We start from the raw sequence: 144,179 nt of genomic DNA, 5'->3' as shown, positions 1-144,179 counted from the left end.
AGTTGCCTGGAGTATAAAACACACACACACACACACACACACTTGTGTTTTTGGTTTTGATTTACACTCAGAGGCTCGCTGCCCCCACATCGAGACACACAAAAAAGCTTAAGTTACACACACACACACACAGACACACACACACACACACACACACACACACACACACACACACACACACACATCGGTCCTATCTTGTGTGTGTGTATGGTGAACCACACACACAGGGACTATTGAAATGGCATACATATACCTAGGAGCATGTTGGGTTGTGTAGCGTAATGTAAGGTTAGCACATTGTTTGCACTTGACCTTGTTGTCCCATTACCCACTGTAGAAAATACACCTTAAAACACGTACACATACCACCTGCCTGAGGCCAAAACACAAAGACACACACATACGCACACACACACAGCCAAGAAAAATAGTAGGTGCGTTTACATCATCCAGCAGCAGTATGCCAGCTTTAACAGCTTCTCTCTCTTCTGTGGATTTCCATTACACATGCATTTGCATATCGAAACACGCACGCACGCACACACACACACACACACACACAGAATGTGAAAAGTGTTTGCTTCCCTCGTGTGTTGTAAGCAGCTATAGCAGTGACAGTGAAAGCGACTTAAGGGCATCCCAAGAGAAAACCTGATAATTACCATCATATGCTCCACTGACTGACTAATGGAGCTTTGCCATTATATCCCATTCTGTCCTCTTTTTTTTCATGCATTCAACCTCGCAATAAACACGATCTCATCTGTGTATCGCTCGTTATGACAAAAAGGGAAAAAACACACTTGGGACCTGTCCTCTTTTCTCCCCCTCTTTTACACCCTCGTTTCCATTTTCAATCTCCCCTTTTGACCTCAGCTTCTATTTGATAGCACTTGTTACCTTCCCTACTTCCTTTGCCTTAATGGAATAGCTATCTGGAGATTGAGCCCTTGTACATTACAGGGCCACGGGCGTCTCACCAAGCTGTTTTTATGCAGTGATAACAACACCACACAGCGTTTCAAGGTTGTCCTTCTCCTTGCATTGCCTCTTTGTGTGTGTGTGTGTGTAAGTAAGGAGCCCTGGTGTTTTTCTCAGCCTCCTCCTTATCAGCTTATCAGACCTGTCCACTTTATGTGATGCTGGATCAGGGGACATAGCTCTGCACAACCTCACACACACACAGGAGCTAAAGAAGTATGTGTGTATAAGAGGGAGAGGGAGAGAGAGATTGAATGTGGGAGCTGTTTTGCAGATGCTCGTCTATACTGTAAATGTGTGTGAATGATTTTTATTTTGTTTAAACACCCGGACTCTCCCACCACCCTCTTCCTTGCACCGCCTGGCAGTGTCTTTCTCTTACCTCAAGGCTATGTACACACACATATACTATACTTCAAGTCTTCCTTGGCAACAACTTTTACCTCTGTACAACTGTATACGATGCGGCATTGGCTCACATACTTTTAAAGAATTGTAAAAGAGATGTCTGGTCCTGTGGTCATGACCTGTACTGTATAAGGGGCTGTAAGGGTGGGCTTCTTCTCTGAGCCACATGCTGCAGCAGGTTAGCGGCTGCATGGGTGGGGTACCAGGAGCTCACATTCCTTACTAATTGCATGTGTTATCCCTTTCCCTCAGTGTGTGTGTGTGTGTGTGCGTGTGTGTGTGTGTGTGTGTGTGTGTGTGTGTGTGTGTGTGTGTGTGTGTGTGTGTGTGTGTGTGTGTGTGTTTGTGCTTTGTGCCGCCAAGACATGCGTTTGTAAAGTTGACCTTTGCCACACCAGGGTCAGAGTATGGGTTAGGTTTTGAGTTTCAAAGGATAGCTGGTATGCTACAGTAATAACTGGACTGTGGGTCATATTGAGAAATACAATTGGTTTAGAAATGTGAAAATACTATACATTTACAAATACGAATGTGCCAACACTGCCTTTCTTAATCAGCTTTAGTTTTGCTACATTGGCTCTATTGGCCAAATATGTAGTGCAAGTGATTCAATCTATGTCAAGCTCATAAAAGACTCAGGGGTCTTTCAAAGTTTAAATCCTTTGCTGCACAGAAATGATGCAGAAGTTAGCTGTTATTAACTAAACAAGTGTGTGTAAATGTGGTAATGGCTATTTTTGTATTGGCTGTTATGCTGACTAAATTTAAGAGCTGACAAGAAGCAGACAAATCCACTTACTCCTGTTAAAGATGTCCATGATTGTTATTCATATATCTTTTTGGTTTTGAGTTTGCTACATATGTAAACAATACAATAAGGTAAGTAACTGGATATCTTTTTAGAGGAATAACATTTTGCAAAACTTGGAAACTTACCCCAGTTTAAATATGTGAAACTTGCTCAGCTCTTCGACTCCTAGCTCAACTTCTATAATTGTACGTGGTTGTAAATTACCCGACAAACCACCAGACTCCCCCCTCCCCATTACTTCAAGTCGTGTCTGTTCTGCCAATTTAATTACTAGTCTCAGGAGTGCAGAACTCAATTCTGACATTTAAAAAAGAAAATCCCGCACTTTTTTTTCTTTGTTTTTTGGAATACCATACTTTTAAAAGTGCATATGTCAAATATGTTGCTCTGTGTAAAGAGACCTTCTTGCAAAACCATTTATTATTTATGTTTCTCAGGCGTGAAGCAGGGGAAACTCGGCTGCAAAAAGTACCACCGAGGTAAAATAAACCACGATCAGCCAGCCGTTCACTCGACATACCTTTTGTTAAGTCTCAGAAAAACTAACTGTCTGTGGCACGTTCTGTGGATGACATTTTTTTTCTGCAGGCGGGGAGATTCCAGGTCTGCACTGATATATGAGTCAATATCCCCCCCCACCCCCCGGTATCAATGAGTCCCACTGTCCCAGCTTAGTGTCCCATCAACCATCTCTCTCTTTGCTTAGGGATGACTATGTGTGTCTTTTGAGAAGAAAAAAAACATACACTTAACATTCCACAATGCCTGTTCACTGCAGTGACTAGCTGTTAACAGCATTACGCACTGTGTATCTCTTTGTCTTGGATCACAGTGTTATTTTTTTACTGCATTCTTCAAACATAAACACACATTTTCTGAAAGACTTTTGAAGACATGCTTGAGAGCAGGAGACAACATGTTCTGGTATGTAGCAGGAGTGTTAACCAATCCATAGGGATTACAGGCCTTCCATAGAAAAACAGATACGTTGGGGAAAATGACAGAGTGAGCTGGAGGGATGAAGTGGCATGTGTCCATGGCAACGGTCCACAGTGTTTTTGGAGAAGTGGTGATGATTGCAAGGGAAAGGCAAATGGATTCCCTGTGAATTTTACCTCTAAGGGTGTGGCCCCTCTCTGAAAATGAAACAAGGTTTTGAAAGGTAATTGCTTCAGAATAAACTTGAAATATACCAATTAATGATAACTCTTTGTCATCATAGGAGAAAACACGGTCATATTCATTCTGTGACAAAACACAGTGTGTGGATAGAAAATCAGAAATGTGTACAATTGGGCTCTAATATAATCGATAATGTTGACATTTATGTGCAAACCGTGTCTATTGCGCTATTAAGATTTATGTGTTTTCTGTTTTGAAAGTGAAGCTAGAGTGCAGCGTGCAATGTTCCCATTATTGTGTCCACCCCCCTACCCACATGCACTCATGCCACTACAAGCGTACGTTGTGACTGTATTTACTAAACAGCTTGTGTCCTCCAAAGTACACTTCCTCATTTAAATGCACAGAAACCTCATTGCTCTATTGTGGGGCAGAACAAAAGAAGAAAACGTGTGTGTGTGTGTGTGTGTGTGTGTGTGTGTGTGTGTGTGTGTGTGTGTGTGTGTGCTTTGGAGACTATTACCCACACTAGTCATTATCGCATCAGCCTCCATATTATCACCATTCACGCACACACTCATGTGTATTAACAAAACAGGATGTTAATCACTAATTCACTCACTCTCTGCCTTTCAGAGACACATCCCACACGTTTACACACACAGCATCCCACACATTCATGCATAAATACACACATGTAGACACACCCGTGCCTCTCAGTGTGCTCTTGTAGCTATTAGGCTAGTATCATTTAAGCTCTTCAGGCTAATTATCTCCCCTGATGAGCCATAGGTCTCAATGGGACAATATGGGAGAGATATGGCATGATTGACTTGGCCTGTGCTATTCTCTGTGACACACACACACACATCTTGCATTAGTGCCAGGCTCGCACTAATGCAAGTTATCTTCGCATAGTCATTTACATGTTTGTGAAAAAGACCTGTCAGTTGTTGGGAAAGAAAAAGTGTGGTGATGGAGGAATGATTGTGAGATACAGTAGTGTGTGTGCGGCGTGCACTTTCTCTCCGTGTGAGTTTTGAGTGCGCGTTCGTCACTTTTCCTCTCTCATGGGCCAGGTGCCACAGGGGAATGCAGAGAATGTAAGCCCGGCGATGAGTGATGGCGACAGTTTGCCAGAGAAACAGAGCAATGCAATGCAAGATGGAGGAAGGGAGGGAGATGCCTCATGTTAACTCTACAGATATTGTACCAACCCTGCTGATAAGCACTGTCACACCCCAGGAGAAAAAAGATTTCCATATAAAGGATCGTCAGTCATGTTAATTCTCTCATTAATCAGTTTATTTCACGGTGTTTGGGCAATTTAGGGAAGATATTTGTTTCCAGTGTTGGGCCGTGCATGCATGCCTAGAGTTATAAAAGCCAGAGGGGAGAGAGGAGGGAGAAGGGAGGACGTTGAGAAATTGGGAAATAATTTACAGTATGTTGGAAGCAGGGAGTAGGATAGGAAAGGCCAGGAGCGATGGTTTACCATTAGTAAAAGTAAGTATATTATTATTAATTGCGTGGGTGGAAAGAGAGGACTCCACACTATATCCTCTAGTGTGTATGTTTGTCTGAAGGGTAGAAACAACAGCAATGGAGAAGAAAAACAGAAAGATGTAGACAAGAATTGCTGGGTGGGAGTCAGTCTTGCGTCTAGAATTTATTCCTATGGAAATCCCTCAGACAACCAAGGTCATCTTATCTTTACCACTTCTGATTTTATTGGTCCATTCAATTCTGAGTGGGAGGACGAGGAAGGTGCATCTGACCTCTACAGGCCAAGGTATAAGGTGTCTCTCTCAAGAAAACAAAAAAGTGGTGCTGCTTTTAGCTATGATGTTTGGTTATTGTTAGTATGTAAGATATGTTGGACTGGATGACAATTCCTCTTCATTTCCATTTATTCAGCCCTTATTAATATTTGGACCAAATACCTTTAAAACTAATAATATTCCTGTGAGCCCCTGATATATTAGTGAACATGGTCAACATTATACCCGCTAAACATCAATAATAAAATTTAGCACCAGATACCACTGTGCCTATAAGAACATCTTTACTCTTAGTCCTGATATATTGTATACCTCAGACATGCCCTTCCTACAGAATGGCTTTTGTTCACTTTATTTGCAGGGGGAAGTGAAATGTTGAATTCCAGAAATTACAGGGAATAAATGGGCTGTGATGTGTTGTAGAAGCACAACAGATATCCTAGTTCAATAACCCAAGAGTTCAGGTGGAATGTATAATGGGGATGCTTCAGATCTATAAAGCAGCCTGGTAAAACAAGGAAGCAGGTTCTTTTGGGGGGCTGACATACTAAAGCCTTAACAGACTGCAGGTGCATTTGGGATTCAGAATGCAAAGACAACAAGAAGATGTTTAGGGGGTCAGGGTCCCACAGGCTTGTTGGGTATCCCACCCGGGGAAATAGATACGGTATATATTGCATTATTGTTTCTGTTACAAAAGCTAGAAATAACTGACAAGCTATTGCACTCAAATGGTTTCAGTCAAATGCCCCAGAATTATAAGCAATGTCTATCCAAATTAAAGATGAAAAAACAACAACACAAACATCACCTCTTACAGTAATACCCACACCAGTTAATATCACAGTGCTTTCTAAATTGGCATCCCACTTGACCAAAGTCAGCCCAGTTTGCCTTCTGTCTCCAGCTGAGGTGGGAGAATAGGGGGACCACGGGGATGAGGAACGGGGGAGAAAATGCTTAGAACAGATGGCGGAGTGGCCCCTATGTTCAGCTGCCTGGGTGATTATGGACACAGCTGTCAGTCACTTTGCATGTAAGTGTGTGTTGGAGTGTGTGCTTGTGTTGTGTATTTAATTTTGTATGCATATGTGGTGTCGGTACTGTGTGTGTGTGTGTGTGTGTGTGTGTGTGTGTGTGTGTGTGTGTGTGTCTCTAACTCCTTTTCCTTTCCTTTGTACTGACTGTGTCCCGGTAAAGTTAAAATAGATTTGTGTCTTTACTGCTATCGCATATCTTGTGAACATATTGCTGTCATGGCAGAGCTCAGATCTTGGATCAGTTCACAAAAAACCGTCGCAAAGAATGTAAGATTAATGCCACCTGTCCACACTGTCAAGAGCAGAATTCTCCTCTCTCTCTAGCTCTTTGGGCATTTGGTAGCCTACTATGAGCTTCTTTTTGTATCATTGTTGGACTCTACCCCCATCTAGTGGCTGCTCACCCTTTCTGACGTTGGAGTCTTTGCAGGATGCAAAATTCCCAGGCACACATCTTTAGCAGTCATTGTATTTTCCCCAATTAGATGTCATTGTTATAAATTTAATAAGAAGCTTAAATGAAGATGGATTCATTGTTTTATTTCAATTTAACATTTCTATTATTTGCAAAACGGCGACTACCCTTGTATTGTGAAAACCATGAAAGGTTTGCTGTTACTACAAATGATCAAACCTGCAGCAGAACAAGCTGTAAACACAACTCTGACATGCGTTACCTTTATCTTGTAAAAATTGAAAAGAAATGTTGTAAAATGTTTAACATATTTAGCAAACAGTTACTTAATTAAACAGTAAAAGGATCAATAATATAATTATTTTGGGCTCACGCTTTTGATCAGCTGACCAATGCAAGTCCAAGCTGGTTTAAGTGTCCAACCTGTGGAATAATACAAATATCCACTGTCAAGTCTAATTCGCCGTCACTGTAACATACACAGCACCATGTGCGAATATGATGATCTACTGTGGAAGAAAATTATAGCTAATTAGCAGCAGCTATTAACCAGCTGTGGGAACGATTTGCTGAGGCAAATTAGAAAGAAGGGAGAAATAAAGTGTGCACTAAAGACCATGAATAAAACATTAAGTGTTGAATCACATGACATTTTTACTTTAACTATGTCCAATTTCTTTGCAATTGGATGCAGATTGCTGGACCTTTTTTCAACTGAGCATAGAATTTGCATTTGGGGGCTGCTTGCATAATGTTCATAAATCATTTCATCATAACTCAAAAATAACTTTCATTAATGGCAATAGTGGTGTGTCTTGCTTAACTGGCTTAAATGGTCAACCCCTAAACTTTGGGTTTAAACCAAGTTTTAATACTTCCTAACCTTTCCAGTAAAAATGTTTGGGAGTACTATTTATAATAGTGTTTACATGTAGTCTGTGAATGAATGTCTCTCTGCTGCCTCATTCTGTCGTCCGTGGAGGGAGTGTAGTAGTTGGCCGAAGGGGTCCGTAGCGCTCCATCACATCATTGATCCAGCGGTTGTACCTGCACAGCTTGGTGTAGACGCTGGGGTCGGCTGGGTTTTGGCAGCCGTGCCTGAACCACTGTACACCCTGCAGCTGGCCATCGCACACCATCACACTGCCGCCATTATTCTGGAGAGAGAGAGAGGGGAAGGACGGAGGTAGGAGACACTGTTGTGGTGCTTCGTGGGAAATGTATGCTAATAAATGAGTTCAAATATCTATGATGCATTTATAGGAGATGGGGCCGGGGACCATGCTCACCATGCAGTTATCTGTGTTTGATTGACCAGCGCAGACCATGCCCGGGCTCCAGTACAGGTACTCAGGGAATGTGTTCTCACAAGTCTGGTCATCCACAATGGGCACAGTTATACACTTCATTTGTTGATGAGGCTCATCTGTTTTGGAGAAGCACAAGCGGGGTCATTATGACTCCAATTAATTCGGACTGTGCAATTCAATTCCCAGGTATCTCTCAGCTGAATCTGTAATATAGATATAATTTAGTCACATTGATACATTCTGTATCATCACCCACTGATACTTTGACAAAACCATCTCTTCAGCGGTCTATGGATTACTTTTGCTATTTTATGAATGACCGCTTCTTGCACTACAGTATAAACCTTGAGTGAGTATACTGTTTTCAAGGTCTACATCTTTTAATTAGCCCTGGTCCCTGACTGGGCATTTTGACAGGCAATTAGCACCTCCTCTGATTAAAGAAATCCATTGTTAGCCATTATTAAAACAGAATGTTCATAGTTTATTAGAGCTGCACCAAACAGAATATTGATGAGCTTTTTCTTACTCTTTTCTTTCTTTTTTTTAGAAAGTACAAACCAACCTGCTGATTAGAATCCAAATTCCCTTGAGTCATGGTGAAAATGTATAAGTCATTATTGTTTTTCTTTCTTTTTATTAAGCCCAATGCTACTGTTCCCCCTAAAGTTAATTTATGTGCATTTGTTTTGAAGGGCACTGTAAAATAACTAATTATTATAATACAAGAAACCAATAATAACAGCAAGCATTTCAATATGGCAAGTCAACACACATCAATAGCACAGCATTAATGTATTCCATTCTGGGGAAACTGTTTTTTTTATTCACGGATAACATTGTGTAAGAGAAGTGGTTACTGTTTGTCCTGTGAAACAAATTAATTCATTAGTTTTACTTATAATTTGACGCATTTGTGGCTTATTTTAGTCTTTCAATTCTCCTAATTCTGTGCTACAGGTAAGAACGAGTTAGCAGTATGTTTAAAGTTATGTGATGTATTCCCCTTTTTCATCTCTCTTGACGTCACGTCACAGCTACCCTCTGTCCCATTAACTTCTCTAACTCAATGCAATTTCTCATTCAGAATTTCTTTCATTTGTCTTTCTGAAAGAAAAACAATGGCTTGTTCTTTCAATTTATGTTACATATCTAAGAAAAAATGGCAGCGACTACAGAAGCTGGTATTAAAAATTGAAACTGTCGAGTTTTTGTGGTATTTTTCGCTTTATTAGACAGTTTGGAGAGACAGAGTTGAAATGGGGCAAAGAGGGGAGGACATGCAGAGATGAGGACTGAGCCTAACCACTACACTACAAGCTCCCCTTGAGCTGTTGAGATTTTAACAAATGTAAACAACCCCTATGATAAAAAACATTTGGTCTGCTCTGTCCTGCTGCTCTTATAGACAAGTCTGAGCTAGCCGCGACCCCTTGACCTGCTCATGGCTTCATCTCTTCAGACAACTGCCATGATGAAACTTTGTCAAAGACGTTGAAGCCTGTTGACATCGGGGATCCCCTAACTTTACCTCTGGTGCCAACAGCGGGTTGACATTTGTTTTGTTTTTGAGTGAAATGTTTTGACAACTTTTGGATGGGTTGTCATAAAATGTGGTGCAGGCATTCATATAAACCCACAGGATGGATACAACTTTCCACAGTGAGGTCTGCAGAAATTAGCATCTCCACTGTATTGCAAGAAATCTCCAGATTTTAAAGGTGCACTATGCAGTTTCAATGGGGGGAGGGGGGTTCTTACATGAGTTTGCTGTTAGTTTACATAACATAATTTCTTTAATCTCAGTTTTGAATAATTCTATCATTATAAATCAAAACAAATGCATTTGCAGGCCCCTAGAACCGAAAGTAAGACTAAAATATTTGTGTGGACCAAACTGTGGGCCATGCTGCTGTAAACAACAATAGTTAAACAGTAACTTTTAAGGTAGCTTTATAACTTCAAACAGTGTTCCAGGGATAGCATTTTCCTGTGAGGAAAGTTTGATTATTCAGGTATGATAATATACATTAGAATATGTTCACTCCTCTGACACACCCAACGTAGAAAATCATTCAACATGTCCGTCCGGCTTCAAAGATACACAGAAAACACAATGTGTTGGGACTCGAAATGCTTATGGAGTGGATTAGGAAACACTACTGTCTTTGCTTAAATTATACTTTAGAATTTCTAGTGTGTTGACAAGTTAATGGGATGCAAAAGCTAGTAGCAGTAGCACCTTTTTAAATGCACTCACATTGATTTGGGACGGTGGATCCCCAGCCGCTGACAGAGCAGGTCTCCCCAGGCTGTGGGCATGTTGTTGGCAAAGGGATGGGCTGGACGTAGCGGGTCAGACGGGCGGGTTGGGCCAGACGGATCATGACGAGACTGTGTAAGGGTGAGCGCGCCGAGCGGTACGGACTGTGATGGATGACTTGAGAAACCTGGATGTGCTGCTCCGTGCCCTCTGACACCGTCACGTCATGTTCCCCGAGAGATGCAATAGTGCTGCTGGATCTGCATGGACGGGGGAAGGGAGACTTCAATGTATTAAAAGGGACACTATGCAACACGACGACTGTACAGTTAAACACACCACCACATATTCTAGTGAGGGAGAAGTGATAATTGAGTCGGATTACTTTTGTCAGAAGGAATGATTTAATTTTTAATGAAAATGTTGCATATTCAACCTTTAAGCTCAGGCATATGTTTCAGGTTGTGGTTTAATTAAGGATGAACACCAGTGAAATGAGTCGTTTTAACACTGATCAAATAGTATAATAAGACAGAGCATACTTTGTTCAGCTTGATTTGTCTGACAGATTAAAGTATATAGTATCTTTACATAAATATATTGAGAGGTATTAGAACATTGTAACTGCTATGAAATACTAAAAATACTTAAAGGCCTACTTCACCGGTTTGAATATGAAAGTGTATTGAATTCTGAGATCCTATGTAGTATAAATGTGCAAATTTTTTTTAAATCGGTTCATCCTAGCCTGAGAAAAGGCAGAAAGAGTGTTTTTTTTAACCCTATATTTCTCTTTCTCGTGACATCACAGAAAGAGAAATATAGGGTTAAAAAAAACTTACTTTGTAAATATTACTGTGATGTCTTTTACTGTGACATCACAATAATATTTACAAAGTACATTTTTTTTAACCCTATATTTCTCTTTCTGTGATGTCACGAGAAAGAGAAATATAGGGTTAAAAAAAACACTCTTTCTGCCTTTTCTCAGGCTAGGATGAACCGATTTTAATTTTCTTTGCACATTTATACTACATAGGATCTCAGAATTCAATGCACCTTCATATTCAAACCAGTGAAGTAGGCCTTTAATACAATTGTCCAAATATGCAATACTTTTTTTTAGGGAAATTGTGCAAGAGCCTGGAGGATCTGAAGAATGAAGGTCATACTGAAAAGCATGCCATTGAATAAAAACATATATATTAAAATCATACATGGTTTAATTTTAACAAAGCAGAATACAGTGCTGTGTGAAAGTTTGTGAACCCCTTGAGCCTTTTGGAATTTTATTTGTTTTAACCATTATTAATTAATTTTTATCAATACCAGTATTTTTTATATGAAATAACAGATGTTTGTTTATCAATTCAACATTTTTCTTTTCCAGAAATCAACAGATAAAACAAATTATTCGACAAATGTTGTATTTGCAAAAGTTTGTGAACCCTGAGCTGCATTGCTTAAATGGAGCAGGTAAACACAATCAGATGGGCCAAATTGAGTGAAGAAATGGACCAATGTAGTGAGAGATATTTAGGGAAGAAATTGGGCGGCACTAGATAAAACAGAGATAAAAACCAGGTAAATTTAGGCTCACCAAACTGAACCCATACAGGTCAGACATGCTAAAAGAGAAACAAATCTCAGAGGATCTCAGGAATAGAGTTGTGATGCTGCACATTTGTCTGGGGACAACTATAAATTCATTTAAAAAAAGTTTGAGCTCCATCGGTCCACCGTGAGGCAAATCATCTACAAATGGAGAGCTTTAAGAGTGACTGAATATCTGCCTATAAGTAGACTTCCTTCAAAAATATCCATAAGCACCACAAGAAAAGTTATTTTTCAGTTAAAAGCCAACCCAAACATTACATCTAGTGATGTGCAGACCTCTCTTGCAGCATCTGGGACAGATATGCATGGTTCCACAATAAGAATAAGTCAACATGGCTTTCAAGGGAGGGTTGCTGAAGAAGCCTCTGCTCTCAAAAAAGAACAAAACTGCTTGTCACAACTTTGCCAGAGAGCACCTGGAGATACCTGAAGTCTTTTCTGTGGACAGATTTGTCCAAAATTTAACTGTTTGGTCACAACCAAAACCGCCATGTTAGGGCAAAAACGCAACTCTGCCTACCACCAAGAGAACCTTCTCCCAAGTGAAGAATGGTGGTGGCAAATGGTCTGCAAATCTCCAGGTGTAATGTTTGGGTTGGCTTTTACCTGAAAAATCCCTTTTCTTGTGGAGCTTGAGGATATTGTTGAAGGAAGTCCACTTCTAGGCAGATGTTAAGTCACTCTTAAAGCTCTCCATTTGTAGATGATTTGCCTCACGGTGGACCGATGGAGCTCAAACTTTTTTTATATGAATTAATAGCCGTCTCCAGACAAATGTGCAACATCAAAACTCTATTTCTGAGATCCTCTGAGATTTTTTCCCCTTTGAGCATGCCTGACCTGTATGGGTTCAGTTTGGTGAGCCTAAACTGACCTGGTTTTATCTTTGTCTTATCTAGTGCCGCCCAATTTCTTCCCTAAAGATCTCTCATTACATTGGTCTATTTCATCACTCAATTTGGCCCACCTGATTGTGTTAACCTGCTCGATTTAAGCAATGCAGTTCAGGGTTCACAAACTTTTGCACATACAACATTTGTCAAATAATTTGTTTTATCTGTTTTAACAGTTGATTTCTGGAAAAGAAAATGTTTTAATTGATAAACAAACATCTGTTATTTCATATAAAAAATACTGGTATTGATAAAAATGAATTAATAATGGTTAAAATAAATAAAATTCCAAAAGGCTCAAGGGGTTCACAAACTTTCACACAGCACTGTATATGGAGCGCCTCAGCCAGGTTTCACCAAGCCCAAATTAGATGTTGCTCCTGATATGTTTGGGAAATAAATCCTACTGCTCAACCAGAACTAATGCAACTCTTAACATTAAACGATTTGTCGGAAAAATTACAGAAAAAAATGGTTAATTTGATCCAACATCAGAAGTAGGTTTTCATTTCACTCTGACAGGCAGCGTTACTTACCTGGGTGCACAGTCGGCAGAGGTTACTACCCACCAATTGTCAATGAGCGCTGCACTACAGGACACTCCTCCACCATGCAGATAAACCTGCCAGGGTTTGGAGTGAGGCCGACACACTTTGTAGTCCTGCAGGGGAGATGCTCCTGTAACACACCGACAAGAGCAAAGCAAAATTAAATTAATTTTTTTAATATCAATCATTGTAGTTTAGACAAACGGTAACAATAACTACTGTACCTGCGAGCCCCAATGCAACCACCACAAGGAGAAGGTTCATGCTGTATCCCTGTTGCTTTTGTAGTGTTCTTCTGGTAGCTTCTGATCGTGTTTGATGGCTCATTTGATTAGTCTGGCTTCTTTATACATGCAAGCTTTTAATAGGACAGTGGGAGGAACATGCTACTTTATTACTATCCAGCATCATTTCCAGTTCAGCTGTAATCTTTGTAATAAGTGACGCACCTGGTTTACAGTAACCTTCTGTTCCTTTATCTGAGAACAAGACCCTCGCTTATGGTATATAAGATACATTTTTCAGGAGTAGTAAATGTACGTGTTTTGGTGGTAAGTTTATATCTGTTGAATACCAGAAAACAGCTGATTCCTTTGGCTAAGTGGACTTTATTTAAAAAGAAAGACACATGTTTTTTATGGTTAGTCTGTGTTAAGTGCACTCTAAAATGAACCATGGTAGAAAGATGAACGGACAAGCGCTGGCGTGCAACAAGAAGTAATAATAAAGGAGATAAGCATGGAGATATTTGCCAAATACTGTTTATAAAGTTAATATTTTACCGTGACACAATTTCTTGTTTCTTATCTTATGCACTGATTGCACAACAGCCACTGCCCTTTTCGGGAAACAACAATGTTTGCTAATGTCCTCCCTGAAAAGAAGATTAAAAGTCATTTTCGACGGTTGATAAAATAATAACTTTTTAGATCCTTTTTATTTTCAGATGGAGATACACAGCTGGTCACCTGGTTAACATCTTAGATGGCAGTATCTCAAGGGCTTAACTTGATTATAATGTCTCAAATGTTGAACATTTTCATTATGTTACATTATACACCAGCTGATGCTCCAAAGCAACTTCCTATAAGTGCGTTCAACAATGTGGTAGACCCAGAACAGCAAGAATCTTGGTTCGAAGTATATTGGTTAAAATACAGGCAAAACTACAAAGTACATATATATATATATATATATATATATATATATATATATATATATATATATATATATATATATACAGGTGAAACTCGAAAAATTTGAATATCGTGCAAAAGTTCATTTATTTCAGTAATTCAACCTAAATGGTGAAACTAATATATTATATAGACTCATTACATTCAAAGTGAGATATTCCATGCCTTTATTTGTTATAATTGTGATTATTATGGCTAACAGCTTATGAAAACCCCAAATTCAAAATCTCAGAAAATTAGAACATTACATAAAATCAATAATAAAAGGGTTTTAAATACAGAAATGTCGGCCCTCTAGAAAGTATAATCATGCATATGTACTAAGTACTTGGTTTGGGCCCCTTTTGCATGAATTATTGCCTAAATGCGGCGTGGCATGGATGCTATCAGCCTGTGGCACTGCTGAAGTGTTATGGATGCCCAGGCTGCTTTGAAAGAGGCCTTCAGCTCGTCTGTATTGTTGGGTCTGTTGTGTCTCATCTGCCTCTTGACAATAGTCCATAGTTTCTCTATTGGGTTCAGGTCAGGAGAGTTGTCTGGCCAATCAACACAGTAATACCATGGTCAGTCAACCAGTTAATTGTGGTTTTGGCACTGTGGACAGGTGTCAAGTCTTGCTGTAAAAAGTAATTCAGCATCTCCATAAAGCTTGTCAACAGACAGGAGCATGAAGTGCTCTACAATCTCCTGGTAGACACTTGTGGTGACTTTGGACTTGATAACACAGTGGGCCAACACCATCAGATGACATGGTGCCTCAGATCATCACTGACTGTTGAAACTTGACAGTGGTCTTCAAGCCCATTGGATTTTGTGCCCCTCCACTCTTCCTCTAGACTGTGTGGGACCTTGATTTCCAAATGAAACACAACATTTAATTTGGATCAGTGATGATTTGAGGTATCAGGTCATCTGCTGCTGTTAGTCCACTGTGTTATCAAGTCCAAAGTCACCACAGCCATCTACCAGAAGATTTTAGAGCACTTCATGCTTCTGTCAGACTCAAAAAAAAAGTACTTTGTAAATATTACTGTGATGTCACAGTAAAAGACATCACAGTAATATTTACAAAGTAAGTTTTTTTTAACACTATATTTCTTTTTCTGTGATGTCACGAGAAAGAGAAATATAGGGTTAAAAAAACACTCTTTCTGCCTTTTCTCAGGCTAGGATGAACCGATTTAAATTTTTTTCGCACATTTATACTACATAGGATCTCAGAATTCAATACACCTTCATATTCAAACCGGTGAAGTAGGCCTTTAACCTGCGAGTCTGCAACGATTTCCGAACGGTGACAGCTGTCAAATGTCACGTCCCAACTGTAATCGCTACTGATGAAAAGAAAGAAGCCCACATTGAAATAATGTTGCAACCTGTGATTTTTTTATAGAACGCTTTATTAAGAGCCAGTGTGTGTAGATCGCCAGGTAAAATTATTTGAGGTGAGAGCATAGAGTGGCGCTGCATACAGTAGGTCTAGGCTATTTAACATTTTCTGCATCAATAACTGTATGCATGTGGCAAAAAGCCCCAGTGATGTGACAGTTCACTCTGCTGTAAGCCTTATGTCACGGCTTCGTTTCGTTCATTATATTACTGATCAATAAGTTTACTTATTTAACGAGTTTCCTCAGTGAGAATGTATCGCTCAGACAATATAGTCAGGTCCGCGGGATTTCCAAATGTGTAGTTTCCTTAAAGGGCAGCGCTCTAAGAGCCGAATGTTAGCTCAAACTCTGAAACAAAAACTGCTCCGAGCAGGTTAGCCGTGCAGCCTCTGTTACCACGGTGATCTAGCCAGGTAGAAAGAGAGCCACCTTTCGTGATACTGAAAACTCTGGCTTCAGACTCAACAGACCTCGCTCAGCCCTCAATCTCGCTTTGTAGTATACCCCTCAGCTTGGTAGTAGCCTATCATGACACAATCAAGAGTATAATATAATGCATGAGGTTTGCCTTCCCTCAGACTTCCCTGGGCCCAGCAGCTGTCCTGATTTATTTTGTAACCGCCAACATCAACACACCCACACCTGCATTTATACCCATGTCTACAAACACACACACACACACACACACACACACACACACACACACACACACACACACACACACACACACACACACACACACACACACACACACACACACACACACACACACACACACACACACACACACACACACACACACACACTCTGCAGGTTCCAGGCACCTGTGGTGACTTCAACTCACTCCAACCAATGGATGCTGACACTCACTTTGAAGAACTATCTCTTTTAGGTGTGGATGTACTAAAAGCATTAAAATGTGGAAATCTGACAGGTGGACAGCTCTGTAAAAAGTTGTATATGCAGGTAGTTCAAAGATGATATTGGACTAAACCAGAACATTCCCCTTCGCCTGCTGTGTCATGTTAAGAATGTGCAGCAGTTGCACATGCCTACTGATGAAATCATAATATGTAATAAGCCTTTTTTTATACAGCTGTTTTTCTTAAATTGATCCGGTCTGGATGGATTTGGATACACAAAATAACTATGAACACAACTATTTGCACGTGACACTATAACTAAATAATTTATCTGCATTAAAATACTGTAGTAGTTGCATAGTAACATCAGTAGTGTTTTTTCAGTGGTGATATAATTACAACACATACAATACAACAAGACAAGATGATACTTGAAAGCAAATGTATCTCTTTTGTCTTGTGTAGAGCATAACTTCAGACGACAACCACATGGTGTTGTTGATTTATTCATGAATTAACAACAATCACACATCCTTGCATCACTGGTTGGAGTCCGCAAAACAAACTTCACAGCCTCTGATTGTTAATTCATCTCTGTCCTTTTCACATTTTATTTTTTTTGTACATGTTGTTTCTTTTCATCCATCAATAATTACAAGTGAAGCCTCTGTTCTGTTGCCTGGTCACAGACTCATGCACATATGAACACAGGATCCCTTCGCATTGATGGCATAAAAGGAAACACGCAATGAGACAGGAAAATATGCACTATTTACTTTTTATCAAAGATGAAAAATGTATTCTCATTTAACCACAGACACAAACACAGACCAAGTTTTTTTTTTCTTGTATAAATATTTTATTTCAAGATATGACACAAACATTTAAATGTTTTTCAGTGATGACTAAGGAGGAAATGAAAAACACCAGTATGTGTCAATTGATCTTTAAATTATTTGCATTATTGTCATGGCTGCTTGTTTGCTTTTTCTGAGACCCATGGAGAAATGTGTTGCTGAATGATACGAAGCTGTGTGAGCTCCTTTGCTGGTGGCTGCCAAGTTGTTCTGTCCAGTCCTCTGTCAAAGATGTTTTTTTTTCTTTCTTCAGAGGATTACAGGTGGTTATCATCGTTTACCAGCAGTTGCAGTGGCCCATGAGACCCCACCAAGAGCGCTTTTATATTTGAATATACTGTTGTAGAATTGGATGCCTGGGTGAGGTGAAGTGAGAGGAGGGGGGGATAACGACCAAGATTAGGATATCAAACGATGTCTTGGCCATTTCTGTGCGAGAGCTTGAGAGTTCATTCCGCTGTCAGAAAAGTCAGCTGAGGTAACTTGAAATACTGTAGGTTTTTTTGTTTAATGATTCGGGTATAAGGTGTGGTAGACCTGGTCGTTGAAAATGCCAGCGTAGGTGCTCACCACTGTGGTGGTTTCTGTGTAAAGATTCCTTTGGGGACAAAACACAGAAAGAGAAGTTTGTTAATATGAATCCATATTAATTTTTTTTTACACTGCATCAATGAATCTGCCATTTAAAATCCCTTACTTTGCCTTCTCCTCCAGCTTAAGGCCCTTGATGTCGTCCAGGTATCCACTGGCAGTGTTGACGGCATTGTTGTAATAGGACTTGACAGTCCCTGTGATCTTGGTCAGAGTCCCCTCCTCAGCGACCTCCGCTTCAGGGACCTCCGCCACAGCGACCTCTGCCTCTGTGACCTCCGCCACAGCGACCTCCACCTCTGCGACCTCCACCTCAGGGACCTCCACCTCAGGGACCTCCACCTCAGGGACCTCCGCCACAGCGACCTCCGCCACAGGGACCTCCATCTCAGGGACCTCCACCTCTGCGACCTCCGCGTCAGCGACCTCCGCGTCAGCCTGTCTCTTCACACGGAAGCTTTCGGCATCTGCACAGAACAGGTCAGAATGGGGTCAAAATAGCAATATAGATATCAGTCACTGATTCATCCTATTCTCAATTCAGTTCAATTGGTCTGACAATGCACTTACTGGGAGCCAGGAGTGCAACCAGCACAGTGATAATCAGCAGCTTATTCATGGCGTCACTTGAAATCTGTGAAGAGAGATAGAGATTAAAATACCTCACTTTATCCACTAGGGTGAGACATGTATCCACACATGTGCAGCTGATGATGGATTTGTGTTTATATCAAGTGTCTATGCAACTGTCTTTTTTTGATTTTTTTCTAACATGAACAAAAAAATCTAATGTTTTCTAAGCAGTAACGTTGAACATGAGGCTTTTGAATAACAAAAATATTAATTTCCTTCTCAACTTTTCCCACATCTATCACATTTGTATGCTTTTATAAGACTGTATATAGACGCTATATCCCATTCCACAATTCAAGTGAAAGCTCTCAGTACTCACATTCCTCTCCAGATATGACTGTGATGTAGAAAACCCAGTACTCTGCTCCAGTGTCCCAGCCTATTTATACAGGAGAGTAAATATGTTGACTTGTCGCCCCCAGAGCCAAAGTGCACTCTGTAGTAGATAAACCTTTGGTGCTGACCGGCTTGTGTTTGTGGCAAGTGTGACATTGTGTTTTGATAAAAAGAACAGACATCATGTCTCTCTATGTGAACATGTTTAAAGCATCACAAGGGGCTTTGATCCTCAGATAAAAGGGGCACTACAGTATGTTGGTGCATCTACCTTTAGCCTTTTGCAGAAAAAAAAACACAATCTACTACTTTCCATTGATTACGTGAGTCGTTCATTGATGCAGCCTACACCTTGCCCTCTTCACAACATGCATAAGAAGAACTGTTACTTGCATAATGCTGGTGATGCAGTCATGTCACATTACAACAGAACAGTCCTAAGTCCTATGTAGAAGTCTAGAGTGTGTCGAACACGTCATCAAGCTGATTAAGGTTATGAAATATTGTGGACAAGTGGATCACAGTTTGTGGGACACCTTGCAGCTCCCTTTTTATGGAAGTCTATTTGTTTTTTTGACTTTTTTTTAATTGTGTTTTTGTAGGCTTACACTTGTGTCAATAGCTTCTACTCAACAGTGGGTTATTAATCAGAAATGGAGAAACAGCTATTTGAACACGATTGGTCAGCAAAGGTGTCCCCTTCATGTGATTTGTTTTCAATGTAAACTGAAAGTATTTTCTGTTGTTTTATCTTTGTTCCAAAGCTTGAGAATTATAGTGTTGTCCTACCTCTATACCTGTGTAAATTACTCACTGTGAAAAGATCACAATTACAGGCCCAGGTTTTAACTCATGTGTTTGGGTATTGGAAGTCATGTTCTCTGTAATGGCTGCATGTTGATTGACTCAGATCAGGAGTAAACATTCCAGCCAGTCATGTGATCCCAGCCTGACATGGCGTGTTGTTGCGTGTGACCCAAATACTCAGTTTGGGGACAGCTGTGGGCAGCAGTAATTGAACAGCCGGGTATTTTGTGGTCCTGATTTAACCCTTCACAAAACAATGACACGATATTTGATCAGTACTGTTCCCTGTGGCCTTTGTGTCGTGTCTTGAACACTGTTATTACACAGTCGGGGTGTTTGGTAATTTAATCGAAATGCTTTTGCATCATGCACAACATGCCATCACCCGAAGTTGCCTCAAGCTAAGCACACTGGGAATTCTATTAACACTCAATTAAATAAAAGATTCAGTGAGCTGACACACAGAGGTCTATTGCAACACCATACTCCATGTTGTTTTGTTATTCGTTTACTGAGAAATATTAACAGTCTTGGAAAAGGTATTCAGATTCTGTATCTAGGTAAGAGTAATAATACCGCTCAAAATATTCCACGAGTTCTACATTCAGAACTTTAAAGGTACTTTGAGGAACTTTCAGTTTGTGTTCATTCTTGCACCCCCTTTGGACAAAAGCCGTAGTGTTTTTACAACGCCAGCTGTTGTTCCTGGGTGAGCTTACCCATGACAAAAGAAAAACGATAAAAAATAGTATTCTTTGCACTGATTGTCATATTTGCTTTTACATGTAGTTTATCAGAGGAAAAATTAGACTATTTCAGAAATATTGTAAAGTTCCTTTACACCTTTAAAGTGTGGAAAGGAAAGGAAAAGGTAAGGGAAAGCAGGGCCTGGTTCTAGGCAGTACGATTAGGGTGGGCAGATAGAGCGTTTCCACCGAGTAAATCGGGTCGGATCGGAGCGGCTCAGAGCGGGACAGCTCACTTTTAAGAATCTCGGTGTTGTTTCCTCCTCCGACCCTACCCTTACTGGTAGGGCGGGGTTTAGGCTGGACTGCGATAGCCGCCGCCAGAATGTGGGTCAAACTATCGGGCTGTGGAACAACTGTGGTCAAGCCAGCGATCTCTTGTTTTTGCTTGGTCAAACCAGCCGCTTCTTTATTTATTCCCCCCGTGTTGTGAGCACAGAAACGGCTCGGTGCAACTGATAGAGACAGTGAGGGAACAGCGCTGGCTGCGGCAGCTACGTGACATTGTAGCAGTGGGACACAGTGTAGCCAACTGATTCATTTAATGACGAGGAAAAACACCACACAATAAACAGTGCCGCGCTCACATTTTCGCCAAAACTCTCTTCACTCCAGCCGAGGTGACTACAAACGGCGGAAATTATTCAAACCAGCCGCTTCTTTATTTATTCCCCCTGTGTTGTTGTGAGCGTGTATTTACTACTGTCTATGGCGTAAACACACAGAGACGGCTCGGCGCAACTCATAGAGACAGTGAGCGAACAGTGCTGGCTGCGGCAGCTACGTGACTATGGGACACAGTGTAACCAACTGATTAATTTATTGACGAGGAAAAACACCACACAATAAACAGAGCTGTGCTCACATTTTCGCCAAGACACAAGACTCTCTTCATATTGCCTATTGCCTCGTTTCCACCGAGTAGAGCGGGTCGGATTGGGGCGGTTCAGTCCGGGTAGTTGGCTTTTCATTTGCCAAAAGTTGGGTAGGGTACGGTTTAAGCGCACCTAACCGCTCTGAGCCGCTCCTAATCTCAGTACTCCTCCGTAGGGGTACTAGACGCCTGAAAGGGTGACGAAAAGGCGGAGCTACACACTGCCGTCATTTGATTGGTCAAAAGAATAATTTCCGCCATGTGTAGTCATCTCGGCAAGAGTGAAGAGAGTCTTGTGTTTTGGCGAAAATGTGAGCACAGCACTGTTTATTGTGTGGTGTTTTTCCTCGTCAATAAATGTATCAGTTGGTTGCACTGTGTCCCACTGCTAGTCACGTAGCTGCCGCAGCCAGCACTGTTCGCTCACTGTTTCTATGAGTTGCACCGAGCCGTCTCTGTGTGTTTACGCCATAGATAGTAGTAAATAGCCTACACGCTCACAACAACACGGGGGGAATAAATAAAGAAGCGGCTGGCTGGCTAAACATACAGACTAGAATGGTTTTGTGGCCTAGGCTGTAAATAGGTTTAATAAGACTTTGAAAACGGCAAGTGAGTCAAAGAAAAACTGCTCGTCTTGGCGCCACCCCCAGTGGCACTTTCTGGTTACTACAGTTGTAGGTCACTTCCTTATTGGATGCCGGTAAAAATCGCTGAGGTTGGGGCTTGGTAGTCACCTCGGCTAGAGGGAAGAGAGTCTTGTGTTTTGGCGAAAATGTGAGCGCGGCACTGTTTATTGTGTGGTGTTTTTCCTCGTCATTAAATGAATTAGTTGGCTACACTGTGTCCCACTGCTACGATGTCACGTAGCTGCCGCAGCCAGCGCTGTTCGCTCACTGTCTCTATCAGTTGCACCGAGCCGTTTCTGTGCTCACAACAACACGGGGGGAATAAATAAAGAAGCGACTGGTTTGGCCAAGCAAAAACGAGAGACCGCTGGCTTGGCCACAGTTGTTCCACAGCCCGATAGTTTGCCCCACATTCTGGCGGCGGCTATCGCAGTCCAGCCTAAATCCCGCCCTACCAGTAGGCTAAGGGTAGGGTCGGCGGTGGAAACACCACCGAGATTCTTAAAAGTGAGCTGTCCCGCTCTGAGCTGCTCCGACCCGACCTGGCCCATCAATGAGGGAGCCTGGACAGAGAGTGCAGCCCAACCTGAGTCGCTCCATAATTAGGAGATTTAGACTGGATATCAGGTGTTCATTTCCCTGTTGCTTCTCAAAGGATGACATTGAGTGTGATGTTGATGAGGCGATGTGGCCAGACGCAAACAGGAGGCGGTATCCATAAAAGGATTCATAATCCAACCACCCAATTCCTTACAATGCCGTTTTTTTTTACCATTGTTCCATAATTTTACTGTAATTGTTTCTTAGTTTATACTGACACACTGAATTGCTTGAACTGCAGTCCTACCTATTCATTGTGTTTGTTTGAAATGGCAAAATAAACTATTCTGCAACATGTGTGTTAGCATTTGGCAAAAACCGTAAAGTATTTGTTGTTACTGTAGGTGAAAGTGTATGCACATGCAAAGGCATAATTCTACTGATAAAGCATTCATATAGTGGTTTGCATTTATACTATAGTGTTTTCCATTCTGCACACCAGTGTTCAATGAGTGCTAGAAATGTCTAGACATATGATGTGTGTTTGTCATTTGAAAAGAAAACACCATTTAGTGAAGAGTTAACATTGTTTTGAGGGTAAAGTGTGCTTTTGCAAGAGAAGTGAAGGATTTTGCATTTTGTGTTTGAGTTTTGAGATTTGTGTTTAGGGTTTTGAAAAAGTGAGGTAGTCTACCAGGAAATGTGTTTAAGCAATTGTGAAAAACTGTAATCAACTGTTGTGCCAAAGCAAATGTTTTCACGTAGAAAAACTTCTATCATACATGTTGATGAACTACCAACATATGAAACCATGTGATGCTGATAACTGAAGATTAGCCTGAAGTGCTAAGAGAGGTAGTTTTTTTCTCAAATTGTGGTGGTCGGGAAAAGTGAGCCAAATGCAGTGGGGGAAAGTGAGCCACTGTCTCACTTTCCCCCACCATGAGGCACAAGTTAAGTTTAGTCTTAAACATATTTTAATGTAATATTACATGACATATGTTTTATTTTAATGTCATACACATTGTAGAAAAGCCATCATGCCAAGGAAATACACTAGGAAGACGACCTGGGGCAACCACACGGAAAGAGCACCTTCTCACTCAAAAATTCTGCCAATGCCCATTTCTAGGAAACATCCTGAATTAATGGGAAATGTGTAAATTTGAGTGATAAATAATTTTAGCTCGCTTAGAGGGGAGCAAATGTAAAAAGTGGCTCAGATTACCCAGTTCTCCCCTATTCCATTTTTTGTATGATACCTTAAATTTACATGATATATTGTTAATATCAAACACACAAACTAAAAAAAATTATAAAAAGGGCCGGGGGCCCTAAGCAACCGCTTAGTTCGCTTATGCCTCGGGCCAGCTCTGCTGACCACTGACCACTATAAGCGGCCGCGGGTGGGTAACTTGGAGGCAGGCTGATCTGCCGACCCAATTAGAAGCAATGTATGGTAATGTTATATTCTATAGTATCAATTCATTGGCAAATTTTTATTTGACATGTTCTTGGACAGCGAACGAACAGCTTCGTCCGATGGTGGGACTGGTCTTCCACTTTCAAAACAATAATACATATAGGGGAGAACGGGGGAATCTGAGGCATCAGGTAATGTGAGCCACCCCCTGTATCTAGGCAACGGAAAACATTTGTGGTCATGTGAGATATACGTTTTTAAGCCCCTCTCATTTCCCCTTGGCCCTGAAAGAGAGGACCTCATGGTGCTGTGGTAAGCATGTTTTTGTCACCAAAATAGGTATTTTGCATGTAAAAGTAAATTTTATTGCTGTCAACTTAATCAACTGTTGTGCCAAAGCAAATGTATTCACGTAGAAAACCTTCTATCATACGTGTTGATGAACTACCAACATATGAAACCATGTGATGCTGATAACTGAAGATTAGCCTGAAATGCTAAGAGAGGTAGTTTTTTCTCAAATTGTGGTGGTGGGGGAAAGTGAGCCAAATGCTGTGGGGTAAAGTGAGCCACAATCATATTTTCACTGCCCTTTGTCTTGAAAAAAATATGCTAATGCCCATTTCTAGGAAACATCCTGAATTAATGGGAAATGTGTAAATTTGAGTGATAAATCATTTTAGCTCGCTTAGAGGGGAGCAAATGTAAAAAGTGGCTCAGATTACCCCGTTCTCCCCTATACAGTATATACTTTTTTTATATTTTGATTGGGTGGGCAGGCGCACATTTGGGTGAGTATTTTAGTATCAAAATTTGAAAATGTTTGGTCAGTTTTTTAGTATTACTTATGAGTTTTTGGATTCATATTACTGCTGCATTCATTTGTATGTTGCATTTTGTTTCCGTAGATGTTTAAGTTTGAGCTCATTTTGACTTCTTTAAGCAATGCGCCATGTTCCATAAAATCATTATATGTTTGTTGAGTTGTTATCCTGTGTGTGTCATTATTTTAATTAGTAGGATATTTTATCAACCCACAAATGACCACTCAATTCTTCTCTTTATTGTAAGAAATCCTATTCCAAATCATTAACTGTAAACTGTAAAGCTGTCAGACAAAATGCAGTGGAGTAAAAAAAAAAGAGTTCAATATTTGCCACTAACACATAGGGCCGGTTTCACAGACAAGGCTTAAGCCTAGTCCGAGACTAAAATGCCTGTTGAGCTGGATTAATTCAAAGCCACTTCCACAGACTGAGTTTAAAATAGTCCTAGATTAAAGCTATTCTGGATTAAACAAAGCCAATTGCAAGACTGTCGACTAGAGCTACTCTAGTTCTAAATTTGAGTTTAAATTAATCCTCCAAGGAGGCAGGTTTAACTTCATTTTAGTGGTGTTTTTGAGAGAGCATGGACTATTTGGAATATCTGAATGAAGACCAACTCCCACTGCAGAGGCCAGCCAGAAGAGTACTTGTGGATAGGTCTTATTAACATTTATTTGATGAACTTACATTTCAAGACCGCTTTCAATATGGAAAATGCACTGGAAATAACAACTTTTCTTGAGCTTATTAGATGGATGCATTTAAATTGAAGATGTATTCAGCATAATAAAATGAGTGTCTAAAACAATTCTGTTTTCAAATGTGGTTGTTGTGATTTAAAATACTGACACAAATGAATAACAAAATGACAAAACACAACATGAACACCTTTTATTTTCTACTTATATCTTCACTGTGATTAGTAATCACAATTGTCTCAGTACTGTGTCTTGTTTGAATCATAGCTCTCTCTTCCAACTTCATGTCATACAGTTTATGCTCTCTGGACTTTCTTTCCACCTCTGTCCCCACCCAGAACCCGTACTGAGTTTGGGAAGAGGGCTTTCATGTACTCTGCTCCCACCGCCTGGAACACTATTAAAAAAACACTCAAATTGCAGGAACTCATCACTAAGAATGATTTTTAAAACTTTTCTCATTGCCTCAAAATTGTTCTTCTTCTTCGCCTTCTGGAATGTATTTGTCTCTGTTTTCTCATGTCTGTGCTTTCTTCTTATGTTTGTCTTATATTTCATTCATTCTAACTGCTGCCATTTTCTGCCAGGCCTTGCTCGGCAAAGAGGTCATTTGACCTCAAGGAATTTTACCTGGTAAAATAAAGGTTAAATAATGTCCAATTCCACCTGTAGAATTTTCATTTTCATGTCATACTTCCTCCAGATATTGCATTTTCTGTTCATGGAATTCTCGGGCTAACTTTCATGCAACGTCATTTTTTGTCCTTTGTTGAAAGGTTGTGGCAAGCTCTTCTTTAAGGCGAGATTCGGGTTTTTCCCCAGAGTCTATCAGTGCAGATATCATTAAATATAATGTCAAAATTATAAATGAGAAAGATGTGAAATACCGATACTAATGAAGATAACCTGAAGTTGGTGTATTGTTCTCTTAGTAACATTTTCATTAATTGAATTTGTTGCAAATTTCGGCCCAACTATTTATTTGCTCAGTCCCAGCAGTATGGCTTTTATATTCATTAACCGGATGGTTTCAAACTATTTATTTAAGAGATTTTTTTCAAATTCATTAAAGTTTATTGACGGGATTATTTTAGCCTCTGCCATTGTTTTTTCTCACAAGCAATGGTGTTTCTGCTCCACTCTGGGTTTTTATGATCACCGTTGGAACAGCAGCACGTGTTCATGGGCAGGTGTTTACAATCAGGCTTACTTACCTTACTCCAGGACTTCATAGTCTCAGACAAACTAAGCCAAACTTAAGCCATATCCATGACAGTGATTTATACGTCCCAGTTTAACTAGTCCACATTAAGGCCTACTCCTGGCTTAATCTAGGCCCTGTCTGTGAAACCGGCCCATAATGTAGTAGAAGCATAAAGTTGCATACAATGAAAATAATTAAAAATTACTAGTATTTAATTGATCCAGTATATCATCTCCTCGCATATAAACTAAAATAGAAAGGTAAAAATACAGTTAAGGTAAGATAAACAAAAAATAGTGTCCTAAGGGAAGTTATGGATGGTTTAGGAATCTCAGTTTATGGATCGGGCCTTCTGTGAGGGTCTGTCCCCATCACCTCATCCATGTCACACACAATGTTTTCCTTTGCCAGGCAATAGGGAAAATATCTCCTTCAAAAGCCTGGACTGCGCGACCAACTGTCTTTCAGTGACAGTTGGTGTTGACGTATGCAATGTCCACATTTTGGAGGCTACTGTGACTCTCTGCCCAGCCTCCCTTATTGTCAGGCCATAATCTACAACACGGTCCACCAAAGTGGTCCAAAGATCACCAGATAATTGTCTCTATATCTGTCTGTTGCTATAGTCAATTATCACAAGGTAGATATACACAAAGTTCACTTACACATTTACTTAAATGTGTCTTTTCACATAACCCCTCTCACACCACACTCCAGAGGGGGTCCTAAGGTTGCCTGGATCCTTGTTTGTACTCATCCTCCATACTGCTCTTCCTCACCACTAGAGTACCCTTTTCCCACCGAGGTCTACTTATAGTGGCTCAGACTCAGACGGTTTGGTATTTACAGTTTTTCACAATTGCTTAAACACATTTCCTGATAGACTACCTCACTTTTCAAAACCCTAAACACAAATTTCAAAACTCCAACACAAAATGCTAAATCCTTCACTTCTCTTGCAAAAGCACACTTTACCCTCAAAACAATGTTAACTCTTCACTAAATGGTGTTTTCTTTTCAAATGACAAACACATACATCATATGACTAGACATTTCTAGCACTCATTGAACACTGGTGTGCAGAATGGAAAACACTATAGTATAAATGCAAACCACTATATGAATGCTTTATCAGTAGAATTATGCCTTCGCATGTTCATACACTTTCACCTACAGTAACCACAAATACTTTACGTTTTTTGCCAAATGCGAACACACATGTTGCAGAATAGTTTCTTTTGCCATTTCAAACAAACACAATGAATAGGTAGGACTGCAGTTCAAGCATTTCAGTGTGTCAGTATAAACTACTGTACTGTACAGTAAAAAACAATTACAGTAAAATTTAATTTCATTTTTTTTTTCATTTTTCATTTCATTTTTTATTTTATTTCAGACATATCAAAAACAATACAAAACTAAATGAAAAGCATAAAAATACAATAAACAAAATGTATGTTTACAGTTTTTCACAATTGCTTGAACACATTTCCTGATAGACTACCTCACTTTTTCAAAACCCTAAACACAAATTTCAAAACTCAAACACAAAATGCTAAATCCTTCACTTCTCTTGCAAAAGCACACTTTACCCTCAAAACAATGTTAACTCTTCACTAACTGGTGTTTTCATTTCAAATGACAAACACACACATCATATGACTAGACATTTCTAGCACTCATTGAACACTGGTGTGCAGAATGGAAAACACTATAGTATAAATTCAAACCACTATATGAATGCTTTATCAGTAGAATTATGCCTTTGCATGTGCATACACTTTCACCTACAGTAACCACAAATACTTTACAGTTTTTGCCAAATGCTAACACACATGTTGCAGAATAGTTTATTTTACCATTTCAAACAAACACAATGAATAGGTAGGACTGCAGTTCAAGCAATTCAGTGTGTCAGTATAAACTACTGTACTGTACAGTAAAAAACAATTACAGTAAAATTAGGGAACAATGGTAAAAAAAACAGCGTTGTAAGGAATTGGGTGGTTGGATTATGAATCCTTTTATGGATACCGCCTCCTGTTTGCGTCTGGCCACATCGCCTCATCAACATCACACTCAATGTCATCTTTTGAGAAGCAACAGGGAAAGGATCATCTGATATCCAGTCTAAATCTCCTAATTATGGAGCGACTCAGGTTGGGCTGCACTCTCTGTCCAGGCTCCCTCATTGATAGGCCATGATCTATAACATGGTCCACTATAGTGTCCCTGTTGTATGTGTCTCTGTCTGTTGCCTTCTTTGTCCTCGTCCTCCTGTCGCTCTCTCTCCTCCTCTTTCCTTGACTCTTACTGTCTCAGAAAGGAGCTGAGCTCACCTGGGGTCTATTTGTAGTGCTAAGGTTTAGACTGATTGGTATTCAATTATTTATTTATTTTTTCAAGAAGTGTGTTGGAGAATTTCAAACAGTGCAAAAGGGTTGTAGGGTTGGTGCTTTGGTTTAGGGCATAGTTACAAAAGTTAGAGGTTGTGATGCTGTGGTCATAGCACTTTTAGTGTTTACAGTATTCGGCAAAAACTGTATTTGTACCAAAATGTGCAGTCTACTGTAAATCACAGCAACCAGGAGCTCATCTCTGACCCTTCTATAGCTAACTGCACAAAAGCCTTTTGAGTTTAGAAATTTGATCGGCAGTGTGTTCTGTGTGAATACCATGAGAGAGAATTCAGGAAGAGTGTGCAAGATATAGAGAATTGTGTGTAGTGTTGTGAAAAATGTGTGTTTTCGAATGAGAATATGAGTCTAAGGCAGGAAATGTGTTTGGAGTTCAGCAGAATTGGTTAAGCAGTTGGTAAATTAGTTTCAGATTGTGCACATTGTGTCTGATGTTCCAAAAAATGTGTTTAAACAATTGTGAAAAACTGTAAAGTTTAACTTATGTGATCATACTGTAATATCCAGCTTTATTGATTATTCTTATGGCTCGTTTTTGTAATGTGACTAATGGTAGCAGTGAGCTTTTGTAAGTGGTCCCCCAGACCTCCACACAGTAATTTAAATAAGGTAAGATCATTGAGCAGTAAAGAATATGCAATGATTTTTTATCCAATATATGCTTTGCTTTACACAGGACTAAGATGCTTCGTGACAGTTTAGATTTAACATGTTTTATGTGAGGTTTCCAGCTGAGCTAACAAAAATTAAGGAACAATGGTAAAAAAAACAGCGTTGTAAGGAATTGGGTGGTTGGATTATGAATCCTTTCATGGATTCCGCCTCCTGTTTGCGTCTGGCCACATCGCCTCATCAACATCACACTCAATGTCATCTTTTGAGAAGCAACAGGGAAATGATCACCTGATATCCAGTCTAAATCTCCTAATTATGGAGCGACTCAGGTTGGGCTGCACTCTCTGTCCAGGCTCCCTCATTGATAGGCCATGATCTATAACATGGTCCACTATATTGTCCCTGTTGTATGTGTCTCTGTCTGTTGCCTTCTTTGTCCTCGTCCTCCTGTCGCTCTCTCTCCTCCTCTTTCCTTGACTCTTACCGTCTCAGAAAGGAGCTGAGCTCACCTGGGGTCTATTTGTAGTGCTAAGGTTTAGACTGATTGGTATTCAATTAGTTTTTTTTTTTTTTCAAGAAGTGTGTTGGAGAATTTCAAACACAGTGCAAAGCATAAATCGTGTTTTTAGGGTTGGTGCTTTGGTTTAGGGCATAGTTACAAAAGTTAGAGGTTGTGATGCTGTGGTCATAGCAGTCACTTTTAGTGTTTACAGTATTCGGCAAAAACTGTATTTGTACTAAAATGTGCAGTCTACTGTAAATCACAGCAAACAGGAGCTAATCTCTGACCCTTCTATAGCTAACTGCACAAAAGCCTTTTGAGTTTAGAAATTTGATTGGCAGTGTGTTCTGTGTGAATACCATGAGAGAGAATTCAGGAAGAGTGTGCAAGATATAGAGAATTGTGTGTAGTGTTGTGAAAAATTTGTGTTTTCGAATGAAAATATGAGTCTAAGGCAGGAAATGTGTTTGGAGTTCAGCAGAATTGGTTAAGCAGTTGGTAAATTAGTTTCAGATTGTGCACATTGTGTCTGATATTCCAAAAAATGTGTTTAAACAATTGTGAAAAACTGTAATTGGTTTTTGAATGTTTTTTCTTTTTTTTCAAATAATGTGAAAAGCCGATCATGTGTTTATATTTTTGGTGCTTTTGTGTAGGGCATGGTTACAAAAGGTGTCAATGCTTTTGTCATAGCATTCCCTTTTAGTGTTTAGGCATTTGACAAAATGTGTAATCACTTTAGAGTAAGAATATACGACTTGCTGGCGCTAGCTTTTGCTATTCTGGGAACATACTTTGACGTACTGGGCCAAACTGAGCCTAAGATCCAAGAGTCAATTCAGATGTCAAAATAAACTTGTTAAAAAATATAAGACACCCTAAAGTTTTAAAGTGTTTACTTGTGTGAAGCAGCATTTTTAATAACTGCTTCAATTGAATCAAAGTGGCATTCTTCTTATAAACACAACAGTGTTCAATAATGTTTGAGTAAATGAACTCCATGGCACCAAACTAAGATGAAAATTTTTCTTAACAGAAATATTGTAGCTTAATTAATAACCTCAAAACCATAATTATGCAACACGATAAGTCGAATCTGGAACTTTTTTTTATGCTCATAAAATAATAATATGATAGAGTAAATACAGCTTTGTGGTGTGAAGCGTGGATATAAACCATCAATCCCCCAATGAAGAAGCACATCTCAAATTGTTTTCCAGACTTTTAATGAACACACTCACACACATACATACGGAATCACACTTGGGTTAGTGTATCAAACACATAATACTGTACATGCACAAAATGCATTGATGGTGCTGACATGTTTGCCCTACTTTTAACCCTGCATGATTTGGCATGGATGTTGATTGGAAAAGAGGCAAAGTAGATTGTATTTTGCATTGTGCATTGCTCTTCTCATCCTAGACTGGTGTACTTTCTATGAGCTATCATCTATTAAAGACTATTACAGTTGGTATTCTTTACTCGGCGGGCAGGTATTTGTCCAGGTAGACCTTGATGGCGTCGATGGCATCGCTCAGGCCGTCACCGACATGGGGGCGCATGTAGTGTTCGTAGGCTCCCAGCACTTTGGTACGGGCTGTGTCTACCAAGGGACCTGCTTCCTGGCCCAGGCCGCTGCACATAATCAGAGAAGACAGATTATTTAAAGAAATCATCACTGTTAAATACATTCATTCTGCTAGCTCTATCTTTTTGTGTGCTTGCAATAGAAATTGTGAAATCTAAAAGTAAATTAGTAATATTTCAAAGCAAAATATGCAGTTGGAGTGAAAACCTTTCTTGGCATTAGCAGCTGATCAACATTAACAGTGGTCCCTAAATGAATGACAGTGAAATAATGGGGGTTCTTCACTCACGTGGCGACCCTGACAACGGCTTGGAGCTCGGGCCTGCCCTGCAGAGTCTCGACGTAGTCCTTGACATTCTGTCCGCTCGGGTTGTCGCCAGCGCTCTCCACCATGGGAGCAGCAGCGGCCTGCAGCTTGCCATAAGCATTCAGCAGCCTCTTGTAGAAGACGCTCTTCATGGCATCATACTTGTCAACAAGTTCCTGTGATGGTGCAGGGATCTCACACAGGCTCACGGAGACTGGAATGAAATTGGGATAGTAAAAGTGTTTGTTTAGAACCAGTGCTATAAGATTATCAAATGCTCATCAAAGTCTACTCATTTAGAAGAATTATCCATGCAAATGCTCACATTGGAAGAATTATCAAAACAACTCTTTATGTGTTTGTGTGTTAATGTGACTTTAATGCCGAAGAAAAGCTGTTTGCAAAATCATATTTCTTGGACCGATTTACGGTGTAAAATGCTGTTTGCTACAGCAGCTCAGGCTTCTTAAAAAAATCTGTCTTTATCTTTCATGTCTACCACATCTAAAGCGATGCAAGAGCCACAGCAACTGTGTCCATTAAATTATTGCAACACATGCATATGCACTTTTGAAAACAAGGAGTGCAGAAACATAATGTCTGCTAAATGAAAAGTAATCACATGTAATGTCCATTGCTTAAATTGGCTATTTTCTATTTGTATCCCCTATGACCACACAGTACTCAAGCAGTTAATCAAATCCATACACTGCAGTTTTTTTCCCATTGTATCGTTGTGTTGCCTTACCCTGCAGAGCGAGGATCAGTGCCAGGACGATTTTTGTATTCATGTCTGGAACAAAAGAAAAAGGAAAAATACTTAAAACTGAACTCTCCGTTGGGTGAATATATTTCTTTTGCATAGCTCCACATGTTAACACTAGGAGTAGAAAAACAAGTTTCTAAAACTGCAGAAAATCACTCATATGTGTTCAAAATGAGGTGTCGTACTCGAAACTATTCAGAAGAGAAGCAGCTGCATAAGGAAGAGTGATTACCTGCTGTTGTGGTGGATGTACAGATCCAAGAAGTGACAGTCTTCTCTGAGGGTGAGTTGTCTGTAACTCGGTGCTCGCATCTGGACAGGAAGATATAGGGGGGGACTGCAAACAAACGTCATCTGATGAGCATACACACACCTACACACACACACGCACGCAAGCACACGCACGCACGCACACACACACACACACACACACACACACACACACACACACACACACACACACACTTTCACCTATACACACGTACACCTAAACAAAGTCCAATGTACATGATATTAGCTTTAAATGTTGTATGAGGAAATACAGCTTAGTGGTTATGCAACGTTCCTTTAAATTGTAGGTTTATCTATATTCCTATGGTGATAGCGGGAAAGTGGTGAGTTTACAAAATGCCATAGTGCATGTACAGTAATATATAAATCCCAATGCTCATGCGGCAAAACAATTGTTATTGTATTAAAGATACTGCAAAGTATATTAACTCATCAACTTATCATCATTTATTCAACAGATCGTCAGAAACATTTAGTGATGATCTAAGTCAAGTGGTCAGCTGGACAATCAACCAGGACCCGTCTAGACACATTGTGCTGAACCCAAAGGAATGCATGCGGAGACTTCTGCCTTCACTTTCACCCTCATAGCCGGAGACAGACTGCATGCATGGAAACAAATGATCACTTCCATGATGTATTTTATAATTGAAAGGCTTTCCTTTTTCCTTGTGTGTTTTTTCTTCTTAATTTTTGTCCTGTCCTAATGTCTAGAGTTTTGCAAAAAAGTATATTTAAATGAGCACAGCGGCAGCCATGGCAAAGATTAGATGGTCCAGATCATAAGAAATATACAATGCTATTTTTTTCAATAGCAGAAATTAATTCAAGTTCTTAAATATCTGTTCTAGGGGAATGTCACCTAAAGCAAAAGTGCATGTTTTATCCAAGAAGCTATTGAATTACGAAAATAAATTATCAACAAGCTTGTTTCAAACAGCACCATCTACTATAGATTAGCTATGCATTTGATATAGCTCCCTGGAACCTTAAGAAATGACAAGTTATCAGAAATGAGTGGAAATAATCATAGATACTTCATATGGACACAATATTAATTCATTGTCAGAATTTTTTCTTTATTGTTGAGGAGTTTGATCATCTAGGCTGGTTGCCTTAAATGGTGAGTAGTCCTGGATGGTTGTCTGGATCTTCTCCCACACAGAACCTTTGACATCAGAGGCCCATTCAAAGTAGATGTGAGTCACTGGCTGAATGTTTTCTTCATAGTAAACACCAGCGAAGTCCAGTGCTACTGCACCAATATCCTGGACTTTAGTTTTGGCTCCCCTATGAGATGCAAAAGTACCCAAATAAGTAACAAGGTACATATAAATGTGTACACGCCAAGGTATTGTTCAGCACACAAACAAAATAATTGAACATACACATAACTGGTAATCATTTACAGAAAAAGTCCAGCTCGCTAACATAGCATTAATGAGCTGCTAGCTGTTAATTGAGTGGAAATACCTGGCTGAATCAAACAGACTCTGCAGTATTCCCATAGCCTCAGGTTTTGGTGGGGCCGGTGTCTGTGCCAAAAGTGGGCCACATGCTGCAAAGGAGTGTGCTTGGCAGTGAAAAAGGAGCAAACACGTAACAAGAAACACGCTCAGAAATAAAGGAACTGAGAAATACGATTTAGAATAATTACTTATAAAGCCATACCTTGCATCAGCAAAATGAGACCAAAAAGCTTTTTCAGATGCATCTGACCAAAGAAGAGAGAAACACAAAAAAAGTCACTGAAGATTATTCCATTTGTAATTTTGTAATGCTTCAATTATCTATCAACAAAATCCATTAGCAGCTCAAGTTAGATGTCACAACTACAACCTATGGTATTCTAAGCACATTAAGTTACATGATACTGTTCAACTGTGTTTTTTCAATTTTCACTCTCTTTTTAACAATACAATTGTCATAATTATCTAATAAAGTCATGTATTTAAAACATTAATTATTTTAAATCACAAGAAACATATGCAAAGAAGTGACAAAGCGTATTTCTACCTTTTCCTCTGGCTGTGGTCAACCACGTTGAATGAAAACAAGTGTTATCAATTTATTTTGTTTGTCTTAGAATGACCGCAACAGTGTGTACATTGGTCTAGATCGGATGACCGCTCTTTGAGTTCCTTTTTTTTTTCTTTGGTTCATTACAACGTTTTATTGGCAAAAAACAAACAAATAGACAGCAACGTGGCAGGTCTCTGACTAAAATGTTACAAACACAAATAATTGATTTATTTCTCTCGTTCTGTCTCCCCATGTTTAAGAAAACACACATAGTTGGACATGTTCACATAAAGAAAGTGTACAGACTGACAGCAGAACATTAAGGTAAAAATGTTTCTGCAAAAGGCAATACTTTTTCCTTGTTTGATGTTTGATGTTTATTTGAGCCACATTAGGGCTACTGGTATCATCCATCACAGAATGGTATGTGATTTCTTTATCCGTGTTAAATGTTAGCTTAAATGTTAGCTGTATTACAATGTTAATGGTGGCATCGAAGTAGAGACACATTGTTTTTTTCAGGTCCGAAGATCTTGAACTCTTGATGTATTTTCAAGATCAACATGAGCGGAGTTCAATAACTGTCCAAGCGCCCTTTGGATCAGATATCTCAACCTAATTGTGGGTTTGCTGATATGTATACAGGCCAGTCAAAGTCTCTGTTCCTGCTGGAGAGATAGGGGGATTTAGTAGAGACTGTAGGCGGGTGAAATAGATAAACATTTGCAGTCAAGCAAAGCATTTCTGTGGCCATAGTTCATGGCAAAATCAATTTCATCTTGTCAGTACTTTGGCTCTGTGCCTACTCCATGTTCTGAATGCCTGGGGACGACTCCACGCTTATGCCGAGATTATAGAGTTCAGAACGACGTCGCACTTACAAACTGGATCTCACAGCTGTCTAAACAGATGGGATCAAGAGTTTTCCTTGTTTTTAAAATGTGTGTCAGGCCTTTAAACATCTGTACTGTTCTACAGAATAAAAAATGTGTGAGAGCATGAGGACATTTACTGCAGGCTCCCACTGTGAACCAGAAAAGTTATATTTTCTGAAAATATTAAACACCTATTTGAAGGCCATATTCGAAACAAAGTACCTAGGCAACTTTACTAACTTATAGTTATGTCAAAGGAATAGTTCAATATTTTTGAAGTTGAGTTTTGTGGTGTACTTAGGCATAATTAGTTTGTTAAGCTTATGGAGATAGCAGTCAGTGCAGTCACTATAAAGAGTTTGGGGGAGACGTCGCTGTAGCTGAATTCAGCATTGTACTGTTGCATAGGGGGCCAGAAGAAAAAGGTTTTTACTCCATAAATATAAATGCTAATTTACAACCTAAATATCCGTTCAATTGTACACTAAACTGAGATTTTTTTCCACGGTTTTGTTTTGTCGCCAGACACATTTATTTTTGTTTTCAAGTCAAGAGGTTGATTGTCGGAGTTATACAAAAATAAAGGGCTGTCTGGCAGCAAACTAAAGCTGTAAAACTCAGTTTAGTGTACTATTGAATGGATATTTAGGTTTTTAGGTTAGAATTTATATTTGTGGAAAAAAAACTTTTTGTACTAGCCCCCTATTCAACAATACAAGGCTGACTTATGCTACAGCAAAGTCTCCCCCAAACTCCTTAAAGTGACAGTGCTGATCGCCATCTCCATAAGGTAACACACTAACTATCAGGGGTGGATTACTGCACGGGCACACCGAGCACAGGCCCAGGGGCCCAGGGGCTCAGGGGGGCCTTAGCCAGAGATACTGATAGTAACTTTTCATGTTGCGTAGTCAAAGAGCTCAGTCACTCATGTCAATAACAGGGTCCAAAAAGGAATAGCCTAAATATAAGGATACTCATTAAAATGTAACAAGATAGAAATCATTATGGGCCCATCAACTAGTAGCAGAGAAATTCAAAAGAAAGTTAAAAGCAACAGCATTAGTAGTTCTGTCTGAGGGGCTTCATTAGGGGCCTTGAAGGCCCCCTCACACATACAGAAATAAGCTTTCTATATTTATGATGTACTGTTCATAATAAGTAGCTATCCACCCTTTATCTGTTGAAATGGGCCCCTCCATCATAGAACATGGGTCTGCAGACCAATCTACTGTACTGTTTTTACAGTTGCAAAGTAAAGAGTGCTGCCTGTCTGAAAAATAATGTTCCTTCTGCATCTCAGGATTTGATATAGCCTCTAAAATGTCCTCTCAAAGCACACCAGATTGATGTGTTTTACTTTAAAAAGGTAAAAAAATAAATCCGGGGGGACATGCCAAGGACCAGCGTCCCTCCAACAGTATCCCAAAATCCTGTGGGAAACACTGACTTCCTTAATATGTTTTTGCCATTAATTGTATGTATCTGTGTGGAAAAGTCAGTGTACCTGTGTAAAGGGGGGCCCTTTAAGAGTTTGTGCCCAGGGGCCCATTATCTCATAATCCGTCTATGCTAACTATGCCTAACTACCCCATATAACCCCACTTCAAAATGACTGAACTATGCATTTAAAGGTTAAATTATAGTGTATGCAGTATTTTTGCATTAACTACAAAAACTTAACATATCATCAAAGTGGCCAGGTGCTTTACATATACAGTTTTTTTTTCTCGATTGTCTTCATGCAATGGTCACAACTGAAGCCATGTGTTCAAAAATAATCTTCACACAGTCTGCAATTCCAACATGCATTTGTGCGATGCAGTTCATCTCGCCTTCAAAACTCACTCAGACCAACAAAACTCTTCATATGTCTCTCCCAATATACTCGTAATATAGGGCCATACACTGGCTACATTTGTCAATGAGAAAAACACACTGACACCTTTTTTGATGACCGTACTTTATTATTTAAACAAGAGTGATTGAAAACTCAACATTTTGCTTCAACATCTTCCTTTTTATTTACTCATACAAAACAAAACGTTACCATAAAAAAAATTGAATTTCCAGGGCTTTACTTACAAAAAAAATCAATAACATTTTAAGTTTATTCTCTCATGCAGTGTAAAGCTGAGTTGAGATTTATAATCCTCCCTATCTTCAGTATTGGGCCATAAATGTTTATCTCCATAACACCTTATATTTTATCTGGTGATGCATCTGGGAAAATATCTCCTTGCATGTCTAATGTGAAGTGTATCCACAACCAACATTCATAGCATCCAATAGAAATATCTGATCATGTGGATGGTGGTTGCAGACATTCCACCATCAGCCTGAAAAGCTCCTCTTTGGGGTTAAGAAAAGGGGAGTATGGAAGCCGAAAACCAGTTTGTGATTGAACCCCACTTTAGCACAGGCAATTATGAAGACAGGATAATTTTCTTACCCTTCGATTGCTATCAGTCTGCTGACACACATTTTGGGCTTTGAGCTGAAATTGCAATCAGCTGTGTATTTAATTCTACATATTGGCAATAATATTCTTCAAATATCACATTATTTTAAAGGTTGTTGGGTATATGGCAAAAGAGCTATTTGATTTTGGTAAATGTGGTTATTGAATGCATTTTGTGTGAAAGAAATAGTAAAAGAACCACAGTTTGGACCACAAAGGACTTCCGTATCGCTGACGGTTGGAAGAGTTTAAAAAAGAAAGTGCCTTCAGTTGGGACAAAAGCACAAATGCAATAGAACAACCTGTAGTCTCACTAGGAAGTCGATTTTCCCTAAAATCTTAACAGTTGATGTTCAAACTTTTAAACTCTAACATGTGAAGTTTATTCTTTAAGTCGTCAAACAGCTGAGAGCGATGTGCTACATTACTGACTAAGAAGTAGCAGTTTATTTGATGTCTTAAACAAAGCAAAGTGAAAGTGATTTTTATACAGCTCGGCCCAGACTGCAAGTGCAATATAATGATATTCGGGTCTGTGACCTCTGTCCACCTGCCGCTGCCCTCTTTCACTCTGTTCTCTTCACAGGAACACATTTCAGTGAACTGGGGCAACTGGTGGATTATTAACGCAGCATAAACAGTGACTTTAGCCCGTGGAGTTGTGAAATTACAGAAAATAAGCCATGTTGGCACTTGCCCTTTGATACCACAAATCAACTGTTATCTATCAGTTGCTGCTGGCTATTATTTGATGAAAGTGATCAGCTTTAATAATGAATGGTAGGCATTCATATGATATTGATCCGATTGAAAATGATCAAATCATTGGGACAAAGTGCTTCCACATCCTTTTACAGTATTGGTTAGTTCTTTCAGACAGCTTCAGCTAATTCAAAACGCTGCTCGAGTCCTCACTAGGACCAAAAAGTGGATCACATCACCCCAGTTCTGAGGTCTTTACACTGGCTTCCTGTCACTCAAATAGTTGATTTCAAGATATTGATGTTGGTTTAGAAAGCACTGAATGGTTTAGGGCCAAAATACATTATTGATCTGCTGATACGTTATGAACTGTCCAGAGCTCTCAGGTCGTCTGGGACACGTCTTCTTACAGTCCCCAGAGTTAGGACTAAACAAGGAGAAGCAGCTTTCAATTTTATGCACCAAACTCCAAGAAAACTTGAGGTCTGCTGCAACTCTCAGTTCTTTTAAATCAAATCTGAAAACTTTTCTGTTTCCCTCTTAACCTGTAATTTCTTTCTTTTATTTCTAATGTGTATTCTATACTTGATGTATTTTAATCTGGATGTGTTTCATGACCCTGTAAAGCACTTTGAGTGGCCTTGTGTCGGAATTGTGCTATATAAATAAACTTGCCTTGCCTTAGTTAATTAATCTTTTATTCCTTCATGTCCGCTTTAAAATACTCGTCTTAAAAAGGGAGAAAAAATACTCATTAATGGGTGAGCGAGCTTGATTACATATTTTATAAGAAGGCCAAATGATTAGGTTTTTAGTGCTAGGAACCCGAATGGATATGGGTTTAATACAGTATATGATGCTGATTGTCCTCTGATTGCATGTGGAGACATGTTTAAAGTATAAACTTCAAGCCTTGAAAGACCTATTTTGGTCAACAAATATTCCAATTCCTAGACTTTCCATGTCGGCCTTCGGTTAGATCCCACAAACACACACACACACACGCACGCACGCACGCACGCACGCACGCACACACACACACACACACACACACACACACACACAATTTTGTACTTATTTTAGATCCTGTTTTAAACTCTTAATGATAAACACTCGCAGTATCTGTTTTTCTCTCTCTTTCTCACTGGCTATGTTTATTTTGACCAATATGCAATTAAATACCAAGGACAACTTGTTTGTGAAAACCTACTTGGCTCAAAACTTGATTCCCATTGCGTAATGTGTTTTTTGAAAATGTTGATCTATTTTTTTCAAGCCAATGGGTAATAGATAGAATAGAAAAGCAGAACATTTCTGCTTTCACTTAAATTAAGTGCTCTGTCTGTAAATCTTAATCTGTTATAAATAAAAACAAAATCCATCATAGACAAAAAAAACATATATACATAGGGGAGAGTGGCCTAAGTTGTGCAACTTTTCACTCAAAGTGACTTTAAAGTAAGGCCTTGACAGTAAAGTCTCCAACTCAAATATGTACATATATTTCAGGGTGTTGTGCATCCCTGGCAATAAAAACTTTGGATCTGGAATAAACTGTTGAAGAAATATAGCTTTCGGAAAAAAAGTTGTCTTGATGCACAACTTGCCCCCGGTGTGGTGTAAGTTGTGCGGTTGGAGAGAATACCATGGGGTGAATTGTGCCATTGATATATATCTCATAAACTGTAATGCAAGACAAATCCATTAGACAATCACTTATTTAAGGTGTATTTAAAGTAAATAAAGTAAATAGTTGACGAAGATTGAAGGACAATTTTCTTAAACAAGGCCTCTAATGGTTTTACCTGCAAAGCTCACAATGACAAAGTCACCATCATCATCTTTCTGGCCATCTGAACTCTCATCAGTGGTGTCGTTAAGTGGAATTGAGATGTCACTCTCTTCTGAGCTACTGTAGACAATCACTTTCTTTTGGTGACCAGCGTATACAGCCATGCCACTGGCACAACTCTCAGAAATGTACTTTGCACTAGTTGCTCCGTGCTTGTGGAACCAACTGCCACCTGACAAATGTGATTCCCCTATATTTCTGCCTTTAAATCAAGGATCAAAACTAGTGGTGGGCCGATAACGGCGTTAACGGCTGCGTTAACGCCAGACTCTTATCGGGCGATAAAAAAAATATCGCCGTTAATCTCTTAATTCCACCTCCTGTTCGGCTCAGGGGAGATGCTGTTCGCCGTCGGGGTGAACCCCCTTCCGCACGTGAAGACTCGCTTCACGTGCGGGAAAGCTATAGTGTGAGCGGCCACAGCTTGTATTTTGGTCATATCTAACACTGGACTGCAGGCCTATATAAAAGTGTTGTACCTTTGCTTTCTTTGGGTTAAAAAAAACTTCATCAACTCAGTATCCGTCTAGTCCAAAAAAACTCTGTCAGCTGCTGCTGCAGACGGTGTGCAGACGTGCTCGGAGAATCGGCATCGGCGCATCAACAGTCATTCAATGCAGCGGCAGTAATCATACAACCGAACGGTGTAGAAAGTCCCGTCAGTTAAAAATAGTGATCCAGATTTTAAATCCATGTTAAAATCGGAAGGATATAAAGCTAGTTAGCTTAAAAAAAGTAGCAAACATGTCAACTGTGATGTGTTCAGGCCGGCTCAGTAATATGATTGATGTGTTCAAATGCAACACAAAAAAAAAGAAATTTGAGATTTTGGCGAAACTTGTTTTCCCAGCAAGATAAAATAGATAGTAAAGATGGAATGGAATTATGACCTGTTTAATGTCCTATCTAGAGCTATGATCATATCAGCAATTAAAGCAATAATACAAGTTCTATTTCAACAAAATAATAGAAAATTATCAATTTTGATATCAATAAAGACTTGGATCGTTAAGGAGTCTTGAAAATGGTATCAATATCAATACAAATTAACTCTCCTGTCATCTGAGAGAAATTAAGATGATTTAATTTTTTTAACCGTTAGTATTTACCGGTTAAAAATATTATCGGTTGACTGGTTTACCATGGACATCCCTTATACTGTATAAATGTATATCATACATTGTATGTTTTTTTTTGTGTTATCCCAGTTAAGTTTATTATTAATTTTTTTATCATTTAATATTACTTTTAATAGTTCCGGGACGTTGGAGCAATAACCTGGTGTTTTGACACTTCAGTGTGCACTGTGAATTTGAAGTAATGTTCAGTTTTTGAATAAAGATGCAGCATTTACAAATGTTTATTTTTTTTATCCGATTCATCGATTAATCGAAAAAATAATCAACCGATTAATCGATTATTGAAATAATCGTTAGTTGTAGCCCTAAACAATTCATCGTTACCTCTTATGGCCTACAGTTCAAAGTTCATGTTTAACTGAATAAACAGTTTGTAAACACAAGTACATCTTGTTGAACATTATTTATTTTCATCACCAATTATCATAGTAGAACAGCTTCCTCAAGCAGTTTGTGATGCATGTTGGAAACAGGAGATGAGCCCCTGGTCTGATGCGCCACCTGGCTTGAGAAACACGTTCTCAAAGACTTACTTTGAGTCATTATTTAGGGAGCACACACATATTATGAATGAATTCAAATGAGCCATTTTAATCTAGATTAATCTAGATTAATTTCAAAATTAATCTAGATTAATCTAGATTAAAAAAATTAATCTATGCCCACCTCTAATCAAAACCCATATGTACACCCTGGTGTTTCCTCCCCATTAACATCATATGTTGGTAGTTCATCAACATGTATGATAGAAGTTTTTCTACCTGAATCAATTTGCTTTGGCACAACAATCAATTAAGTTGACAGCAAGAAAATGTACTTTTACATGCAAACAAATACATTTTTGTGAAAAAAACACGCTTACAACATCACCATGAGGTCCTCTCTTTCATGGCCGAGTGGAAACGAGAGGGGCTTGAAAACATATATCTTACATGACCAAAAATGTGTTCCATTGCCTAGATACAGGGAGACCTACGCACAATTTAGTTTGGGACTTCCTCTCATTGTAATGTGTTGCCACTTTGCCTGGTAATATACCCACCTGTGTATTGTAAATATGGGTTTAAGCTTACAAAATGCACAAATAAGAATATAAGGGCTTGTAAATACTCTGTGTGTGCTATTCTTTATTATTCCATATGAGGAACTTCTAAATAGTGATATCAAAATGGTTGAAACATCCGCCATGCAGGCACGTACTAATAAAAACAGCATGAATGAATAACTGCTGCAGCATGAATACATTTATATCACCTTCATATACTGACCCCCACAAGTGATCTATTTAAAATTGCATTGCTGGCAGACTGTCCGAGAATACCTTGTGAAGATATTTATCCCAGTTTGAGTTGACTTTCCATCTTGACTTAAATGTCTCATTCATCTTGTTAATTTTTGATTTTTTTACCACAGAATCCTGGGAGTGCTTGTTTTCTATGGGAGAGTAAATTAATGACGCTTGTTGTCAAAATCTCCTCCTGATCTGCTAGCTGTACGTACTGTGTGTGCAAACAAAACCAGTGTCAATACACAGTTGGTATGTAACCCCTTTGTTTGCATACCAGTTTACCGAGCCTAGGCCGTGTATTAACACCATATTTTCTTTCAGAGCACAAACAGTATGGACAGGTAGCGGAACATGAGGAGATAAAAAAGCAAAGACATGATAAACAGTGGCTAACTAAATCCTTGATAAATGCTTGCAAAAAGAAAAATACATTGTACAAAAGATTCATAAAAGCAAGGACACCAAAGGCGGAGTTAAAATATAAAATCTATCGTAACAAGCTAAATAGCATTCTCAGAGACTGTAAAAAGAAATATTATGGTAAGTTGTTAGAAACAAATGCAAATCAACCCAAAAAATTGTGGGATATAGTAAATACAGTGTAATGTACAGTGAAATGACAGCAGACTATGTAATTATCCTCAGTATTTCCATGAAAATAACGTTAAGTTTGAATGCATGAACACTGCGGTAAATAAACTAAATGAATTTTTTGTTAATATTGGACCTAATTTAGCAAAAGGGATCTGTGGGAAGAGTGTAGGGGAGTCTGGCGAAAATGAAGCGTCTCTTCAACACTCCATGTTTTTGAAGCCAGTCGAGGCCAACGAGATAAGGGAGATATTGCTCGGAATGAAAACAAAGACCTCTAGAGACGCGCTTGGGTTTCACATGAAAGTAATCAAATCAGTGCAAGAAAGTATTATTAAACCCCTAGCACACCTCTTTAACCTATCTTTTCAAACAGGAATTTTTCCTTCTAACATGAAAGTAGCTAAGGTTATACCATTACATAAGAATGGTGATGAACATTCATTTACTAATTATAGACCAGTCTCACTTTTAACACAATTTTCTAAAATTCTGGAAAAGTTATTCAGCAATAGACTTGATGAATTCATTACTAAACATCAACTTCTGTATGACAGTCAATTCGGCTTTAGAAAGAATCATTCCACCGCACTGGCCTTGGCTGAATCGGTAGAAATTATTAGTAATGCTATTGATCACAAATTGTACTCTATAGGAATTTTCTTAGACCTCAAAAAAGCATTCGACACTATTAATCATGACATCCTTCTTAATAAACTGGAGAAATATGGCATTCGAGGTTTGGCACATGACTGGGTCAGAAGTTATTTACATGACAGGAAACAATTTGTGAAATTAGGCGAGTTCACATCGACATGCTTAGATATTGTTTGTGGGGTCCCTCAGGGGTCAATCTTGGGGCCGAAATTATTCCTGCTTTATATAAATGACATATATAAAGTGTTGAAAGTCTTAAGGTTGATTTTATTTGCGGACGACACAAACATCTTCTATTCGGGGAAAGATCTGAATAATATGGTTGAGATCGTAAACAGTGAATTGACTAAGTTACATGGGTGGTTAAACCGAAATAAGTTATCACTAAATTTAGAAAAAACTAAATTCATGATGTTTGGCAGGAGAGCATCAGATGTCGCTGTAAAAATCAAGGTAAATGGGATTGAAATTCAAAGGGTCAAGCAACACAAAGTCCTAGGGGTAATAATTGACGATAAATTAAGCTGGAAACCACAAGTTAGCCATCTCAGGGGCAAAATAGCCAGGAGTATTTCTATACTTTGGAAAGCACAACATTGTTTCAATCAAAAGGCCTTGCTTGTATTATACTGGAGTTTAGTTTCCTCACATCTGCATTACTGTGCTGAAATATGGGGAAACACTTACAAAGGTACATTGCACCCATTGGAGATTCTTCAAAAGAAAGCAATACGAATTATTTACCAAGCCAATTACAGGGCACACACTAATAACTTTTTTATTGAAGGCAGAATTCTCAAATTACGTGATGTGGTAAATTACCACACAGTACAAATTATTTACAAGGCTTCAAAGAAAAGCCTTCCTAACAGTTTACAAGCAATGTTTGAAGACAGAGAAGTTTCGCATGATTTAAGAAGAAAAGGTAAATTCACTGAGAAAAATATACGGACCACACTTAAATCCTTTTCAATATCTGTAAATGGTATTAAGCTGTGGAATGGACTTGATGAAATTGTCACAGGGAGTTGCAGTTTGCGCAATTTCAAAGCAAATTATGTTTCAAAAATTATTGAAAATTACAGACTAATAACCTGAGCATAATGTCAATGTCACTTTCATTACAATGTTGTAACAAATAATACAGGCCAGCAGACAGACTTGTTTTGGAATACTTTTGCAGAAGTGTTTAGACTACCAGTTTAGTAATGGAACAGGCCAAATACAAGGCCACTTGACACTTTATACACTTGGCATTGTCACAGAAAAACTGAACTGTGCTGAACTGATTTTAAAAGCTGAAGCAATTAGATTAAAATTGACTGTGTATTGGACTGCAGATTCTTAAAAAAAAGCATATGTATATATGTATATATATATATATGTATATATGTGTATATGTGTATGTATATATATATACATATATAGCTATATATATATAAAAAATAATGTTTTTTGTTTGTTTTATTTTTATTTTGTAACAGTAATCTGTGTATCTGAATCCGAATTTGATGAAAATGGGGGCGGGACCTGATAAGCCTTTGGCTTCTTCCGTCTCCCTTCGGACAACACAAAGTATGATGTATGAATATTTGCAAGAGAAAATTGTGTATTGTGTGGAATTGTCCGAAAGAATAATAAATAAATAAATATTCACAGATTTTGACAAAAAGTGTGTTCCAGAATGGCTGACTCCACCTTTTCAATTAAGTGCAGACCTGTTAATTTGTTCATAGAACAGTAAACAGAAGTCTCTTTTACTTCAATTCAGTACACATGAGAAGTTATTATTTCTTTACACTGAGTAGTAATGATGCAATGACAGGATTTATATATTAAAAAGGAACATATTTATTTGTTGATATCTTCAAATTATAATAAATTTAAGAAACCAAAAAGAAAAACATCTCTTTTTTACAGAGAGGCAATGTAACCATTTTGTCAGTTCAGCAGAGATGTATCATTTGACACAGTGTTCCGGGGCCCAAGACTGGAGAGGTCAAAGGTCAGGGACGTGTCAGAGGCCGTAGACTGAGTCCTATCTAGTTGGTGAGTTCCCCAAACTTGCTCTTTGCCCTCTCCAACTGCGTTTCAAACCAGTTCCTGAGAAGGGGAGAAAAAGATGCATATATATATATATGTTAACTCTGTGTTACAAAGTGTGTGTGTGAATGCACTTATTTGCATTGTGTGAGGTGTGGGTGCCTACTTTGAGTTGACTGCAAAGTCGCTGGTTTGGAAGTTTTGGTAGGCAGTCTTGACCTTCTCTCCCAGATTCTTGGTCATCTCAGTCACCTCCGCGCCCAGGTTATTGAACTTCTCGGCCATGTTCACCTCTTCCTGAGCCTCTGCAGGTGAGAGTGATGGGCAAAGACAGGGAGGGTTATTCAAACATGTAAAAAGAGGGGGGGTGGGGGGGGCGACTTAGCACGTACATTTTAAGGACGTAATTCATCATAGGCCTACCTGTGTATGCGACAAAAGCCAGCAGCAGCACGGCAACTGCAAGGTACAGTCTCATCTTGGCAGCAACACCCTGAGGGGGAAAGACAGCAGAGACCGGAAGCTGTTTCATTTGTGCACAAGTTTCCATCAATCGAATATCCATATGGAGAGAAATTGTATTTTTGCTAAAAGTTTTTACTTTTTGTCTAAAGTGACGACTGGACAGATCCCTTTACGCCTAGTCCATTTGAAACAATTTCATGACTCATAGATGAATTTCTCACAATGTATCTGTAGTGGAATTATCTCAATTATTTATTTATTTTTACCCTTAGTACACCTATTAACATGCAGATGTCGCTATGACATCAGTAATAAAATACAAGTCCCGTCAGGCTAAGGCCAAACTCTTGATACTTGAGAGATATTTGAGTGCTCTTTCTTTGTTATCAAAGCTATAAGACTCAGCGTCATTGTCCCTTAGTTAAGATTGTTACTTATAATCTTTTTTTTCTTCAGTTCTATAAAATGATGCAGATGAAATATGAAATACATACCTGTTTTGCTTCTGAAAAGAGAACCAAAAAAAATTCAAGTGTTTGTGAGAGCTGATGTGTGTTCCTCCTTATAAGCCTGCTCCGTTCTGTGAGGGTGACGCAAAACTCAAAAAAACTTCTGTCAACATGTACACGTGGTAACCTTGGGGTGTCACTGCCCCCTTTATTGACCAGTGCCGATGTGATTGCATTAGAAGAGACTTATTGTGAAAAAGACCACCAATGAAACAATCGACCCCTTGAACAAATCAGCTACGTGCCTGATTGCATTATGCTGGAAGAGTATTTTGATAGGCAGCGCACTGATGAGATTTATCTAGACACAACTCATGATCCACCACTGTGGTCAGCATTTAAATATTCACATATAATTTTAAAAAAGAGTGTGATGGTCCATTTCCGATGTATCAGAATTGTGCCCCAATTGCAGATTTATAGTATGACAGAAATTCAGGTATTTCATCAGAACCCAGCTCGTGATAATGTTAAGAACTGTATTTTTTACAGTAAAAGGATCAGAGTTTATCTCTTAGCTACAACAGTGTCGCCAGATAAGATGAGTTGTGATGTGTAGAAGGCACATAGTTCAGCCCTGATAGCATCACTGCCAATAGAGGCCGAGCTGTTTGGAAGCTCCTTTGGACCTGAAGTGTTGGCCAAGTATGCAGTCTGCGTCAAACAGCCATACATTTATTGCTCATTGCTTTGTCAAGATTGGTGACATGAAGCAACAGGTCTGCTACAGGATCAGATTGGACTGTCCCACAGGACTAATGTAGGAATTCAGATACAGTCAGTTCATGCAATGGAAAATACACTGCTAACTAGCATTGTAATTTAATTATTAGTTTAATTTTTTATGTGTGTGTTCAGGTACAGTATATGCAGCTATATATTTGGATATTTTTTGATTATTATTCATTATTTTTTAATTAGTATATTCTCTCTCTGTTCATTGCATATGTTTGTGTATTGTTACGTCTTGTGTCTCCTAAAAACGAATAAAGGAGCAAAAGTTTTGAAAGAACAATAAAACTAAAAAGTATTACTTTTAAACTCTGTAGAAATGTTTGCTTAAAGTTACAAAAGAAAAAGTAATCATTAAGCCGATTGGAAATTGTTTTTGTTATATATGTATATCAAATAGTCATTATTATGGCTGCATTAGCATATAGGAAATACTGAGAGATTTCCCCTCTGTATTTTGTTGAGGGACCAGAAGTCAGACGGATTTTACTCTTGAGCAGACTGCCTCTCTGCAATATCTCATTCTGCTTTTGTTGTATTTTTCCATTTCATTGCCAGAAGACCTTCCCTTTCTGAAAAAGGAAGTGAGTCAGACAAAGCCTCATGTGGCCCATTGTGTGAGCTTCTGTGGCGTGCAACAGAAATAAAATAACAACAGTACAGTTAGTTGAATTGCATTGCAGTAACCTCTCATTACAACTGTGACCTGACTTAGAGCCAGGAAGTCTGACAGATTGCAGTCTTCGTCACTGCCTAACAAATCAGTTTGTTTACACCAAGCAGTCTTATGCAGAGGGAACCCTTACCCATTTCCTGCTATTGACTTGGTTTATGAGGGGATATCACTATATGGGTAGCTAACAACTGAGTTAAATGAGCCTTCACATGCCTCAACACTCACACATTCCCTCTGAAAGACTACATCTCCATCTCTTTTGTCATGGAGTGGCCAGTGGGTTTATGTATGAACTTGTGCTTGCGTGCAAATAAGTTCCTCTTGAATAATTGTAGGAGGCATATGGCGTGAAAGTGCACGCCTTGCATACTCCTAATTTGCAATAACAAGCTTACAAAAAGGCTGTTTTTGTGTTTGGCCTAGGGCCCCCTGGGGTGACTGATGTTGGGTGCCAACTCTGGATGGGAAGAAAAGGATGGAAAGAATTGAGGGGGTTGTAACAAGAGGTAAAATCTCTGCAGGGGTGTTTATGGAGGGGTTACTATCAGTCATTGGCTAACTAGCACCTGATAGTGTGCAGGGACTTTCTGTTTTTGTTGCTGACAGCACTCAGAGAGCACAGCCTATAGGAGCAGACGGAGCAGAAGTGCTGAACCGGCAGGATGCTTGTGGTTTTCTTGTTTTGACCCATCCATGACTGATCCTTGCAACAATGGATAGTTTAATGTAGGAGTTTCACTTGTCTGTTAAAGGGTAATTTTTTTTTTTAAATAAACACTGGTTTCTGAAAGGCATGCGATCATAGGGGATAAACACATAGTCAGGCTGTAAGTCATTCTTTCGCTGTACTTGCAATGCCCTTTAACACAGATAGAATGGGTAAACATGTTTTGTTGAGGTCTTTTGGAGAGAAAGAACACCATTAATGAACAAATAGTTGACCTTTGGAAACTTGCCAATGTACTGTACAATCAATTATATGTTACTCCACATGTTCGGTACAATTCAAAATCACATATTGTTAAAAATATATTTTGTAAGATTATCTTATTTCTGATTTCTGAGTCTGCAGGATATGTAGGGAAACACAGTCTCAGGTCTGTTTCAAACCATAAATGTTATGGTATAGACCCCTAGGTCACGGTGACAACCAACCTGAAAATACTAGCATATTGCCATCATCAATCATATAACACCCGTTCTCAAGCTATTCTTGTTTGTGCTCTTCATGAATGTGCATGCCATGTTTTTATAAGAATTACACACACATCAAAGGGATCTTAGGCAGTGACCAGCTCCTTGATTAAAAATGAATTCAGAAAATGTTTTTTTTTGTTGTTGTCTTAATCTATGTTTCTTTATGTGGGAAATATAGTTTACTTTATCTTCCAAAAAAGAAAACACAGCTGCATTTTTGTGCAGCCTGGATCCCAGTGGAGGGGTCAGAGGAGAGGAGACGAGAGGAACAGGGGACAAATGGTGTCCTCTACTGGCCTCTGATATGCACTTCAAAGGAACAATCCTGCTGTGTTTAAGAAGCATTACCATTTCAACTTTTTTTCTCCCCTTGATTGCAAGAGCAAGGGATTTGAGTTTAGGGCAATCATGATCATATTTTTCCCATTAAGGCCAGGACACACCGGTCCGACTACCCGAAAATGGAGACTGCCGATTCAGGCAGCTCCAGTCTTCCCGTCGCGGCCAAAAAAGTGCCAAGAACACACCGAGCGAGTCCAAGCGTGGAGCAAGCCAATAAATCATAATTTAGGGCTCATAGTGAAAACAAAACCCCTATAGTGTATTGAGGTTTCTGTTACTGTAAAGCTGCAGTTTGGTTTCCTAATGGTTGTAAATCCAGTCTGATTTTTTTTTACACTGAGAAAGATCCAAACAACAAGCTTATAGCCTACTATAGATTTTCCTGGCAGTGGTGAATTATTTTAGCCGTTACATAATAAGAAATATACAGCATACCTGGGAAGTTAGTTAGGGTTATGAAATGAAACAAAAAGTACCCTGCTGCAAACAAACATTATTGTTTAATGATACATCTTAACCACTAGACCTCCAGTGTGCACATGTGGACACATGGTTTCCAAACAGCAACTGTGCCTGTATAAATGTCTATTATTGGCATGTCCGAGCAAGTGTGTGTGTGTGTGTGTGTGTGTGTGTGTGTGTGTGTGTGTGTGTGTGTGTGTGTGTGTGTGTGTGTGTGTGTGTGTGTGTGTGTGTGTGTGTGTGTGTGTGTGTGTGTGTGTGTCTGTGTACAAATGCACTGATGCACGCCTTTTATAAGACGAGCGGAGCCAAGATAATGGTAGAAGAAACGGCAGAGCACCGACAGAAAGAGTATCCAAACGGGCACAGCATGTTCCCAAATCCCTGATGGCATCGAGAGATATGGAATCTAGGAACAGAATCTCAACAGGTCTGGACTAGAGTGCATGGTTGAGGGTGGTGGCTGTATGCAGAGGAGAGCCGATGGAGCCACGGGGATGATGTAGAGTACAGGTAGAGAGAGATAGAGAGAGTAACTTTTTTAAAGGTTAGAAATTAATTACTTCTTAAAAACATTAAATTAGGGCCATGGGATAGGTGAGCTCCTGTATCAATTTGTGTGGTGGTCTTTGAAAGGGTGCTCAACACTTCACCGCTTAGATAGATTGAATAGTTATTTGCTCTAGACTTATGTAACAACTGCTACATGTAAGAACATGGTGGGGTTTCAAGATTGAGGGCCTATGGGAGCATGAAATGTTTGAAGTCACTCAGGATGATTATCTCAGTAGATTTGAAGAAAGCCTTCAGGACATTATATTTACGTTGTATTTAATGGCTGTAACGATCACCAGTAGCTTTGTGAAGTATTCACTTGTATACTTAACTGTCCCTCATCTTGATTTACAGATTACCATTTAATGTTCAGAAATAATAGAAAAAACCACAGCGGAAACAGGTCATCTTTTTTCTAGGTTCTTTATTGACTCAGAACTGTTCAGCAAACTGCAGCAACAGCCGCACTTACAACGAGCGGCATTGTGGACATAAGACAAGTGAAACACAAGGGACACTATAGTCAGACTGAAAAAACAGACAGGCAAGCATTTAAACTTTACTCACTGATTGCTGTAATTGCATCAAGCCAAAGCACATTCCATGTCTCCGTGAAGCACATCAACAAGAAATGCAATTAATACAGAATGGGACATAAGTGGTTTGCTATCACATCCGGAAAAAAAAAAATAATAATTCAGTGCATGTATTGAATTGAAATGAAAGACACGTGTTTTTTGGGATGACACAGGCGGAAATCCCTTACTATTTAGGCTCAAATGCAGAATTTACATTTAGAACCAAACAAAAAAGAAGGAAATCTGAGGACAAATACTTGGTGGATATGCAGTTGTGGAGCATTTTAATTCAAAGTAGAAAAAAGCAAAGCATATAACAAATAATTGTCTCCTTGTTTTGTGTGTTAAACGGCTGTTATCGACCATGGATGCTTGTGTTCAGGCATCTATGCAGAAGAAAGAACCAAAACAGACGTGTATCTATCTGTTGATCTGTTCTTCCCCCTTTAACCCTGAACATAATACCCAAAATCAAGATATCATCTGTAACGTTTAAATTCCCCCAACCCATCCCTCCTCTTTTTCAAGGGTCATAAAAAAGTGGGTTCACAAACAGTGGAACAAACAACCATCATCTTACAACCCTCAAAAACAAAACCTCAGTCTTTCTTTTTAAGATTTGGCGGAGTCCTTGACCGCTTCCACGATACCGTCAAACTGCTCGCGGACCTTGGCAGCGTAGGGGGTCAGCAGCTGTGTCAGCTCGTCGAGCTTGCCCTCCAGGGAGGTGCGGATCCCCTGGACGGTGGCTTCAAGCTGTGTCTTGAAGCCCTCGGCCTGGGTCTCCAGCTGCTGGCCCAAACCTGTTACCTGGGTGTTCAGGATGGTGGAGATGTCTCCCAGCTTCTTGGTGGCGGAGTCGCTGGCCTTCTGGACGTAGGGCTCAACCTGTCCCCTCACGGAATCAATGTTCTGGACCGTGCGGGACTGGAGCTCCCCCATATAGGTGGCCACGGTTCTTTAAAAGAAAGTGAAGAAAATAATGAGAAAGTTTAGATGTCATATCAACAAAAGAGAGGAAAGAGGGATACAAAACATCTCCAACTCCACTTACTCTTTGATCTGTTCAGTGTCCTTGTTCAAGCGCTTCCTCAGCTTGTTGGTGTAGGTGGTGATTCGGCCCTGAACATCTCCGCTGTTCTGCTCCACCATGGACTTGAGCTCACCCAGGTACTCGGTGCTGCGCTCCTTGGCATCCAGCATGTCCTTCTGGAGCTTGGTGGTCAGGAGCTGCAGGTCCTCGGTCAGCTTTGCAGTGGAGGTCTCGGTGTAAGGGCTCAGCTTGGTCTGGATGTCATCTCTGTAGGTGGTCAGCTCTGCCATGGTATCAGTGATCAGAGTGCTGGAAGGACGAAGAAAAGAAAAAGATATGAGGACACTTCATTCTGTAAGCAGAGTGCAGGGATGTGATGTTACAGAGAACGTAGGGTTTGGAAGTGAGAGGAACATGCATAAACTAGCGCAGGAAAGTAGTAGCCAAAACCCGCAGCAGAAAGTGTGCATGGAAATGACCACTTCCTACTAAAAAAGGAGGCAAAAGAATGAAAAAACGTTTCACTTACTCAAGCTCCCTGCTGAGCTGAGAGGCCTTGATGTCCTCCACAACTCCATCAGCCTTTGTGTTCATATCAGAGATGATCTGCCAGAAACGGTCCACGGTGTCCTCCCAGGGTTTTGGGGTGGCATCAGCCTGGCGCACAACACGGGCATTGCAGCCTGAAATGGGCACATGGGAAAAGCATGGATACATATACAAACAAGTCAAAGAAATGTTGTCAAATAGGCTAAATAGGTAGTCAGTGCACTTACCAGTGATGACGGCAAGAGCAAGGATCAGAGCTACAGACTTCATGGTTGATGGACAGACAGATACACCTGAGAATGAAAGGGAAGGGTTAAGCAAACGTGCAAAAAGGATGTAGCAGCATTTTATAAAGACTTACAACGCATGCTCAGGTTGTTCTTAGAACATAAAAATGTTCACTGTGAAACATAGAAGTGAATCAAAACAATAACAGCCTACATAACTGAGCATATTTAATAGATCTGCAGACTTAGCATAATGTAGTTCCTATAAAGTAGAATTTAATGCAGAGACAAGGGGTCCCTGTAAGATTCTGTCACTCACCTGAGGGGTTGGGTTGAGCCTTCTCCGTGGCCCCTGAACGGTGACTGAGGGCTTTTATACAGTCCCGGGAGACTGCCGCTGCTGCGCGTTCCACGGGGGAGGAGGAGGGAGGAGTGGTCGCTCGCGCGCGCCCCCGTTGACGTGGAGATGATGGGTTTAGTCCACACATTTTCCCGTTTCCCTCCACGCAGCGCGTCCGAAGTTCTGACAGGTTTGCATCGCCCGAGGAGGCGATTAAGCAATCGGGCTGCAACAAGAATGAAAGGGTAAAAGTTCCATGATGAATCACATGCTTCATGATAGCCTACATATGGTTTCTGTTTTCATGCTTTTGAAACAGCTGACGGAGCTTCAACAACGGTGAACCGTTCATATGTAGTGTAGGCCTACTACCAACCTGGCAGAGGTCGAACATAGACAATGTTGGGGGGATAGGTACTTTACTGTTATATACTATAGAGGTGGCAATATTAGCGATGCACAATGTAAAATACTCAATTACAAGTTAGCCTAAAAGTTGGTGGAGTTGAATATAATGTAAACTAGGCCTACTTAACAAACTGTTGGGTAGCTTGAATATAAAATAGCAATACATCATATGTTATCATCTGGTCATTTGAAAAATACAAATCTGCAAAGTTACTTTGTCAAATAAATATAGTGAGGTGTACAGCAAATGGTTCCTATGAAATAGAAGGGTAATGTACAAACAATGAAAATACTTAAACTCACCTTCAATTTACTTGAGTGAGTGTACTACACTTCACCAGTGATTTTACTTAAACTCAGTAAAAAGCTTTGGCCTTTTCATATTCATCAGTTGGCTGGTATGGTTTAGAATAGCTTGCAGAAGTGTCTGATTTAGTATAGTATACATTTAGATTAGTATAGATTTAGCAACATCTCATCGCAAAACTGTGCCAATTACTGTGGGCTAAAGGGAGATTGGCGCTTTAGTTACTTACAGTCAGTATATTTCGCTTCAAACGTAGTCATTATACTTTGCTTTAGCGTTGCTTTTTAGATAGTGGCATAAATACCCCTTTTCATGTATCAACCTTCTTCCAGGGCTGATTTTTTTGCAGGATTGGTGTTAACTGACCACAACTTTGCAGGTTTGCGGGGTTGCTTTGCAAATGAGTGGACTCATCTGTAATGTCCTCCTGGCACAGGCGTGTAAATTAGCCTTTAACACCTCACTGACCATTGACACCCCACCTATGCATCCCCTACAATTTCCTTTCGCATGAATAAGTTCAATCATCTCCTGCCCACAGACACACAACCCCCGACACACACAGCGTCTTTGTACCACAGTCCCACTCTCATACAGTACTGAAAATGGTGGCTATAGCATGTGTTACTTTTCTGTTCAGAATACGTTTTCTGTGTTGTGTACTGTACTCGCTGTGCTGTTCTGTGCTGCTGCATGACAGGGAGCTATAAAGTAAATTGCCAAAGTGCCTGAGGTACAACTAAGGTGGTACTTACATGATGACTCAGTACAGCAAGTCCACTGTACAGAACAGGGATTACAGGTAAAAAAATAAATAAAGAGAATTACCAACTAGTTTATCTTCTATGAAGACACAGAAAAAAATAAGTCGATTATACAGGAACCACAGAGAAAACAACAAAGAAATCACATCTGTTTTGCCCTCTGTGTTTGTTCCCAGGAATTTCCAGGATTTTGAAATCAGCACAGGAAAGGGGACATCTGATGCAGAATTAAAGTGTTTACCCCAGTTTATTGAGTAAAAAATATTTGTTTATTGGTAGAACATAACTGTTGACGAAATCTATTTCCTTATGATTGTATAACATTTTGATGCTAAACATTCTGTTCACCTCACAATGAACTCTGGACAACACGTTATCGTTATCACAACAAGTTATGATAAAGTTTTTAAAGGATTGTTGTTGCATATGCACAGAATCAAACAGATACTTCCCTGTTAAATAGTTTAAGATGGGGTTAACAAAGCTTGCTGTTTCGTCGCTCACTGAAGGCTCTACCTGCTTCAACATGTAGTCACTTTTTGCCTTGGCCTCCTGTTAAAGAGGCATACATTGAAGATAGGGAAAACAGTGCCCCTTTCATTCTTTAGCAGTTATATTATGTCAAATTAAGTGGTAATAGTACTCAAAACCTGGCCTATTTCAACTGAAACGCCATCATTTTAGAAATCACATCACATTGGTATCAAGTTTAGCTCTGATTCCATCACTGCCCATGTGTAATGACCTTTGCTCTTTAGGACTTGGCCTCTTTGTTGTCAACCCCATTACATTCCTCTGTGTTGTCATTGTTCACAGAAACCCAACTTTACACAGGAACAAAGTTTGAATGGGTTGGCCTGGTCGGATTATTAGCGTGAAAACATGATAAGGTTGGTTTGCGATAACCCAAAGGGGTCAACTATGTGTAAAGTGATCCGGAGACTGTGTCATCGTAATAGTTCAGCTGTCTTCTAATAAATGAAGATGTTGTGTTATCTTGTTGAATTGATAAACAATCAACATGAGTCGATAGCAGTCAGTAGTATTCCGTGCGTGTCACTGCTTCAAGAGGCGTGTCACACACACACATACAGACACACAGAACAACAATGTACAGTATGTGAGCTCGATAACAATGGCAGTCCCTTTCAAACCCCAAAACAACTCAGGATCTGTTATTTAATCTCATCATTCTGCAGAGAACACTGTTACGCAATGACTTTCTTGTTTTTACACATTTATGAGGGGTTTTCTTTTTCCATCTTATTTCCTGTTTGAAGAACATGTTGTAATCCCTTGTAGAAAACGTTCACTTAGATTAGCTACCAGGGAAATATTTTTAAAGTGTGAATATTACATACATCAACTAGATATGTTGTTGTTCATTTTATGCAGAGGAATGGATAACAACGTCAAAATGAATCCGAGTCACAGGCCAGGCCACACAAACCAAAACATCCTTCTGCTGAGCTGCCAGGATAAAGGGAGTGATGGGGAAGTGAAATGGTGAGAATCAAGAGGAAACATGAGGTAATAATACAGTAAAATATCTGACTCAGTCATCTAAAATGACAGCTGCTGTGATGTCTAGCAGTGTGTGAGAGGGCATCTTTACATGGTAGGAACTAAAGTAACCCCAGTCTGATGATGTTGTTCCACTGTAGGCTGGTTTAAAGAACTGTTTTTTTGTAAGCAAGGTTACTGGTGGATTACAAGTTGTTGAAGTGGATGCTCTTGTGGCGTATACTCCATCAGCTGGTTCTGAGTCAGAGTCCTATCAGCTGACGGGGATGTGTGTCGACAGCCAAATGTCAGAGTGGGGCTGCTAAAGTTCAAAGCAACGTCTCTTTGTCATAAAAGGGTCATAGGTTGCAGTAGTTTATGTGTGTGTCAATGAATAAAGGTAACCTAAAGTCAAATCGCTGTCTGCTGTCCATTGCTGTAGGCCTACAATGCTCAGGGTGAGCGAGAGTGTAAACTAGTAGTGTTTTACTTTTAGTTTAAAGTAGTGCTGTCAAACGATTAAAATATTGAATTGCGATTAATCGCATTAATGTCATAGTTAACTTGCGATTAATCGCATTTTCATTTATTCTAGCCTGAATGTCCCTTGATTTCTTTTTGTCCCATTATTTTTTCTCATTTTAATGCTCTTATCACACCCATTCTAATTATGATATTTTAGAATAAAAACACTGAATTACAATGGTGTAATTCAGTGTATTTCTTATAAAATATCATAATTTGAATTCAGTGCAAATAACAATATAGACCCCCCCCCCCAAAAAAAAAAAAAAAAAAAAACACATAAAACAACATAGGGTATATAAAACAAATTAGTATTAAGGCTAAATTAAACTGGTTGTTGTAGGCCTAAATGTTTTGGGAGTCTTTCATCCACGGCTTATTTCAGACTGTGTGGAGTGGACTACTATGCCTGCGTGAAGGTGGTTGCCATGGTGCTGCTGCAGCCGAGCAAAAATTAAGTGAAAATGAATGACTGGCAGCTGCCACCAACATTCATGGAGGTTTTTGGTGCGCGCGCAGGGTTATAAGTAGGACTTTTACAAATGACAGGCTTTCTTTTCTGTTCTTTTCCGCGTAGTCTCAGTCACACATGGAAGACTCTACTAGTGAAGGTCGCGCAGCTGGGCTAGGAAGTGCTAGGTTCCGGTTTCTGCTTCAAAATAAAAGTCAGAATTGACTTGACGTTTTGCCAGTTAAATGATTTTAATGTGAAATTACGCTGTAGGACATGTTCCTTTTGAATTGACAGTAACTTAAATGCGAGCCATGTATAGTTTGTGGTGTTTCAGTTGTTATAACATTATTAGTTGATACAACAGCATGAGAAAAAACCACAACGTTTGCTAGACCATGACGAGCGTTAATGGCGCGATAAAAAAATGTACGCTGTTAAAATGAGTTTGCGTTAACGCCGTTAATAACGCGTTAAACTGACAGCACTAGTTTAAAGACAAAAGTCTTATCTGTCCATGTGCTTTTGTTGTGAAGAGTTAGGCCTATCCAGGCATATAACCTCTCAAAAATTGCAACAGAAACCATTCCAACTGTTTTTGACTCATGAATAATATAAATAACATAGCCTACTAAAAGTCTTAAGGAATCCATGTGGTGGAAAGTTATTTTCTAAGGGTTTTCTTAACCATACCTTTTATGTTAATTTTCGGCTTCCTAAAGTACTGTTTTATGGTAGAGGCGATATGTGCAAAATTGTTATCCTTTTCAGAAAAACTTGAAACTTGGTAGGCCTACACTTATACAGTTTGGGGCCCTGAACATTTTCAGATATTTAGCCATTGCTAAATCGAATCACGGTTGCCATGGCGACCATTTTACTTTCTGCCATAGCCTAATTATGCATTTTTCATAACTCCTGAACAAAACATTATACCACATAACCAGTGATGTCTTCCCCTATGTTTTCATGGTCAGGGATTACTATGATACCACATACCACAACATCAGAAACAGTTAAGGTCAATAGTTAAGGGTGAATCCAATGTTTTTCCGAAAATAAAAGCCCAGTACTATCCGAAAACATCGCTGTGACTTTATAATTGGGGCCTATGTTGCATAAACATTGTGTATCGAGTTTTAATTTTGTTCTCTAACAAAGACATAGCTTAAATGTTTGTAAAATACTATAATAATATAAAAAAAACACAAATATTTGTGAATGCTAAAATGGCACAAATGAACATAAATTGTTGCACTGATAAACATACATTTTAATATGAAAGTATTTTGGTGCACAGAAGTACTACTAATTCAAAGTGCAGCCAGAGCAGTACTAATGCAATGTGAAAGGGGTAAATCAATGCATACCATGAATATGCATTGCCCTCTGACCCCCTCTGGAGTGTGGTAACTTGAGAGGGGATATGCGAAAAGACACATTTCAATGTAGCCTTTTGTAATTGACTAATAAAAAAACTCAACTTAGATCTTCAGATCGACTTTTACGTTTCTTTAATAGTTGTATGAAGCATTGGAGCAAGTTCTCAAACATACTCTGGTTTCCTCATCATCTTCCTCATCATCACCTCCAACCTGAGATGATTTTGCACCCCCAGATCCTTTGCCGGTACCACATGCAACAGAGCACTCAATGGCATGCCTCTTGCATGTGCACTTTCGGTTGTTACAGTCCGTCTTGCATGTGCTTCGGTGACCCATAAGAGTATCTGTGGAGGTGTTGGTAGTACAGTTTTGATATGGACAAGCACCCCACAATCCCTATTTGTGAAGCAAGAGTTTGTTTATCTATTGTTCCCTTCCACTGCTGGACCTTGTAGTACAAACGCTGACTGTGATACTTTGCTCCTGCTGATGTAGGTGGCGGACCCAGTAGCTATACTCTACATGAGAAGGTTATAGAGGCCAGCTTCTCACAAAAGAGCTTAAAAACAAACTGGTTTCTAATTTCTGGAGGGGAGCTCCTTTCCTATTGAGCACAGCGTTTGTTGTGTGGCAAACTCCACTGCTTTCTGTTCTATGAGCCAATCAGCATCACTTGTGGCATGGTACGTCTGACAGTTCCTTTTCTGTTGGTGACCACTGAGCATGTTGATGAACAGCTACTTGTTTATTTTATTGGAAAGGAACTTGTTTTTCTTCAAGGTAACCAGCATGTTCTCACCTATGACGTCGGCTGCTTTGTCTTTGTATGTATATCAACGTGTCCAGGCGATGCGCATAACAAGTGCTCCATCATCCAGCAATTATGTGTCGCTTGAAAAGTAGGTGAAGATCCACCTGCACTGCTTCACAATCGATCTTCACTGAGGATCTTTGTACTGATGGTGATCACCCGACCCCTCTTCTTGAATGTTTTCTCAGCAGTAGTTTGTCCATCCATGCTAACCAAAATGGTGTTTCTGATGGCTTTTGCCCTATCAACATTCAAAGAAAGGTGCGAGACCACTGCACAAGCTTGGATCCAAGCAGTAATTGTGTCTTTCTAATATTTATTTTCTTCATTAGATTTGGAGAGACATAGTTACAATGGGAGAAAGAGGGTAAGACATGCAGATAACTTAACCAGGCTGGATTTGAACCCGGGTCCTCTGCGGGATAACCACTGTGCCATGAGCACCCCCTGTAATTGTGTCTTTCTTGGAGATAGTTCAGAACTGTGTGCGTTGTTAACTTCAGCACAAACTGGCATGGAGAGAAGCCATGTCAGATGTTGCAGCCATGTCATACCTGGCAATCTTGTGATGCCACAACTGGTTTTCATACTGTCATTAGAACCTGCTCAAGATCCATGGACATGCCAGCCAATAGGCTATCACTCCACATGGAATCCCTCTACAGATCTCTGGTTAATATCTGGATGGTGCTAATGGACCTTGCACATCCTCTGCACATACTGTAGATGTGAGCTAATTTTGTGTAGAGATTATGCCCTGATACTGCCAGGAAAGGAAGCATTTCTGATATTGTTTCAAGGTGAATATGTCTACCAATGGATTTTAAGGATTCAGTTTTGCATTTGAGAAGTCATCTTATTCTGGAATCAGAATGGCAAGCCTTCTCTGCAGACATCCCTCCATGAGCTTTGCATAGATTGCAGCAACGTCATTGACACCAGAGTTTTATAACCGATCTCCAGCAGATATCATCTGCTGATGACATCTCTTCATCAGAGTATTTTGGATCTCCTTGCAGCTAATGTCATGAGTCACAACAAGTGCATCAGGCAGAATCAGGCAATTAAGGACTCTTTCAATGCAAAGCCCATCCAAACGTTTTCCCTGTCATAATGTGCACAACGGCTGCATAGAAAATCTCCATCACTTCCTCTTCCCAGCATCAACCATAACATGCCCAATGGACCCCAACAACTAATATCAGTGTGGAAGACCCCAAGTCACTAACCTCTGGCTCAGCTGCTTTCATAAGAAATGCCTTCCACCAGTGGTTGATAAAATGTGATGATTGGGGTGGAATTGGGGAACTTACATGCGGAGTAGATGCATGTAGGGTCACTGCGTCTCATATCAACCAATGGGGTAAACACAAAGGATGTTTTCCCCGGGTGATTGCCATGCCGTGCAAATTCCTAGACCATACTGGCCTTTGTGACCCTGTTTCCACCTGGCATTAATATGTGGTTCTGAGGAATCCGATCGTTATATGTAAATGTGATATGCTTGTTCACACCTGGCCTTAACAATGCGTCTTCTATGCGCGTTTGCGATCCGGATTCGAATTCCCCGCGCTATATGGAAATCAGCTCGTACATCATTTCCGCTTATACTGTTGTTTTTAAGCGGCGGGGGCAGCAGTGCCCCGCCCTTGCCTAGTCTGCCGGAAATAAAAGAAGAAGAAGAAGTGTTGACCATCCACGACCATAGACATTATAAATTCCTTTATAATGTCTATGGTCACCTCGGCAAGAGTCTTGTGTTTTGGCGAAAATGTGAGCACAGCACTGTTTATTGTGTGGTGTTTTCCTCGTCAATAAATTAATCACTTGGTTACACTGTGTCCCACTGCGTAGCTGCCGCAGCCAGCACTGTTCGCTCACTGTCTCTATTATGAGTTGCACCGAGCCGTCTCTGTGTGTTTACGCCATAGTAGTAAATACACGCTCACAACAACACGGGGGGAATAAATAAAAAAGCGGCTGGTTTGACCGAGCAAAAACGAGAGACCGCTGGCTTGACCACAGTTGGTCGAAAGAATCATTTCCGCCGTGTGTAGTCACGTCGGCTAGAGTGAAGAGAGTCAGTGTGTTTTGGCGAAAATGTGAGCGCGGCACTGTTTATTGTGGTGTTTTTCCTCGTCATTAAATGAATCAGTTGGCTACACTGTGTCCCACTGCTACGATGTCACGAAGCTGCCGCAGCCAGCGCTGTTCGCTCACTGTCTCTATCAGTTGCACCGAGCCGTCTCTGTGCTCTCAACAACACGGGGGGAATAAATAAAGAAGCGGCTGGTTTGACCATGCAAAAACAAGAGACCGCTGGCTTGACCACAGTTGTTCCACACATAGACATTATAAAGGATCCTTTATAATGTCTATGTGTTTACCTGCAACGGTGCGCTTTTATGACGTGAATTGTCGCGTGAATGAGTACGAGTTTCCGCCCAGTCACTCGCCGCAGTTGAGTGGGCGGGGCCTAATGTGTATGAGATACACATACGTGTTTCCACTGTTAATGGGTATGTGGATATGTGGTCTCAAACCACCTCCGAATGTGGATAATTTCAATGCGCATTCAATGCGCATTGAGCGTGTTTCCACCTGTAGTTAGCGCGATCGGATCCTAAAAACCACATATTAATGCCAGGTGGAAACAGGGTCTGTGAGACAAACAGGATGGCAGTTTTACATATGAGTTTCAGGTCTGCTGTCAGGTCATATGATTCTGATCTCTCTCTCTAACTAATAAAGGCAACGTTTCATAAATGTATGGCAAGAAAATTAAATCAAATGAATATTATGACTTCATAGTTAATCATTTATTTGCACATGCATTGTACCATATCTCTTGTTAAACAAAGTTGTCGGTTGATTTGGACAGTAATGAACGATTTGTGTGGATATCAGAAAATAATGTATGTATAAATAAAAAAAAATTTAACATTGGATTCATTGGATTTCCCTTAACTATTGACCTTAACTGTTTCTGGTGTTGTATGTGTTATCATAGTAGTCCCTGACCATGAACACATAGGGGTAGACATCACTAGTTATGTGGTATTATGTTTTGTTCAGGAGTTATGATGAAAAATGCATAATTAGGCTATGGCGGAAAGTAAAATGGTCGCCATGGCAACCGTGATTCGATTTTGCAATGGCTTTATATCTGAAAATGTTCAGGGCCCCAAACTGTATAAGTGTACCAAGTTTCAAGTTTTTCTGAAAAGGATAACAATTTTGCACATATCCCCTCTACCATAAGTACTTTAGGAAGCCGAAAATTGACATAAAGAAAACCCGTAGAAAATAACTTTCCACCACTTGGATTCCTTAAGACTTTTAGTATGTTATTTATTACATATGCATGAGTCAAAAACAGCTTAAATCAGGCCCGGTTCTAGACAGTTAGATTAGGGTCTGCGTCTGCTTTTTGGCACATTTACTGTGAATTGTGTACAACACAATATGCAAATACACGTTGAGTGTTGCTGTGTGGGAGATTTGATTCTTGCATGTTTTTTTTCCCAAAATGTTTATGAATAACATATAATATACATTATATACAACATAGTGTATCTTTTTTTTAATCGCAGTATTAACTGTAGGCAGCCTGAGCTGATTGAAGAGAAAGCTTTGGGACTGGGCAACCTGGATGGTGGTAGTCCAGAGCTATATACTATACACACTATATATCTATATAGTCTTTCCACTATTGGCTCCGATGTCCAGCTGGGTGAAAATAGTAGCCAGCCGAGGTCACAACCCTGCTAGGGGGGTCCGGGGTTATGCCCCCCGGGAGATTTTTTTTAACTATTTAGGCTGAAATAGGCTATAGACTATACACAGTGCATGGGCAACTGAGGGCAGCCCCATTTTCAAATATTTTTAAATAAACTCAAAACACACTGTGCATGCCATGGACTTGAACGTGACGCGATCAGTTAACCTCGGATTACCTCCAAGATGAACTGATTCAATTATTAAGCTATTAACTATCTACCAAAACATTGTATTCCTTTTATTGTATGATAATTTACATTTATGTAATATGATGTTGATATCAAACACACAAACTAAAAAAAAATGTAAATAAAAAAAAAATTGGGGGGGGGGCCCTGGCAGTCGGGACCCTAAGCAACCGCTCATTTCGCTTATGCCTCGGGCCGGCTCTGCTGACCAGTGACCACAACAAGCGGGGTTTTTTTTTTTTTGATTGGGTGGGCACAGCCCACATTTGGGTGGGCACGGCCCACCCTGGCCCCTGGCTACCGCCGGCCCTGGCTTAAATGGTTTCTGTTGCAATTTTTGAGAGGTCCACCCATATTTTCTCACAAAATGCCTGTACTAATTCTCATGCACTTGTGTTAAAATGAAGCTATACCACCAGGACTTTGGTTAGCAAAGGTTAGCACATTGACTGAAAGTGGCGTGTAATTGATAGCTTTGCTAAATCCAAAGTAAAACATTTCTTAAAAGTAATACACCCAACAGCACCTTTGAAGCTCACTAAGTAGATAGTCCTCAGTAAAATAACATGTGTTTTTACACTCATGCGTGGATACAGAGTAGGGATTATTATGACCTGACAGAGTTAGTGATGTATTCAAAAGCATGTTAAATCCTTTCAAAAGTCAGTGTTAACAAATCATCTTCCCTACATTTATAAATATATTTGAATATTATAAGACAATTTATCAGTTGCATTATAAAACACAAACCTGCATCTCTTGCATTGAGCACACACCACAACATTGCAGAGCAGTGTGAGAAGCAATTTAAGTCTATTCAAATTAAAACACATTTTGCAGCTGTTGTAGAAATGTATGCTCATGAAGGAGTGTATGTCCTAAATTAAAAGAATGTTTGAATTCATGCACTGCCATGGTTGTCAACCTGAGAGGCCTCAGAGTCATTCAGACTTGGCATGTTTGGTGTGAGGACATTGGTGCCCGAAAGGAAAAAGATAAGATCGGACCAAAGATATTTCACACTCCCCCGATAGTTACCGATGAGATAGGTTCATGACCAAGAGTTACACACATTGTTGTCCTCGTCTGCGGTGGTGGGATTATAAGTGATTGTATATTACCAAGGTGAGCGAATGTCATGTTGCTCATATTTTTTAAAGTACTGTGTCCATTTTAAAAGCTGTACCAAGATCTTCTCTTTGTGTTGTAATACACTTACATTTGTTGAAACTTACATTTGATCACAGAGGATTTCCATTTTTATTTTGTAATTTCTCTGTCCCTTCTGATTGTCCAGTTTTCAAAATACCATCTCCTCTTTTATTTTTTTATACTTTGTCATTAATTTTTAAAAACTTCATATACACCTGAATCATAATTTTTAAACAGAGGTAGGGATAATAGTATACACTCTTACCATAAAGACACAATTATTGTAGTAAGATAGTAAAAAACATGACGGGTTTGAAGATAATCAAAGAATCAGATATAATAAAAAAAAATAGAGCCATGTATGTACTTGGAGGGTTAATGGTAAAGTGTGACAGCTGGGGGGCAGAACAGAGGAATGTTGTTTGCCACTGGGTAAGGCAGTGTGGGGGCAATCTGAGGGATGCAGGCACAAAAGGAAAACTGAAAAACAAGGTGGAAGCAGGATGTGTTTTTGAACTTCCAGACTTGCAGAGACAAACCTGGACGTGCCCAGTCCAAGAACCAAAACCCAATCTGATGGGGGCGAAGCAAGGACGGGGGCGATACTTTGCAACCAAACACTTAGCAAACAAGAGGGGCTTTATTCCCCACAGGTGTGGAGTTGTTTGTGGAGTTAATGCAGAACGTTTTTTTTTTTTTTTACTTTTTATAACTGTCAAAATGTAACTCCCTCTTTGGAGATGACTGTTACATGTTACCCCTATGTACACCTAAATATACAGTATATGATGAGGTTACTCCAAATGTTCTCCAGGTGGCACCAAATCTTTTCAAAGATTCTTGTTGCTTCGAGTAAAGTGTAACAACAAATGTTGAGAGTGTTTTTTGTTTTGTTTTTATGTGTGGGACATAGAACCACATTGAAGAACATGTTTTCCCTGGCTACATCTGGGTAATAATGTGGGTAATTGTTTTTTCATGAATTTCTTTTTATAGAATTATATTTTTCTTTGTTATATGTATACATTGTTTAAAAAAACATAGACAGACTCTGAGGTTTATGTTTGGCTGTTACTTTATTTCCATGATATAGGAAGAGAACACAGTTTGTGGTCGTAGAACAACATTCAAATTTTCATCTATTCATTTAATAAAGTAAGTATACCTACATAAATACATCTTTAATTCACAAATTGGTGGTGGCATGTTGTGATCAGAAAAGTGTGTGTCTTTGTTCTTTCAAATAAGTTAATTTCCGTTAAACGTGAGTTTGTTAGTTGACTTAGTTGGCGTTGGTATATTTCTCAAAGAGGTCTGTGAGACGGGCCTGGAGATCCTGGGCAAGGGGGTCCAGCTTTTCCTTCAGGTCTTCAACGTAGGGAGTGGCAATCTCTTTCACCTGCTGGGCTCTCTGGGTCAGCTCAGCCTGGACCTTGGGGGCCACATTAACCTGGAAGTCTTGCAGGTGCTGGTCCACCTTGGTCTTCAGGTCTTCAGTGTAAGGCCCCAGCTGGGCCTGCAGATCCATAATGCTCTGGTCCAGCTTGGCCTTCAGCTCCTCGCTCCTCTGGATCAGGGTGCTCCTCAGGGCCTCAGAATCCAGGTTCTCTGCGTAGGGGGCCAGCTCCTGTTTGAGCAGCTCAACTTTCTCCTGGACCTGGGCCTTGAGTTGCTCTGTGTAGGGCTCCAGCTTGTCCTTGACGATGCTCAGCTCCTGGTTCAAACGCTCTCTCAGCACGTCAGCCTCTACTGTGGCTTTGTTGATCATGTCCTGGACATCGGTGGGAAGCTGCTCCTGGAGGGTGACTGCATAGTTGGTGGCCATTTCGGCACCGTCTGTCAGACGCCCACTAGACAAGAGAATGAACAATGAGATTACTTATTTATTTTGTTCCATCCTGATGTAGTTAGGAGAAAATGCACGTCAGATACCACAATCAATTATTTTACCCCATTAGCATGTCACCAATGGTCACAATGATATTGACTTACTTGATATCCTGTCCAAACTGTGATTTCTTGATCATCTGGAGTGTGTCATCAGCTGTCTGGGTGGCCTTGGCAACATAGTCCCAGAATGCATCAGTCATTACATCCAGCTGTGGCTTGGGTGCATCAGCATAGAAGAGGTTGGCTTGACAACCTGTTGGATAGACACAAAAACACTTTAAAGAACTGTTCAGCCATAAACGACAGCCTGATTTGAGATATTAAGACATTTACACTAGTGCATTTTTACCCTCTATAGACTTGTAGTTATTTATTTTGAAAATACTACCACTCCAAAAAAGAAAAATTATGTTTTGCCATCATACTCACCACTGAAAACGGCGAGGACGAGCACAGCAAGGACCTTCATGGCTGTTATACCTTATTACAAGGACACACAAGACTGGTCAGCACAGACTGTTCACAGAGAAGTATTTCTGATATAAAAAGTTTGGCTTCAAGGCTGAGCCAGTTCGTCATCATCTTACCTGAGTTTGCGAGTGTGGCTGCAAGTGGACTTGGCAGTGCTTGTGCTCAACATGTGAAATTGAACAGCTTATATACCAAGGCAGAAGGTAATGAAACCAAAGTCCAGACACCAGTGCCTTGCTGTCACCTCACCTCACCCTTTTATCCTCACTTACACCCTTATCCACAGAATCCACGCATTGCAAATACACAAGCCGATAATGTTACACCAATGCACATACATAAATATCCCAGTTCATCTGGCAGATAACAATACCTTTGATTTGAAACCTTGATTATTGCTGTCTTCCTGTATGTCCTGAATTGATATGACTACCTACACATATGCATGTGTGAGAACTCCATACGTTTAACCTTAAATGACCCCTGTCCTCAAAGGCTAGTCTGTAATAACTTAGATGTTAGCCTTTCCTCGCCACAGATAACTCTCTGAGACAGACAAATCATCTGTCCTGAATTTTGTTGATGCCTGGCTTTTGATTAGATATACAGCCGTGATATACAGTTTAATTGCCATTATTAGCTTGACGTGTGGCCAACTAACGTCAGAGTTACTCATGGTTTCTGGTTTCCGTGTCTAGCCAATGATAAAAAAATCCCTATGTGTCATTTTGGCCAAAGGTTAGTGGACTCAGTCACAGTCAACTTCTGAAGGACAAAGTAGCTGCTGTTTGGCACCAGAACTAAACTGTTCACACTTCCTTCAAACCACTTTTAACATGAAGCTCCTTTGCGTAGCCTTCATTTCATTACACACACACACATACAATCTATTCCATTTATTTTAAAATAGCTAATTTAGGCTAGATGCATTTTCTGAACAATCCCATATCCATATTACGAAATATTTTCCGTAACTTTCCATCCTTGTAAAGATCACTGAGAGTGAAATAAGAATGAGCTACATATGAGATACTTTTCAGATGTTTGTCATAATCTTTTTTGAGAAGGGGTAACTAACAACCAATTGAGTTTACAATGGTGCCTTGCATATACAGAACATAAACAAGGACATTTCTTCAATGAAGGGGAGTAAACTCTGCTATGAAAGAAGAAACCAATTTAAACGCAGAAAATCAAATACATTCACAGGTACAAAAAAAAACATCAAGAAATACAGATGCAATAATCAAATAAAATATAATCAACAAATGCTTTTCCTCTGGCAAACAATGAGCCTAGCTTAACCTAGATCTAGTTTTAGAGATTATTATGTCGGCATTTGTAACTTGAACTGTTTCACTGGAATGAAATAAATTAAGTCAAACCTCCAACAAAAGACCCTGATAAAAAAATGGTCTTATTCGCTGTCAGGATGTCCAGATTGTGGACAGTTTATTCAAAAGTCAGATTATTGTCTTAATGTTTCCGCTATTTGCACTTGTTAAGACTAATATAAGAGTTATTACCTTTTTAAAACCACAATTTACAGTAGGGGAGAACGGGGTAATTTGTCACACGGGTAGGTTGTCACAATCGTTATATCTCAGAACCAGAAGGCGCTGTCTGTTAAATTTTGGTATGTAAATATCCACAACTGGGATCAGAGGTCACCTACATAGTCTTCCTTGGAGTTAGACTGCTGCATTTGAGGTGAGAGGACTGTTAGTGTTTTTCATGTCAAATTGAAAATATTTAGCTCCTCAGTATTTTTCTTCTAGGCTTTTACACAATGGGGTTATAACAAAACACTTGTTACCCTAAAAAAGTGTGAAGGGTAAGCTATAGTTTAGATTGTTTTTAGCAAGCTAATTTGTTGTCAGATGGTTGTTGGCCTTGATGCTAGCAATAAATTCCAGTTGGGGTTGGTCGTCACATTTTTTGGGGGGTTGGTTGTCACATGTTATCCAAAATCAAAACGACCCAGTGCATCCCAAACTAGACCAGTTGCCAAGGCTACTGCACCCCAGTGCACTCCACCCCAGCTGGGGAAGAAGAAACAGAAGAGAAAGAGACAGGAGGAGGAATCTTCATCAGATGAAGAGGATAGTTTGTGTTTGGTTTGTATGGAAACGTTCTCCAGCACCCGTTCAGGGGAGGTAAGGGAGAAGTGTTGTATGTGCAACCAGTGGGCACACAATCTCTGCTTAGTTAGAGTGAGCAGACCCTACATTTGCCATCATTGTAACTCAGATAGTGAATGTGTGTATCCTAGTTGAGTAGGCTATTATTGTTAGACCTATTTGTTTTGTTCTTTATGTTGTTACATACAGTAGGTTGGTCTTAATATGGATTTCCTTTTTGTTAATTCCTTGCTCATTTTATGTTAAGATGCATAAAGTTATGTAGGCCTATTTTTCCAACTTGACAATGAAATTAAACTTTCAAATGTAGTTCTGCTTTCTTGCCTTCTTTTTAAGATTTTTCCCATAAAGATAACATTGTGACAAACAACCCCATAGTGTGTGACAACCGACCCCTTGATGGGGTTGGTTGTCACAATGTGTTAGAGTGTCTTTGATTGTAAATTTTTTCTTTATTACAATAAGTTAGAAAAAGTGAGGGGTTCACATTTCAAGCCAACACCTTAAGCTTCAATTTAATGTAGGAATGACTATTGAAAGATGTTTAGGTGATGAGCAATTCTCACTAGAGTAAAAAGTGTGCCTACTTACCCCGGTCTCCCCTATTATTTTTTAAAGTTGTAGTGTGTAGAATGTCTTGGCAAATGGAATATAATAAATATGCTTTAATAAGTGTACAATAGCTTGAAAATAAAAGCTGTTTATTCTTTTATTTCCTTTGAATGAGCCTTTTAGGAGTGGGTCTCCCCACACGGAGGCTGCCATTTTGCAATGCCATGTTTCTACAGTAGCAGAAAATGAACAAACTTAATGCCTGGCCATATGTGTTTTTAGTATGTGTCCTGGGAAGTGCACCTGTTGGGATACAAAGAAAAGGTACTACAGGATAAATAAATAAACACATTTTCTCCTGATCACTTAATATTGTGGAAAACCTTGAGGCAGTGATGGATGATGCCATCTTTAGTTAATAGCTTCTTGTCCTGTATACAGGCTACTGTAGCTTCTGTAATTATTCAAAAGGGAGGGATTACCATGGGAGCATTGAAAACTAGAACATTCACCACTTGATGCCACTTAATATTCCGATATTACACACTGCACCTTAAGACGATAAACTGCAGCTGAATAGGAAAAATATATATAAACTAATAGTTTTCATCTTGAACCCACTTGATTGATAACATAACATTACATTACATACAAACAATGCAAATGTAGCGATATCTAACTAATTGTGCCTACATTTGTGTTTATTTTAAAAACAAAAATCTTAATGTTGTATGAAGGAGTTAACATCTTATTGTCCAAAGTTCTTACATAATACATTTTGGATACAGCCTTTTTAAATAGTTTTCAGCTAAATTGATTATAGATCAAACTATAAACATATGAGCAAATCCTTCTGAAATAAACTTCAGAATAGTGCCAAGAATATTTATGGAAAGTGTATTTGATGTAAGTGCTTTATCATTTGAAATGTTTGGTTCACAGAATTAAAAAAAATAATACTGGCATCAGTTTGTCCCTGACGGCATCAATGTCTGCTATTAAAAAGTATTTTCCCACTTTCTTGATACCCTGAAATACCTTGATAATTCGCCTCGACTTTCCTGAATTTCCTATCTGAGGGGCTTAACATTTAAGTGTTAACAGTGCAGGCTTGAAAATACTGAACAAAATATTCTGATTGACTTATGAAACAAATTACAGCGGCTGGATACTGTATTTAAAAAAAAAGTGACTTGTGCCATTTTATTCACGTTGTCTGACCCTAATACAAAGTCCAGTGTGTAACCACACCAAGGTTATCAAAGGCTATCTGCAAACTATTAGCACCGGACAACATTAACAGTTGATTACTATATCCTGATCCTTTTTTCTAGGGAGGGGTCAAATAAGAAATACCTAAAATGTTGTTGTAGTAAGATAGGTTTCATTGGTATTACGTTCTTAAAAACCTCATAATATCAATAAGTTGTGAGCGTGTGTCCATGTGTCTGCATTGCAGCCTTGGAGGTCATGTGACAGCAGCGAAACAGGAAGATAGTCATTATGACAGCATGGCAAGGACTCCTGGACTTTGAGCTGTTGACTACAACTATTGTCTGGCTTCACTATATATACATGGAAGAACAAGTCGCACACACTCTCAAACAACCTAAACTCTCAGAGACGCACAAGCCAAAAGCAGGTGAGAATTAAACTACATTTAAAAACATAACTGTACGATCCAAATATAAATGTTTAATGCTGCTTGAAATAAACTAGATCATATTTGTTTTTTCAGCAAGACGCAGTCATGAAGGTTTTTGTGGTGCTAGCCATTGCAGTGCTGTCTGGTAAGTTGAAAGCTTTCTGATTTTAACTTTTTGCTTTTAAGTTGTTCTTTGCAGCTTGTCAAAGCTGCGGCATGTTGCTTCAGTTATAACTATCAATGAAAATTAACTGGATGCCTGAAAATATTTTTCTCATGCTGTTGTTGTGTCCATTCAACAGGCTGTCATGCCAACCTCTTCTACGCTGATGCACCCAGGCCACAGCTGGAAGTGGTCACTGATGCATTCTGGGACTACATTGCCAAGGCCACCCAGACAGCTGACGACACCCTCCAAATGATCAGGAAATCAGAGTTTGGACAGGAAGTCAAGTAAGTTGTGTGTCAGACAGCAGCCGTGTCCATTGTGACTGGTAATGACCATTAGTGACACTGATTAAGATCGATTTGGTATAACACAACACATCTGATGGTCTTCCCATTGCTTCTGTCTGTCTTGTAGTGCCCGCCTAGCAGAGAGCACTGACATGGCAAGCACGTATGCAGTCACCCTGCAGAAGCAGCTTCCCCCTTCAGCAAAGGACCTGATGACCAAGATCAGCCTGGAGGCTGACGAGCTGAGACATGTCCTGACCCAGGAGCTGAGCACGGTCAGGGACAAGCTGGAGCCCTACACCGAGGACATGAAGGTCCAGATCCAGCAGAGAGTGGAGCAGATCAAACAGGAGCTGGCCCCCTACGCAGACAACATTGACTCTGAGGCCCTGAGGAGCACCCTGATGCAGAGGAGCGAGGAGCTGAAGGCCAGCCTGGAGCAGAGTGTGATGGACCTGCAGGGCCAGCTGGGCCCTTACACTGAAGACCTGAAGACCAAGGTGGACCAGCACCTGCAAGACTTCCAGGATAGTATGGCGCCCATGAGCGACAAAGTCCAGATTGAGCTGAGCCAGAGAGCAAATGTGATGAAGCAAATGGTGGCCCCCTACGCTGAAGACCTGAGGGAAAAGCTGGACCCCTACGCACAGGACCTTCAGGCCCAGCTCATGTCCCTCTATCAATCCTTTGTCAAGGCCAACTAAGTCTCCACGCTTTCATAAACATGCCGGCCTTGTTTGGTCTACCTGTTTTCGAAGAATGAAAAATAATTTAAATATCTGAATTTGACTGTAACCCAAATATAAGTGGGTGTATAGCCACGACATCTTATTTATTGCAAGGTGCAAATATTGCAAAGCTTATCTCTGCACCTGGCAAACATGTATATACTTAACATTTTTATTGTGTCTTTTTTGTCATTTCTGTAAGTTATCAACAAATAAAAAAGATGAATCTAAAGTAAATTATTTTTTGACTAATCTTTGTATTTTCTACAGCTTATGGAATATGTTGATATACAAGAAATTTTAACACAAGAAATCATTTCACATTTGTACAACAATTTCTGATCTGAGCACATATGCTCTAGCTGTTCAGACCAATTCACATGACAAAGTATGATTTATACATTAACATATAGAGAGACTTCTTTGGTAACACAGTGGGGAATCTGCTGCTTTTTTTTCAAGGAAGAAAATAGTATTTTGATTTCATCTCGCGTGTTTAAACATGTCCTGGCTCCTGCCCGTTTCATCTCCTACTTTATCCAGAGGCAGTAGATTGTTCTTACTCTTGTACTTGTCCCTGCTTGCGATGAAACTGCACCTTTCAAGACTAAAATCGAGAAATGGCTGTGTGATATCTTTAGAGTCTGTGGATTCATATTTATTATTCTATAAAAAAGCACAGATCTCTTTCTGTCAAAAATAAATTGCTCTACTTCGTATGTTTGTAAATATACTACACAAAGCCTTATCCTACCCCTATTGACTGCCAGCATCCAACGTGGAGGGTCAGAGTCCAATGACAATACTACATACACACTCACACTCACATTCACACACACAAACACACAGTGTGTATATGTTTCCTGGAAACCCTTACAACAGAGACCACAAAAACTGCAATGAAAAACATGTGTATGAGTAATTTTTTTATAAAATCACTAAGAAAGAGAAGTATTTTGGGGATTTTGTTTTGATTTTGATTAATTTTTCATAAGGCTGCAGTGAGTAACTCTAACCATGAAAACAAAAATATATACTGTATATTTTATTAGTATCAATAGTTTAGTCAAATACACCAATCATGTTTGTACCTTGGCCTATTGTTTGTACTTTTTAACTACAAGCCCCTAGAATTGAATCTGCCTTTTACTTTTAAGAGCCAGGCTAAATTATGTGAGACAAACTATTCAAACTACTGCAAAGCTCCGTTAGTCTTTACAAATGCTAATCTGAGCTCACATTGTCATGCTCAAAACTGTCAAGACTATTCATGCTGCATTAACAGTCAAAACAGACAAAAGGCATCATCAAGGTCTTAACAGCCACGTTGTAATACAGGACACTAGACTGACGTCTGCCCCATTCATTCTCTACGATGTCGATGCGGACCACTGAGGGGAGGGAATTGTTGTTTGACACACGCAAGTTTCTTTGAACAAGACCAATCTTGCCTTCATCACTGTAGTGATCAAAGATTCAGTAGTGTGTTGGTGTAGATAAGAGGATTTAACTTCAGCTGCTGGTTTGTTACGCAGATCAGTAGCTATAGTGGAGATGTACGGTTCACCTCGTCTGCACACACACACACACACACACACACACACACACACACACACACACACACACACACACACACAGACACACACACACACACACACACACACACACACACACACACACACACACACACAATAAGTTTGGCACGACACCGGAACCGCAACCACTAAATTGCTAAATCAACATTTAGGCCAATATATTCTCATAGGCCTACTTGATATCCTGGTCATGGATTGTGTGTAAAAATAGAGTAAAGTGTGCTTTTAGGGCAGGAATAAAAGACGATAAGGTCGGACAGAGTCGTTGCCGTCCTGCAGCCAGCCAACCATCGTTATTGATGAATGAGAGGGGCGATCCTTATCTCGTAATTACGAGATCCTTATCTCGTAATTAATTACGAGATCTTTTCTCGTAATTACAAGATCCTGAGTGTGCTAACGGCTACATTAGCTGTGAAACTTTTTTTAATTTGGTGAATGCTCAGCGCCACCGTAGAGATGAAACCATTGCTATGTCGTTGTAAAAGCCTGGTTGTGAGGAGATTCTCTCCACGTAGAGAAAACCTGAAGTTAAATGGAAGTCTATACCTTCCAAAATGATTTGTTATGCTGTAGAATTGGACCCAGGAGGTGTTCCACCTTTATTAAAGGTTTTTTGCACATTGCAGGTCATATTTTGGCTTTGGTGAATTCCCTAGGTTGTCAAAGTGTCTTTATCTGTGCGTCACTGGTCTAAGCAGTAATATCAAAGGTTGGTTATCCTTTGTAGGCAGTGATGAAAGGTGATTATGTTATTCTAACAATAACAATTGTTGCAATTAAATAGAACTTTGAGGTACTTGTAATTTACTTCAGTAGTGCTTGTAGTTGAGTATTTATACTCTATTATCATGGTATCCATCATGCAGCACTTTATTTCCAAATGGGATATATGTGATCCTTGTGCAAATAGTAGAGGCTACACTGCCACCAAGTGGTGTAATAGAGCAATGTACAGGCATAGATGTGATAAACATACACTGCCCGGTCATCTTTGAGGAAGAAATATGGTCGGATTTTTTTTTTATGAGATGGATGGGTGCAGGGGTAAGAAGAGAGGTGGATGGAGTGATGCTCCCATCATGCCTAGTGACTACTGTACAAGCCTGTGTGGCAGTGTACGCAACTGGTTTACAGCATGATCTGGGGTTGTTTCAGTTGGTCAGTTCTAGTTTCAGCAACCTTATGTGCCATAAAAATCTTATCAAAATGTGCTATGGCGAATGCGTGCCGTAATCAAAGCTAAAGATGATCCAACAAGATTTTGAGCGTGTGACTTTTTTTGGGCCGGCAGCGTATTTCATTGACATGAAGGGAAGTGTAGCTCAAGTGAGCAGGCCGATGTTCAGTTATCCTGCTTGTCCACTCCAACAAAACATGTGATTGGAATTTGGAGTAAATATTCTGTATTAACCTTGAAAGCATTCAAGTCGTTCAAACTCACTACACCCACGTGGCCACCTTGCTGAGAATATGGTTTAGGCCACCATATACAGGTCCTTCTCATATAATTAGCATATTGTGATAAAGTTGATTATTTTCCATAATGTAATGATAATAATTGAACTTTCATATATTTTAGATTCATTGCACACCAACTGAAATATTTCAGGTCTTTTGTTGTTTTAATACTGATGATTTTGGCATACAGCTCATGAAAACCCCAAATTCCTATCTCAAAAAGTTAGCATATCATGAAAAGGTACTCTAAACGAGCTCTTAACCTAATCATCTGAATCAACTAATTAACTCTAAACACCTGCAAAAGATTCCTGAGGCTTTTAAAAACTCCCAGCCTGGTTCATTACTCAAAACCGCAATCATGGGTAAGACTGCCGACCTGACTGCTGTCCAGAAGGCCATCATTGACACCCTCAAGCAAGAGGGTAAGACACAGAAATACATTTCTGAGCGAATAGGCTGTTCCCAGAGTGCTGTATCAAGGCACCTCAGTGGGAAGTCTGTGGGAAGGAAAAAGTGTGGCAGAAAACGCTGCACAACCAGAAGAGGTGACCGGACCCTGAGGAGGATTGTGGAGAAGGGCCGATTCCAGACCTTGGGGGACCTGCGGAAGCAGTGGACTGAGTCTGGAGTAGAAACATCCAGAGCCACCGTGAACATGCGTGTGCAGGAAATGGGCTACAGGTGCAGTATTCCCCAGGTCAAGCCACTTTTGAACCAGAAACTGCGGCAGAAGCGCCTGACCTGGGCTACAGAGAAGCAGCACTGGACTGTTGCTCAGTGGTCCAAAGTACTTTTTTCGGATGAAAGCAAATTTTGCATGTCATTCGGAAATCAAGGTGCCAGAGTCTGGAGGAAGACTGGGGAGAAGGAAATGCCAAAATGCCTGAAGTCCAGTGTCAAGTACCCACAGTCAGTGATGATCTGGGGTGCCATGTCAGCTGCTGGTGTTGGTCCACTGTGTTTTATCAAAGGCAGGGTCAATGCAGCTAGCTATCAGGAGATTTTGGAGCACTTCATGCTTCCATCTGCTGAAAAGCTTTATGGAGATGAAGATTTCATTTTTCAACAAGACCTGGCACCTGCTCACAGTGCCAAAACCACTGGTAAATGGTTTACTGACCATGGTATTACTGTGCTCAATTGGCCTGCCAACTCTCCTGACCTGAACCCCATAGAGAATCTGTGGGATATTGTGAAGAGGAAGTTGAGAGACACCAGACCCAACACTGTGGATGAGCTTAAGGCAGCTATCGAAGCATCCTGGGCCTCCATAACACCTCAGCAGTGCCACAGGCTGATTGCCTACATGCCACGCCGCATTGAAGCAGTCATTTCTGCGAAAGGATTCCAGACCAAGTATTGAGTGCATAACTGAACATAATTATTTGAAGATTGACTTTTTTGTATTAAAAACAGTTTTCTTTTATTGGTCGGATGAAATATGCAAATTTTTTGAGATAGGGATTTTTGGTTTTTCTTTACTTTTTTGCCAAAATCATCAATATTAAAACAATAAAAGGCTTGAACTACTTCAGTTGTGTGTAATGAATCTAAAATATATGAAAGTCTAATGTTTATCAGTACATTACAGAAAATATTTAACTTTATCACAATATGCTAATTATATGAGAAGGACCTGTAGATTATTAGCTCAGGACTGTCTGCAAGTCCAGGTAGATTTTGTATCATGAATATTGTTCAGTCAGACCCAATTCAGTAAGGAGTCAGCAAAACACAAAGGTTAAACTGTTGTCCAACATGATGTTTAACAGAAACAACAAGTCTTTTAAACTGTAACTTCTTCTCTGTCAATCTGTAGTCAGCTGCAGGATGAGGATTGTGCTCAAGGTCCAATGTCCACCTGAACTCCAGAGGTTTTATATTGTTCCAATTAGCAGCACTGATGCTTAGTCCCTTTTTTTCTCTGGTGATCTGGTGTTTCACTCAGGTATGCATTAACTGTACATTTCATCAGGTGCATGTATGCACGCATGTGTCAATATGTAATTGTGTGTACCTGTATGCAAGGTACATAGATGCTGCAGTTTGTATGGAAACTTTGTATGCATGCCGCTTGTTGACATTTGCACGTGTCATAACTAAGATAATAGGGGGCTATTCCATTGTCTGGTATGTGCTTTGCTATTTCTAGCTTTAGGTTGTGAGTAGTATGCATCATTAACTACTCTCCGTTTGCTATGTCTATTGCATAACCTTTTCAAAGCAATGTTTTTCTTTGTCTAGACAGAAAATGTGTGTTTGTGCATTTCTGCTGGTGAGTGTGATTATGCAGCAGGCATTCACCTCAGTAAGTTTCCATCTATGAAGTACATCACATTCAATTCATATTCAAATTTCCACTGATGTAAAATTACCTCAGTAATAATCTGATGCATTTATATCACATTTTTCTGCATTCATCCACAGCCCATTTCATCTCTCGGCGGTATTGGAGGTAATAATACTAAGAGAGGTTGTTTGTAATTAAGAATAATTGTCTGACGATTATCCTTTTCTCTGATTTGTCTCTCAAACTATTGTTGTAAATTATTCATTTTAATTGAGTATATTAAGACTGGTAAGTAACGCTTATGTGATCTATCTTTCCCATTAATTTGCGATTCTGGTGAATGAAAATAATCATTTTGGAATCAAAGCATTTAAGAAATGCATTCAAATCTCACATACTGACCATGGTGTACTTTAGCTGATGCTCTTTTATGTTTTATCAGAAGGAGATTGGGATGACGAAACCGATCTAGACATTGTTGATATAAACCAAGGTCTGTTTAAAGAGCCATACACTACTTAGTTACTTTTTGCCTCTTACATTGCAGCAAAATATAACAATGAATGTTCCTCTCTTAGATCTGAATCTACATGATGGAGACATACTGCTAATGGCTGTGAGCAACTTTGCTGTAAAACAGTACACTTGAACAACAATATCTTGAGTTAAATGTATTAACACAAAGCTCACTCTTCTTGTTTTTCCTGTATGATTTTTTTTAAAGGGCCGTGACAGGAACATCATTCTAGAAGATGAGTTGAGATGGGATATACCAGTACCGTATGTGTTGGATGAGAGCCTTGGTAAGACGGTCAAAATGGCCTTTGTTCATTCATCTGTGAAGAAAAGAGTGGAATGAACAGCTTGATAAACTTGTTTGTTTTGTTGACTCAAAAAAAAATCACCTCTGCTTGTTTGCTCGTCTTGAAACACAGACCTGAATGCCAAAGGGGTTGTTCTACGAGCTTTTGACCAAATAAGGCTGAAAACGTGCATTGACTTCAAACCCCGGGAGGATGAACCAAACTACATTGTAGTCATCAAAGACGATGGGTGGTGAACTATATCACTGGATTTAATTCCATGTTCTTAAGTGATTGAGTATTGTGCATTTCTTGCATGTTAAGTTTCAGTTTTTATTTATTTTTGTTTACTCTTAGTTCAGTAATTTCCTTTCTTCTACACTGTGTGCACAATTATTAGGCAAGTTGTATTTTTGAGGATTCATTTTATTATTGAACAACTACAGTGCTCTCGGTCAATCCAAAATGTTAATGAACCTAAACCTGAATGTTTACGAAAGTAAAAGTGAGGTTTTGTCTTTCTTACGAGAAAATATATATGTGCACAATTATTAGGCAACTATTAGTGTGCAGAATTATTATGCAACTAAATTAAAAAATGAAAATGTTCCCATATCACTTGTTTATTTGCATCTGTTAAAGTGAGAATAATAAAACAACTCAAAATTTACAAATAAAAATTTCCGACATGTAAAAAAAAAAAATCAGTGACCAATATAGCCACCCTTCTTTTCAATAACTGTCACAAGCCTTCCATTCATGGAGTCTGTCAGTTTCTTGATCTGTTGACGATCAACTTTTTGTGCAGCAGCAACCACAGCCTCCCAGACACTGTTCCGAGAGGTGTACTGATTTCCTTCACTGTAAATATCCCGTTTAAGCAGGGCCCACAGGTTCTCAATAGGGTTTAAGTCAGGTGCGGAAGGGGGCCATGTCATTATTTTTTCATCCTTAAGGCCTTTACTGGCTAGCCATGCAGTTGAGTACTTCGATGCATGTGATGGAGCATTGTCCTTGGTCTTCTTGAAAGATGCAGACTTTTTCCTGTACCACTGCTTGAAGAAAGTATCTTCTAGAAACTGGCAGTAGGTTTGGGAGTTGATTTTGAGGCCATCTTCAACCCGAAAAGGTCCAACTAGCTCATCTTTATTAATACCAGCCCATACCAGTACCCCACCTCCACCTTGCTGGCGTCTGAGTCGAAGTGGAGCTCTGTGTCCGTTACTGACCCAGCCACAGGCCCATCCATCTGGTCCATCAAGAGTCACTCTCATCTCATCAGTCCATAAAACCTTTGAAAAATCTGTCTTCAGATATTTCTTGGCCCAGTCTTGACGTTTCAACTTGTGTGTTTTGTTCAGTGGTGGTTGGGTTTCAGCCTTCCTTACCTTGGCCATGTCTCTAAGCACTGAACACCTTGTACTTCTGAGCACTCCAGGTAGGTTGCAGTTCTGGAATATGGCAGAACTGGAGGATAATGGGTTCCAGGTAGCTTCACGTTTGATTCTTCTCAAATCTTTTGCAGTTAATTTGCGTCTTTTTTTCTCAATATGTTTCTTGCAACCTTGTTGGCTATTTGGAACAAAACGTTTGATGGTTCTGTGGTCACGCCCCAATATCTTAGCAATTTCAAGAGTGCTGCATCCCTCTGAAAGACTTTTTACAATGTTTGACTTTTCAGAGTCCGTTAAATCTCTTTATTTGCCCATTTTGCCTGAGGAAGAGAAGCTGCCTAATAATTATGCACACCTTGATATAAAGTGTTGATCTCCTTAAGCCACACCCTCACTCATTACACAAATACACATCACCTGGTATGCTTAAATCCAATAAGCACTTAGGTTTATACAGCTTGAAGTTGGGAAATATGCATAAAAATTATGATATGGCCAAAATCTTCACTTGCCTAATAATTGTGCACACAGTGTAGTTCTGTGAACTCGTTGCTAGCAGCACGGTTATGTAGATGGCAATGTTGAGTCATTAGATCCACCAACAATTGGATTGATTGCTATGAAATTGTATTAAGACATTGATTGTCCTACATGTACAGGAGGGCTAGTATCTGCATTGCACCATTAAAAGACTTATAGCATAATTCTATTTTGCCTTACTTTCATTTTTCTTTCCCCCATTGTCTCAATAGATGCTGGTCATATGTTGGGAATCAACGTCAGGGCAACCAAAGTGTCTCTATTGGACAGTGGTGTGATCACCTCGCCATTGTGGAGCACGAGTTTCTTCACGCGCTGGGCTTTTGGCACGAACAGTCTAGATATGATAGAGATGACTTTGTGACCATTGTCTGGGAAAACATTGAAGAAGGTGTGCTTAAATTTTTGTGAAAATTAGATTAATTGGGTCAATTATGTGTAAAAACACAGAAATCAAACATCTCTGAATTATTAACACATCAATTAACAATCATGTTTTTGATCAGGGAAGGAACACAATTTCTTAAAATACAGCTCAGTCGACACTACCACGCTTGGAACGGTGTATGACTACACATCAGTTATGCACTATGGTAAAAATGCATTTTCTAATGGCAATGGATCCACCATCATCACAAATCTACCGGCATACCAAGATATGATTGGACAACGTCGAGAAATGAGCCCCAATGATGTTCTGAAGCTTCAAAAGCTCTATCACTGCAGTAAGAATTATTTGTACAAAACAATTACAGCTAATCATGCAACATTGAGTTTTTAGTGACAACTTTTTTGTTTTCGCAACCTTCAGCCTCGTCTGTCACCTTTCTGGAGTCCTGTAGCTTTGAGGACGAGAGGTTGTGCAATATGACTATTTGTGCTGCAGGAAAAACTAGCTGGGAGAGAGTCAATAGCACAAACGCTGGGCCCCACTCTGGCCGTACCAGCCTGAGCTCAAGAGGGGGTAAGACAGGTCAAACTCATAGATAGTATATCAAAAAACTGCATGAAAAACTGAAATGTAAGTTATCCTGAAATTATTATGACATTTTAAAAGGATATTAGTTTTTTAGTTGCTATATATGCAACCCATAGGCCCATCCTTCATCTAATGTTGTTCTGCTGTCAAAACACATGCCTCTAAACAAATAATTTCTCTTTCATGTTACAGCTGATTTGCACTGTATATTTGATCTTAAATGTAATTATCCCCATCATAGAGTCCATGTATACCATGTCCTTACCATAGCACTGTGATGTTTTTTTTTAAATACTGTATTTTCCTCGTGTTTACAGAAAACCAGACAGAATCTGAGATTGGAAATGGCACTACAACTAATCAAAGTGGTGAATTTTAAATGTCATTTTTGCTCCAAAATTTGTTTGCTATATCTCTACCGACTACAAGAGGATCACCTTAATGTGTGATTGTGTGTAGGTGGAGGATTCTTCATGCACTGCAGCACGGCTTCTGGGAAAAAGGGGGATGGTGCCAAAATACAGAGCAGGAGAATGAACCCAAAGAGACAGTTCCAGTGCATCCAGTTTTTCTATTTCACCAGTGGGAGCGATGAAGACCAACTCAACATCTGGATCCGAGAGTATGACAGGGACGCAAAGGAAACCATCTATTTAGTGGACCAGATCACAGGTGGAGTACATCCATCTACTTTCGGTGTCACACGTGACACAAAGGAGACATGGTAGTGAATAGCTGAAAAAACTACCCTTTGGTGGGTACACAGCCAAAACTAAATTAACTCATAGCCAGATATTGTCACCTATGGTTTGGGTTTTACAGATATAGCCTCCATCATATTCCAATATAGGAATATTATTAGACGCATTTTCCTATAATACATGATGTAATACTTTTGATAGATAAAGAAAGATAGAGAAAGATATTAGATGGATGGATGGATGGATGGATAGATACAGTAGATAGATAGATGAACGAGAATGTGCTCTTATAGGCCTTTCAAACCGCCGCAAAATCGGCGCTAGTTCTGGGCTAGTTCGGAGTTAGAGCCAGTGTTTTGGTTTCACACCGCCAGAAAGCCTGCTCCGGGCCGTAAAAACCGGTTCAACTCATACCCCAGGATTGAGCAGGGTTTGAAGTGAACTGCTTGCGCCAGCGGCCGGGGGAGGGATTATCCTGACCAACCAGACCAACTAAAACCTCATGCCCGCCATGTTTAAAAACACCGCTACTACGAGACGTAAACATAACATAATTACCGAACGTAGCGATCAAATTGACCGGCGAGAATACGCTGTATGGGTCCTGTTTGGTTAAGAAAGCAAAGCAAGAGCTAACACGTGTAAAAATAAGACGTATTCGCCGCTGTTGTTGTGCTTAAAGCTAGCGGTAGCTTTAGCGTTAGCCACAAGAGCAGCGGCGTCAGGCGACGTACACACACGTTTACAGTGACGTCATGACGTTGCTCTCTTGCCGGCTCCATGGCTGTCTCCGGTCGATGTGAAACCAACCGGTTCATAACTGGGATAAGGCTGTAACCAGTTTTGAACTGACCCCAACACCAGCCTGGAACTGACTCTTGGTTCATTTTGGTGTGAAAGGCCTCTTAGTGCCCACTATAGCAGATTAGTCACATTGTGTATTGCTTGTGATTTGCCAGGCCCACCAACATCTCATTGGCAGCTCCATCACGTCCCGCTGAATGTCACCAGGCCCTTCCAGGTGGAGTTTGAGGTCCGTAAAGGAGCCGGGAACTCGTCGGGTGGGTTTTCAGTCGATGACATCAACATATCTGAAACGGAGTGTCCCCATCATGTCTGGCATATCCCCGACTTTGAAGACTTTCTGACACTCAGCAGTGTTGGCACGAGCTTACTGAGCCCACGGTTCACTACCACACAGAGCTACGGGCTCCAGCTCATGCTGCATCTCTACTCAGATCACTTTGGAGTATTCTTTCGTCTGGTGTCCACAGAGTATGATGAGCAGCTCCAGTGGCCGTGTGCATGGAGACAGGTGGCTGTCTCACTGCTGGACCAGAGTCCCCACATCCAGCAGCGCATGTCCAGGCAGATCAGCATCACAACTGACAGAGAGAGAACATTCATTGGAGGTGAGTGAGGCGCTCAAACTAAAATAAATAAGAATTAAGAAAATATTCAATATGTCCTGAGAAATGTATTCTGCGCTCGGAATGTAATAGTGAATGTGTTTCATTCACTATTACATCCAGATAACGGAGAGACACTTCACTACTGGGATAACCCCAGGAAGGTGGGGCATCTCACCAATGATACCAACAGAGAGTCGTTCTACGCTGGCCCAAACCTTGGCTACAGGACATTTCTGTCTTTTGATGCATTCTGGTCAGGAAACTTTATACGAGGAGGAAGTGTCTTCTTTCTGCTTAACTTCAATGGTATGCATTTGAAGCCCAGACACCCCCTTCTAATCTGCTGTGAATCAACTTTGAAACACATTGATTAGATATGTTTTTTTTGTTGTTCTTTATGCCTGTGCACTGAATGTATTTGGTCCGTTCATCTGATCAAATGGAAAAATACATTGGTGTTTGAACAATGCTAGTTGTTAACCCTTGGTCCTTTTTTCTCAGGGTGACATGGATGAGTTGCAGTCAAAGTTAATGCATCACCAGTTAATGTCACCTTTGTCCGCCTATGTTAATCAACAACAGTCTTATTACAGCATGTTCATTAATATCCTTCTGAAACATGCTTTTTTTTTAAATCAGTCTTGAAACACTCTTTTCAATGTTGATCTATAGATCTATCAAGTCTTCGTATGAGTGGCTCAGATTTTCCAAAGCCTCACATGTGGTCCAACCTGAGCAATGTGACTCTGATGGAGACAGATGATAAGGGAACCTGCCTAAACCAACCGTAAGCAATGCAGCTTAAGAAAAATACAAATGTATTCGTGTGAAGGTTTGCATGATAACACCCACAGAACTCACGGGACAAAATGACAAAAAATGTGGAAATGCTTGTATTATAACTGCCCCTACCTCTTCTGACAGCATGGGAAACAGTGCAACCACCAGCCCTCCATTGTTCCCATCATCTTTTGCTGTCAGGTACATTTGTTTTGTTGTTTGAATGTGATGACAGCTACTGTATGCACAAACGATTCTCAGGAAATAGCTGTGTTTGGCTGTGTTGCAATAAATGGACCTGATCCTGACAGATATCAATGATTATAATTAGGGCTGAAACCAAAGATTATATATAAATAAATTCATTTGTTATGAACTACACCTTGAAACAATATAACATCTTTAAACGATGTGATTTTCTTTTATTTATGGCCGCTTTAACTCTTCCTTACTATTTCAAAGGTTTGAGTTCTTCCTTCCACAATCCTAACTGACCTAATATTTTTCTGTGTCCTTTTCAGAATTATTGTTCTTTCTTTGTGCTCGGACGAATCCGTGCACAGGTTACTTTTCTCTCTCTTTTTTTATTATTTGAGATCCACTGTAACTCCAGAAACCAACCAAGCTTTTTGATAGAATAGTCATACTTTGGCGCTCGAGGCGCAGTGGTCAGAGTGCTGCCCCGCAGCAGACCCGGGTTCGAATCCCGCCCGGGTCAGTTATCGGCATGTCTTCCCCTCTCTGCCCCACTTCAACTCTGTCTCTCCAAAACCTGTCTAATAAAATCAAAAATGCTCCACAATGATCCTTAAAAAATAAATAATATGCATGCTTTGAAATGCATCAACTTTTGACCTACAGTACCACTAAACTCCAAGTTATAACTGTTTTAATCTAAATGTACCATTTGTTCTTATTTTCCCCAGTCTGTCCACAGGAACCACATTCTGCATGCTGACAGCCTCAGTGGCCCTAGTGGCAGGAAACCTGCCCATGACACCGTGAAAATGTCAACTTTGCCTTCCAAAAATTGTTATCACTTTACAAGAAATGTTTGGAGTTAAAGGTTTACCTCTGAGTGTGATTTCATCCGATGATGATAGTGCTAGTACGAACCATGACAGCACTGTCTCAGGCAGATAAGCAATTTCCTTTTTTTGATTTTTAAAGTTCTCAAATTTAGTAGCCATTAAACTTTGTTTTTCAGAAAGAAAAAAAAAAGTTTGGTCGGTTTATCCCATAACATTCTTCATATGCTCTTAAGGACAATGTTCAGGTTGAGGTGTTTTGAAAAGGGTTTTAAAATTCTTCAACCAAGTTCTATCATAATGTTTAAATGTTGCAGTACAATGATTGAAATTGAACCATTTTCTAAGAAGCAAGTAAATATTTTTTTTTGATGATTGTAAAAAGCAGCTATGTTGCATGTCTCTTGCTTGAGCCAGTCTTGTCAGTAACCTCTGGGTGTATCACTGTGCTGGACAGCTCAGTGGAACATGAGGATTTGGTGTATGTCTTATTGTAACATTGCTCTCACGAAGGCCATATTTTCATTCTGTAACAATGTGGTGGCAGTCACGCTAAACTAACATTCCTTGGAAAGCCAAATGATCATCTTTCTAATCTTCTGTCATCGTGTCTCCCTTGTGTAATGAAAGGTGTCGAGTCAAACAGTTGCATCAGTTGAGTCATCGATTGCAACCTGCAATTACACACATTCCGTTTCCTATTATGTTTCAAAGGTCGGCATGTGAATAGTTCAGTTTCACAGATAAAAGTTAAAGCCTGCCGCTTTCAACAATATTGGTTCTCCGGAAGGCTATGTGTCGAAAAGTACATAAAGGTCAGAAGAAACGTCACACTTGAGGTCTGGAAACGTGATGTTGAAGTTAGTTCATAAGAAAAGCATACATGACAAATAAATATCCTTGTTTCTATACTTTTTCTAATATTTTGGTTAGAGTTTTGCTTTTAATAACCTGATATTGCTATTCTTTCTTATCTTGGGGCACTGTAAGAGTTATCATTTTCAAACAATAATATGCTAAATCCCTTGTAGGGCCCTGAGGGCAAAGGTTGTAACTATGTTTAATCAGGCAGGTTTCAGTTAGTGTCTGTGTAGGGACTACAGTGTGGAAATTGATAGTATGACAATGTTCATTGTCCACAGAGAACATTTAAGAATTTTCTCAGGAAGATTTATGATTTGGAGGACGGTATAGCACAACTATATGACAAAAAAAGAGGTAATATTCTTTAATAGTTAAGTCCTGGTTGTCCAATTTTACCATTTTGAGGATATTAATTCATGATCATGTTTAACTGCCTAATTTTTGGGCTGAGCATACTTCACCTTACTATGGTAAGTACATTTATATATTTTTATTACTACAAAACGTTGCATATTTGTGTCTTTGAATTTGTATTTATGCTCTCATTACCCCTGATCTACTCTTTTCTAGTCTCTCGGGCCATTGACTATTTGTAAGGATTTTACGGATAATTTTTGGACATTAAATTACATAATAATAATATAATTATTATAAATTACACAAATGTATTGATATGTAATCTTTAGAAGAAGATACAGATACAAACAGTAAATATGTTTAAAAAATTGTAATCTGTTTTATTTTTAAGAGAACGGTAATGATGAGGACTTGGATACAGCAGAAATAAACGAAGGTAAGAACACCTTACAACAAGGTACACAAAATTGTAGCAATTAATTACTACATAGTTGCATCGGTAGGTAATGCATAACTATGTAGTAATTACTAAAAATAAAAAATAAAAACAATGTAGTAGGATCTAACCTACTACATAGTTTATTTTTTTTTTCAACTTTTAAGACGATAACACAGTAGTCAAGCCATTATATTCCCTGCCTCCACTGAATATACAGAAACTATTGAGAGCAAACAGATCCTAGCAACAACCAAAAAAGTAACAATATCTTGCAATGTACCGTTATGTTTTCTTATTGCTGCTTCCGGTAACAAATTGGATCACCTCTTTAATTAATCTCCAGGCTTGGAATTATCTGATGGTGACATTATGGAAGTAAGCATGCATTCTTTCGTTCATTTATTTTTATTTTCCTTTTTTTAGTCAGGCAGGAGACTCAGCCTGGCTGGAGACCAAGAGAATGAGCCCCACAGGGGAGTGTGCGGTCCAGTGTCTCCAGCTCTACTATCACCATAGCGCAAGCCAATCCGACCAACTCAACATCTGTATCAGAGAGTTTCACAATGAGAGGGACTCCAGAGGAAATCTTCGGCTCATGGCTCAGATATCTGGTGAGGAACAAAATAGGCTGAAAATGCCGCAATACTTTGAACAAACAATCCCTGTGTTCGAAGTCGAGCAAACAAGTAGAAGTAGTTTTGTAAATTAACCAGACAGGGTCTTCAAGTTGTTTATTCGGCTCTTTTCTTTACAGATGAATGAACACAGATCACTTTCTCAGTCTTACTAAGGCTCTCACACAACACATATGGACAAAATAAAAGATCTAACCTGACGAATGCGCTAGATTGAACCGAAATGTTTTAGTCTCGAGTGGGACATACTGTAAATGTCAAAAGAATGTCCATCTTGTGGTAGCACTGGAGTGAAGGTCACAAGACCACGAGTCAATAAGATTCTCACATGGGGAACAAGAATGTCTGTGGGAAATATAATTGCAAACCCGAGTCGGTCGAGTCTGCAATATTTCAGACTTGTCCAAAGTGGTGAACAGACAATTAACCAAATATAAAAATAACAATTGATAAAGTTTTTTTTTAAATTTCCCCTTCAGGTCAACCATCCTTTAATTGGCAGTTTTACAAGGTTCCCCTAAATGCTGCCAAGCCGTTCCCGGTTGTGTTGGAGGTGCATAAAGGAAACCAAGAGTCGTCTGGTGGCTTTCCCATTGATGGCATCAACCTATCCGAGTCTGAATGTCCACATAATGTCTGGCAAATGACAGACTTTGAGAGGCTTTTGACAAGCACTGATTACAACAGTTATCTGTCGAGCCCTCGGGTGTATTCGACAGAAGGTTACGCTTACCAGATGTTAATTGCTCTCAGAGAGAATTTCTGTGGAGTTTATTTTCGTTTAGTGTCAGGTGACTATGATTCAACACTGAGGAATCATTTCTCTCCCTGGAGCAAATTCGCCGCCGAGACTTCCTGAAAGGAGGCACTGCTGTCTTCCTCTTTTCACTGTCAGGTGTGTTAATGTGTCACATCTGAATCAGATTTAAAGTAAATCGTTAATGTTGTATTAGAATATTCGACCCCATAGCGCTTAGCTCATAGTTTATTAAAAGCAGTCTACTTGTTGTCTTTGATATCCAATTACCGGTATGTTAACTTTTCTTTGCTGAGAATATTTTCTTTTCCTTATCTTGTTAAAATGTCCTAAAACGTAATGCACACTGTCTCCAGATATTTTGAGTCTGCAGCATAAAAGTTCTCTGCCTTGTCCAAAACATCCATCAAGCAAATTTGAAACCACCACCACAAACAACTATGACAAAGGCCCATGTGATACGGGGTGCGTTCAAAAAATTGAATTAAATAAGTTGTTAAGTTTTATAATAACATGGATTTTTAACAAATATTTCTGAAATCTCCTGTTCATTCACCTTTGACGTGCATGTCAATCTTCAGGTTGGACACGAAAGCTGAATCAGACTAAATCAGCATTGATCATGGCAGGGGTAGCCTCATAATGGTAGGCTGTACTTTGCTCATGTTATGGAATTGTTCTGAGTGTCTTTTGCTATCTTTAATAAATTAAATCAAAAACGTCTTGTGTTTTTGATAGGAAATAAATACACATCAAGAGATGGAGATTATTTCATTCCTAAACTGGATCAACTACCAATAAAGACATATTTCTACCACACCTTTTTGTGGGTGTGATGTTTACTGGCTGTGTGTCCATTTCCTTCTATTTATCAATCATCATGCTTCTGCATACCACTCACTGTCTGGGCTCACTGAATTATAAAAAGTACAATAGTTCACTCAAGTTTAACAAGTGATGCACACAACAGCAACGGAATGCTGTTCTGCAAGTAAGAAAGTACTAGTAACTGCTGATTAAAGCAAAAGATCTATAACAGAGACTGTGGATACAGTTTTGTCTTATGTAGTCCTGATAGATATCACTTCAAAATGATAATGTAAACTATTGTGCAGTGCTTTATATACTGCTCTCTGGCATTAACGGAGTTTTCCAAGATCGTTTGTGTCCATTTCACCAATATATGACAGTAACCAGAAAGGGGCAGATGCTTCAGCTGATCTTTAAAACCTGTTTTGTCTTACCTATATAAAGCCCTGCTGTTACATCCATAGCTTCTCATTTGCAGCAGAGGAACAGACAGGTCCGGTTGACAGGTGAGCTACTTCTTATCTATTTAAGTACAAAAAAATAATGGGTTGTCAAATCACGTTAAATTAAAATGTATATGTATAGTAGTTTAATTTTATTCCAGTCATGTCGTAACTTTGAATTGGTCATACTTTTGTATATAATCTAAATTTTTTATGGTTTTAGTTGGGTTGAGGAACCAAGGATGAAAGGCCTCATTTTCCTTGTTGTGAACATTGCAGTTTCATCAGCAGTCTCCCTAAACACAGTAAGCGTCCATTTAGTGTTGCAATGTATGGCAATTTAAGATGTAGTACAATACACTTGTTCATTTTCCAAGTTGGACATCACATACGACTAACATTGAAGTATTGACTTGTTATCAATAACGAGCTAAATTAATGTATGTTGAAATTACATCTTAACATAATGTTGTATGTATTTGTTTACAGAATGGGCAAAAGATAGTGGGTAAGTATTTAATTGATTTTAATGATATTTATTATTCAAACATTTACTTTTTGAGGCAGCATCTTATCTGTTTTTCTAGATGTTGGTGAAGACAAGGACATTACAGACGCAAACAAAGGTATAGTTAAACATCTTCATCTACTTTAATGGACCTCAGGGTGAAACTGTTCTGTCAACTTCACATACTGTTTGACAAAGTGTTGAGTTTTCATAGTGTCATTACTTATTGGTAATTTTTTTATTTGTTTTCCATCAAAACACCCTCTTTTTGATGCTCCATCTTAGATTCATTACATGATGATATTCTGGAGGTGAGTTAAATATTTGTGTAGTAATTTTTTTTAAGCAGTTAGCGTGTATGTAGGAACTATTTTGACACACAGTGTTTCTTCTAAATCTTAGCCACCCAAGAAGCAAAGGAGTTCCACTACTGATGTGGATGAACTGTGGACATCCCCAGTCCCGTATGTTTTGGATGGAGGCCTTGGTAAATATATACTTTTTTTCCTTTTATAATTAACACAGAATATTAACAGGTGTTAGGAAGGAGAAGACCAATGGGACATGTTCTCCAAGCGGCTGCACATTAAAATGAATAAAGCTTATTGTTGAAGACAGGATTTGAGATCTCAGGTCAATATAGTAAAACACCATCCAGTTGTGCAAAACACATTTTTAAAAAGGATTGAGAAACTTGCAAAGTGCACATGCAATAATTCCTCATCCGTCAGTTGCATTTGAATTGTCATGTCTTTGTTCTCTCCAACAACAATTGAAGACCTGAATGCTAAAGGAGTCATCCTGCGAGCCTTTGAACAGTTCAGATTGAAGTCATGCCTTGACTTCAAACCAAGGGACTCTGAGGGGTATTACATTGATTTCCAAAAGTTGGGGGGGTATGTCATTTATTTGATATTTTTCTTTTTTTCTATGGTTATCATCCTTGTTTCTCATTTGCTACTTGTCTCCACAAATAATCACTTAGTGTAACATATCACATTTACAATTACTGATGAGTGTCTTTTCTCCTTATTAGATGCTATTCCTATGTTGGGCGGGTGATACCCTACGGACAGGACCTCTCTATTGGAACTTACTGTGACGAGATTTCCACCGTTGAACATGAGATCCTCCACGCTTTGGGCTTCTTCCATGAACAGACCAGATATGACAGAGATGATTTTGTGACCATTGCATTCGAGAACATCCAAGAAGGTTTCATTTGATTTGTTATGTCAAGGTGTACGATGACCTAGAGAGGGTTGCAAAAAGATTTTTAAATTAACATTAAGTACTTGAAAATATCATCAACTTAGAAATTGTTCAATTTGAATCAAGTTTGTCTGCTTTCTAGGTTTTTAATACAGCTTTTGTATGTGTCAACTAGATAGGGAGAATAATTTTGAAAAACAAAGCAGTGAAACTAGCACCACCAACGGAGTCCCATACGACTTCTCTTCGGTGATGCACTATGGCAAAAATGCCTTCAGCAATGGCAATGGGTCAACAATTGTGACCAGAGATCCACAATTTCAAGATGTGATCGGCCAAAGACTGGAAATGAGTCCCAGTGACGTTCTGGAGCTTAACCGTCACTACAAATGCAGTAAGTGCTTGGATTTCAAAGAGACCAAGGCCCAGTTTTAGGAATTAGTTATTTTTTTTAATTGCAGCTATAACAAACAATAGACTGGTTTATCTTCTATAGACTATTTTATGTTTTGGTATAATTTATTTCAATTTGTTCATGCTGTTTTCTTCATTCACCTCTCCAGACTCGACCATTGCTTTCAAGATGCACTGCAAATTTTCTGAGGGTAACATGTGTCGAATGAATAGCTGTTCACAAAGTGGCAGCGGCTGGGAAATGGTAACAAGTGCTTACGGGGGTCCGAGCTCTGACCACACCAATCTACACAGCAGCAATCATACTCATCATGGTACGTTTTCTGAATGTCAAAAAGAAAACTTTTGGAGTTGTCTAATGTTGAAATAAAATAAAATGATTATGGTTCCTGAATGGATCAAGTGCTGCCCATAAAGTCCCTGATACTATCCACTAGCTCTCACATATAATTTCCTCATTCCCATATGTATTTTTCCTCTTTTCTTGTCATCATTTAATTGTTGATATCTAAAAAAATAATACAGAGGCATAAGCGCCCACGAAAACAATTGTAAAACTACAATTAACAACTCAAAGAATGTATCAGCATATTAAGACAGACACAAAAAATCATAGTTTAGCTTTTGTTTGTTTGGAGGAATGTCCTGCAACATAAACCTCGCCAATATCTAATTCACTTAAATTATATGCACCTCACATAGATAGATATTACATTTTAGGGTCGGCCATAACATAGATTGTTTTTTTTTACCTCATTGTAGGTGAAGATGAGGGTTACTTCATGCATGCTAGCACGGCATCAGGTGAAGAGGGTGACTCTGCCTGGCTGGAGACCCACAGGATGACTCCCAGTAGGGAATGTCATGTCCAGTGTCTCCAGTTCTACTTTTTCCACAATGGGAGCAGCTCAGACCAACTTAACATCTGGATCAGAGAGTTCCAAGATGAACAGGACGTCACAGGAACCCTCCGCCTCATGGGACAGATCACTGGTAATGTCAAGCTGTAGGCTATGATTATTCTGTACTATCTGCTCTAAATTCAACCATTGTAAGATACTCATGTAGCTATGAAAAAAAAGCTGTTATCACACAGCCATAGCTCTATCAACTGGTAGGTAAACAAAGGGTATGGGGCCACCGTAGCTAGCAACATGCCCGTGTACAGAGCTGTGTATTAACACTAAATGTTTTTTTTTCATGGAGATATTCACTGATTTTGACTAAACGTAATGTCGACAACCCAAGCGCAGAATCCCTGACTCCACCTTTAAACCTGCAGTGTGTAGAATTTTGGGTTTTATTTCCTAGCAGACTTTCTAGAAAATAATTATAATATCCATAAGTACATAATAGCTGAATTTTTTAGAATTATTTTTTTCCTCCTTAGAAAGGGTCTCATATACATTCCCCTCCAATAGTATTGGAATGGTGAGGCCAATTCCTTTATTTTTGCTGTAGACTGGAAATATTTGGGTTTGACACCAAACGATGAATATGAGACAATAGCTCAACATTTCAGCTTTAATTTCCAGGTATTAACATCTGGATCCGATACACAACTTAGAAGATAGCATTTTTTGAAAAGGAACGCCAAATTTTTAGGCAAGCAAAAGTATTGGAACAGATAGACTTTCAATAAATTAAAGTGAATAAACTGTAATATTTTGCTTGCAATAACCGCATCAAGCCTGTGACCCATTGACATCACCATACATTTGCATTCTTCTTTTGTGATGCTTTCCAGGCTTTCACCGCAGCCTCATTCAGTTGCTGTTTGTTTTGGAGGGTTGCTCCCTTCGGTCTCCTTTTTAGCAGGTAACATGCTCTATAGGGTTTAAGTCTGGAGATTGACTTGGCCAGTCTAAAAGTAAACCTTCCACTTCTTGCCCCTGATGAACTCCTTTGGTGTTTTTGCAGTTTTTTTGGATCATTATCTTGCTGCATGATGAAGGATATTCCAATCAGTTTGGTTGCATCTTTCTTTAAATTGGCAGACAAAATGTTCCTGTAGACTTCTGAGTTCATTTTGCTGTTGCCATCATGTGTTACTGTGTTGTTGTCAAGATGCACCTTTACCAAAGTGATGGAAAGGCTAAAGTTTAGAGAAAGAAAGAATCTGCTTATGATCCCAAACATACAAGCTCATCTGTGAAACACGGTGGAGGCAATGTCATGGCTTGGGCTTGCATGGCTTCTTCTGGGACGGGCTCATTAATCTTCATCGATGATGTAACACATGATGGCAACAGCAAAATGAACTTAGAAGTCTACAGAAACATTTTGTCTGCCAATTTAAGGAAAGATGCAACCAAACTGATTGGAAGATCCTCCATCATGCAGCAAGATGATGACCCAAAACACAACAAAGGAGTTAATCAGTGGCAAGAAGTGGAAGGTTATAGAAGTCAATCTCCAGACGTAAACCCTATAGAGCATGTATTTTACCTGCCAAAGAGGAGATTTAAGAGAGTAACCCCCTAACACAAACGACAACTGAAAGAGGCTGCGTTAAAGCCTGGAAAAGCATCACAAAAGAAGAATGCAAAAGTTTGGTGATGTCAATGGGTCACAGGCTTGATGCGGTTATTGCAAGCAAAGGATTTGCGACATAATATTACGTTTTATTCACTTTAATTTATTTAAAGTCTATCTGTTCCAATACTTCTGCTCGCCTAAAAATGTGGTGTTCCTTTACAAAAAATGCTATCTTCTAAGTTGTGTATGTCAAACCCAAATGTTTCCAGTCTACAGCAAAAATAAAGGAATTGGCCTCACCGCAGTGTGTAATATGACATCATCAAGAAAGTTCTTGAAAATTCTAGAAAGTTCTAGAATGCAACGCTCCCTGGGTAACCCCACCCCTTTTGAATAACAACAGAAGCTACTGTGGCCTTCAAGTACAAGAACAATTCTAAATTCTAAACAATGCACCTGATGACATTCCAACCATGACGCTTCCAACATGGCGGCGCCAATGCCTTGGTCCAAGGTATGGAGAAATATGGACATATATGAGACCCTTTCTAAGGAAAAAAATAATAATTCTAAAAAAAAATGTCAGCTATTATGCACTAAATTAAACGTAGGCTACTTATGGGTATTATAATTATTTTCTAAAAAGTCTGCTAGGAAATAAAACCCCAAATTCTACACACTGCAGGTTCAAGTCACATGTAAAACAAAACTCTTCCTCCAGGTCAGCAAACATCTCACTGGCAGCTGAAGCATGTTTCCCTGAATGCCACCAAGCTCTTCCAAGTGGAGTTTGAGGTTCATAAAGGAGCAGGCAGCTCTTTGGGCGGCTTCTCAATCGATGACATCAATCTGTCCGAGCTGGAATGTCCACACGTAACCATGCAGGTCGATGATTTCGTGAATGTTTTGGAATCTAGTAGCTATCGAGACACTTTGAAAAGCACACGGCAGTATTCCAGCGGGGGCTATGCATACTCAGTTGGGATTGGGCTGAACGGGGGATATGTTGGATTGTATGTGCAACTCCTGTCTGGTGAATACGATGACCAGCTGAAGTGGCCTGTCCCGCAAAGACAGGTGACCTTCCAAATGCTGGATCAGACCCCCAACATTCAGCTGTCAATGTCCAAGCAAAGGAGCATCACCAGTGACCTCCGCACAAACGGCCCTAATGGTAAAAGAACATGAAGAAATCAACTAAAGTCACTATTAATCAACTAAATCAACTATTTCAAGTCACCACTTAAAGTAAGCACACTATATGTAACAATATGTCTTCATGGGTTATTAACCTTGACCGTTGTATATGCTTTCTGTAAACAGATACCTATACTTGGGGCAATCCTCGTGAATCTGGATCTTCCTATGTAGATGAGAATAATGAGACCATCTTTGCTGGACCATTGATTGGCAAAACATTTTTTGCGTCTTTGGAAGAATTGCAATCCAGAAACTTCCTTAAGGGAGGGAGTGCCGTTTTCGTCTTCAACTTCCAAGGCAGGCTGATGAAAAAAATTTAATTGAACTTGATTGTAAATATTTTGTCTTGGAGTTCTACAACCAGCATGTTAGGAATCATTTAAATCCTGATATGAGTGATTAAGTTTTGTTGCTGACATTTACTTCTTTGTTAGATCTCACTCCTGTATTGAAGGGAAATGCTCTCCCATGTCCCAAACTGGCACCAGTGGAGATAACACATCCTACTCAACAGCAGGATCAAGGCCCATGCTCAACACGGTAGGGCATTGTGCTATTACAGCAGTTGAAACAGTTTACCACATTCAAATCTTAAAACTACATTTAAAGAAAAATTTCAACATTAGACATTAAAGGCCTACTTCACCGGTTTGAATATGAAGGTGTATTGAATTCTGAGATCCTATGTAGTATAAATGTGCAAAAAAAAATTGAAATCGGTTCATCCTAGCCTGAGAAAAGGCAGAAAGAGTGTTTTGTTTAACCCTATATTTCTCTTTCTCGTGACATCACAGAAAGAGAAATATAGGGTTAAAAAAAACGTACTTTGTAAATATTACTGTGATGTCACAGTAAAAGACATCACAGTAATATTTACAAAGTAAGTTTTTTTTTAACCCTATATTTCTCTTTCTGTGATGTCACAAGAAAGAGAAATATAGGGTTAAAAAAAACACTCTTTCTGCCTTTTCTCAGGCTAGGATGAACCGATTTAAAAAAAATTCGCACGTTTATACTACATAGGATCTCAGAATTCAATACACCTTCATATTCAAACCGGTGAAGTAGGCCTTTAATATTCCTTTCAATGATGTAATACATGTTTTTACAGGATCGCACCCACCACCCTTCCACCTCCTACAACAACGGATGACAAAGGGTATTTAGGTTTTCTCACACATTTTACACTTTATTATAATTTAATTACATGTTTAAGCTGTAAAAGCAGTGAGCTTAATTTGATACAGTTGAGGCTAGTTATACAGTATATTCTTGCTTACTTATGTTCCTCTATAAACAGCAAGTTGTAATAGAGCCTTTATGGGGCATGTTTTAAAAACCATCTAATCTATTCCTTTGCTCCTGATGTAAAATCTTGAAACTAAATTTAAATTAGACATAAATGCGCCTTTCAAATGATGTAATACATATTTTTTACAGGATCACACCCACCAACCTTCCACCTCCTACAACAACGGATGACAAAAGGTATTTCGATTTTTCTCACACATTTTAAACTTTAATGTAATTAAATGTAATTTGTTAACTGCAAAAGCAGTACGCTTAATGTGTTACTGTCAAGGCTAATTGATGCTAGTTATACAGCTCTGGAAAAAATTAAGAGACCACTCCAAATATTCAGTGTCTCTCGTTTAGGCATATGTTTGAGTAAAATGAACATTTTTGGTGTTAACTACTGACACTTCTTCTACTAAATTACCCCCAAAATATTGTCATTAAGAGCATTTCCATTAAGTAATGTAGAGATGAAGATTGATGAAAAATCCAGACTGGCTGTATTTCCTTGCCTGCTTGTTTCCCTATAAACATCAAGCTGTGATAGAGCCTTTATGGGGCATGTTTTTAAAATCATCCAATGTATTCCTTTGCTTCTGATGTAGCATCTTTGGCCTCTCTCCTGGTTTGGTGGCTTCTCCCGTCCTCGCCCTCCTGCTAGCGCTGATACTTTTGATACCTTGATGTGTGTCTCTTCCCATTGACAGTTCACCTCTGCACTTTAACAGTGCCAATGCATTTTGCCACTGGCTAAGTAAAGAGTAGTTTTGACTTTTTATTTGATATATTGTGTTTATTCTCTAGTTATGTAAGCGTTTCAATGGGTAAATAATGATTGGCAGAATATATTAGGGTCATTTTTTGAGTCACAACTGATTACTGCATTTGTAAGAAAATCGCAAAATGCTTGTAATATAATGTTAGGATGTTGGTGTTGTGACCATATATTTGTGGTATTGTTATTTGGAGTATTTTTTGGGTTAATCTTGAAATTGTACCAATTTCTTTTGTTTTATTTCTTGAAGTCCTGTAGTCCTTTGAAGACACTAAACAAAAGTTCAACTTAAACTGTAACTGGTTTGTGAAAAGCAAATGTGACTGAGCTGTAATTTTTGTGTATCAAGAATACACACTGTCCCTGTACAGTGGTTAATGAGTCACAAGAAGTATAAATAAAGACAATTCCTGCAATAAGATGAGTTTGTTCATTTGGACATCTTTATAAAGTAGAGAACTATTTTGTGGGACCTTTTAGGACAACATTTCCTGAAGCTTTCAAATACACCTCTTTTAAAACAACATTTGTTTTTTCAGTGTTAGGAGAGCAGGAGAATTATTAAAATATTACAGTTAATCATCTATGTAGAAATTACAATCGCAGTGGTATAGGCTTTGCAAACTTAATGTGTGTGTGTGGGGAGGGGGGGGGGGGGGCAGAGTCAGCCAGGTATAAAGTATTAAAAAACATGACTCCAAACAAACTTGATTAATTCTATCAATGCGATACAAACCATGTCAAGTCTGAGATCGGGGTCCTTCTTGTAGATTTATTTGTGGCCAGCTGGGGACAGCAGAGACCAGCTTTTAACACAACACTGACATCGTCACCTTAACCTTTCAAATTATTTGTGTGCTTATTTAAAAATCCAGCTGAGAGTTATTTGAATGCTGTTGGTGTAGGTCACCTGATGAAAAATCACATAATTTGAAACCATTTAATCAATATATCTATTTATATATAGATCGATAGTTTAAAGCAGTTTAAATTCAGGTCATTGTTGAGGCTTTATGTGCTTTTAATGATAAGCACACAAATGCAGCACTGTTGGACGAATTGTATTTTTTTTCCGGCTAAGTAAGCTACGCCCTTTTCCACACTCTGCGCACAGTTCTTCTAGAAGCAATCACAAAATCCAGTTTTACAAAAAAGTAATCACATTTAATTCAATCCATCATACATGATCACCATAAATTATTACTAACCACTTACTTTGATTTGCACATCACATGTTCTCATGCATCACTGATGCCCTCTGATATACATCTCGCTAGCCTCTGGGTATATCCAATACACCATAAAGGAAAGACATTTGTGCTACAGAATGTAGGCATGGCTTGGCCACTCCTGGCTCCTTGGTAGTTGTCTTTATCTCTCTGTCTGCCCCAGAAATCACTGTTGTAAGAGAGTCTCTGAATTCAATTGCTAAAACTTAGTCCAGGTTCCTGTGTGTCTGTGCCGGTCCAAGCTGTGACCTGCGATCTGACTCCAGGCAGCGCTCGCACCTCTAGCCGATGGTGACACCGAAGCCACACTGGAACTTGTTTTTGCGGTGGTTGAGAAAAGCCCCTAAGGCCAGTGTTAGAGGCAGCGGCAGCAGCTTCTTTTCAAGGGTTGCCCCAACCACCCAATTACTGTCAACTGTGCCTGAAGAGAGGAAAAGGGGGGAGGGAGTGAGTGAAATCCCTCTAATGAAGAAAAATCTTGTTTTATGTTTACTCCCGCAGCTACTGGTATATTCATACTGTATTCATGTACCTTTAAATAGCAAGTTAGCCTTGGGCACATCCAGCTGGTAACCAAAGGATGCTGAGGTGTCTTGCATTCTTGTGCTGGCTTCAAATTCAACCCCTATCTGCAGCTGTATTAGAAGACAGAAGACATATTAAATGGGTACCTTCCAAATATTAAGGGCTTCTAGTATAACATCCCCTTCTTGTGTTTCTCTGGACACCAGTTTTGTAATGAAGGTATAGTAACAAATAATTAATGTTTTACTCAAAAGAGTTTTATCTTGACAGCCTTGATGGCCAGTTTTGTGTTTCATCCTAAATTAAACAAAATAGATCAAAATGTGATTATTTGAGCAGAAGCCCTGTGATCGCTTGGCAGCTCATGAGTTCTGGACAAGCCCCAACCTCAGCGATTTTACCAGCATCCAATAAGGAAGTGACCACAACTGTAGTAACCCGGAAGTGCCACTGGGGGATGGATCCAGAAGGCAGCCATTTCTCATTGACTCAAATGTTAAACCTGCCGTTTTCACAGCATTATTAAACCTATTTCAGGCCTGGATTAAAAAAACATTCTAGTCTGTATGTTTAGGTCATACAGTCATATGAAAAAGTTTGGGAACCCCTCTCAGCCAGCATTATAATTGACTCTGCTTTCACACAAAAAAGATAAAAGTGGTATGTCTTTCATTTACCAGGAACAGCTAAGTACTGGGATGTTTTCCAAACAAAGATTTTTTGAAAAGCAGTATTTAGTTTTATGAAATTAAATAAAATGTGAAAAACTGGCTGTGCAAAAATATGGGAACCCTTGTGGTCTTGCTGATTTTAATGCATGTAACAGCATGTAAAACTGAGGACTTTAAACACAAAATTGGTTGGATTATGTTGTTAAGCCTTGAACCTCATATAAAGGTCTGTTTAATCATGATAAAAGGTATTTTAGGTGCCTAAATGCAAGTTCCACTTCTCTTTGACTCTCTGCAGAAGTGAGACAGAATGCGATCATCAAAACAGCTCCCAAAAGATCTTAAAAACAAAGATTATTCATTGTCATGGTTTAGGGGAAGGCTTCAAGAAGCTTTCCCAAAGGTTTCAATTGTCAAGTTCTACTGTAAGGAACGTTGTCAGGGAATGGAAGGACACAGGCACAGTTGCAGTTAAACCCAGGTCTAGCAGACCAAGAAAAGTACAAGAGCGGCATATGCGGCGGATTGTGAGAATGGTTGCACACAACCCAAAGATCACCTCCTAACACCTGCAAGAACATCTGGCTGCAGATTTTGTATCTGTACATGGTTCAACAATTCAGTGCAATTTGCACCAAAACATCTGTATGGCCGGGTGATGAGAAGGAAGCCCTTTCTGCGCCCACGCCACAGATACAGTTGCATGGAGTATGCAAAAGCTCATTTAGACAAGCCAGATTCATATTGGAAGAAAATGCTTTGGACTGATGAAACAAAAATTAAGTTATTTGGTCTTTATAAAAAGCAGATGTTTTGGTGCAAATTGCGCTGAATTGTTGAACAATGTACAGATGCACCATCTGCAGCCAGATGTTCGTGCAGGCCTTTGGAGGTGATCTGTGGGTTGTGTGCAACCATTCTCACAATCCTCCACCTATGCCGCTCCTGTTTTTTTCTTGGTCTTCCATGCCTGGGTTTAACTGCCACTATGCCTGTGTCCTTCCATTTCCTGACAACGTTCCCTACAGTCGAAATTGACAATTGAAACCTTTGGGAAAGCTTCTTGTAGCCTTCCCCTAAACCATGACAATGAACAATCTTTGTTTTTCAGATCTTTTGGGAGCTGTTTTGATGATCCCATTCTGTCTCACTTCAGCAGAGAGTCAAAGAGAAGTGCAACTTGCATTTAGGCACCTAAAATACATTTTCTCATGATTAAACAGACAATTCTATGAGGTTCAAGGCTTAACAACATAATCCAACCAACTTTGTGTTTAAAGTCATCAGTTTTACATGCTGTTACAGGCATTAAAATCAACAAAACCACAAGGGTTCCTATATTTTTGCACAGCCAGTTTTTCACATTTTATTTTATTTCATACAACCAAATACTGCTTTTCAAAAAATCTTTGTTTGGAAAACATCCCAGTACTTAGCTGTTCCTGGTAAATTAAAGACATACCACTTTTATATTTTTTTTGTGAAAGCAGAGTCAATTATAATGCCGGCTGAGAGGGGTTCCCAAACTTTTTCATATGACTGTATCTCCATGACAACACTGAGGGGGGTGAATTTTTTTGGACCACGCTAGTTTTTATTCTTTTGGAAGTTAAAATGTATTGGCGCGATCTCTTCAGTGACAGCTCTTCGCCCGTTGTCCCTCACTTTGCCTCAGAGGTAGAGGTATACGTCAGCTATCTCCCTCCCCCCGACGTGAGGCGGAGTAAAAATCACACAAAATGGCGACGCGCACAAACCAGGATTATTGGATGCCGTGTGAATAACTGAGGTCAGCCCGGATGCTACATCCATATTATTTACTATCTATGGTTCTGGACAGTTTCTATGTATATGACCAGCCTGCACAGATTGTGTAGATGGGATGTGAAGTGGCAGGTAATACATCCATGCTGGAGGGTCCAGTAAACCCCCACGGCCGGTTTCAATTCGTACTATTCAGGTAAACTCCAAATGACTTGCAGCAACGCAACACTAAAGCTCAGGGGCCGTATTCACAAAACATTTTATCTTAGCGCTAAGAGTACTCCTAAGGAGCACTAAAAGTTCTTAGTAAGGAGTCATTTCTTAAAACCTATTCACAAAGCTGATAAGACCAACTTTTACTAAGGAATGGGAGGGACTACTAAACTAAGATAAGGGGGCGGGGTTGACCCTGTTGCTATGGATGACGTCATGTTCATACCTTCTATGCCCACAGTGATTGGCTGAAAGGGAATGAGAGCTAAGAGTGAATTTATGATAGAAACACTGTGGGAGATATCCATATCGTGTCGCTGTATTAAAGTTAAGAGTTTTTAATACAATTAATGACAAGTGACACTGATTTAACATGAAACCAAGATACTGCAGGGTTTCCCACACTTTCGTTCACTAGGCCTATTAACCTATAGGCTACAATAGCGCCACATAGGTCTATTCATTTTACATTTTACAATGATTTGAATCGGGACAAATATCCTCATTGAACAGCTGCACGCCATGCACTCTCACTGTATTTCTCTCAACGGCGACTATGCAGCAATAGTCAGACAGCGACAAACCAGGAAATTCACAATTTGGAAACAACAGCCGGCGAAATCGTAAAGTGCATGCGGAAGGAAAAAGGCGAGACGCGCACCTATACAGACAGCGGACCTGTGGAACGGAGGAGATGCTGCGAAGCGCCACATAGGCTATAGGCCTACTCTAGTACGAAATTAAACCCAAACGTGACACCAACAGTAACTTTCAGCGCATCGTAAACCCAAAGCAACTGCAGGAAAAGGAACTTAATAAATATATATATGAATTATATGAATATAATACATATAAATGTGTCTATACTTTCTAAATATAACTTCACTAAGATCATTAAACCCTCACAGTTATTAAAGGTACCTTTTGTTAAGCTCACTATCATTAAATCTCTCCAAAATGCCATCAAATGGTTGTCTGTGAATTACTCTTAGTGACTTAGGAGTCCTCTCGAGGACTCTTAGCTTTTCATAGATTTAGGAGCTAGTTTTAGCGCTAAAATGCTTTGTGAATTAAATTTATCTTAAAAAGTTAGGAGTCCTAAAATTAGGAGTGAAACGCCCCTTATTTATGAGAGTTACTCCTAAATCAGCACGTTAGGACCTACTCTTAGCCTTAAAATGTTTTGTGAATACGGCCCCTGGAGTCTAAAAATCCCTTATCATTGTAGAAATGGACAAGATGAACGTTTTAGGCTATGTTGTGTATAACATGGGTTTATAGGATATTTGCAATTGTTGAAGATATAGGTTTTATAGGCCACACAAACTTGGTGGCGTTTCTGTTTTATATGCCCAGTTGCTTGTTAATTTCGCGAGATCAAGCCACACTGTTGCTCTCCCGAGTCTGTCTTCGGTGCGATTGTAGCCCTTACAGAAGCTATTATCTCTATCCTGGAACCGTTGCTTCTTTTTAGGGACTGTGTGCAATAATGCAGAAATTACAGCAAAATGCTGTATTTGAGCAGTTTTAAGACAAACTATGACTGCCACAAAGAAAAACATCCAAACACACTTTTTTTAACGTCAGGTACCTGATCATTGGCTTTGTGATAGTATGTAGCATGTGCTCCTGCTCCTCCCAAAGTCAAAGTAGCTACATAGTTGTCCCCTGAGCATCAAATGAAAAGAAAAAAAGACAATCTTTTATCACACAGATAACAAAACAAGGAGATGGCATTGAGCCCCACTTACTCTTAATGCTGGTCACAGTACAGAAAAGTTAATTTTAAGTAACTTACACAATGAATGAACATTTGATACAGTGCTGCTTGAAAGTATGTGAACCCCTTGAGCCTTTTGGAATTTTATTTAGTTTAACCATTATTAATTCATTTTTTATCAAAACCAGTATTTTTTTATATTAAAGCAGCTACGAGTAACATTTAAATATCTTTTAAACAGCCTCATGTTTCCTCTGATAATCATAAATTACCTTTAACAGCAAACGAGACCATCAGTGCAAAGAAAGACGTTTTTATATAGTTTTTATTACTGCTTTTGGTCTGGTCGCACACCCAGTCCGATTTTCGGTTCGCTCGTGCAGGCTCTATGTTCACATATCCGTATTGGTCGCAGATTTCAGTGTGGCGCAGCAACGCGATTTGAGAAGCCTATCCCTCCAGGTGAGGGAAGGGGAGCGGGAGCCTTGTTTGAGACAGTTATTTGTCGTCATAATGACTGATAACAGGGCTGAAAAAAAATAAAATGCAATGAAGAAAAGCTAAAAGGGAGAGTGAGGGAGAGTGTAGGTAGACAGGCGGGAGGGCGTTGCCAAGCAACGTATACACAATTTCACGGGAGCGAACTAGACTGCAGTGTTTACTCCTAAATTAATGAGCGGTAGCCTACTAAAACAAAGTTTACTTTGCTTCACCATCATCAGATGACCATTATTCATCTGAAATAGTCATTATTTACAACAACATAAACACATTACCTCATCGTGATCCATACTAACTGCCGTCTCTCGTTCATTCGCTTTCTGTGAGGACACGGAATCTTTCAGCTCCGTGAGAGTTAGGTGACACTGCATCAACTCTTTGCAATCAGGTGTGTGTAGCACTTACTGGCATTAGATGATGCTGTGTCACTAACAACTCTCACGGAGCCGAAAAGAGTCCGGTGCCCTCACACTTTCAACAAACGGACATGCACTATATTGCTTCCTGATAATTTGAATCTTGCACGCCCAGCACGAGCTAGAAAACAGCTTCACGACAGCTGGCGTCGTAAAAATACTACCGCTTTTGTCCAAAGGGGCCGCCAATGGACAAAGTTACTTGTAGTGGCTTTAAATAACAGGTGTGTGTTTATCAATTCAACATTGTTTTTCCTGATATCAATTGTGTAGTCAAAAGACTCAAATAAAACAAATTATTTGTCAACTTTGTTATTTGCAAAAGTAAGATAACTCTGAGCTGCATTTCTTAAATCGAGCAGTTAAACAAAATCAGGTGGGCCAAATGGAGTGATGAAATGGACGAATGTAATGAGAGATCTTTAGGGAAGAAATTTGGCGGCACTAGATTCAGACATGCCAAGAGGAAAGGAAATCTCAGAGGATCTCAGGAAGATGTTGCACATTTGATAAACATCAAACAATTGATAAACACACATCTGTTGTTTCATATGAAAAATACTGGTATTAATAAAAAAGTATTAATAATGGTTAAACTCAATAAAATTCCGAAAGGCTCAAGGGGTTCACTTTCGAGCAGCACTGTATTTACACACACACACACACAAGTTGCTGTCTATCTAAATATCAAATAATAATAGTAAGAATAAATCTGACATGTAAGGCATCATGTAGTATTATTTGAGTGCACAGTTTAATAAAAAGATTGGACATTACCTGTGTACCTGCCCAAGATTGAGGTGACAGCACCTTCCTCCCCCGGTCTCCTGTGGTACACTAGCTCACCACCCAGAGCCAGTCCTGGTGTGATAGACTGGAGATAGTGGGCCACCAAAATGCCTGATCAAAAGAAATAAAAGAGATTCCATCATATGTGTGATTTCCCCCCCCCCTCTCTCAGGTGTTAAAGCACTTTTCTTTTTCAACTCCTTCAGCCCCTGGTATTTCTCCAGCTTTACATATTTGTCCTTCTTGATACCAAAGTCAAATAGAGTACTACATCACTATCTATCACCACAAGGGATGGGAGGATAAAATATGTAAAAGCAAATCTTGATACAAAACACTCACAACATGTGGATCATGGTGATAAGGAATATCCTTAAGAAGGACTTGAAAGCGCTGTCTAGCTCGCGAATCCATACAGTCATGTATGGATTTTCTGATTTTAGTTTGAATTGCTTCAAAGGGAAGCTGCATCTTTCCAGTCATTCCTAAATACTAAACATGTCACAATAGCTGGAGGCACAACTAATGAATTCACTCCAAGTCTCAACAAGCCCATTTGTTGAACTACCATTACCAATGCTAATACAACCTTGACTATAACTTTAGGAAAATAATCCTACCAGATCCAACAAGTATGTCTGGATTTCCGAGTGTCACAGCAGAGGTGAAGTTTTCACCACGATACTCCATGTCACACTGCCAGTTCACAAACTTATGCTGCTGAGTCTGCAACACACAAAAAGAAAAATACAACATTCTGAAACTGGTATGACAATGTCAGTGACACTTTAAAAGACTCTGAAAGATATTGATTTGAATTGATTATTAGGATCTTCATTTGCAACACAACATAGTGACAGCTAATCTTCCTGGGGTTCGATACCACCTGAAGAGCCATTCCCTTTACAAGTCTACATACCTGGATGGCTATTTTGGAGCGCACAGCACTTGTGAGCTGGTGGATGATCTGGGAATTCAGACTGCCAGTATTATCCATATCTCCAACTATGACTGGGAATGACTAAGGGAAAAGAAACACACTTTTGTCAGTTTTCAAGTCATGTCTGTAACCATCCGTATTAAAAGCTAGCTTAGAAAAATGGTATAGTGCCTTGGACAGTATAGCTTACTAACTACCGGTGTAAATGTTGTTGAGCTGTAATTGTCAGTTGCTTGTGAGCTCCATAAGGCCAAAACAAATATTCAGTTTTCAACCGTGAGGAAAATCCATTTAGCTGGACTAACTATAACCAATAAAAGGTTCAATAAAATAGTATGGGGTATTTTTGCTACTCCTTTGCTTGCAACTTTTTGTAGTTTTCTAATATAAATATATTTTTTAAGCTTTCTAAAACCAACACACTTGCCTTGCATCTCTCTTTACCTCTTCTAACAGAGTTAAAAAAAAGTGACACAAAATAAAGAAAACAATTTTAATATAAAAAATGTAAATAAGATTTAGGGTTAGGCCTAGAAGATGCTGTTTACGATTAGTAAATGAGCAGTCTTCATTTAGGAGTCATAACTTTTGACCAGTTGGCTGTGCACATAAAGGTATTCAATTTTTATTTTTTTCTTAATCTATTCATGTACAACTAATAAAATACTTCAATATCTTACCATAACTAGAAAGATTTACAACCCAAAGTTGAGAATGTCCACATCATTTTAGGGGTTTGGTGAAGTCATGGGTAAAAGGATCATTACCTCTGCTGGTCCAGTCTGTTTAGTGCCCACGTAGGTGGAACCAAAACGATAACCAGAATCACTCATGGTGCTGAGGGTAACAGTATGGCTGACCTGGAAGTGGTTACTCAGGCCCTTGTTGACCACTAACCGCACCCCTTCCATCTGCATGGGGAACACCTCTGAAACAAGAAAAAAAGGATCTTAGCAACTTAACAATACACACGCCCATGTCAATATGAAAACAATTACATAATTCATTATACAATGATAAAAACTAAACACATTTGAAGCATAAACTACATCGGTCATGAGTTGTGCGAGATGTTTTCTAGATTTTTCCAACCTTTACATTTGCGGTGGCATTCCTCATATGTGCCTGGGTTTGGGAGTGGGGAGTCTGCATCTGCGTCAGATCCAGGTGTTGATGGGATGGAAGACACAGAGGGCATAGCAAACCCTGGAGGGACGGTCACCAACCCTGGGGCCCCTTGACTACCTCCAGCTGTAGCTGGGGCAGGACTGGGGGAGGCTGCGGCCAACACACTGCCCATACTCTGAGACTGTAACAGACTACAGAAGAGATAGAGAGTGGATAATGCATTCATCTGATGCACTGATAATAGCAATCAAATGTAATAACACCGTATCAGGCAACTGACGGTTAAAATCCCTGGAAAAATGTGGGTGTCATTTACCAAGCATTGTTTTGCACAACCTAAAGTTTGATATTTAAACGAGTATTCTGCTCAGCATACAATGATGACCCATTCTTCAAAATATGTCAAATGCACTTCGGCTCTGTTAGCCGACTTACATGCCTTAGCTATCACTAACTTGGCTAGCTACTGTAAAGGGAGAGATTTGTCCTACTGTACTGTCAATAACAGCACGGCAGGTTGGCTGTAGCAAAGGCCCAGTTTAGTCAGGCTCTCGACATACAACATGTAACATAATATTACCTTGTTACAACAAGAAATGTCGAACCGCATCTCGTTACTTGCAACAGAGGCCACATTTAAAGATAAAAGTATGCTCTAGCAGAATTTAACCTGTGAATGCTAATGCAAGCTAGCGCGGCTGGTGGGTTAGCTGGGTGGCTAGGTAGCCATGTGGAGTTGGCCACGAGATATGAGCTCATTCATGGGAAAACACTGTAATTAGGAATACAGTGGGTGTCCAATTTACACAAACTATTCGCTTCATATAAAAGTACTCGGGCTATTATGTGGTTACTCACGTAGATGGTTTGGGTCCAGTGGTAGTTCAACACCGGTAAAGTTCACGAAAACGTCCGTGACCGTAGTTGAAAAGTGACCGCCTACTTCCGTGACTCCTCTTTGGATTGGCTAATGTAAATCTAACTTCAACTGTCATTTGCTGAAATTACGATTGGCACAGCCCACTGCTGATGACGGTGGACAGGATTCATTCTCTCAACATTAGTTTCATTCAATCTCCTACTGAATGACATTCCAAGGGTAGACCTATTTTGGGGGGCGTAGTTTACAAAATTATGAAAATGAGGAGCCATATTGTATATAAAGTATGCTTGCTCAAAATTACCCTGGAAGTGCCCAAGGATACAGTAACAAATGGTAGGAATAAATATGAAATAAAATGTTGAATTTAATCTAAGAACTGCAGGATTTATGGTTTGAAACAATAGACAGTATACAAAAGTTTGTAACAGAGCTCTGACCAAGCAACAATATTAAGCTGAAAAGGCCCACTCCCAAACCCAAAACCTAACTAAAAAAAGTGTTGATTTCACACCAGCTTATACCCTGATTTGTGTGCTGCCTCAGTGTATGACACATTAAATCCCCATTTACAACACATTGACCCACAGTGTAAACACATTGAAGACAAAAGGTTGAGTTAGGCAGTTTGACTTTAATTTGTTTGAGGCGCTGGCATTGACACACTTAACAGAACATTTTTGCTGTCTTTCTAGAATCTGCTCATTGAGTGATGAATGTATTTATTTCTCCAGAATAGAAAATAAAAAGTGATGGGACAAAATGGTCAAAGAATACAAACCCACCAAGAAAGTGTTTGCATTGTTTCTATCACATGTATTGATCTTTGCCTACACAGAGGCTAAATAACTGGGGAACCAAAATCGATCAACAAGGGCACTCCAGTCAGACATGAGGCCAACAATTACTACTTCAGATGCTTAAGAAGAGGGTCGCGCAGACACACAGCCCCTTCCCTGCTGGTGCTTGGAGGTAATTGAAGGTCAGCCAAAGAAACCTCACAAAAAACAAATAATTAAGTAAATGTTTGGGATTTGAGACAAACATCGTTTGTGGCATTGAAGTCAAAAGTCCAAGCTGCATTACATTCAGACGAGAGTAGTTCTAGTTGGTCATATTTTAATGAAATATTACAAATCCTTTGAAAAACAGTATTTTCAAGATTACTTAACTACTAAAGGAACGGTTAGGTATCGGAAACAGGGCCTGCGAAAGTAGATGTTTGACATGACACTAAGGCACTTGGAGGGAAGCATAGACACAAAATACATAAAGATGCCTCTCATTCTGTCATGCAGACCTGAGAAACTGCTCCCCGGTGCTATGGCTGTAAAAAAAAAAAAAAGGGGGGGGGTGACTCAAACCAATTTTACAAGTAAATACCAACTTATCTTCAATATGGGATCTGTGCTTCAGCAAAATGAACTTCAGTGTCATTGGCCTTACAAGGTCATCTATAAATATGTTACTCCTGCTGTAAACACTTGACTGTCATTTAAAAAATAGCACATTCATTATTAGCAACCTCATTTCAGTTTCTCTGTACTGGAGCATCATGGTAACCCTCTTAATCATTCAGAGTAAAGTGGTCATCTTGGATTCTGAAGCCATCTATGTGCAATTATTTGCAACTTTTAAGCATGTTGATTGGGTTTAACTGCAGACATTTACAATTCAATTCCTTTACCATCGCTTTCACAAATCTCTGCCTTTGAGTTGGTGGGAAAACAGGAATGATGGCTCTCGTAAGTTTAAAAAACAACTACACTCATTGGCCACATTATATTTTATGCATAAATGCATACGTACATGGTAGGACCACAGAATGAAGGGGCAATGAGCCAAGCGACTGACAGTGGAATGTTTGTCTGTGCTTATCTCCTGGGATTTCCATAAGGTTTACCGACAGTGGTGCAAAAAAAAATAAAAAATGTTACAGCAAGAGTATGCAGACAAAGACAACTGAGGTTAGACACCTTTCTTTGGAGGATACTATGTCATCTCACTCTCCTATAATGGACTCCAGATCTCAATCCAACTAAAGCACCTTGAGGTTAATCAAAAGATATGCAGCACTAATGGGTCGCTGAGAAATCCAAAAGGAGACCATCATGTCAACATGAACCAATCTTTCTAAGGAATGTTTCCAGCACACCTTATTGAATCCATGCCACAACTAATTCAGGGGGTTTATCTAATAAAAAGGGAGCCAATGAGTGGAATTATCTTTTTTAATAGAAAGGTTGAGTTTCCTTTGAAGCACCTGCTCAAAAGGCATGTCAGCAGGACACAACCATGGCCAAATGTAGCTCATCTGCAAAGCAAGGATGTGAGCTGGACTCTATCCTGTCCATCTCTTTGGTTTCACATTTTCACTCTTACAGCAATGTCTTAAAAAAAAGAAGTAACTTCCACCAAGGTTTGAGAGTTCAATGACAGACTTAAGATAGCACACATCACATGTTCAGTGACCATGTCTGGCAGTTTGGCAAAAAGAAGAAACTGATTTAAGTGGCAGTTCAGTGGGGAAGATAGATAACAGTTTACTAGCTAATGCAAAGACAGAACTGGAGATTGCTTTGAACTCAACTGGAAATAAAAAAGGAAATCTTAAAAAAAAGAAAAAAGACCATTTGGTTGCAAAGGGGGAACAGAAATCTTCACTTGGAATCTCGTAAGCTGTGTGGCCAATATTGTGTGATCAACGCCAGGCGCTGTTTCTCCTGAAAAAAACAAACAAAAGCCAATTTAGAATTGACAAGCAACATGCGAATGAGTTGAATGCTTTAGCAGCCCTGCTGAGCAGACAGCTGGCTATCTATGTGTGCTGATCAGCTCTGTCCAAATCCATGTTGACTAGCGTTGTGCGGCCCAATGCGGACAACCCTTAACCCTTCACCTTTATATCCTGTAACACTTTAGTTAATCTTCTTGATGAAAGAGGATATTATCAATTAGCAAGACTGCAAGCATTTGCTCTCCAAGCTGGTGAGATTTCCAGTGTTGAATATGCTATGTCATTACTGTTTATACATAAACACAATATGAAAAGATGTCTTTGATTTATCATTGTAATTATCCATCCAGTCACCAAAAATTTACTTTCAACCTATTCCATACCAAGTAGTGGGTAAAAAGGGAGGCCAGCCTTTCTTGGTTAGGAATAGAGAAAGCAGCTTTACAGCTTAACACCAGCCACGCAAAGGGCTGGGTATAAACAACTGAACTGGTTATTGAGTTGTCCAAAGAACTGACCAGTCATTCAAGCTGCTCCAAGTTCCCTGTTCTTGTCTCCATCCTCGAGGCATTCATCATCTGGGTCGACAGAGTGAAACTCTGCCACATACAGGCTCTTGTCAATGCTGCTGGGGATGGGCTTGATTTCAGTAACCAGCTGATCTTCAATGTTCTTCAGGTTGTAGCGGTCTTCTGAAGTTATCAGATTGATGGCCAGACCCAGGTGACCAAAGCGCCCTGACAAAGAGGAGACATTGGTTAGCTAGTATGTATTGTTAGTAGGGGTGTGAACGTTTACAAAAATGCTTAACCGTGTACACGACAAATTTTTTTTCGTGTACACGGTTAACCGTAACGTCATTGTCCTCGTGCCCCCGCTGTCTTGTAGGCGCGCACACACACGCGTTCGTTCGCCTGTAAACACACAATTGAAATGAACTACGCTCGTTTACACACCTCTTATAATAGATCCATGGTGTACACACACACACACACACACACACACACGTTCGCCGTCATAATCGCGCTTCATTCATTTCCTGATTAATATAGCCTATCGCTTTCTACATGTCCACGTTAAATGCATGTTGAAAAGGTGTTATAAAGTTCTGGCTACTTACGAGCGTAGTTCACGTCAACCAGGTAACTTTAATCTTTAGGTTATCTTTCATCACTCTTCCGTGGCTGTGAGTCGAGCCCCAGCACGGCGACTCCCCGTGTGTGTGTGCGCCGATACACACACTCACACACACTCGCCGAGGGACAGACAGATTCTCGGCAGACTAGCTTTTATCCTCCCCAATTAGTTTATTAGTGATGTAAAATCAATAAACGCGTGTCTCCTGAACATATTTAAAAACATTGAAATTTGAAAAAAAAAAAAAAAAAAAAACGGTTTTCGTTTATTGATTTTTCCTAAACGGTTATGATTTACTAAACGGTTACACGTGTACACGTGCACACCCCTAATTGTTAGTTGTACTGTCATGAAGGGAACCAGGGTGTTCAAGATAGTGGAAGCCGTAAACAACTTATTGTGGAGTGTATGAATTTATAAATCGGGTTGACACTAAGGTTTCAAAAGCACATTAATTTATTTTCATATCGATACCATTATAAAGACTCCACATTCCAAATCTTTGTTGATACTTTTCTATTATTTTTTTCAAAGATAACTAGTATTATTGCTTTAATTGCTTATAAGATGAGCAGAGCTAAGGATAGGACTTTAAACAGGTCATAATTCCATATTTAGGCCTAAACTATTTATTTTATATTGCTGGGAAAACAAGTTTTATTCTGTATTATTCAAGCTTCTCGCAAATTTTTTTTTTCTTGATGTTACATTTGAACACATCATGATGTCCTTTTATTGACCTTTGCCTAATAATCATTTTACTGAGCCGACTTGAACACATCACATTTGAACAGTTTGTGATTTTTTTTTAAAGCTAACTAGTTATTATCCTGCAGATTTTAATATGGATTTAGGGACTTGCTAAACAGTCTCTCGTTTGTTGATCACTGCTGCTTTGAATGAATGAAGAGACGGTGCCGAGCCCGTCTGCAGCGGCTAAGCGGACGTGTTTTTTTTTTTTTTTTTTTAAGGAGTTTCTTCAGCACAGTCGAAGGTACAACACTTTAGTTGAAGATGACCCGACTACTCGATATTTTAAAATTACATCATGTGACCTACTGGACTCCATAGCGGTATCGATAAGCTCAAACGTTAGGCCTATTGATTTCTGGGTTTTGAATATAGCAGAACCCATGGGTGTAAAATTGCGTATGGACGTGTCCATACCAATATTCAAATGTGCTGAAATTGTCCACACCAATAGAACGATATGAAAACGACGGGAAAGGGTTAATGCGTTCCCTCTTTATTGTCCCGCCTTATGTATTTTGTGATTGGCTTTGCCTCCTGTTGGTTGTCGTGGGTTGTGTTTCGGTTAGCGGTGATTTGTTGCTTAATTTGAGAGCGGTAAAACAGCTTCTGCTGCCCTCTCGGAATCAATCAGCTCAGCTGCTGTGCTATGAATGCGGCTGACGTTTGACGTCAACTGAGGAAGAATGTCGGGGGAAAAAAGGAAAGGAGAAGACAGTCGTAACTATTTTCACCAAACAACGACGCAGATTCTTCAAGTCGAACCATTGTTTTTTTTTTGTTTTTTTTCAGTCAGTGTACATTATAATACAAGTAATAGAAAGAAAATAAGAGCAAAACACTGACGTTATCATGCCAGGGCAATAGGTGGCGGTAATGTGTCACGTCAAACGCCATAGAAGAAGAGTGGTCAACTAAAGACGAAATGGCAAAAGAAAAAACCAAAGCAGCTGTACATTTGCGCTGTGCAAATTGCGCACCATATATGCCTATTGATTCTGCTATGTGCTGTAGTAAAGATAGGTCGCCTTGGAAACAATTAAGCCCCCGTAGACCGCGAGCATCTTGTCTTTTTTACTCGCGCGAATCACCATTCTCTGCAGCCGTCACCGGCTCTGTGTTGTTTCTCTCTCACTGGCTCGCCGAGGCTTGGGCACGCTCGCGCTTCAGCTGCGCTCCAACTCCCCGGTTCACTGGTAAACTGAAATTCCGAGTCTGGGACAGCCCTACTGTGAAACATAAGCAGCCAATGATGTATGAATATAATACGTTTTTTAGTGCAACACGATTGATAGCCGCTCAACTCTTGACTAAACTGTAACATAGACAGGCTACATGATAAAACTGGTTTGGTTAATAAACTAGTGAGCGGTTGGATGCTGGGTCTGGGGTGAGGGCGTTTCGCCAAATTGTGTGACGTTTCACCAAAATGTGTCCCCACCAATATGAACATCAAAGTTACGCCACTGGCGGAACCTGGTCCGTATAGCCTAATAGAGCCGGTTTTCGGAACGTAGACAGCGAAACTGCGCGCACATAGGCTGTTTTGTGTGTGTGCGAGAGAGCGTGATGCTGCTGGCTGCCGCACGCAGCTGCTCAATTGCAAATATAGCCGATCTATTTTGTGTGGGTTAGCGGGAAAATTTTTTTTTTGCAGACTCTAAAACACATGAATAAATAGCCTAGACTACTGACAACCCCTCTAATATCCACTTGCCCATCCGGGCAACCAAAAAGCAATCTCAACTTGCCCGAACATTATTTTCACTTGCCCCGGGCAAGCGGGAAACCGTTAGTGTCAATGGCTGATAAATGGTTCATTCCTCACCCGATCTGCCAATGCGATGCAAGTAGGTCTCTGCACTTTTGGGGAAGTCAAAGTTGATGACCACATTTACTGCCTGGATGTCAATTCCCCGAGTGAATAGGTCTAAAAGATAATGCGCATATTAGACACACATCTAAGCACAAGATAATGCACTGCAATGCACTGCTAAGCACACATCATTCAAAATTGGCACTTTATTTTCAAATGCAGAACTCCCATCACACACACCTGTGCAGACCAGGTTTCGGCACAGTCCATTCCTGAAGTCGTGGAACACACGGTTCCTGTATTCCTGCATCATCTTTGCATGAATGTAGAAGCACGAATACCCAAGTTGGGTGATTTTCTTGGCCAGAAGCTCAACCCTCTGGGTTGAGTTACAGAAGATGATGGACTGATTGATCTGAAGCTGTAAAAGACATGTTAATAGATTTCTGATTATGGACGCCCGAGGGAAAAGCTTAATTTACACTCTACGTCTCTGGTATACAGAGCAGTGTAACACTAAATTTTTTATTAGTATTCAACTTGTGGGCACTGAACACTCACCCTAGAAAAGAGTGTATTAAGACAGTGGACCTTCTGTCTTTCAGTCACATACGCATAGTACTGAGTGATGCCCTTCAGTGTCAGTTCCTCCATCAGGTTGATCTCATAAGGCTTCTGCAGGTGCTTGCTCTGGAAAAGACATATCAGTGTATAGTTAAATGAAACTAAGATATTAAACGTTTACCCTTCAGAGGTCAACTTGCTCAAATTTGAGTTCTCACCATGAATTTTTGCACGCTGACGGGGAAAGTGGCAGAGTAGAGCAGGATCTGACGACCCTTTGGCATGAAGGCGATAATATCTTCAATCAGGACCACAAAGTCCTGGGACAACAGCTTGTCTGCCTGAAAAGATATTGAAAGGGAAATGCAGTTTATAGTAAAAAAAAAAAAAGCCAACAATACTGAACATTTGATTCAGAAGAGCTTAACCCACCTCATCCATCACCATCAATTGGGCTTTATCCATTTTTGCCACTCCCTTCTTCAGCAGGTCTAGGATCCTGCCTGGTGTAGCAATCACTACATGTACTGTTAGAAGAGTAGGTGGTTCAAATAGCATATCATGTTTAAGTTCCACTCAAGAACAGAAGCACATTGCTAAAGTGAGCTCCACTCAAGCATTTGACAGCATTTAAGACAAAAATGGTAAAATAAAACAAATGAAGAATGAACAGAGATGCTCATATACAAACTACATTACGTAAACTTCTCCTCTCACCCTCTTGAATACTAAGGACACAACATGTACCTGTCTCATCAAGACGCATGATGTCATCCCTCAAGTTAGTGCCCCCAGTGGTGGCCATGACCTTAAGCCCTCCTAGATGCTTGCCGAGCTGAATGCTGATCTGGCTCACTTGCAGGGCCAACTCTCTTGTTGGCACCATCACTATGGCTGGATTAAGACAGAAATGGGAAGGGCTGATGAAGTGCAAGGGTTGGTGGGATGCATGGAGAAAATTAAATGACATGATGCTCGCACTAAATATAATAAATAAAAACCCAATTCCGGTCATAACCCGTTCATCAACAGTAGCAAGAAGTGCACAGTGCAGTCATCATGGACGTCGTCGCCATATGCTTCAGGATATTGCAGGGAATGAATCGACCCTCTCCTAAATTTGCTTCAGTTTAAAACTAGGTTTAATTATTTTTAACCGCTTTTCCCAACCATTTCAAAATTAGCGCCATCGGGATGAGGTGGAAGAAACCCACCCTGGATGTGATCCTTCTTCAGGTCTATTCTTTCTAGGAGAGGGATGAGGTAGGCTCCACTTTTTCCTGTGCCATTCTTTGCCCGTGCCAGAATATCTCTGCCTGACAGAGCAATGGGGATGCTTTCCTCCTTTTGGCAGACAGAAAAGTCAAATCAGTCAAACAGGCAAGATTCATGGTCTATGACTTAGATTTATTTTAGGGGTTAGTGAGGGAAAAATCAATCATGAGGAGCATTCCAAAGAATATGCTATTCCCAACACTTTAGAGGTCCAGAATATGGCTGCAACATCACACCACATGTATTTACCTGGACAGGGGAGGGTTTCTCCCATCCCATTTCAAAGATTCCCATTAGAAGTTCCCGCTTCAGGCAGTAGTCTTCAAACTCGTTTCCCTTAGTGGATGTCACATCCTGGGAGACCAGAGAAGAAACATACAAGATAACAGATTAATAGGATCCAGTGTGTGATGGGACTGCATTTTGAGCTTGCTCAGGTTCAGTGAGTCTAAAACCTTTCCAATCAAAACAAAATGTCTGAAGTGCCAAGAGTTATTAAGCAGTAAATCTGAAGAATTATGTCTGCTATAATAAATAGGTACCCTACCGAGGTTCTCATCCTGTTGTCTCTTTCAGGAAGATCCAGGCACTTCTTCCAGTCATCTCCAAACCTTTATAAAAATTGAAAGAATTTGCATTTTTAACTTTTAATAATAAAAACACACACACGCTTGATCCTTCACAAATAATGACAGCACTTTTAGAGACTAATCTTTGTACTTTTGTTAGCACAGGTTTTTCTGGTCAACCTCATTGTGATAAAACAACATTTAATTTATATTTAACAGATTATTGTACCAAGTGTAAGTACTGAAACTACGCAAGTAATTACATTTTTAGTTTAAATTAAACAATATTTTCAACCGGTATCTTACTTGATTCCCCCACTGCTTTGAGGAATGCTGGTCATTTTCTGTGGGGCAGTGGGCAGTTGGACTCCTAACTGTGGTCCAGCTGGTTTAGTCTGTCCTCTTAGCTGCCCATTCGCTGGATGGTTTAATCCAAACATTGGTGCTGGATTTGCCGTTCTTGCTGTTGCCATGGGTTCAACGCCTTAACTGGCAATTCTTCTCAATTTTTACACTGATTCGTTTCGCTTAATGCACTCGTGTAAAAAAACTAAAACTAAAAGCTCAAAATAAAAAATTCTCCTTGTTTCTTTCCTTTAGAGAATGTAATGTGTACACAATCTGACGCTCGAACCTCTTGAAAAGAAGAGATCTGCGTATGAATTCTGTCTATTTACAAGCCAACTCTCCCAAAAGGGAGAAATTAACATTTATATGAATAAATAAATGTGACCAAAACAACCTCTTAATTTCCTCTTCAAAAATGTTAGTCAAAGTACCCTCATTCTTGCTTTAATGACGATCCAGATTTGTCTTATGTTCTTCGAGTTTCTTGGCTTTTTTAAGTCCAAGTGCTACGTTTATACATTCAGTTTGGCAAGAAGCAAAATATGATCTGCTTGGTCACGTCTCAGACTATTATTTTTAGTTTTTGTTCTATTTGTTTCTCTAAACATGAACAGTCTTTGCTGTGGCTTAACACAAAGTATCTCCAGAAATCGTCTCTTTAACATGGAAAGTCCACTATGAATGTCTGTGGTTATCTTGTTCCAGTTTCCTTTACTTCTGCAGCAAAAGTTGAGATGTCTGCAAAGTGCTTGGGGAATTGCCAATCGACAAAAAAAATCCAGGTTATCTGTCAAGCAAATAAACAAATGTGAGTCATTATTTTAAAGCACAACATTAGCACAGTAAGCACTGCAGCTTAAACCAACCCTGTTAATAAATCCCTGGAGTTCAACCAATACAAATTTCTGATGTATGCACTGGCTGCTTCCTACTGTCTTCACAGTCAATTAGCAGTTAAGTAGTATAACGTCAACGAAGCAGCCGAGGCTAACACACAGTCTGTCCAACTTGTGTCCAAAGTTAGCCACCTAACTTTTAACCTTGTTGAACAATATACAAACCAAACTGTATGGCAATGTCCCGGTGAACTCTTCTTTCACATAAACTTCGTAGTCACTGATCTATAGCCAAGTAAGCGTGGAAAAGGTTAATTAGCACATCGCATGTAATGAGCGTTAAAACTTTATGGATAGCAACGTGGCTTTGAACACCGAGCTAGCAAACGCTAACATTACACGGGAAGTCTTGTTCGAGCTGGACAAAAGGGTCCCTGTTTCAAACTGTTGGTCGAAAAAAAAACGAAATGCTCAAAACGAAACTGTCTGGCTATCATCAGGTCGTGCACCTGTTACTTTCAACACTTTAATTCAACCAGACCAAACGACTACCGTAAGTTAGCATGCCATTGTTAGCTTAGCCTCAATGTGTTAACATTGACGGTACTGTTGAAAAATCACTCTTAACCGAGTCGGAGACAAACGTTACCTTCAATTTGCGATAAACACCAAAAAACTTCCCCGTTGTGTCGCCGCTTAACGTTATATCGACAGTTTAGTTAAGTTTGGTTTACGCTCGCTAGTTGTCACTCTTTTGTCTCTTCTCTCAGAATCTCGGCAATTCAACATGGCCGCGCGCTCGTTTTTGGGCTGGTTGTTTGCGCTGAAGGACCTCCCATTGACCAATCACAACACTGCCTTCAAATTTACACAGGCTACTGTGGCACAAACTGACAATAACAAGACAAAGGTGAATCTGTTGGAAAACATTTAGGCTTTATAAAAAAATAACTACAACTTTTGACAATAATAATACAACACACACGCAAACTGTCATGAGCACACAACACAGACCTGAAAGATAATCTGAGCATATGGGCTAATAATATAAAAAATGGCTTTGGGATGGGATTGTGCAATATTAAACAGATCAAGTCACATTGTCAAGCCTCATTTTACAGTGAGCAGACTGGTTACTTTCCCCTATCAAAAAGTAAGGGCCAAAATACTTCCTTTCAAACTGCGTTTAGGTCCATGTCCATCATTTACTGACATCTCCAAGCACTTTTAGATTGGTTCTGTAGCCTAAACTCAGCCTTAAAGACCTACTTCACCGGTTGGAATATGAAGGTGTATTGAATTGGGAGATCCTATTTAGAATAAATGTGCAAAAAAAAAATGTAATCAGATCACCCTAGCCTGAGAAAAGGCAGAAAGAGTGTTTTATGGTCTCACTGTCTACCCTACATTTTCCTTACTGTGACATCACAGTAAGGGCTAGGATTAACAGGACAGCTGGGCCAATAAGATTTAGGAAAGACTGTGGGACGAAAAACCTCATTCATTATATTATAATAGTTATTTTATAATGATAGAATGCTGGTTCCCTATGGGTGAAGTATTCCTTTAATTGCATGCAGTGGCACATCTATGCATAATGGACATCTGGCTGATCACTGCAGCAGCAGCTTGCAGGAGACCAGTTGACTCCAAGTCATCAATGGAGGGCTCAGAACCACATGGATGAGAATGGTTGCAGACACTTTGTCCAGGCATCGAAACCCAAGGATGGACACCAACTAGGCTATGTTTTTGGTTGTGAAGTCAAGGAAAGCCAGTTTGTCAGGAAGTCTATATTCAGGTGCAGTCTTTTGCTGGTGTCAACCCCTTTGGCTGAACCTTTCCTTGGAAGTCCCTCAACAATGAAGTCTTTTTGTTGCTTGGCTGCGTGGAGGTAGTTTCAAGTTGCACCGGACAATAACTTTGTACTAGTAAAATGGAAATATAAGCGTGGATGGAGTCTTTGGAGAGTGGGAGGTGCTATGATGAGGGGTGTGTGGTGTAATTGAAGGCGAACACCCGTGACTGTGGTTAGGAGATGGTGACCCTAAAGGACAGGCAAAGGGTATACATTACATACTGTGATTTTAGTGACATGATTTTGCTTGCGTTTCAACTTGTCTATGGCTACACGTTCTTACCATTTTCAGTTAAGTTGCTCCCATGGGGTGAGACAGACACACAGTGTTGATCTTGAACTTTTATCTGGTTGGAGCCTCTTCCTCGTAACACGTCCGCTATCTACAAAAGATGTGCATGCTGTTACAACCTTGTTTACATGACCTGGTGATGTTGACTGTGATCTAAAATGCCCTGACTCTTGAGTCAACATTAGGCTATACTATTGGTGAAGAAAACATTGCACCATTCAGGTCTAACCTCTAGAGGGAAGAATACACACATTTACTCTCCATTTCTGTCTACAAATACTTATTACTGTCCTAACCGGAGCTGAATCATGTAGATTTTGCAATTGTTTACATCTGTTCTGACGTAACTGACGTAAGTAGCAAATGGTTGATTTTCCATCATCAAATTACAGTGTTTTGACAGTCAACAGGATTTTATGGACTTTTTCTTGTCCTCTTAACACTATCTGGCTTTCATGAAGCAGCAACCACAAGAAAAACTACAATTTACAAGTAAGAACAGAATTTTAGCCAGGTCTGTTTTATTTTGCATATTTAGTTTTTCTGCCATCCCCTCGCTCACTTTCTTGTTCTTGGCCACCATCACCGGGGTGTCGTTATGGTAGTTCTTGAGGCTGCTGTCAGCTCCACTCTTCAGCAGCAGGCGCACTGTGTCCACCTGACCTCGGCCACAGGCGCTGTGCAGGGCTGTGTTCCCACTGTATGACTGGAGGTTGACATCACAGCCACTCTGTATGAGAGACACAGCAGGAGTTGACAAATATGTGATTCATAAAGAAAGCCAGTAGACACAGTTCAGCATGGAAAGTGAAACAAAAGACAGAACCATGGAGAGGGTGAGTGCAGTGATCAGATGGGAAAGATGGAGAAGAGAAAATGCTTTTAAAGGATTAAAAGTAACTTTGCCCTTGCTCAAGCATAGTCAACACCCCTCCCCCTGTCCTCCCTTCCCACACACCCTCATTACATTACCTCAATGAGGAAGTGGATCATGTCTGTGTTATTGCTCTCCACCGCGTGCATGAGAGGACTCTGACCACTTTTGATGTCCTGATTGGAAACAAAACAAAAAAGCATCATGGGAAAGTCAGAGGCTGCAGAGATGGTAAATGTAAAAATTGTAATGTTGTGAAACTTAGTCAGTGCTGAGTTAGCGCGCAACACAGGGACTGACCATAGCATTGATGTCAGCTCCTTCATCCAGCAGCATTCTGGCCAATGATTTGCGGTCACGCAGCACAGCCAGATGCAGAGGGCTCAAACCTGAGAGCATGCAGGGACAAGGCAGAACCTGAGTTTATAGAGTGACCAAATGCAGACGCATGCAATGGAGGCATACAATATTCGAAACTCGAGGTGAATGCATTTACATATTTCTGCATGAACCTGCTTGTAAATATATAACCTCTACAATTAGTTTAAAGTAGACATATACGCATTATACAGCACAATTATATGTGCCATTACAACCGTCAAACCTGTTAAACATAAAAGCATTGTTCGCCCTTTCTCTTAGTTTTTCCTGGGCTGGGCATGAATCCTCTAAATACTGTATACAATACAACTCCATAAAAATATACCATTAAAATGTTGGTAAGTATACACTTCATTTGTCACTTTATATTGCCTAAATACCAACCCAGCTCCACTCATATAATATATTCTATAAAGAGGCACATATATATTTTGGGGGCTTTTTCCAGTAGACTTGTTACTTTCTTTCACATCAAACATGTCTCCTGTGCTGTGACATGACAGGCATACTGTGGAGATGTGGCATATACATAAGACCACAGAGGAAGGACACATTCTCCTGTCCTCCCACACACACTCACAACAACCAAACCAAGCCCCTAACAAGGATACACATTTCTCATATCCCCCGTCAAACTATTATGCACACATACTAGTAAGGTAGTCTAGGTTCTCATTATTTTTAGTATATAACATTGTAGCAATAACTACTAAATTGTCTGGTTACAATGTATATGGTTGCATGCATTTTTTTTACTATTTCACTAATTGTAGTGTAAATGAATCTTGTAAAAGTATCTGCAATACCTGGATGTAAAAACTGTAACTGGGTCCCGATAACACATAAAAAGGGCAGCAATTGGTGCGAAAACGTTTTTTATGTCAGCGATGCCCAGCCAAAGTCTTTTTATAATATCCATGACCTTGTGTCAGTCACTTATCATGCATTCATTATATTCATCACTGGGAAATAACCAGAGGAGGAAATGCTTACCAACAATCACAAGGCTTTTGTTCAAATGAAATAACTTAATGAGTCAGCCTTGATATTTTCTTTGCCAAGAACATTCTCAGTACAATACATACCCAGGCAAGGAGCACAACTCACCCTCATAGTTTCTGATCTCCAGGCACGTTGAGGATGCCGAGCGAGACAGCACAACGAACAGGCTGTCATGCTGGTCGTATTCGCAGCAGAGGTGGAGCGCCGTTTGGCCGTTACGGTCCAAGGCAGCAGGGTCAGCCCCCGCGCTCAACAAAGCTTCCACCATGTTGGCCTGCTGGGTTATCACTGCCAGATGAAGGGGTGTCTGGAGGAGGGCGGGGGGGAGGGGGGGGGGGGTGAAATGACAGGTCAGACAAACCACTGTGATCCTCTTAACATCCAAAGGCAATGCATCGTCTCTTTACTATAGTTTTAATTTTTCCACACTGCAGCGCAACACTTTAGAGAGCATTAACCCCCCCCCCACCACGACCACCACCACCACCGTCCCCTCACCCCCCACTAATGCTGAACAAAACGCCCACTCTCTACTACACTCAAAGACCACATCCCTATCTCTTAAAATCTGAGATAAATAGATGACTTGCTCTGAATAGATTCCAATGTTTCGAAACAAGCATCTATCTTAGTGTCAGTGTTGTAACTAAAAATATGATCCAACAGTGGAAATCCCTCTACTTTCAGGAATATACGTGTTTTGCTTTCTGGTGGAGAGTTAAAAGAGAAGATTGATACCCCCTAATGTCTGTGTGATGAATATGAAGCAAGAGCCAGGAGAAAGTTGTTAGATTATTACAAAGGCTGAATAATGATCTCCATAAGTAATGAATAGCACGCAGCAAAAGTGACAGGGTATCCATTTACAAACAGCATATCCTTATAAGCGAGGTTAAGGAGGAAGAGCGTTATTATTTCTAGTAAAGGCTTCCTTTCATCTCTAACCTGTTCTACAGGTTAAAGGTCACAATAGAACAAATGCCTGTAAGGATGGGACTACACCTTGAATAAATAAACAGGGAACTACATATGGTAAGATTATCGTTATTACATGAGATACATATGGGCACAGCCATTACGTGCCTTTTCCCACTTATACACATACACACACACACACACACACACACACACACACACACACAATAACAAAATTCACAATCGACAATCAAATCAAAGTGGCTGACTGTCAAAGGAGAGACCTTTGCACCATGTACCGCAGAGCAAACAACCCTAGCATGATGTGATTAATCCGGTTTGTGAGAGACAAACAGTCGCAAGGACGGAAAAAACTTAAATTACACACGGTTCACCAGGTGTCTGCCTGGAAGAGTCTGGTAAATACTGAATGAAATCATCTTAAGCAATCTAGGATGTTCCTTTGGGTGAGGTCAGCATGTATCATCCTGTTAATAAGTATGTCAACTCTGACCAGGGAGGGCATAGACAACATGCTGTATGAATTAAGCAATGCAATAATTCAGTCAAAAGGGGAAGTCCTCTTAACCTGGACTTTTTATCCTCTGTTAAAATTACACAACAAACGCAGCAATCGTGAAAAGATATTTCCAAAAGTTTCACTTTTGCTGAATTATTACTGTGTGTTTGCGCATGTGTGTGTGTGTGTGTGTGTGTGTGTGTGTGTGTGTGTGTGCAATGGGGGGTAGGGAGGGTTGTTCCAGTAATGGTTGTAAAAAAGGAGTGTATGGGAGAGCGTCTTTGTGGAATTCCTCCAGTGTCAATGCCAGTGTTTCTCCCTTCAGCCCGTTTCTCTGTATCCTGTGACTCACCAGGGGATCTAAAACACCCTCAAAAGTGCACACTGACACACAAACACACACACACACACACACACACACACTATAACATTTATCTAATCATATTCCCCTGTAAAATGTATGTTCTTTGAACCTCCAAATATCAGAATTCACCATAGAACAAGCATTGTGAAAAGCAGCCATACTATTAATTGGACCCCAACGCAGCACTTTTGAAAACTCAAACTTTGGAAATGACCTTCGACACTGAGGCCTAGTAAGGCCTTCAAAATGCACCTCTCACAGTTGGCAGAGTCTGGCTCTGTCTTCCTGTAAAGGATTTGAGAGTGACTAAAACATAAATCCAGCAAAGATAAGAGGAAAAGCGAGGCGGGGAGAAGGGGGGAGAGACGGAGGAATGAGGAAGAAACGGAAGCAGCAGAGGGGAGTCCAAGGGAAAGACAGGATAACAAGGGAAAATCCCTTCTTTTCCCCCTGGGTCTGTCCTCGCACTGTTGCATTCCTGGAAAATGAGCGGATCAACATAAAGGAGGTGAAAAGATGAGAGGAGGTTTCTGAGCATGGAGAAGGGCCCGCGGCTGTAGGCAGTGCCAAACACAAAGAAAGGAGGAGGAAGGCCGTTCGTCTCGCACTGAACACTGCAGGGTAAAGCCAGTCCCCGTTGCATAAATAAACATCACACGCTCTTACGTCAGAGTTGTTGACAGTTATACTGATAGCGTCACTAAGTTCATCAGTTATGGTTAGGAACCCAACATTCTCTTAAGATAAATGCAGTGAGAGATATGAAAAAAGGGACGTCAGTGTGAGAGCGAGACAGATAGAGAGACACCACACGCTAGAAAAAAAAGAAAGAGAGAGACACGCGCAGGAAGGGAAAGTCCCTCTAAACTACCCTCTGAAGCACAAGGTATGTTGAGAAACAGGAGGGGGGGGGGGGGGGAGTCATGTGACTTCTCGGAACAAGGATACTAAAGCAGACACAGTCACACAGATGTGTCCCTCATGCACACAAACTCAAAGTAAAGAATGCAAACTGTATATACGTGTTATATGAATTTAAATGAATCTGACCATTTATAGTTGTGTTTTTAAAGAAGAATTGTTACAGATTCTCTGCTCACTGCATAGCTAGTGGATGTCTTTAATCTAAAGCACATGACCATTAGTGTTAGTGTGGGTGGCCCTTGGGGATTCAGTACCCAAACCCCACAAGTGTCAGTGCCACTCACTACCCCATGAGCTGTGGCAAGAGAAACAAAAAGTACACTACGATAACGTGCGTGCGTGTTTGTGTAGCCACACTGATAGCATGCATGACCATTGTGGGAGTATCAAACAGCTGTCTCTAACATAATGGTGGTTCAGGAGGAAGGCAAATCAAGCACTGACACTTGCACTATTGTTCAGTTACGGTACAGATAGTAACACTCTGTCGAAAAGTTCCATATGCAAAACCACATAAACTCAGGATTTGTCATCAATAATGGAAAAGCTGTATTTTATTGTTTCTTTGTCTCTGGGAAGTTGGCCAGTAACCAGAAACATTTTTTTTCAGGTCCGTCTGGTTTACATGATGTTTTAAGAAGCAAAAGTTCCCTGTCCTTAACTTGTTAAGTATATTTTTTTTAATGCCTGGTATTTTGTCAAAACCACACAATCTACTAGGCAAATGACTGTGACGGGACCTGTGCCTGAAAATCTCCCTTTTTGGTAAAAAAAAATGCAATAATGCATATGGCATAATATGTGTGAGCGTGTGAAAATGAAAATGTGTGTCGCGTGCATGCACTTTCATACACAGGATATCACAAACCTAACCTGACAAGCCTCAGCGATGAGGAAAGACAACAACCGGTGATAGCACCAGCGTTATTTCTGGTAAGTGAGCCCTTGGTGTCCTGTGTGGTGTGAAACCCCAACCTTGAGAACCAAAGCTCTGCACAGCCCAGGTGCTTTCACTGTTGACAGATCAAAGTGACTAAGCTGGCAGAATGCAGAGCAGGGGGGGGGGGGCTGTGGAAGTGTTGGCTAATGGCCAGTGGTTGGGACAGCCCGGGATTGGGAAACACTGAATGACAATTTTGTGTACACATTCCATTGAAGTACACTGTAGCTTATCATTTAAATTGACCCTAATATGCTGAGAGTGAACAGGATTTTTTCCATACCAAGGACTAGTCACCTCTGTATTTGGGTCCACTTGAACATTAATATAGGCTACATTATCTGGGAATAGCTAAAGTTGCCATGTATAAAGTGGCAGAAAAAGCTTAATATGTGCCTGGGATACAAGTGAAAACTGAAACATTTGCAATTTACATCACATCATTATTCAGCTTTCACAGTTAAGGCCAAGACATGAGATATGATTGCAGGGTTCATGAGAGTTCACAGGAGTCACACTTTTTGCTCAGCTTAAAGCTCACATATTATGCACTTTGCTGTCAATTTTATATGGTCTAAGTAGTCCCTAATACTTATTTTTTTAGATGTTTGCTGAAAAACCCGTTCAGATCATTTATTGTAGCAAGCCTCTATACCCTGATTGTCCTCTGGTCTCAGGATGACCTATATTTGTGCGATCTGGCTGGCCCCTCCCACCTCTCTGCCGGGCTTTCTTTATATGTCCATGGGGCTCTCCCACCGTCTCTGCCGTGCTCTCGCGATACTAGAGAGACACTGCGTGACTGCGAACACAGTGTTTACCCGGAGCTAAGCCGGGTAACCATGATTAAAACCAGTGAAAACAGTAGCTTCAAAGTTTGATTTCTACATGAATATCTTCCCACCCTTTGTCATGTTAAAAACGAGGCATTATTAGACTGCAAGGGGAAAGCTAAGTTAGTGTATTAGGAGCAAAACTTGGTGCTACAACCGAAGCTACATGGGCGCTAACGCTAAAAATAAGACTCAGACGATTTAAACCAGTGAAAACAGTAGCTTCAAAGTGTGATTTCTACAGGAATATCTTCCCATCCTTTGTCATGTTAAAAACGAGTCATTTTCAGACTGCTGTGGGGAATATAAACAGCGTGTTATGAACAAAAGCTGGTTGCTTGTCCCAAAGCTAATAGCTATACACCAGTCAGGCAAAACTACCAATAAAAACTATTATTTTAGTTTCACCGTTTAAAAAAAAGCACAGGTAGTTTCCTATCCGTTGTGTTATTAAAAACGAGGCATAGACTGCTGTGGTTAAGATAAATTAGTAGAGTATGAGCAAAAGCATTCTGTGTTGGTGTATGTAACATTCAGGCTGTACTATGGGCATCTTGTCGCTTAGCGGGGAAAGCAACATGGCTGTCGCTCGGAAAATTTTCCAGAGGATCTCGGGGCCGTGGACCATCGGCGTCGGCAGACCCTTTTCACCGGGGCACGTGCCCCGTTGTGGATCTGCGGTGCCTGGGTATGCCTGGGGCACTGATTTTTTAATTAATTAATTTCTCCTTGATATCGACTTTTTGAACCTGTCCAGCACAGCGTCAGCGACCATTCACTCCGGCCGGCGTGAAGTGAAGTAAACAGTAACGGCCTCCACACACATCCTGCGTCTACCTCTGGAGCGCGTTGCGTTACCTTACTGCTGCCTCTCTCGGACTTTTCTCGGACACATGCAACGTCTCAGCAGCAGCGCTGCTTCTAAAAGCCCTGTCTTTCTACATAGAGTTTTCATAGATAATTCCCATTAAAAATGTCATCTATGATGCATATGATTTATATTGAGTCTGGACAGTAATCCGTTCGCCCCATTGCCATTTTTTTAATTTTTTTTTGCCATATTTTCGCTTGTTGGAAGTTTTATTTTGAAGGGGACACACCAGGAAATGGTGAAACTACAGCGAAAGCTGCCAGTATGAAGTCAATATGACTCTCAGCAGAGTATTTCAAAAATCACTTTACTGCTTTATACGGGAGAGAGAGAGGGGGGTGTGGTCGGGGAAGAAGAAGGCCGTAGACACAGATCAACGGAAAACTGTTGCGCTCATCATGATCTTTTTTATTTCTTCACTATATTGGATCTCTATATGTGTCATTTATCCAAAAATGAAATGCCAGAACTAATTGAAAATTAGGTTTTAAATCCCTCGGATTTTGACTAGAGTGAATGCTGCTGGTATGACTGTCAGCAGAGTATTTCTCTATCAGTTAAAGGCCTACTTCACCGGTTTGAATATGAAGGTGTATTGAATTCTGAGATCCTATGTAGTATAAATGTGCAATTTTTTTTTAAATCCGTTCATCCTAGCCTGAGAAAAGGCAGAAAGAGTGTTTTTTAACCCTATATTTCTCTTTCTCGTGACATCACAGAAAGAGAAATATAGGGTTAAAAAAAACGTACTTTTTAAATATTAATATTAGGATGAACCGATTTCAATTTTTTTCGCACATTTATACTACATAGGATCTCAGAATTCAACACACCTTCATATTCAAACCGGTGAAGTAGGCCTTTAAAGCACAGAGACGCGAGAGAGACGCGCTGCTCTCAGAAAATAAATAGGCGAGCCTCCTGAGGTGAAGGGGAGCGTCGCTGCAGACGTGCCTCCGACACGCCTGCAGTGCGCAGTGCGTCTGAGGTTGGATGTGTGCTCGCTCTACATTGATTTCTGTGACAAAAAGTCAGACGCAGACGCGAGGTAGACGCGCAGTAGAGGTAGGATGTGTGTGGGGGCCGTAAGCGTTACATTTTTATCCTCTGGAAGCATAGAATGTCTAACAGCTGCAGTTGTGAAAGGACATTCAGCGTACTGAGACGCCTTCACACTTGGTTGAGGAGCACAATGGGGCAAGATAGGCTTCATCATCTTGCCATCATGTCGGTTGAGCGAGGAGAACTCTCCAAATTAAGCCAGTCACAATTGATCGACAGCTTCGCAAAAATGAAGCAGAGGCGCTACCGTTTACTGTTAAAAAAATGAACAGCTCCCCTATCTTTCTGGCCATGATATACACACCTCATAGGATCATCACCATCACACCATCATAGGATGGTCTGAAATAGAAATGATAAACACAGACATGTATGTATGTAGAGGTGTTTTTTTGTTTTTCCTTTTACAGTTGCACATTTCAAGTTTTCAGTTTTCAAGTTCATGTTTGCTGACAGATATTTAATGAAGATACGCTTTATGATAATAAATAAGTGCTATAAAATATTTGCTCGCGTGCTTGCATTAATTATCTGTGCCCATGCTTTTTTTAAATAAATAATTGCCCAAAAATTTTTTAGCTCGCGCGCTTCGCGCGCTCGCATTTTTTTTTGGTGCCCTATTGTGCCCCTGTATGGTATTGGGTGAGCTGACGCCCCTGCCGTGGACCAATAAGAAATGGGGGGTGGGGTTATCATAGACTACTGCTAATGTGGGGGGGAAGCGTGGACATATAAAGAAAATATGGGGATGTGGCTGTGCAGTTTATGACGTCATAAACCGCGAGAATTCTGAACGGAGTATATTGGGGGGGAGGGGTGGGGGTTTCAGAACGGGGGAGAGTGAGAAAAGGAGAGATTGTTATCTTTTCTTTGATATTTTGGCAGTCTCTAGGCACACAGTGGACCCATGGATATGTTGGAACACATTTAAAAAGTGCATTTAGCACAATATGTGACCTTTAATGATCTTGGCTCTCTCCTCTCAATTTCACAACATGGTAAATGTAAGATGCAAACGCCTGAAAAAAAAATCCCTCCCTGTAGGGAAACTGAGCACTAGAACAGCACGTTCAAAATAAAAGCAGAATGCTGGAAAACACACCTAGTCCTTCCCGGCAAGTGAATGGCTTTGGCTTGTGGCTGCTACAGGTGGAGAAACCAGGAAGGGTGAATTCCACAGCCTAACCAATGACTGTAAGAGTAAGCGATAAAACGCTGCAAGCAAGGAGGAAACCAAGGCACTTCCTCTTTCATTCTTCTCCATGTTACTGTTATCAGAAGGGTGAGGCGGGGGAATGTTTATAATGTGTGTTGGAGCACAAGTCCCCAATCGTATGTGTTATGTAATAGAACTGAGACATTATAAAAATAAGAGTCAAACTAATCATTAGAATTCTGCATTTAGAGAAGTAATGATAGCAGCTACTATGTGTGCGAGCATGTACTTTTGAAGGTGGAGTCACCTATTCTGAATAACGATTGTTGTCAAAATCAATTTTTGTCAAAGTCAGTGAATATCTCCTCACGATCCGCTACCTGTCCGTACTGTGTGTGTGCTTAAAAAAATCCAATGTGAAATATTTGTTTACGTTCCCTTTGTAAACATTCCAATATACAGAGCCTAGGCTTAACACACAGTATTGACAGGTAGCGAATCGTGAGGAGATATTCACTTATTTTGACAACAAGCGTTCTCCAGAATCACTGACCCCATGCAAGGTGTGTATTTAGAATGAATTTGATTTACCTGGCGGAGGTTGTTGTAGATATCGAGGCTCCTGCGAGCCCGCAGCAGCAGTTCTATCAGTTTGCAGACAATGGCCAACTCCCCCTGCACCACAGCTATATGGAGCGCTCTGTAATGAACACAATAAAACAATTCAAACAAATGAGGTATTTCACACAGGTAAAAGACAAATGTTGCACAAGATAACTCCATTTCAAATGGTATTTAACTGTGTCACAGGTTTGACTGACGTACAGGAAAGGACTGATAGTGACAGATAAGAATATGTAAAATGTTTTTGAAGTGCAATAATTTCCACATGACGTGGCATTTCATTTCAGCACTATTTGGCGGCAGTATGAGTTTGAGCTGCAGGCTGGACGGGAGTTTTTGATCACAATGTATGCACGTGCATTGCAAAGCCCAGTGCCCTACAAATCAGTATGCTACATGGGCCCAATAAGTAAAAGAGCATTAAGTAAAAGGGTAAAACGACAGGTCCTGATTTTTGGCAGGTCATGTGCTGGGCTATTGCTGGGCCTTGCATGGTAACTGTAACTTATGTTGTTGTTGTTTTGTACTTAGATCGTTTTCATATCAATGACTTACAAAGTTCATTAATGAGCTTTTGATGTGCTAGTAGACAGATGTTGATACCTTCAGACATAACCAATATATGTCTTAAGCAGCAATCAAAATAATCCTTTAAATAAATGTCATCCATATCACTCATCAGAAATCACACATTCTTTTCATGGCCTTTTAACATATTGTGTGAAGAACCATAGTTTTTTGTGATCAGCATGTAGCTAATTACTTGGTCACTTGATCTAAATGATCCCAGTGGCAGTTGTATAGAGGAGCTGCACAGATGTACAAGCATGACTCACACTGGCCTTATCACATCCTTATCATGACTAAAGGGGAAACCTCTATCTGTGGTCTCTATGTGAAGCGAAAGAACACGCAGGACAAAGTTTAGGACAGGGAAATGAAGCAATCTAATCGGGGGAAGGGCTTATTAAAAGAATAGTATAGTTTTTTTAACATGTTTCTTTTTCATTCTGTCAGAAGCATGGACAGAAGAAGCTACTTCTAGTAGGAGCCAGACTGGTTTTATGTCACTTCCTGTTGTCTGTAACAATGGCCGCATTCTTTATCATGCTCTGTGTGCTGTGAAATCCAGCCATTGGGCTGTATGGTTTCTGACAGGGGCTTTCTGTAGGTTCACTAAGTCAGCTTCATCCCGTTAATAAGTCATAAGCAGACGTACAGTACAATTGTGTGTCAGGAAACAAGGACGATTCTTGAGAAGTTAGAAGCACCCCTTTAGAGAATTTGAGGTCAGAATAAGCTCTTACAAAAATGACAAAAGCTCTAGCATCACTTCCTCTCATTGATGTTTCCCACTGACGTAGAGTCATTAATGACAGTAATTTCCTGCCTGAAAAAAATTATGGTTTTAAGACCTCTTTGATCTATCTATCCATCCATCCATCCATCCATCCATCCATCCATCCATCCATCTATCTATCTATCTATCTATCTATCTATCTATCTATCTATCTATCTATCTATCTATCTATCTATCTATCTATCTATCTATCTATCTATCTATCTATCTATCTATCTATCTATCTATCTATCCATCCATCCATCCATCACATAATCACATTACTGTATTTGTGTCTTCCAACCACATACAGTACAAACCAAACATCTTATATAATCACTATATTCACAGTTCAAACATTCATATTATTTGACTCCTCGATGAAGGCAAGTATGGACACCATAAGGCCTGTGGTCTGACTGTGCTGAAGCATAAGAATGTGTCAACCTTAATGCTGTGGTATATAATTAAAAGATTGTTTAAAAACCGCCAAAGAAAACAATTTCAATTCATTGCTACAATTATTTGTGCATGTCTACAGACTTGCACCATTCTTGCACATGCATGAGCAAGCATCAACAACAGCATGAGTTAAAAATAAAAAAATTTAGGTTAATTTTAAATTCATGTGCAAGATGCAGGTTGGAACAGCAACTGCATCGGAGCGAACAGCAGAAAAAAAGCAGAACTGTATGTTAGAACAGCAGTATATAAACGGGGTGGGTCCTTCCTCAGCTGGTCCCTGTTCCTGTAACTGAGTTCAGCACAATGAACAAATCTCCATCAATAATTTGAATGTATTCATCAGATTTACTGTATATGCAATCAGCTACCCGCCATTTGCCTTAAAAAGCCCCTGCGGTGCCTAAGCAATAAATCCTACAGCGATTAGAGATTATGTGACCGATCACAATATTTGATAGTATATCCATAGGCTCTTTGGGTATGACTTGTCTCGTATTTTGTTATCGTGAGCCCTGCGGAAAACGTTTGACGCTCACATTCTCTCATAAAGAGAAAGCCAAATGCCCCTTTGTACTTTAGCTTTTCAGTGTGAGCAACTAATGAATCGGAGCTCCTCCCTGTAAGCATATAGAGCTGTACTACGTTATCTTTACCTTTAAAGTTACCTTCTTATAAGCCTTAAAATGACTCTCCCTTCACTATCACCCTAGACTTATATTTTATATCTGCATCCATCTCTCTCTTTTTCTCTTAAGATGAAACTGTAATGTTTCTAGTTCCTGGAAGTTGGGCAGACCACAGCCCCAGATAACCCCAAGCACAGCGGCACTGACGCAGGCAGGAGTCCCGAGTGTGTGTGTGTGTGTGTGTGTGTGTGTGTGTGTGTGTGTGTGTGTGTGTGTGTGTGTGTGTGTGTGTGTGTGTGTGTGTGTGTGTGTGTGTTTGTTGTGTGTGTGTTCGAGAGAGAAACAAGAAAGAGGCTACGAGAAAAACGAGAGAGACAAGGACGCATTATTGTGCGGTCTATTTGTCGCAGGCCAACTGAATGATCACACAAAATCCTTACACATCCTGTGGTCTGCGGACCAGCTGTGCACTGAGGTGATGTGTGTGAATAGTAAACAAAAGAGTAGGGGAAACACACCACTGACCGGTTAACAAGAAACGATGGCTCACACTCCAATGTGCTTGTCACAAAGAAGGTGTTCACTGGGTAAAATCTGTCAAAGCAAATCTGGATGTGCAGCTAGAGTTCTTGAGCGGGTGAGTGTGTGCTGCCCCTTGAAGCTCTTCCATGAAAGGGACTATGTGTGCAGCAGTTGAGCTCAATGCTTGGTACATTAGATTAGTCCACTGAAATACCAGGTCGGCAACATGAAAAAAGGTGTGCTTGAGAAATGTAGTTCAAAGAACAGTACAGACAATCCCATAGTTAGCACTGAGTCGTGTCAACTGTCTCATACCACCGTTGAGCGCTGTGGGACGATTGTGAAAGAGCTTGGAGGAGGACACGTCACAACAAATGGATGAATTATGATGACATTTTGCACCGATATCAATGGTGTCCAGAGGATGAAACCTAATGACTGTCACTTTGGTGACCCACTGACCTTTGTTCTAGTGCCACCATGAGGGTGGCATTTGTGGTTTGGAGTGAAATGTCTCAATGATTATTGAATAGATTGCCATGAAATTTACTACACGGATTGATGTCATCCATAGGATGCTTTTTAATTAATTTAAGGACTTACTGAATTATCATCATGGCAAAATATTTTAGTTGGGGGTAAAAGCTAGAACAATTGGCCTGAACTTGTGTCAATTTGGAAATAATGCTTACACAGCAAAGATTAGCTGCTCAACTTCTGCATGTTAGCATTCTTATTGGAGCATGTTGCCATGTTGGCGTAAGCATTTACTTTTAAACACCACTGGGCCTGTGTGTACCTTCACAGACATGCTGTAGTTTGAGACTTCTAGTCTATTTTTTTTTACATAAGTTGAATGTTTACATCTATGTTTGTTTAGAATATTTTGCTATGAAGAAAAGGAAAGAAAAAGATTAAGGTTTGCAAGACAGTGACTCAGTAAAGGTGTTTACGTGACAGTTTGAATAATCGGAGTCCTGACAAACTCTGCATGCATTAGTGTCAATGTGCAGATAAATGCACTGACTAACTGGAAGCCTGTGAGCATTCATAGGAGCTGTAAGAAAATTGGCACATCTGCACATCAGCACACATACAAATGATAGTGTGGATGAGCCGGTGACACATAACACAGAAGTGGAGAGAAGAGAGAGAGATAAAGCTGATAGAGAGAAAGCGGTAAATGAGGAAGTGAGGAGCGGATGTTTGGGTTTTTCGAGCTCATTCATTTAAAAAAAAACAGAGAAGAAAAGAGAGAGACAGAAACACCTGAGAAAACCACAATCATGTTGAAAAACGCACTGGTTTTCCCGAAACTAGGGGCTCTGAGGTGCTGAGAACCGAGGATTGACGTAAGAGCAGGCAGCACACGCTCGCCATCACTCACAACACACAGATAGCATCAAGACGACAGGGGGTCTGAGAAATGCTGCTTTCTGCAGAATTCACACAAAGTTTCAAACAACCACAAAGCAACAAGTAGGTACTACACAAGCAGGCCAAGGTCTGAACTTCCCTACCAAGGGGCTATTGAATGTGAAAGGCCTTCGCGCCGCAGCCTTGTTGCATTCAGTCACTGCTAAAAAGATAATGTTGTCTGTCAACGCATTATTGCAATGACAAGTAAAATGAAAAAATTGTTATAGGGCAACAAGGTTAATGAAGTGTGTGTGTGTGTGTGTATGTGTGTGTGTGTGTGTGTGTGTGTGTGTGTGCGTGTGCGTGTGTGTGTGCATGTGTGTGTGTGTGTGTGTGTGTGTGTGTGTGTGTGTGTGTGTGTGTGTGTGTGTCTGCGTGTGTGTGTGTGTGCATGCGTGTGTGTGTGTGTGTACACACACGACTTCTTATGTTAATATAAAAATAGAAAGCTGGAAATGGAAATACTTTTAATCATGACTATTCTGAAAGTCAACATACATTGATTTTTCTTAATACTTCTCTAATATCTGTTACAGTAATAGCAGACACGTGATTGAAATTCTCTGAAGCAGATGCGGGACAGTAAGCAGCTGAGACATGTCACGGGACTTATGGCTCTGTTTAATGTTGGTCATCACGAGTTTGTTTTCGAGTGGATGTAAATGATGCTTTTTGAAACCGCAACATCAAAGTGCCATTTAGTTATTTGACATGCTGTGTTTTCAGTCACATGACTGTGTGTGTGTGTGTGTGTGTGTGTGTGTGTGTGTGTGTGTGTGTGTGTGTAGGGGTTCTCGTATCAGTTTGACATTTCAGTTAGTGTGTGGGTGGATGTTGAACCTCTCGACAAAGTAAAGTAACCATGCGTTAAAGTTTATTATTTGCATTCATGTGGTCTCGAGAATCGCCTTGAGTACAGTTTTCTTAATCCCAACCGCCTGTCCTAAAATTTAGAGACTATTCGACCTAAAATGATAACTTGTTCAACGCATGCGCTCTACGAAAAACACACAGGGCCTTTTTAATCAAGCAGCTCAGCCTCAAGTGATATAGTTTCCATGTTAGTGTGTTACAAATTCTCCATTGCCACTTATTTCTGAAACCAGTTTTCATTAAGAATTTAGTTGGATACAAGGGGGGCCGCTGACTGTACCTGTTCTGTACAATATGCAAAACCAGGTGAGTCACAGAGATTGTAACAAATAAACTGAGATGATAAGACATGTCGTAAACCACATCCAAGTTGTATAACGCCAAAGGTTTTGTTTATGAGGTCAGACCTTTACTTGTTGAGACAAGTGTTGTGTATAGGTCCAGCCCACAGAATCACTTGTATTGACTTGTTATTCATGTGGCCACTTCAGTTTCATTATTCATACACAACGACAACAGTTTCACCTGAGATGCAGACTGTAGACATTTTGACATGTCACCGTAGGAAAAGCTAAAGTGTAAGAAATAAAGTAATTGACGGCTGAAGCGCTGGCCCACTGCAACACTGTCACAGCTTACTGGGACATTTGGATTTTCTACTCCTCCAGAGACAGACATACCAGATCTATGAATCATCCGAAACACACAGATTATGCTGGGAATCATAAAGCTAGCATGCTTTACAGAACATTTGGGGCTAAAATATTGATATTTTACATTATCTGCAGCTGGAGGTTAAGATATGTTCAAATGATGTCCTGCTATTCCCACATGCGTCTTGAATGATAGTTAAAAAATATATTTTCAATTACTTCTTGCTACTATAGGGCACATCAAAACATATACAGGTGTATTTTCAGTCTTAAAATAGAGAGAGAGAGAGAGTATGACCTTTTAGAATGAAGAAAACTATTAAAAAATACAATATGCAATCATTTTAGACCTTAAAATGGTTCATTCTATGAAGGATTTAACGTTTGTATAAGATTATATTTTTGCAAGTTTTCCACTGACGGGTCATTACTTCCGAGAAGTTGGCAATGTTATGCATATTAAACTAAAGCTATTAACTATTAATCTCAGACTCAGTATGCACAGTGGATGACTAGTTAAACATAGTGTTGATGTCTACAGATGAAGATGTGAGCTTGGTCTGATTAATATAAACACAATGACACATTGCATTATTATACATAGTCTGCTGGAAATCACATGAATGTCTATACGTATATGACCCAACTAAAATGATTATGAAAAATGCATGAGGTGGATAATGAATCGTAGTAATATTTAAGTATAGGCATCAGTGACTTGGATATGAGATGGATGGATGGATGGATGGATGGATGGATGGATGTACATACGTGTCTCCATCTTCATCTTGATGAGTAGCCAGAGCGATACCGGCCAGCAGGTTTTCGGCTTGGTGGGCCAGAGGGTGGTTTGGCGTTGGAAAAGGAGGCAAATAGTACACTGTGTAGGGATCTGAGCAGGTAAAAATACAGAGAAGGTGGAAGGCAGAGAGGAGGAAGAAAAAGAAGAAAATTATACTGAATGGCTCTCTTTACAAACGAATCATTTGTAGTATAAGGAAGTGTTCAGCTGTGCATGTAGGCCTGTTTGTGTGTGTGTGTGTGTGTGTGTGTGTGTGGGTGTGTGTGTGTGCGCATCGTATTCGGTTACGAGTTGACCCAGTAAGTTATTTTGTCAGTGCATGATGATGAGACTGACTGTAGAGGAATTGCTGCAGACATGCTGACTTAGCATTTCCTCATTGACTCAGCAGTAGTCTATCTGCTGCATTAACTGTGTATTTTCTGTGACACAGAGTGACCAAAACATTGAAAAAGTATGGAGGTGTGCTGTGTTGTGCGCTGCAACTTTTTTGTAACTCAAAGGTAATAAAATTATAATAACAACAACAACAACGATAATAATAATAATAATTCAAAGCAATGCAGGTTGTGCCATTCTGTCTTTGAAACGGCTAAATTGTGTCTATTACTCTAGAAGTTACAGATCCTGTATGCTCATATCACAACCAGCCTAATTATTTTAGCCATTCAAAATATTTGTCCCCAGGAGATCTTTGTAGAAATCCATCAAAATTCTGAAGTCTAATAAAGAGCACATAATAGTAGGCTATAGGTTACAGGGATTAAAGAACAAGCAAGAATAACTGCATTGTAGGCTCCTGAATAGACTGAACATTGGTCATTACCGTAATCAAACGGGTGCAAAAAGCGTATGGGATATCCATCTGGGCTCTGTCTTGCATCTTCAACCCGCCTGATGTTCACTGGTGCTGCACCGACCCTGCTTTCATCCGTGGCTCTCTCCAAACGTTCGGTCAAACTTTTCCGAGTGCCAGTGAAGTCCGTGTCTAACGCAGAGGAACAGCGGTCTGCGCTTTCTGCTGGAGCCGGGGAGTGCCTTTGGGTCTCCGGTTCGAAAGCGATCGGGCGCTTCCTAAAGGGAAGCCTGAGGGAAGACTGGTCCCCTGGTCGTTTGCGAGAAGCCCCGGTCTCTGAGCCCGATGCGCCTCTGTCTGCGGGGCAGTGTATTTCCAAACTGTCTGTTCCTGTGCACGCAGGGGACGCAGGTGAGCCGCCTGTCACCCGGGCGTCACCTTTGCAGTCCGGACTCCTCGACCCGGCGCTCCCACGGTCCCGGCTGGTGGTGCGCAGATCCAGCGGCGTCGTGGCGACCGAAGGGTGGTCACCGTTCATGGTCGTGTTCCTCGGCATCAACCGGGGGAGAGGCGCTCGGGATATGAAGACGTTCCAGGTGTTTGTGTGTCTTTGTGTGTGTGTGTATGTGTGCGTGCGCGCCCGTGGAGTCAGCTTCTCGAGTTTCACTGACAGTAAATGGGAGCAGTCCATCTAAAGTGGCCAGTAGTGCGCAATTCCCATCCCCATGAAATCAAATCAACAGCGATCAAATCATTAGGCTACTCTGTTTCCTTTTGTGTCACTGGTGTGCTTTCAGATAAGCGTTGAAATTAATTGACTCGGAAAGCAAATGTGTTTTCAAAGAAGAGCCAATAGAAGTTTGATGCAGGCTTGATGATGATGTGTAGCCTATCCTTGCGGTCCTCTGATAACAACAGCAGGTACAGCTCATCTGCTTTGATGAATGAGAGAGGCACTCGCTGAGGGTGCTTTTCTTTCAAACCGAAACAAAGCGATATCACTTGAGGGCAGATCACATTGAGTGCTGGCGTGAAAGAGAAAACACACTGCGTTGAATTCACAATAATTTCTGCATTTCCGACTTTTCTGACATCTGTCTGTTTTGCATGCAAGTTCAAAACATCGAACAGCCTGCTGAATTTCTCTAGAAGTTCAGAGAGGAAAGACGGATCGATGCTTTTGTCGGTTTTGGTTGCTTTGGACACTTCTGTGCAAACTGTGACAGCAGTTCATACAACTTTTGGACTACACCTGGGCTTTTAATGCATATCTAATTGTTTATGTCTGGATATGCTCAGTTTCTCTTTTATTTGAATTGTTCAGTCATGTTAATACACGCTTCTTGAGAACATTTGGACTTATTAAGTTTGTCAAACAGACTTTGCTATTTCCAAACTTGCATACAGCATGAATAGAATGGCTAAAGTGACAAACTCAGTTCAAAGTAACAATATGAGTGTACAGGCTTTTGCAGGTGAAGCATCCAATAGCATTAAGTGGCCCCTTATTGTAAAACGTGAAGACTGACTTTAACAACATGCAATGTGCAGATTTGATATATTTTTAGTTTAAATCTGCCCTATTACCAGATTTATGGCACGGTTGTGGTTTTAATGTCAGATGTACAGTATGTAAAACAGTTAAAGGTAAACACCCTTTTTGAACTATTCTGAGTCATGGACTTTTTAATATGTTTGATGTTCCAGTGCTTCAGGTCAACAGACAGAGGCTAATGTGAGTTTTTATCACCTCAGTCCATAAAGTTACAGGATGTCTAACTGGCTACATCAGAGAACAGACAATATTGTCCCAGTTATGGTCACTTACAGTTGAGTGTACTCTTCTGCTACAAAATAACAGATGGCAATAACATTTTGGACTCACAGAGTCACAAATGAGAATTCATTCATTTCTGCACAACATAACATTGTAAAGTAATCCTAAAAGGACTGTCAACTCAGGACAGTGATACAGGCTGCAGACTGAGAGCTGAGCTTCCCTGAAGGAGGAATAGGAGGATAAAGGAAGAATTCAGATGGAAGATGCCCATACAGACTGACTGATAGGTCCGTTGATGCTGCTCAGTTTGTGGCAAGATAACCTTGTTCACAAAAAAACTTGTGCAAATCATAAATGTGCATGCCCAAGCATGCACACACATGCACACACACACACACACACACACACACACACACACACACACACACACACACACACACACACACACACACACACACACACACACACACACACACACACACACACACACACACACACACACTCAAACCTTCCTCTCCTTGTCTTAACTCTTATCCTACTCCACCCTCAGACCAGGCTCTGATTACCAGGGTCAATTTGGGACTTTCCTTTTTCCACTGAAGTGTGGCACTGCCAACAGAAAGTCAAGCTTGGTGTCTAAAGTCCCTAAAAGACCATGACACTAAAACATGCTGTGCAGCTGTCAAAGCAGGCACTCAACCATTATGGTCTCCTCCTCTTATGGCTAGGGTTGGGCACCGAAACCCGGTACCAGTATGGCACCGGTGCCGACGTAAGCGGTAGTAACCAGACCGAATAAGAATGAAAGTTTCGGTGCCTCATTTCGGTGCCGCCGTCCATGGGTGCCGCCTTTCTTTATATGTCCATGGGTGCCGCCCCCTGCTGTAGTCACGTTTGTATTTTGACAGACTGATCGCTCTTTATGTCATGATCGATGAAGCATGTCCGCTCGCGGATGCTGTTCTGTGAACACCGCAAGGAGCATTTCTCACCGGGCTGTGAGTGACGAGAACGAGCCCGACCGTCTCGAGGAGCGCGCGCACGAGTGCTCAACACTCGCTCACGTTCGCAGTTTCACAGACTGATCGCTCTTTATGTCAGACTATTGTTGAACGTCAATGCAATGCATTTCTTTTTGCAAATGACACGCGATCTAGCAGTATTGTCACGCATGTATTAGGCACGTGTAGGCTGACGATGAGGCAGCGGCCGCCTGCACGCTTCCTCCCGTCAGCTGTTCTAGTGCTGCCTTTACGCACGGCGGTGGAGACAAACCCAAAAAACACACAGCGGAACACGGCGGCCCGGTGATATGGAAACGTTTAACAAGACACTTCATAAAGACACACTTAAAATAATGATCTCTGCCCATACAAAAAGCTCTGACTTGGATAACGTTATGGAGCGATCGATTTATAAAACCATCCGGTAGGCTACATGTGTCTGATGACGGGCCGTTATATTAATAATAAACAGCGCTGCACATTATAACAGCATGTACTTTAAAGATCTCGTATCCATCCTGAAAAGGCAAACATGACATTTTTTCTGCACAAAAATGGTTAATTTGACAAAGTTAATAGTTGTGGTCTTATCTTTACAGAAGACTTCTTTGTATTTTTTATGTCAGTTGAATTTTGTTTCAAGTTAAATGCAAATGAGCACTGTTAATATTCCAAAAGGCTAACGCTCTTCCTTGACTGTTTTCAGTCTGTGGTTCTCATTGGGTGTATTTATTTCCTTACTGTAAATCCAATACTGCATTTAATTTCATATGGGTGTTTTATATGTGTATCTATTTTAATTTTTAAGGTGTTGTATTGTTCAGGTCATAAGGACACTTTCTTATCAAAATTATTACTTTTAGCTAAAGTTTTAAGATGGAGATTAGATTACCTGGTAGTCTCCACATTAATCTCCATTATTATATTGTTTGAAACAGTATTGTTGTATTAGATAGTATGTAAATTGTGTGAATTTAATTTTATTTACATTTTAAAATAATTTATCTGTAAGTTACTCGTAATTATATTGTTAAAGTTAATTGTGTTAAATTTGGCACTGGATATAAAAGGGCATTATTTTTTGACAAAGTGTGTGCAATTTGAGGCTTTAAAGTACCGGTAAAAGTACCGGTTAAGCACCGGAACCGTTTCAAAAGTACCGGGTAGTAACCGGTATCAGAAAAAACCCAACCGATACCCAACCCTACTTATGGCATTAGATAACATTGCTTATGAAAACAGGGGCCTACCTCTTTCACGGCCCACCTCATCTTAAACACACTTGTCAGAGCTTATTTGCTTGATAATGGAGACAGTGGCGGAGGTTTAATAAACGGTAGAAGCACACACATGTATGTTAAAGGATCCCATAACCCTTTGATATTGAGAGGCATTGGTACCCTGAGACAATGCTGCATGGAGAATGAAAAGTGACAGATCATGAAGTGTCATATCCACCCACACACTACGGAGGTTTATGAGAGATACAAACCAATCAAATGATGCCCCCTTGTGCCAGGACAGCAAAGGTGCATTTAGACTCCAAAAAAATGA

At 40.0% G+C, this 144,179-nt stretch overlaps 11 protein-coding genes across 12 annotated transcripts; 3 read left to right on the top strand and 8 right to left on the bottom strand.

The window, feature by feature from the left end:
• Positions 1-7,520: 7,520 nt before the first annotated feature.
• LOC307259677 (trypsinogen-like protein 3) lies at positions 7,521-13,453 on the bottom strand (the record flags this gene model as incomplete). The annotated part of the gene is made up of 5 exons (XM_080039621.1): positions 7,521-7,715; positions 7,848-7,984; positions 10,129-10,391; positions 13,178-13,319; positions 13,414-13,453. 5 exons carry the CDS (start codon positions 13,451-13,453, stop codon positions 7,521-7,523), a joined length of 777 nt encoding a protein of 258 aa, XP_079895747.1.
• Positions 13,454-31,610: 18,157 nt separating this feature from the next.
• On the bottom strand, positions 31,611-33,301 carry apoa2 (apolipoprotein A-II). Its single transcript, XM_080040060.1, has 4 exons — positions 33,238-33,301; positions 32,988-33,032; positions 32,222-32,453; positions 31,611-31,979 (listed from the first exon to the last, which is right to left on the bottom strand). The coding sequence occupies exons 2-4, from the start codon at positions 33,028-33,030 to the stop codon at positions 31,823-31,825; spliced, it is 432 nt and encodes a 143-aa protein (XP_079896186.1). The 5' UTR covers positions 33,031-33,032; positions 33,238-33,301; the 3' UTR covers positions 31,611-31,822.
• Positions 33,302-46,861: 13,560 nt separating this feature from the next.
• On the bottom strand, positions 46,862-47,966 carry apoc1 (apolipoprotein C-I). Its single transcript, XM_080040202.1, has 4 exons — positions 47,886-47,966; positions 47,350-47,419; positions 47,093-47,231; positions 46,862-46,986 (listed from the first exon to the last, which is right to left on the bottom strand). Exons 2-4 carry the CDS (start codon positions 47,402-47,404, stop codon positions 46,926-46,928), a joined length of 255 nt encoding a protein of 84 aa, XP_079896328.1. The 5' UTR covers positions 47,405-47,419; positions 47,886-47,966; the 3' UTR covers positions 46,862-46,925.
• A 4,305-nt stretch (positions 47,967-52,271) lies between these two features.
• Positions 52,272-54,745, bottom strand: apoeb (apolipoprotein Eb). The gene is made up of 5 exons (XM_080040029.1): positions 54,571-54,745; positions 54,252-54,317; positions 54,005-54,158; positions 53,497-53,784; positions 52,272-53,400 (listed from the first exon to the last, which is right to left on the bottom strand). Exons 1-5 carry the CDS (start codon positions 54,737-54,739, stop codon positions 53,055-53,057), a joined length of 1,023 nt encoding a protein of 340 aa, XP_079896155.1. The 5' UTR covers positions 54,740-54,745; the 3' UTR covers positions 52,272-53,054.
• Positions 54,746-67,147: 12,402 nt separating this feature from the next.
• Positions 67,148-68,224, bottom strand: LOC307259676 (uncharacterized protein; the record flags this gene model as incomplete). The annotated part of the gene is made up of 3 exons (XM_080039620.1): positions 67,148-67,715; positions 67,858-68,008; positions 68,185-68,224. The coding sequence occupies 3 exons, from the start codon at positions 68,222-68,224 to the stop codon at positions 67,148-67,150; spliced, it is 759 nt and encodes a 252-aa protein (XP_079895746.1).
• Positions 68,225-72,503: 4,279 nt separating this feature from the next.
• Positions 72,504-73,724, top strand: LOC307259172 (uncharacterized protein; the record flags this gene model as incomplete). Its single annotated transcript, XM_080038917.1, has 4 exons — positions 72,504-72,561; positions 72,658-72,709; positions 72,867-73,017; positions 73,148-73,724. Exons 2-4 carry the CDS (start codon positions 72,670-72,672, stop codon positions 73,722-73,724), a joined length of 768 nt encoding a protein of 255 aa, XP_079895043.1. The 5' UTR covers positions 72,504-72,561; positions 72,658-72,669.
• Positions 73,725-79,656: 5,932 nt separating this feature from the next.
• Positions 79,657-90,164, top strand: LOC307259675 (meprin A subunit beta-like; the record flags this gene model as incomplete). The annotated part of the gene is made up of 15 exons (XM_080039619.1): positions 79,657-79,713; positions 79,822-79,900; positions 80,033-80,150; positions 82,047-82,225; positions 82,341-82,559; positions 82,646-82,798; positions 83,273-83,485; positions 84,474-84,926; positions 85,047-85,232; positions 85,599-85,713; positions 85,851-85,907; positions 86,633-86,707; positions 88,818-89,005; positions 89,509-89,644; positions 90,143-90,164. The coding sequence occupies 15 exons, from the start codon at positions 79,657-79,659 to the stop codon at positions 90,162-90,164; spliced, it is 2,250 nt and encodes a 749-aa protein (XP_079895745.1).
• An 811-nt stretch (positions 90,165-90,975) lies between these two features.
• LOC307259292 (meprin A subunit beta-like) lies at positions 90,976-99,295 on the top strand. Of its 2 annotated transcripts, XM_080039072.1 has the most exons (17): positions 90,976-91,102; positions 91,263-91,344; positions 91,529-91,547; positions 91,627-91,665; positions 91,833-91,858; positions 91,950-92,034; positions 92,326-92,443; positions 92,584-92,762; positions 92,935-93,153; positions 93,323-93,487; positions 93,936-94,166; positions 96,373-96,825; positions 96,975-97,148; positions 97,286-97,391; positions 97,963-98,010; positions 98,292-98,339; positions 98,753-99,295. In XM_080039072.1, exons 2-17 carry the CDS (start codon positions 91,282-91,284, stop codon positions 98,829-98,831), a joined length of 2,052 nt encoding a protein of 683 aa, XP_079895198.1. In that variant the 5' UTR covers positions 90,976-91,102; positions 91,263-91,281; the 3' UTR covers positions 98,832-99,295. The 2 variants fall into 2 exon arrangements, with proteins under 2 accessions (XP_079895198.1, XP_079895199.1); XM_080039073.1 differs by lacking the exon at positions 98,292-98,339.
• Positions 99,296-99,646: 351 nt separating this feature from the next.
• tomm40 (translocase of outer mitochondrial membrane 40 homolog (yeast)) lies at positions 99,647-109,766 on the bottom strand. The gene is made up of 9 exons (XM_080038882.1): positions 109,677-109,766; positions 108,783-109,009; positions 108,458-108,618; positions 107,670-107,771; positions 107,371-107,476; positions 106,739-106,861; positions 104,916-104,992; positions 100,684-100,786; positions 99,647-100,572 (listed from the first exon to the last, which is right to left on the bottom strand). The coding sequence occupies exons 2-9, from the start codon at positions 108,988-108,990 to the stop codon at positions 100,433-100,435; spliced, it is 1,020 nt and encodes a 339-aa protein (XP_079895008.1). The 5' UTR covers positions 108,991-109,009; positions 109,677-109,766; the 3' UTR covers positions 99,647-100,432.
• A 552-nt stretch (positions 109,767-110,318) lies between these two features.
• On the bottom strand, positions 110,319-120,521 carry ddx61 (DEAD (Asp-Glu-Ala-Asp) box helicase 61). The gene is made up of 13 exons (XM_080039367.1): positions 120,380-120,521; positions 118,853-119,681; positions 118,525-118,588; positions 118,227-118,331; positions 117,917-118,046; positions 117,450-117,596; positions 117,135-117,229; positions 116,921-117,043; positions 116,700-116,828; positions 116,379-116,559; positions 116,151-116,252; positions 112,954-113,172; positions 110,319-112,421 (listed from the first exon to the last, which is right to left on the bottom strand). Exons 2-12 carry the CDS (start codon positions 119,017-119,019, stop codon positions 112,961-112,963), a joined length of 1,455 nt encoding a protein of 484 aa, XP_079895493.1. The 5' UTR covers positions 119,020-119,681; positions 120,380-120,521; the 3' UTR covers positions 110,319-112,421; positions 112,954-112,960.
• Positions 120,522-121,195: 674 nt separating this feature from the next.
• On the bottom strand, positions 121,196-140,397 carry bcl3 (BCL3 transcription coactivator; the record flags this gene model as incomplete). Its single annotated transcript, XM_080039077.1, has 9 exons — positions 121,196-121,777; positions 121,872-121,971; positions 122,443-122,610; positions 122,853-122,930; positions 123,055-123,143; positions 124,243-124,444; positions 132,314-132,422; positions 139,015-139,135; positions 139,872-140,397. The coding sequence occupies 9 exons, from the start codon at positions 140,395-140,397 to the stop codon at positions 121,659-121,661; spliced, it is 1,512 nt and encodes a 503-aa protein (XP_079895203.1). The 3' UTR covers positions 121,196-121,658.
• Between the last annotated feature and the right edge of the window lie 3,782 nt (positions 140,398-144,179).

This window comes from Ammodytes marinus (genome assembly GCF_949987685.1).
Source record: "Ammodytes marinus genome assembly, chromosome: 13".
Classification (NCBI taxonomy): Eukaryota; Metazoa; Chordata; class Actinopteri; order Uranoscopiformes; family Ammodytidae; genus Ammodytes; species Ammodytes marinus.
This window is presented reverse-complemented; position numbering and strand designations above follow the sequence as displayed.

Bases quoted from the DNA above. Each gene is read 5' to 3' on its own strand.
- apoa2 (XM_080040060.1), bottom strand. From the start codon at position 33,030: ATGAATACAAAAATCGTCCTGGCACTGATCCTCGCTCTGCAGG. The intron at 32,454-32,987 runs GTAAGGCAACAC...ATTTCATTCCAG, and splicing joins ACTGATCCTCGCTCTGCAGG to TCTCCGTGAGCCTGTGTGAG. The intron at 31,980-32,221 runs GTGAGTGAAGAA...GATTATGTGCAG, and splicing joins GCCGTTGTCAGGGTCGCCAC to CGGCCTGGGCCAGGAAGCAG.
- apoc1 (XM_080040202.1), bottom strand. From the start codon at position 47,404: ATGAGACTGTACCTTGCAGTTGCCGTGCTGCTGCTGGCTTTTGTCGCA. The intron at 47,232-47,349 runs GTAGGCCTATGA...TCTCACCTGCAG, and splicing joins GGCTTTTGTCGCATACACAG to AGGCTCAGGAAGAGGTGAAC. The intron at 46,987-47,092 runs GTAGGCACCCAC...TCCCCTTCTCAG, and splicing joins GACTTTGCAGTCAACTCAAA to GAACTGGTTTGAAACGCAGT.
- apoeb (XM_080040029.1), bottom strand. From the start codon at position 54,739: ATGTGTGGACTAAACCCATCATCTCCACGTCAACGGGGGCGCGCGCGA. The intron at 54,318-54,570 runs GTGAGTGACAGA...TTTCATTCTCAG, and splicing joins GGCTCAACCCAACCCCTCAG to GTGTATCTGTCTGTCCATCA. The intron at 53,401-53,496 runs GTAAGTGGAGTT...TTTCTTTTAAAG, and splicing joins GACACTGAACAGATCAAAGA to AACCGTGGCCACCTATATGG.
- LOC307259292 (XM_080039072.1), top strand. From the start codon at position 91,282: ATGAAAGGCCTCATTTTCCTTGTTGTGAACATTGCAGTTTCATCAGCA. The intron at 92,763-92,934 runs GTTTCATTTGAT...TGTGTCAACTAG, and splicing joins ATTCGAGAACATCCAAGAAG to ATAGGGAGAATAATTTTGAA. The intron at 97,149-97,285 runs GCAGGCTGATGA...CTTCTTTGTTAG, and splicing joins TTTCGTCTTCAACTTCCAAG to ATCTCACTCCTGTATTGAAG.
- tomm40 (XM_080038882.1), bottom strand. From the start codon at position 108,990: ATGGGCAGTGTGTTGGCCGCAGCCTCCCCCAGTCCTGCCCCAGCTACA. The intron at 100,787-104,915 runs GTACCTGACGTT...CTTCTAATACAG, and splicing joins ATCACAAAGCCAATGATCAG to CTGCAGATAGGGGTTGAATT. The intron at 100,573-100,683 runs GTACATGAATAC...TCCTCTCTTCAG, and splicing joins GGCTAACTTGCTATTTAAAG to GCACAGTTGACAGTAATTGG.
- ddx61 (XM_080039367.1), bottom strand. From the start codon at position 119,019: ATGGCAACAGCAAGAACGGCAAATCCAGCACCAATGTTTGGATTAAAC. The intron at 118,047-118,226 runs GTAAATACATGT...GTCTGCCAAAAG, and splicing joins AGAAACCCTCCCCTGTCCAG to GAGGAAAGCATCCCCATTGC. The intron at 117,044-117,134 runs GTGGGTTAAGCT...ATATCTTTTCAG, and splicing joins AATTGATGGTGATGGATGAG to GCAGACAAGCTGTTGTCCCA.